Below are 144,179 nucleotides of genomic sequence, written 5' to 3'. Positions count from 1 at the left end.
GAGGGAGGTGGGAGGGGAGTGTAAGGGGAGAATGGAGAATGGAGGGCTGGTGTAAGACGAAACAGAGAAAAGGCGAAGAGGAGAGGAGTGTGGGGAGAAAAGAGAGGTCGGGGCAGAGGGGAGGTGGAATGGAAAGAAAGGAGAGAACAGAGAAGGGCCGAGTGTGGGAAGAAAAAGAGGAGGAGGAAAGGAAGTGTTAGACGAACAAACACAGTAAAATTGGACCATTCCATTCCACAGCAGGGGACGATACTTGACCTGGAATCTCATGGTAAAAGCAAATATTGCCGCTATTAGCTCGAAAATTTTGCAACAGTACCATAGATAGCCCTACTACTGTTTACTGTAACTGTCGGTAGGGAATGCTTCCAGTTCAAACCTTTATTCACCTCTTCCTCTTCCTCCTGGATGAAGGCCGTGCCTTGTCTCACCCCTTATCTAAGCTGTAGAATGGGGAAAAAAGATGGGTAGAGGCGAATGTAAGAGGGAAAAATGCCAGAGGGAGAAGGGAAAAGGTTTGTGAAGGGAGGGGAAGAGTGAGAGGAAAAGAATGGAGAGGAGAAGAAAGGGAGAAGGGAGTGAGAACAAAGAAGAGAGTAGGAACAAGACAGGGAGGAAAACTGTGAACAAAAAGAGTGGAGGAGGAAGAAAAAGATATGGGGTGAAACAAAAGAACGGGGGAGAAGGGGATGGGTGTGGGTAGAGCAAGACAGGCAGGGAGCGAAAAGTAAGTGGGAGTTTTAAAAAATTAGATGATGTGTGTGTGTGTGTGTGTGTGTGTGTGTGTGTGTGTGTGTGGATGTAGCAGGGACGGACTGAGAGGTGTGAAAAAAGGTAACAGCGGAGAAAAAGTATTGAGACAGGATTATGGTAATTTAGCTGAGCGGCGGCACTACTACACTGCCAATACGATGTGAGATATTCCCCCCCCCTCCAACACACATACTGTAGAGGCTGATATCACTTACAAAGGGCCGATTCTCGTTGGCTTTGATAAAAATTATTTCAATCGTCTGGTAATGGAAAATATGAAATATAAAGGTGCCATCCCTGTGGAAGAGGTGTGTTTTGGTTATAGTTCTTATTAAGTGTGGAAATTTTGTTCTGCTTGCGACAGTGTTGTGTTTTACCACTCCGTACTCATTTCACATACCTGTGTGAAAGGATACCGCTGTGTGAAAGGTTGGAGCTGTTGTATGTCTCAGTGTGTCATATATCCCATTCTCGTTGCTGCAGTGACGTGGCAGGTAGAATGAAATATTACTTCATGGCTGTGTTTAATACAAATCCTCAGCCGGTACAGGGTGAAGACGCTTGAAAAAGTATATGTACTTAAACGGTAACCTGACATATAAACAATAAATGATTGAAACAAATGCGCATCAATGCTGTAATGAGATTCCACTACATAATAGTATTGGCAATACAATAAAGAATTGGATCCTAGGAAGTCAAAGAGAAGATGTATGTGTTAAAGGGTAACTTAGATATATAACACTTCCTTCTCCCTTAAAAGTAAGGACACTTCTATAGCATCAACATGACACTATATATAAAGATACAAAAAAACACTTAACCTACATAATGGTATATGACCAAGCATCATTTTCATACGGTACTACTACTTTACAAGTCTAATCTCACAGGAGGTAATCCTCTAGTTGCCCTATCAGGAAGAACTCTGCGTGCAACAGGGCCTTGGGGTGAAAGCACTGAGGGTTGTACTAACTGTTCATCATTGCTGGAAGGAACTGACTCTTTTGTACTGTTATGATTTGCAGATGAATTTTGCTCTACTGATGAATTTTGTGTTTGATCAGTCCAAGATGGTTTCAATTGATCATTATGTCTCTTTGTTACACTACCATTGACGTTGACATCATATTGCATATTGCCCACTTGGCGTGTAATGGTTCCTGGTACCCACTTGTTCGGTGTAGTGTATCATCTAACCATTACTGGAGATGAAGGTTTGAATTCTCTAACTTTACCTTGATGTTGCAGTTGCTTCCAGCCTTTGTTTTGCTGTTCACTAAGGAAATTTGGTAACATCAAGTCTAATTTGGTTCTAATTCTCCTTCCCATCAACAGAAGAGATGGTGACATACCCGTTGTTGCATGCGAAGTAGTCCTGTAAGTTAATAGAAACTTGCTGATACTACAATGTACATTCGAATTGTTCGCATTTGTACACTTCATGTGCTGTTTGAATGTCTGTACAAATCGTTCAGCTTCCCCATTTGTGGCAGGATGGTATGGTGCTGACTGTATATGCCGAATACCATTGACTGTTGAAAAATCTTTGAATTCCTGGGAACAAAACTGTGGACCATTGTCTGATACAATGCGTTCTGGTAAACCATGTATTGCAAAGATTTGCATCAGTGCCCTAATTGTGCTAGTTGATGTAGTTGATTGCACTGGAATGATTTTGGGCCATTTACTATAAGCATCTACAACAATTAAGTATGAATATCCTAGAAAGGGATCTGCATAGTCAATGCGCATTCGTTGCCATGCACATCTAGGATATTCCCACGGATGAAAACTAGCTGGTTTGGGATCATTTTGATGGATAGCACATGATGGACACTGTTTGTTATACATCTCAATTTCACTATCCATTCCTGGCCACCACATGTAAGTTCTAGCTACCGATTTTGCTCTGACAATGCCTTGGTGGTCAGCATGCAATTCTGCAAGAACCTGTCCTCTAAGCTGTTTAGGAACAACTACTCTTGATCCATGCAATATGCATTCTTGTTCTACACTGAGTTCTGACCATACTGCCACATATGGTTTACATTCTTCACATGTCAGCAATGAATCTCTTCCAGTAACTAGACCGTGCAGTACCTTTGACAGTGTAGGATCTTGTTTTGTGTTTTGCGCTATGTGTTTAGCTGTGATGGGTAAGTTATAGCTATCTGTCAGCAGAATACTGACATCATGATCATCAGGCACTTTATCTACTGGTAAGCGAGATAATGTATCTGCGTTTCCCATTTTAGTTGTAGGTCTGTATTCCATAGCATCAACATGAAACTATATATAAAGATACAAAAAAACACTTAACCTACATAATAGTATATGACCAAGCATCATATATGCGACTAGTATGATAGCCCAGCGCTGCAGTCTTGCAGCCACTAAAGTTGGTAGACCCGCCTTTGAACCAACAATAGCTAACAATGGCTTGTGATCTGTGACTAATTTGAATTCATTTCTGCCATACAAGTATATGTGGAACTTTTTGACACCATATACAAGTGCATGACCTTCTTTCTCGATCTGCGAGTAATTTCTTACTGCCTTGTTAAGCAATCTTGATGCATAAGCAATTGGCTTTTCTGTACCATCTGGCATTTCATGAGCTAAAACTGCTCCTACTAATACGTGTGAGGCATCACAGATTAGTTTTACGGGCAAGTCCATTCTGAAATGTGTCAAGAAGTTTGGTGAAGTTATTTCTACTTTGATATTCTCAAAAGATTTTTGACAGTCTTCTGTCCAGTTCCATTCTACATCTTTGTTAAGCAGTTGATATAAGGGTTCTGCATTGGTAGCTAAATTCCTAATAAACCTTCCATAAAATGTTACAAGACCTAAAAATGATTGTAGTTCCTTTACATTTTCAGGCACTTTTGCTGACTGAACTGCTCTAACCTTGTCATTAGTTTTGTGAATGCCTTGTCCATTTATAATGAAACCCAAGTATTCAACAGATGCAACATGAAACTGGCATTTTTTCCTGTGAATTTTTTATGCCATTGTCTTGGATGTGTCTTAATACTGCTGTTAGTCTTGCCTGATGCTCTATTTCGTCCTTGCCTGCAATTAGTATGTCATCTATGAAAAAAATACACCAGGTAGTCCATTGAAGATTTTGTCCATGGTCTGTTGCCATATTGCAGGGCTACTGGCTACAACATACTGTATGGCAGTCTCTTAGGACGAAATAAACCTAAATGTGTGTTTATGGTGCAGTATTCCTGTGATTTGTCATCCATGACTAACTGCTGAAAAGCTTGTTTCATGTCAATCTTTGAAAAAACTTTGCACTTCCCTAGAGCTGAAAACATTGAGGGGTTAGGCAGAGGGTGCTGGGCTACCTGCAGTTGTGGATTTAATGTGACTTTGTAATCTCCACACAAGCAAACGCCACCGCCTTTTTTGGCTACTGGTACAAACGGTGTTCCCCAATCTGAGTATGTTACTCTTTCCCATCTTCCTTCTGACTCTAGTCTACTGATTTCCTGTTCTACTGATGCCTTCAAAGCATATGGGATAGCTCTGGGTGCACAAACCTTAGGTGTTGCATCTGCTTTAAGTGCTAATGATGCTTTGACATTTTTAACTGTACCATCTCCTTCGCTGAAAATTTCTTTGAACTGTAATAAGGTCTCATCCAAGAAAATTACTGATTTACGTTCAATCTTCAAAACATTCAAGATCTTTGTCCAGTTCAACTTAGTATGTTTTAGCCAATCTAAACCCATTAGTGTCTGACGACCTTTCAAAATGGTGACGGACAAATCTGCTGTTTGTTGATTATACTGAACATTTACTTTAGCTAAGCCTATTACTTGAATGCAACCTTGTCACAGGGTTCTATGGACATGCCAGGAATACTGCGTGCCACCTGTACTGACATTACTGATACATCTGGAGCTGTGTCTGTTATGAGTCCATATTATATTTACAAATTATAATAGATAGATAGATAAATAGACAGATAGACAGCTCTATGCGAGCCTGGGAATGGGAAATGATCTTGCAAGTTAAACTGAGGAAAAGCTGACGACAGATTAGGAAGTAGCAATGTCAGGAGATGATGCAGTTAGTTTGTCAGCGAAACAGCTGGAGAACAAAGCCTAGTGACATACACATATACTCACACAGGTTTCTGGAACTTTCCAACCACAGTGTAACACACGTGACACGACCCCTGTTTCACCAGAATTTAGGAAAGAGAGCTCAGAAGGAGAGAGGCCATAGAATCGGCAGGTAGTAGGGAGGAAGGCTTAGCAACTTGGAAGAGAGAGAGAGGGAGAGACAGGGAGGTAGCTAGCGGGGCTCTACTTATACTCACTCGTGTGTGAGAGACTTTGTTAATGTTTCCAAGACATATAAAAATAGTCCCATACTCTTCTTTACCTCTCCTGTCATTGCATGACAAAGGGGAACCAAGATTATCTACTTACAAACAACTCAAGTATAACAACCACTCGTCCACAAGTCTAATATATATAACTTCTCTACAGGTAACTACAAAGTCTGTTTATGTCATTTGGTAGCAGCGAAAAGAATGCACCTCGTCTTCGAATCAACAGTGAATTTCTACAAAAGCAGGCGACACTCTACAAGATTAACTTCAGTTCTACAGTGAATTCCTACAATATCCAGCCTACAATGCAAATAGTCTACAAGTCTACAAAACAACTCTATAATCTTCACGTAACTTCAAGCAGCAGCAAGAAGAATAAAAAACAAAGCAAGTAAAGAAAAGGAAATATTAAAGCAACAAGCTAACATATACCCCTACCACTCTCTTCCGCCTACCTCCATCGCTGACGCAGAGGTCAAGACACGCAGCAAAACACCAGAGCCACATTTATAACGCGACTTACTCACCTTTCTTCACCCAGCTTAAGCATCGCTACTCAGTATTCACCACAGCTACCAGTGTGGGAAGCCGACGTCACCATGTGCTGAGATGACATCACAACGCGAGTCTGCCACGCCAAGCAATGTGTGACTGACACCAGACACTTCTCACCCACTATTCATTACTCATTATTCACATAGCTCCTACTCATACTCATTTATTTCCACAGTATTGAGTTGGAAATTCGACGTTCTTTACTGAGGTTTGCCTGTGACAGCTGTTAACCACCACAAGCACCAGGCCATGGAATTTCCTGAGTAATATCGTCCATCAACACAGCACTAGAATTATCAAGAGATCTTCAATCAACCCTGCATTTTTCTTCCGAGATCGACTTTTGTATCGACACACCTCTACGATCTGTGTCAAGTGGGTAAAATTATACTTACTCATTTCTTCTCAGTGCTAAAATTAGATATATTCAACTTTTTTACTTATTTCCATATATACACTTATTCACTCACTATCTATCATTTATTTCAACTTATTTACTCATCTATTTTGTTAGGACATAAATAAACAAAAGGCGTATTTCATAACACCATATCTTAATGACAGGAATATTTTCGGCACCACCCACGTTAATACCAGATGACACACAATTAGCCACAACAACAGACTCACAATTAAGAGAGCACCATGGAGAAATGCGTGCGGTAGTAGATTACAGTAAACTAAATAATCACACAATCCCAGATCGATTTCCCATGCCATTGCTAAGCGACGTTCTACAGAATATTGGACCTGAGAATAACATATTCTCAACCATCGATCTCCTAAACGGCTATTATCAGATTCCGGTTTCGGAGGAGTCACGTAAATACACTGCCTTTTCAACAAACAGAGGCCATTATCAATATACAAGAATGCCAATGGGACTGAGGACAGCCCCAGGCACATTCCAGCGTCTTATGAATTACGTATTGTCCGGAATTTTAGGACAAGGAATATTTGTTTATCCTGACGATATTATAATCGCAACGAAGAATATTAAGGATCATCTCAGGAAATTAGACTTACTCTTACAAAAGCTTAGTGATGCTGGTTTAAACATTAAACTTTCCAAATGCAAATTTTGCTTCAAGGAAATAAATTTCTTAGGCCACAAATTAAGTTCTGATGGTATTCACACCACTGATGACAAAATACAGGCAGTGAGAGATTTTTCCTGAACCCACAACGGCTGATGAAGTTAGACAATTTTTAGGTCTGGCTGGGTACTATAGGTCATTCGTACCACAGTTCTCTCATATAGCCTTTCCTCTATTCCAACTGCTCAAAAAAGATGCTGTATTCCAATGGGAAGAAGAACAAAAAAAGGCATTTAACAATCTACAAATTAAACTAACAAATGCACCTTGTTTAGCATATCCAGATTACACAAAATCATTTCATATTTGTACAGACGCAGCAGTTAAAGGATTAGGGGCTGTACTGATGCAGGAAGATAAAAGAGGAAAAAATCAACCAATTGCATTTGCCAGCAGACAAACAAGAGGTGCAGAGAAAAATCATTGCACTACAGACTTAAGAGGCACTTGCAGTGGTTTTTGCATTACAAAAGTTTCGAGATTTGGTATATGGTTACGAAATCCACTTATTCACCGACCATAAACCACTGGTGGGTATGTTTAAAGAAAAACTCCTTTCTGGGAGGAGAGCAAGATGGAAATGTACAGTTGAAAACTACAATGTACAAATTCATTATATACAAGGTAAAATGAACATAGTAGCTGACGCATTATCTAGGAACCCGAACACAATTCAGGTCGCAGCGTTAGATCTCAAAGGAAATATCCCAAACCACGAGGATATCGCGAAGGCACAAAGACTTGACCCAATATGGTCTAAAGTTATATACAAGTTAGAAAGTGGAGATGACATACAATTACCCAAACTGCATGTCCCATTCGAACAATTCATAATGGTCAATAATACATTATACAAGATTAACTCTAAACAACCATAACGCCAAAGAAATACTAACCAGTTGGTAGTACCTAATGACATGATACCCCAAGTATTACGAACGATACACGATAGCCCACATGCAGGACATCCTGAAAAGGATAAGACATTCAACCAAGCCCAGCTGTTATATTACTGGGCTTCATTACGAAAAGATATAAACAATCATATAGACAGATGCGAATCATGTGCGAAACACAAAGGATACCCAATCACACCTGCACCGATGGGTAGTTACCCTGTACCACATCAACCATGGGACGTTGTCGCTGCTGATTTACTCAAGATGCCATTATCATACAATAATAACCTATACTTATTCGTAGCAACGGATCTTTTTTCCCGTTATGTCATTTTATCTCCAATTAAAGATAAGACAGCAGAGACAGTAGCAAAGACAATAACAGATAATGTAATATGTCGCTTTACTACCCCAAAGGTATTAATAAGTGATAATGGGGGAGAATTTAATTCTGAGATCTTACAAGAAATATGTAAACAATACAACATCAAAAAGGTTAATGTTTTAGCCTATCACCCAGCATCGAATGGGTAGGTAAAGAGAGAAAATAAAAAAGTATTAGATGTGCTACGACACATTCTCAATGAAAATTATGCAACCTGGGATGATTGGATTCCCAGAGTAGAAGCCTCAATTAATGGATCTATAAATAAATCCATAGGTGACACACCACATTTCATTATATATGGAACAGATAAAAACTACCATATGAGCTCCTAGAAGGTGACAGTATGCCCATATACAATTACGATGATTACTCTAAACTCCGTTTACGTGAATTCCAGGACATTCACAAAAGAGTCAAAAAACAATTAACGATGTCCAAGGAAGAAATGACGGAGGCATTTAACAAGAAGGCAAGAGATTCACCTATCAGCTTAGGAGACATTGTTTACGGTATCATTCATACGAGAGACAATAAATTATCCCCAAAATTTGAGGGCCCATAGAGTAATTAACATAAAAGCAAACAAAGTTTTAATTAAGTCACTGTCAAGTGGCGAAGAGAAACAAGTTCATATTGACCATTTAAAACGAGTTTCAAGGGAATTATCCAATAATTATTCAGCCTCGGATACAACCGAACAGGCGAACGTACCTCAAGAAACCAAGCAAGAAAACAACAATGATTACAAAAAGAAATTAAGGTCATATACCAAACAATAGAACATAGGTGCAACTGTTCCAATAAAATCTACAGTACATCATTTACGAGAATTAAATATCGATTTAAACTCCTTCTATAAATGAAATAACAATCAACTGTAACGCACATCATCACTATCATCGACCACAGCATGACCATATTAGGAAATTAATAGATTTTTTTTTTTTCGGTAGGTTACGATGAAGGACCTTATGCTATGGATTCTCCTCTACATAGCAAGAGGATATGCGCACTTAGACCCCCAACACATAGTACGACAAGGATGCCTCATAACTCCAACGGCCACGACTACAATCGTTAAGGACGTCATGAGTACTGAAATAAGTCTAGATTACTTGTATGAATTACCTACTTATCTAGACAGTATTGCGAAGCTGATGCGAACTCTGGACTTCATGATAGGAAATTATGTTTCACAAGCACATAACACAAAGGAAGTGAATGAAATGGTAAAGTTAGCGAAATGGAAACTAGAACAGGCAAAGTGAACTATGCTCATCATGATCCAAGATCTCCTATCTAATGTAACGGAGGTACTGAGCGACAGGAACAACATCACACGTACTCGCCAAAAGCGCGGTTTGTTCGACCTGGGTGGCGTAGTTCTTGGGAACATCTTTGGATTGGCTACAGAGGATGACCTTAAAGAAATAAACAACAAATTTAATAAGATAGCTCAGATACTAACATACCAAGATATATTCATCACAGGACAGAACTCAGCAATGAAGACAATTGTGAAAAATCTGAAAAAGGCAGAAAACATAGCTCTCGAGAGTGTAGATAAAATAAATGAAATGGAAGGAAACATTACACTTTTCCAACACTTCTCCATCATCACAGAACATATTGACACGATTCTACTACAATTAGAGAACATTAGAGATCGTTTCAGGGAACTTATGCAGGGAATTTCGAATGCTGGTGATGGCAAGATCACAACTGACTTACTCTCAGTTCATGAGCTACGTCAGATAATTAGTCAAGGCATACATAAACATAAATTGAAGCCGTTGTTCCGCAGTATGAAATTCATACAATATTATCCATATTTAGAAGCAACACTAACACCAACATCAGTAATAGTTCATGGACCATTCATAACTGAAGACCTGTTCACAATATACCAAATACATCCTTTCCCGTATAAAAATAACAACACTTTGGTCATCATCAACATCAACACAGACACCGAACTCATCATGGTCTCCAAGAGACGGAACACTGTCACTTTCGCAAGTGAATCAACGATTGAACGAAAGTGCCGCGCATCCTCACATGCTGTTCATCTTTGTCCTGTGTACATTTTCACGTTTCAGCCTACTGATACAGTCCCTTGTGAAATGGCTATCATCAGAAATGACAATATTCATCATCGTTGCAACTTCACTTTTGCTCCAGATAAACTTGCACACCATCAATGCATCGGACACTCACAGTTTTTTTATTTCACTCATAACACATCAGTTTACATAGTCTGTCCAGATATACCACCATCTCATACTTCAGCCTCAGGATTATACATAGCACCAGACTACTGTGCGGTATTTACACCAGCCATGTCTACTTTATCCACCATCAATCACTACGCCATTCTCAATCATACACACAAACATTTCCACCCACTGCCTGATATGGACTTAAACATGAGCACAAGTATTAAGTTGACTTCACCCAAGTTTGAAACTATGCAGCTGATCAATGAAACAATGAAGCCCTGGGAAGATTTGAGTTTGAGTATGTTCAACCCATATTATGTGTATAGCCCAGCACCTACTGTCTTTATAATCTTCTGCATTGTATTTGCAGTACTGCTGTTCGCAATGCACAGAATGCATGCAAGAATTGCTAATTTGGAGTCATTATTTAGTGGGTGGAGAGTTAACATCCAAGTTAACCCCCCTGAATGGAGTGTACATATTTTGTATATAGTATTAATTATATATATATATATATATATATATATATATATATATATATATATATACAAAGAATAATGACCCATGTATGGCATACCGGTACCATTATCTTTAAATGAAATATTAATAACTCTTACCATAATCTTAATTTTAAATATTTTTTTTTCTTGCATGTATGCATTTCACTACAATAACCCAAGTACATACTGTATTACAGTTAAATAGTTTACTTTTAATGCATTTATTCAAATATGTATACAACTTGTTTAAAATGTAATATTGCTGGATAATTACTATTTACTATGAATGTTACATATATACAATATTATAATCAATATTATGTACTAATAGATTAGCATATGTCAATGATAATTGCTGTCGGAGGACCTTCAGTGCGTGGGCCAAGCAATGTTATGAGTCCATATTATATTTACAAATTATAATAGATAGATAGATAAATAGACAGATAGACAGCTCTATGCGAGCCTGGGAATGGGAAATGATCTTGCAAGTTAAACTGAGGAAAAGCTGACGACAGATTAGGAAGTAGCAATGTCAGGAGATGATGCAGTTAGTTTGTCAGCGAAACAGCAGGAGAACAAAGCCTAGTGACATACACATATACTCACACACAGGTTTCTGGAACTTTCCAACCACAGTGTAACACACGTGACACGACCCCTGTTTCACCAGAATTTAGGAAAGAGAGCTCAGAAGGAGAGAGGCCATAGAATCGGCAGGTAGTAGGGAGGAAGGCTTAGCAACTTGGAAGAGAGAGAGAGAGCGAGACAGGGAGGTAGCTAGCGGGGCTCTACTTATACTCACTCGTGTGTGAGAGACTTTGTTAATGTTTCCAAGACAAATAAAAATAGTCCCATACTCTTCTTTACCTCTCCTGTCATTGCATGACAAAGGGGAACCAAGATTATCTACTTAGAAACAACTCAAGTATAACAACTGCTCGACCACAAGTCAAATATATATAACTTCTCTACAAGTAACTACAAAGTCTGTTTATGACATGTCAACCTGCATGACAACTGGCTTATCATTTATAATGACTGTTACCATCATTCTCTTTTCATTTCTGCTGAGAGAATTGATCTGGAAAGCAAATTCCTATTCATTCACATCTGACAATTGAGATTCATCTATGGCTGAGGCTGAATTAATGTGTTGTTCTGTTTTATGGAACCTACACATAGTCCTGAAATGACCTTTGCACCCACAACCGTTACACTGTTTGTCGGTGGCGGGACACTTTGTTCTGTCATTGGGATGATGACCTGCCCTACCACATATGTAACAGGTGCGAGATTTAGGTTGCTGTCCTTTCCCCTTATGCTGTGAAGGCTGCCTATCATGCACTTTATTAGACATAGATGTTGGCTGTTTAACCTCAGATTTCCTTTGTGTCTTTGTGTTGTTACCTGTTTGCCACTGTTTCTGCGGTTTCTTGGAGTTTGTTGATAATTTGTTAATGTGAGCCTGAGCACTGTTGTTTACCTTCCCCTCAATGACTTGAGTCTGGGTATTAGATGCTTCTAACACTCTAGCAATTTCTAGTACCTTGTCTAAAGTTAGTTTTGTTTTTTCCTGGAGCAACTTTTTCCTCAATTCATGTGAACTACATTTTGCTATGACCTGATCAATTATGACATCATCGGGATCAGCAAACTCACAAGAATCAGCTAGACACTTGAGTTTAGTCACAAATGCATCAATTTTCTCATTTGCTTCATTAACACACTGACTAAACAAGAAACGTTCATACCTAATGTTGGCTTTAGGTGTGAAATATTCGTTGAGGCAAGTTTTAAGGTCACCATAAGCCTCACCTGCTGGGGTCAAAATGGCAAAAATTTCCTGTACCTCCAATCCAGCAGTGTGCAACAACAATGCAGCCTTATGGTCTTCCTTAGTTACCATTGTAGCCCTGAGGTAAATTTCAAAGGAAGATAACCACTTCTTTCACCTCTGTGCCACTGAAGATGGATCCTCTTGTACCGAGAACGCCTTGCGAGCTGGAATATCCAGGACCATGATGATGGTGGGGTGGGTGACTGCTCCTTGGGGTAAGTCATCTGCCTGGGACGTTTCACCACTCGTCGCCAATCTGTTGTGTTTTACCACTCCGTACTCATTTCACATATCTGTGTGAAAGGATACCGCTGTGTGAAAGGTTGGAGCTGTTGTATAACTCAGTGTGTCATATATCCCATTCTCGTTGCCAATCTGTTGTGTTTTACCAATCCGTACTCATTTCACATACAGTACCTGTGTGAAAGGATACTGCTGTGTGAAAGGTTGGAGCTGTTGTATGACTCAGTGTGTCATATATCCCATTCTCGTTGCTGCAGTGTCGTGGCAGGTAGAATGAAATACTACTGCATGGCTGTGTATAATAAAATTCCTCAGCCGGTACAGGGTGAAGAATTCAAGATGCTTGGAAAAGTATATGTACTTAAACCTGACATATAAACAATAAATGACTGAAACAAATGCGCATCAATGCTGTAATGAGATTCCACTACATAATAGTATTGGTAATACAATAAAGAATTGGATCCTAGGAAGTCAAAGAGAATATGTATGTGTTAAAGGGTAACTTAGATAATTATATAACAATAAGGTTGTATGAAACTGTCCGAGGGAAACGTATACTGTAAATACTGTACCATGGCGCATTGCAGTCTCTCATTTTGGCCGATATGTGTTAACCCGTATTGACACGCTACTGACAAGCGGGCAGTGCAAGGTGGACGGAGAGTTGGTGAGAATGGGTGACTGAACTGAAAATGAACATGGTATGGGTATAGCTGGCCAACTCTCTATGGCGTTGTACTGTCGGACTAAAAAATTCGTCCAAACTCCCTTGAAACATTTTAGAGTGACAGTCATGTGAAGTTTACAACTAAACAGTATGAGATGAAAATTCTCTCTCTCTCTCTCTCTCTCTCTCTCTCTCTCTCTCTCTCTCTCTCTCTCTCTCTCTCTCTCTCTCTCTCTCTCTGACGTTCAAGTAGGAATGAGAAATATGAAAGCCAGTACAAAATACTGAGACAGGAATGTTGGCAAACTTTAGCAAGAGATGGTACTTTGCTTCTTATTCTTGGTTCCTTCAGACGATCTTATTCAGCTAACAAGAGATGTTTCAAAATGGACAGGTTAGAATATGCCTTCATTAACGCCTTCACTATGAAAGATGTTTTCTTGAGGGTGAAAAGAGGCATCTGAAGGTAATATGAATTAACTAAACGAAGACATGATATAACTAAATGAAGACACAACAGGCTTGGCTGGTGGGGGACTACATGGATCGGTAGGTTTGATACTCGTCTCCCGTTCGGCTGGCTCTTAACCTCTTGGCTACATATCGTGTTTCTACATTTCATTGTTGCTCCCCTTAGACCAGTGATTCTCGGACTATGAGTCGCGTCCCAGAGATGGGTCGCGAGAGGAATTTTTACGGATCGCAGGGACATGGAAGAGACCCAATGCTTTCACTGAATTTTATTTAGTTAACTGTAATTGTAATTATCCTTAGTACACTATTAGCATATTCATAATAACTGAGAGGCTATATACCGGTTACTTTCTGTGTGTGTGTGTGTGTGTGTGTGTGTGTGTGTGTGTGTGTGTGTGTGTGTGTGTGTGTGTGTGTGTGTGTGTGTTCATATTCCACTGTGTATGTTTGATTTCTTTTTTTACCCTCTGGGTTGCGAAGTCTTGAAATATTCCAAATAGGGTCACACACTAAAAAGTTTGAGAACTGCTGCCTTAGACGATAATGTTCACCTTAGGAAAACCCTCTCGTAATGTAGGGCTTAATGAAGTCTCTTCCTAATTCGTCAGGTTAAATTAGTCTCCCCGAAATTGGAAAAAGAAAAATAGTAGAGAACTCCTGAACAGATGCGCGACGATATGGGGCTCCGTTAAAATGAAGCAACATTTGGGGCTTCAGTAAAGCACCTTTTGAGTGGAAATCACCATTGGGCTAAACTGAAGCACCATATGAAGATTCATTAGAGTGAAGCTCATTGTATTTGAAATCCTTAGGGAATTTTGATTGACCGAGCCGTTCCTAGGGATGCTCCCGCATATAAAAGTCGTCTGTTGATAGCAAAAATACCTCCAAAATTTAACTATAAGAAAGCGATTGGGGATCCTTCTCAAGGATCGCCAATTTACATATATCTGGGGAGACCATAGTTGTTAAGGTCAAAAATTTAACCCAATCCATATTACACGCAGCTGAGGCTGCTATTCCCAAGACTTCTACAGTTCATGCGAAGCATAGAGCACATTGGTGGACGCCGGATTGCCGACAAGCATTAAGAAAACGCAATAGGTGATACAGGATTTTTGATAGCCAACAGAGAAAAATTTTATTGCATACAAACAGGCACGGGCTGAGGCAAGGAGAATAATAAGAAGGGCCAAACGTGACTCCTGGCGGTCCTTTGTGTCCACGGTGACTCGTACAACACCATTAAGTAAAGTCTGGTCCGCCATAAGAATATTAAATAATAAAGGCCCATACTTCCCAATTACCAGCCTGCAAGTAAATAATAACATCTACGACGAGCCTGTGGACGTTGCTAACATCCTTGCCAGGAGTTTTTCTCATGTAAGTAGCTCAGCCAATTATGATCCGCGTTTCCAACATCATAAACGCATGGCTGAGCTACAGATTATTGACTTTGCCACAGAAGACGTAGACTCCCCTTACAACAAAGAGTTTATGCTAGATGAACTGCTCCTTGCCCTTAAATCCTGTAAAGACACCAGCCCTGGACCAGACACAATCACGTACGGTATGATCCAGCATCTTAATCAGGCCAACTTGATTAAGATGTTAGCATTGTACAATGAGATTTGGGCGTCTCGAACGTTCTCAAACTCATGGCACTTTGCGCACGTCATACCGATACCCAAAGAGGCTGGTCGTCTTATGAATCCCACTTCATTTCGTCCTATTGTGTTGACTTCTTGCCTATGTAAGGTCATGGAACGTATGGTTAATAGTAGGCTTCTTTTTGTTTTAGAGTCGAAGAATTTGTTAAATGATCAACAATGTGGCTTCCGTAAATACAGAAGTTCACTAGATCATTTAATGAATTTGGAGCATTATATTGCAGAGGCATTTGCCAATAAAGAATTCATGATAGGGGTGTTCTTGGATATCCATAAAGCCTATGACATGACATGGCGACACGGTATACTAATGAAGCTCTATGCTTATGGGTTAAGAGGAAATTTGCCTATTTTTATTTCAAATTTCTTAAGGGACAGGACTTTCTCTGTCAAATTGCCCCGTTACGTAACATTGGATATATTTATCCAGGAAAACGGGGTGCCGCAGGGAAGTGTGCTTAGTCCTACTTTATTTAGTATTATGATCAATGATATTCTGTCATCAGCTCCCATCCCAAGGAATCTTAAATACTCGCTCTATGCTGATGATTGTGCAATATGGCACTACTCCCGTAATGCACATTTTCGGCTGGGCGGATTCAAGCAGCCCTTGACTCTGTCCACCAATGTGCCTTGCAGTGGGGATTAAGTTTTCCGTCCTTATGGTGCGCCGCTGTAGTTTTCACTAATCGTAACGTGCCTAATTCGTGCTTAACTTTGGATAATCAGGTGATACCTTTTCAAAATTCTGTAAAGTTTTTGGGAATACATTTTGATCCTTTGAACCTCAAAATTCATGTTAATACTTTGCTTGCTTGTTGTGATAAACCAGTAAATGTCCTCAAGTACCTAGCAGGTACTACATGGGGTGCCGACAGAAAATCTTTATTAATGGTGTATAAGTCCCTTATTCGATCGAAGCTAGACTATGGCGCACAGGTGTATGGCTCGGCATCCGATGCCATGCTGAAAGGATTGGATGTGTTGCAGAATAAATGTTTGCAAATGTGTCTTGGAGCTGTCCGGTGTACCCGTGTAGCTCGTATGGAAGTGGAGGCGAATGTGCCTCCCCTCCGTATTCGCCGTGACCACCTGGCCTTTTCGTACGGGTTACGAACATATAGAAAAAGTAATATCGGCAATGTGGCCTGTACCCCCCTGCGTCAATACCACCATCTCATCCGGGGGGTGCGTCAGCCACTTGCCGTTCGCCTCCACTTACTGACTCAGGAGCTTGGTGTGAACCCCAGTGACTGTGACAAGTTGGTGCTTAAAAATATAGCGCCTTGGGAGCCACCCGGATTTACTGTTGATGTTACATGGATCCCAGTACCAAAGGCCAAGGCGCCGGAGGCGGAGGTCCACCACTTGTTTCGTAACATCATCATTCGTCACCTGGGGTCCCACCACTTGTACACTGACGGCTCCAAGTCGAGTGAATGTGTGGGTGCAAGTGTGTGGTCGACTGACTGTGCACTTAGGTATCGGTTGCCGACTCATACATCTGTGTTTTTGCTATTGACAAAGCCATAGACTATGCTCTCAATTCTAGGCATGACTCATTTGTCATATTTTCAGATTCAAAATCAGCACTTCAGGCAATTGCATCTTGTACTACGGACTCTCACGAGATCCAGGGCCGCATCGTTAATAAGTTGCATTCATGCAACAAGACATTCACGCTGATCTGGGTGCCTGGTCATTGTCGTATCTACGGCAATGAGCAGGCTGACTTACTTGCAAAGTCGGCTGTAGAGCTCGGGGAGACTTGGGACGTTCCTCGTGATCTACGGTCGAGTCTCTCTCTCGGAAAGAAATCAATAAATCTTCTGTGGCAAGGTCAGTGGACCAGACTAAATATTCCAACTTGTAAGCCGCACCTGTACGACTGGGACACTGCCAACCGCCCCAGTTGCCTTGAAGAAAAAGTATTGGCACGGTTACGGCTCAGTGCCACCATTTTAACTCACATGAAACCATATATGTAAAGACGCTTCCCACCGCACTGCGACATCTGTAATGCGGTGTTATCTATCAGTCATATCATCCTGCGCTGTCGGCGATTTATTCGTGAACGTGCTTCACTTATAAATTACTGCGGCGCAGTAGACGTCCCCTTCACTCCACCATCCTGGGTGATGGGGACATTGTTATGACTGATAAATTGATGGCTTTCTTGAGAGAGACCAGACTGATCAGAGTGATGTGACTTTTTTACTGTTTGGTTATGGTTTTTATCAACGGTAAATATGTATATATTGTAATATTAATTAGGGTTGACAGTTGACATATTTGAAATAGTTCCTCCTCCCACTGATCTATTTCTAATATAGATGTCCCCTACATTAATCCAAGTTCCTCGCCTGACAGTCACAAGCTGATGAGTGCAAGTGTGCATGAAAGGAAGGTATTGGGCAATGGCAGTCGATGGTGGTCTGCTGGGCAAGGTTCTTCACTTTTTGTACAAATTATGTAAATACATTATACCATCTTGCTTAAGTTATTCTAGTTAGGGACGACAGCTGACGTACATGGAAATGTTCGTGACTCGTCTGGTTCCCTTTCATATAATGATGTCCCCTATATTAGGTTGTGCCTCGACTGACAGTCACCAGGTGATGAGTGCAGGTATGTAATGTGGAAAGGCATTGCATATCTTCAATCGATAGTGTTCTCTTGGTCGAGGCTTTTTTACTATTAGTGTAGGTCTAGTTATTTGTCTCTTAGGATTTAGTATAGGTTAGCGATTTGTCTGTTAGGTGGTTAGTTTTAGGATATTTAGATTAGGTATTTTTTATTATAAGTAATATAAGGTTAAAAATAAAAAAAATAAAAAAAATAATAAAAAAATAAAAAAAAATAATAAAATAAAAATTATTATATATATATATATATATATATATATATATATATATATATATATATGTACGTGTGCATGAAAGTGTGTATGTTCATATGCATGGATGTGTGTATGCATGTATGTATGTATATACATATGTTCGTATATATATGTATATATGTGTCAATGTATATACATATATATATTTTTGCCTTAATGACCAGGGGCTCCGGCCTCAATGGTCGATAGGCAAAAAAAAAAAAATAAAATAAAAATAAAAAATAAAACTGATATTGGAGCCATTGATTAAAGAGGTTCAGTGCTGAATTCGAGCTCTGCTGATTGCCACTACGTTTGGCGGAGGACTAACACAAACTGATGCCGTCCATGGACACTACTGTCTATGCCGTCCACAGACACTACTGTCTATTACCCCATCTGTTTTACCGTCTGTGTCTAACAGCTGTCAGTTTTACCTTCCATCTAACTTACACTTTACCACTGTTTGCCACCATATTCTTTTTCACCGCCTAAGCCATGTATCTCTTCTACTCTCCTACATTGCAGCACAGACTGCCACTACTGTCTTATGTTTCACCGTCTGTGCCTTGCATATGTCGTTCCCACCTGCTGTTACCTTGTCTACTTCTACTGTCCTCAGTTTCACTGTTTTTGTCTTGAATCTCTAGTATCTGTTCTGACCTCCCCCTAACCTCCCTGTGACTTTATTGGTGAAGTGGTGCTACATGTGTCATCATATATCAGATTCTCTTAAACTTTTTTACTCCATTCCCCGCTTGTAGGGATCTTAGCATCCTCGTGGGCCCCTTTCAGTTTTCTCTGAAGCCCCTTACAAATAATTCTGAAAAAAAAAAAAAAAAATGTTTTGGTGCTTTCCAATAATTGTTTTAATGCTTACAACTATCAATCAGAATGCATATTATGTTGCATAACAATGGGATGGATGACACCGTTTGCTTTCAGTCAGTTGACTGTTTCGAGGTTGAGTCACTGACAACGCAAATCTCATATCTGGGTCCAAATCCAACGTGTTTCGGCTTTTACTTTTCATATGTAGAAGGGTGGAGAAACCAGATTCACACAAATATGTTGTGGAAAACGGCAAGAGGACTCTAAGTGCGATTTCACAGACACACTCTGATTTGCTGCTTACACTAGCCTGCCATGGCCCCCCCCCTAAAATCCTGCCGTGGCCCCATTGGGGGCCATGGCTCCTAGTTTGAGAACCAGTGCCCTATGTAAAGTTGAAACTGCAAAAGTAATAGATCCTACTTCTGCAGATAATTAATTATTTCTGCTTGCATCAGAATGAACCAGGCTAATGAGAGTAATTCGAGCTTGTTTTACCTTGAAATTAATCAACACAGCACTCAAACCATTCATCAAACCGCACCCATTTCCACAGAGTTACTTTCATGGTCCCCTTCCATCCTCCCCTACAATTCCAGCTCATTTCGCCAATTTCTTTGTCCCCAATCCCCTTTTCTTCACTCCAACATGCCCTACCTTCAGTCATGAAGGTTATTGTTGAATAAACCTTCATTTCATTCAAACCAGTAATCCTACAGTACTCATGATCATTTGGTATACTTTCTTGCACCAGCCTCATCGACTATCAAAATTCCAACCAATCCTATCATTTCCCTTCCTTAGTACATCCATTTCTTTATCCCCCTTGTGATGGCTTCACAGTAAAACCAAAGCCCTGCGGTAGACGAACATCTTTGTTCTGCATTGTCTGTAATGGATAAACTCTTCAAACAATATCGGTTCTTATATCAATGGAGTCATTAACAGACCTGTATATTCATACGTAACAAACCGAGTTTTGTTCATTTCCCCAAGACGTTCAATGGATCTAAAATCTTCGAAGAATTTAGTTTGAACAATGTACAAGAAATGCGTGTCCTCTTGGAAAGTGATGTGTAGTTATATCCAGTAATGTTTGCCATACTATGTTCTTTCGATTTAGTAACGAGAAAAAGAAAGCATAGTATATATCACCAATTTGTGCCAGAATGCAATGAATTGGTAATGTTCATGTTTTTATAATTTATTTGCTTCAGAATACATCTGTCATTAGAGTTATTTGAACAATATCTAATATATTTTACTATTAGTGTTTATTCTGCTGTGTGTATCCTAAGAAAAGACTATTTTCCCAAACTCTGGTGTATACATGTAAGAAAACTTGAACCATCCGAGACACAGCGCACAAGATGAGACCTTCGTTATGCTTCACCTATTCTTCAAACGAATTTGGAAGTATTGATGTTTCTTAGACTGTACAGTCAAAGACAAAAGTCGTGTCGCGGTTTTGTCCAAAAATTAAGTGCAACACTTGAAACATTATGACAGCTCAAAAACAGTTTCATATTCGTGGTTGGCTAGCCTGACTTCCTTAAGCTTCATATCTGCAGCTGATGGTATGACTATATAAATGAGCCCAGGAAATTCCGAAGCCTTAACATCGGCTCGCGAGAATTACTAAGCTCGAATTTCGTGTGAGACGAAATGCTAACGGTTAGGCGATGGTCACCTGAGCATTTCATCTTACACCTTAACACAAAAGGTTAAGCAGACCTACTATATCTTGATATGGATGGGGAAAGCTACATGCACCAGCTATTAGGGAAATAAGAGGTGGCTTGATCCTTTATTTAAGGGAAGCGAATCCTGAACAGACAGCTTAAACATAATTTTAGTATAAGCATAACCATGGAAAGGTGTGTTAGGTGATTTCATGAGGAAGGCACAACGGAAAACTGTCATCGTTCAGGTCGTCCTTGTGTTGCCACACCACTGTAGGACCAGGACATAATCACAACAATGGAAGACGCATTTCCAAGCAATGCTTACGCCGTAAGAAACGAACTGCACCTAGAATGAAGCACATGAACAGTTGTGTGTAGACTTCGGTCATCTGGTTTATGTGTTCGAACTCGCCTGTGGGATTCATTTCGCCAGCCAAAAAAAAAAAAAAAAAAAAAAAAAAAAAAAAAAAAAGATTATCATAGCATAGTGACTGTTATCATGTGCTGAATACTGCAGTCAATTTTGCTTTACAACACTGTTAAATAATGTCAGTCCCAGGTCATAAGTATCAACTTGATTAGCCACTTTAGAGTTAAAAAAGACGGAGAACTGATTTCCGAACACTTGTTTAGCTAATTTAATTGTAACGTTAGGGACGTGATAATAATAAAAAAAAAAAAAAAAGGGAAATGTTTCACATATAATTAAACCTCACCTTTTTCTAACTGAGACTCAGCTGTCTGAGGCAACTGACAGCAAACCCTTTTCTGTATCCTCCTACTTTCTCTATACTCATTTCAAAGCCAAAGGTGGATGTTGCGTATATGTACGCAACGACCTATCTTGTTCTCGTGTTCCTGAACTCGATTCTTCTCAATTCTCTACACTCTGGCTTCGGCTTTCCTGTCATTCTCTGACTAAATATATCTGCGCTGTTTACTTATCTCGTAATTCTACTATCAAAAATTCTTTGACTATCTTACATCTACGACGGAACACATTCTATCCATTTCTCCTCTCTCTGAAATATCCGTTCTAGGAGATTTCAATGTTCACCACCACCTTTGGCTCTTCTATCCTGTCACTGATCCGCCTGATGAAGTAGCCTACAACTTTTCTATCCCTAATGACCTAGAGCTGCTTGTACAGCACTCTACCCGTATCTTTGACCGCCTTGCAGAGAGCTCCAACATACTTGACTTCTTCCTTACTACTAATCCTTCTGCTTACACTATTAATCTTTTCTTTCCGTTGGGCTCCTCTAATCACAACCTTATCACCTTAACCTGTCCTATCGCTCCGGTATGGCCTGTGGAACCTCCAAAGAAACGTCATCTGTGGCATTTTGGAGCTGCAGATTGGGAGGCCCTCAGGCAGTACTTCTTTGATTTTGCCTGCAATGATTATTACTTCCACGGCTGGGAACCATCTGAGTGTGCTTTGCACATTACAGAGGTTATTCTCTCGGGCAGGGAAGCATACATTCCCTTCTCATATCCTCTGACTTATACAAGAAAGCCATGGTTTAATCAAGCTTCATCTAATGCTGTCCGCAACAAGGAGCGGGCAGATAAAGGCACCGGAGCCAACCCACCATTGAATCACAATTTTTATACGTTTCTGCCCAGAATCGTGCTAAGTCTGTTCTTCACTCTGCTGAGAATAATTTCATCCATACTAAATGCTCTCAACTCTCCAACTCGAATTCTTCCCGCTCCTTCTGGCACCTTGCCAAAAACCTCTCTAACTTTACTTCATCATCCTTCCCTCCTCTTTTCTACTCTGATGGCTCTGTAGCTATTTCTTCTACTGATTAAGCAGATCTCTTCGCTCAGACTTTCTCCTCCAATTCCACCTTAGACCATTCCGGTGCTGTTCCTCCATTACTTCCCCCCCTCTGACTTACTCATGGCTGACTTTAAAATTTCTTCAAGTGATGTATTTTCTGCCATCACTGGCCTCAATACTAATAAGGCATATGGGCCTGATGGAGTCCCCCCTGTTGTTCTCAAGAACTGTGCTTCTGTGCTTACACCCTGCCTAGGCAAGCTCTTTCGCCTTTGTCTGTCAACTTGTACTTTTCCTTCTTGCTGGAAGTTTGCTCTCATTCAGCCAGTCCCAAAGAAGGGTGACCATTCCCAACCCTCTAACTATCGTCCAATTGCTTTAACATCCTATGTCTCAGAAGTTTTCGAGTCAATTCTTAATAGAAAAATTTTAAAGCATCTTTCCTGTCACAACCTTCTTTCTGATCGTCAGCATGGGTTCCATCAGGGATGCTCCAATGGCGATCTTCTCACCTACCTTTCAGACTCCTTGTCATCCTCCTTTCGGGACTTTGGCGAAAGCTTTGCCATTGCACTTGACGTCTCTATGGCTTTCAATCGAGTCTGGCATAAATCTTTAATTTCCAAACTGCCCTGTTACAGTTTCTATCCTTCTATCTGTGCCTTAATCTTTAGCTTCCTTTCTGGTCGTTCTGTAGCCTCTGTTGTAGACGGCCATCGTTCTACTCCTAGATCTATCAGCAGTGGTGTTCCTCAGGGCTCTGTCCTGTCACCAACTCTCTTCCTTTTATTCATCAATGACCTTCTAAGCTGTATATCTAACCCTATCCACTCTTATGCTGATGACTCCACCTTTCACCTTTCCATTCTGTTCCCACAACGTCCATCTCAAACAGTTACTTCAACAAACAAGGGATGTGGCTATGGCACACCTAATGTCTGACTTGGCTCGTATCTCTGACTGTGGTAAAAATAATCTGGTTGTTTTTAATGTATCAAAGACTCAGTTTTTACACCTATCAACCCGACAAAATCTTCCACAGGTATACCCACTAATGTTTAATAATAATCAGCTTAATCCTGCATCATCCTTGAAAGGGGTTTCATTTACTAGGGACTTTTCTTGGAAATATCATATTGGATCTCTTGTAAAATCTGCTTCCAAGAGATTAGATGTGCTAAGCCAACTCCGTTCCTTCTTTACCCCTGTACATAATTTGACTCTATAGGGGTTTTATCCGCCCCTGTGTGGAGTACAACTCTCATGTGTGGGGAGGCTCCCCATATACAGCTCTTCTCAATAGGGTGGAGTCAAAGGCTTTTCATCTCATTAACTCTCCTCTTACTGACTCCCTTCAACCTCTGTCTCTTCGTCGCACTGTTGCATCTTTATCTCTTTTTTATCGCTACTCCAATGGTCACTGCTCCTCTGAACTGTCTGCATGCATTCCTCCACCTCTACAACGGGTGCATAGCACCCATCTAGCAGCAAACTCTCATCCCTTTTCTGTCCAACTCTCTAATGCAAAAGCTAACCGTTACTCCTAGTCCTTCATTTATGCAACAGATCAACTCTGAAACTGCCTCCCTTTGTCTGTATTTCCTGCTTCCTATGATCTCCAGTCTTTCAAACATAGTGTGTCCAGGCATCTCGAAATGATCGGGTTTTGAAATTGGCTCTTTCTTGTATTTTGTGTTTCTCTTGGAAGGAACAACAATTGTGGGCTTGCGTCCTTTGGTTCCTGCTTCCTCGCATAAGAAAAAAAAAATCAGGACCTATCTACAGTCAGTGTATGGGGACAAAACAACCTTGACTCATTTAATGCTAGTAAAACTAAATGTACACAATTTACTAATAGACAGATATTGCCAGATTCTTACGTTACCCTCAGTGCTATTAATATTTCCTTCTCCAGAAGTATTGAAATTCTTGGTGTCTCACTTAACAATGCCCTCAGCTGGACCTCTCATGTTAGATCTCTTGTTAAAACGGCCTCAAAAAAATTTCAATTATTGTACTGAGTCCGTAACTTCTTCAATGATAAGCAGTCAGCTATAATTTATAAGAGTCATGTGCACTCTCAGCTTGAATATTGCCCACCCTTGTGGAATGGATGTGGAGAGGTTGCATTAAAATGACTTGACAAAATTCAGAACTAAGCTGTTAGAATTATTAACAACCCACCATTACAAATAAACTACCTCCCCTGCAAGTAAGAATGAATGTTGCCTCCCTAGCATTATTTTACAGATATTTTTATGGCAAATGCTCAGACGAAGTTGCGCCCATGGTGCCACCTCTCCATACCTTCCCTCGTGCTACACGGGCATCTGATAGCGCTCATGACCGGAATGTCACTCAGCCATATTGCAGAACTTCTGCCTATCAGAATTCTTTCATTCCCCGAACTGCATCTTTCTGGAACTCGCTTCCCCAGAGTTGTTTCCCTCCAAATTTCAACCCACAACTGTTCAAGTCTAACTGTTACAGATATTTTATGAACAGAGGACACCAGTAATCTGGTGTATGGATTATTTTTTTATTCGTTTGTTTTTCCTTTCTCCGTTCTGTTTTTTTAATATACTGCATATATATATATATATATATATATATATATATATATATATATATATATATATATATATATATATATATATATATTTTGCTTTGATCGGTGCAATCAGTGACATTTGCAGCAGCACGGTGCAATCAGTGACATTTGCAGCAGGGCTCAACAGCAGAGCTTGTTTTCCCCTGTCACATCATAATAGACCCATCCCCTTACCCGCACCTGACTTAATCAGCTGATGAGACAAATGCGGGAGAGTATCCCCTCAGGGCTGCCTCATCATTTATCCATTTAAATTTTCTCTCTGTTCATTTCTGTCATGCACAGCCACTCTTCCTTGCTCAACAGACATCCCTCTCGTATCCAACCCTCTCTTCACACTCTCCATCCATCCTATTCGCGGTCTTCCTCTCAGCCCTACACCCCTCACATCAGACCTAGTTGTCTTTTTCACCAAATACTCATTATCCATTCTCTCCACATGCCAAAACCATCGCAACACCCTCTGCTCAGCTCGATCAGCCATCTCCCGAACAACTCCAGTTCTCCTTTGCACTTCATCATTTCTCACTCGATCCATGTGCGTCACTCCACACATACTCCTCAAACACCTCATCTCCATTACATTTAAACGTGTCCTCTCTGCTACACCCAAATTCCATGTTTCAGCCCCATATAACGCAGTCGGTACCACAACACCCTCATACAGCCTTCTCTCTACATCCATTCTAAACGAACGGCATCTAAACACTTGTCATTCCTCCCAGCACCTTTCATACTTCATTCATTCTATACTTCACTTATGCATTTATTCTTCCATCCATAGCAACCTGTAACCCTAAATACTTAAAACACACTCCCTCCTCAACATTCAAAACTATATTCATCCTCCTACCATCTACCAACCTCATACACTTCGTCACTTTACTCTTATTCTCATTTAATTTCAATTTCCTCTTTTCACACACCCTTCCAAACTCCTCTGCCAACTGTCTCAATCTCTCCTCTGAATCAGCCACCAGTGCAGTATCATCTGCAAATAGCAGCTGCTTCACATTCCACACTGTACCATCAACATTCACAAGACTCAGACCTTCACCTAACACTCTTGCATTCACCTCCCTTACAACGCTGAGATGGTATGGTCAGATATATATATATATATATATATATATATATATATATATATATATATATATATATATATATATATATATATATATATATATATATATATATATATATATATATATATATATATATATATATATATATATATATATATATATATATATATCATTACCATCATCATCATCATCCAGACCTCCTTCCCATCCTAGGGCAAGGTGAGGAGTAGCAATGACCAGACAGCCCAAATTTGCCCACTTCAATGGACCACACTTCCATTCACTCAACATTCAAGCTCCCGGAATCCTGGCTGTATCTGATACGCCAAAAACATTCACCACGTTCTGTAGTTTAATACAAACGTATGCAACAGAGTCAGTCCAAACGCTGTCACGTTAAAAAGGGGTGCCAAATCCCTGATCATGCGCTTCTCCTCACAAAAATTCATCCATCCAGCTCGATCTCTTGCCAGCCCCTAGCCTCACCGACTTCCAAACCTCTCTTCCTCACATGCTCATGCACCATATCCCTCCACCTTCTTCTTGGCCTACCGTGCCTCCTCCCTCCTTCAGTTTCGCTCAAATATGCCTTTTTCACCACTCTATTGTTATCCATTCTCTCCACATGACCATATCATCTCAGTATACTCTCTTCGATTCTGGTGTCCACAGACTTCCTCACGCCACATCTCTCACGAATCACATTATTTCATATCCTATCCACTCTCTGTACCCCACAAACATTCCTCAGCAGATCCATATCCTCTGCTCTCTCTACTGACTTTTCATTTTCATGCCACACCATAGTCTCACATCCATATGTGAAAGTTGGCACTAACACTCCTTCATGTAAGCCTCGTGCAGCTGCAACACTCAAGCCTCTGTTTCTTATCAAAGCCTTCATTGCACCAGCTACTTTTCTTCCTTGTGTCACTCTAGTTTTCACATTTTTAGCACATTTTCCTCTCTTTTCTATCACTGTACCCAGGTATTTGAACTCTCACCAATTCCAGACTCTCTCCATTCACTGTAACATCGCACTGGGAGTCACGTTCTCTCTCAGTAACCATCACTTTACTCTTTTCTACATTTACTCTCAAGGCACGATGCTCACAGACATCAGCAAAATTCTGCACTTGTCTACCAAGTTCTTCTCCAGTATTTGCAAGTAGTACTGCATCATCAGCATACAACAAATTTGAGATATTCAGTCCATCACCATTCATTACTAACGCCATCCCCTTCTCCATTACTCGTGTTTTTGCTTCTCTCATCACTCCATCAATATATATATTGAACAACCATGGGGACATCACGCAACCTTGTCGCACGCCCACACCGATAGTGAACCATTCACTTGGGCGCTCATTAACTCTAACACATGCTTCATTACCATCATAAAATCTCTTGACGGCACGTAGCAGCTTACCATTTACACCGTACATGCGCAAAACCTTCCACAATCCCTCTCTGTGTTCTTTGTCGCATGCTTTTTCCAGATCCATGAATGCCATAAACACCTTACAGTTCTTCTCACAAGCCTTCTCCATTATCTGTCTCACTGCAAATATTTAATCCACACATCCTCTGCCACTCCTAAAGCCACCCCACTAGGACTTCTGATATCTCTCTTCCTTTGTAATAATTCTTCCTACCACACTCAATAAACCTGTGCCACGATAATTCTTGCATTCATTTCGCTCACTTTTTTGAACAGTGGTACAATCACAGCCTTTTTGCACTCAGCTGGCATATTTTCACTCATCCATGCCTTCTTACCTATCTCCAACAAGCACTTCATTTCATACCTCTCCACTACACATCTCTGCATACACCTCATCAACTCCAGCAGCTTTCCCATTTTTCAGCCGCTTCACAGCGCTCTTCATGTGTGCGAGTGTCACGTTTCATGGCACTGCATTCCTCCTCTGCATACCCTCAAAACCAATCATTTTTACAGTGGCTCTGCTCTCTCTATTCCTATTCATCAGGCTTTCACAAAATATTCTTTTCATATATATATATATATATATATATATATATATATATATATATATATATATATATATATATATATATATATATATATATATACACACACACACTTGTATCCTCACTCACACAGCTATCAAACGCTTCACATGCAAACTAGAGTCGATGATAGTATGTATTATACGACTAGACAATGATTCATGATAACATTCCAGTGCAATAGGGACTCATCTTAAAAACTGGTTGCACTCTTTCATGCATATGATCCTGGCAGACTCTGGCAGCAGTTCAAGACTGTCGACAGTTAGCGCAGTATAGAAAGTAGTTGTTATACTAAAAAAATAAATAAAGAAACCTTATGTCTTTGATATTACGTTTCAGCACATCCAGCTTTCATCACTGGTACATTTCCTTCTTCTACTGACACAGTTTGCAGCCAGTTTTGGCATTCTAAAGCCCATCACATATATTATCACCATTATCCTGCCTTTTTGCCACTAAGGTTCGGTTGAGGTATGAGACAGAAACAGGAAAAAACTCCAAGGCACTCAGAGAGCGCGTTCCTCCGACAATGTCATTGCCATTAAAAATGATCAGGATCAGGATCCGTGGAGATATGTGTAGAATACATAGGATCTAGATCCGCCCCAGAATTTTATCAGTTGTTACTTGACCCATGGCCCTTCTACAAAATTTGGTTGAAATTCATCGAGAACTTTTGAAGATATTGTGCGAGATACTCCTGGTTCGGATCCCCATCCACCTCAAAATTAAATCAGTTCTTTCTTGGCCTATGACCAACCCATCCACAAAATTCCATTGAAATTCATTGAGAAAATTTGGGGACAAAACGTGGAAAAACAAACTAACAGACAGACATAGGTGAATTACGAAAGAGAGAACTTTAAGCAGGGAGAAACGCGCTCACAGTATCCAGCTATTCAACACTTTCGCCATCCAGTGTTATTCTTAGTTATCTTACTTTTCCATTCTGTCCCCCTTCCAGTGACAGTGTTATTATCAAATACCCTGTTTTCCATTCTTTCCTGACCCTGTCCCAGTCGACGTATATCAATCTTGAACATTATCTCCATTCTTACTGTTCCAGTATTATTGTTGCTATATTTTTGTTCCTTCATTTTTAGTATTATTAATGAACATCCCATTTTCCATTCATTTCCGTTCCAATATTACACATGAATATCCTAGTCTCCATTCTTCTCTTTTCCAGTTTTATCTATGAACATGATTTTTACTTCTTTCTTATTGCAATTTTATTCATGGTCATTCTATTTGACATTCTTTCGTCTCAGTTAAACAATACTGTTATTTACCATCATATTTTCCACCCTCTCCACTTCCAATCCCGCAGTACAGTATTCTCGGTCATACAATTTCCATTCCTTTTTCTTCCACTCTCATAATTTCGTTCTTGTAATTTCTAATTTCATTCTTTCCTTTCCCAATTCTTCCATTTTCCGTGTAAGCTTCTTGGCACCAAGAGTCTTCATTTTCCACCTCTCCATCATTATCTTTTTACTCTACAAGCTTTACAGCCACTAAGACCTTCCTTTCGACATTTCCCTCTCTATTATCTCCAGTCCCTCGCATTTCCCTCATCACTTCATCATCATCCTCTCAGCTTCTGCCCCTTCTCCACTGTAAGTCTTTCCCCTCCTTTTTTCATTTCTTCATGTTTCACATCATAGACTGTTTCTGAGCCCATCAGCATTACTTACTTCTGCCATTGTCCTCTCATTGTTGCCAATCACCACAATTCTCACATCCCTTTATTGTGATTTCTTCACTTTCTCTTCCTTCATCATCACTCCTCCACATCCCTCCTCCCTGTATCTTCATCCCTCCACAACCCACCTACATCTATCGTCACACCTCCACATCCCTCCTTCCTTTATCGTCACACGTCACACCTCCATATTCCCCCTTCCTTTATGATCGCTCCTTCACATCACTCCAACTATATCGTCACCCTTCAACATCCCTCCTCCATTTACCGTCACCCCCTCCATTTCCACCCTTCCTCAACGACCACTTTCGCCAAACTCTCCCTCGATTTTTCCCTGCTCTTTCCTCTCATTTGCCAAAGCCAGGGATCGTTCAGTACTTTTCTCTTTAATTTTTCCCCTGGTTTTATCTCTGATCTTGGGGTGCCGTCAACACCATGCCCTTTATTGAACCACCTGCGCTAAACCCACGAATTAATTAAACATTTTTGGGGTGATTTAGTGGTTCAGTCTAATTTGTATAGCTTCCTCAACTTTCTGTTGTATTTTTGAGTACCTTCAAACTCTACGCTAGTTAAGCACCGTAAACAAAGATTTCTCTTGCCAATATGATAATGCTTTATTTAGCCATAAGCTAAACTAACCTAACCTCCCGTAATCACACCTCAGCTCACGCAGCTAAGCTAAGCCTGGCCAAGCCTAACCTATCTATCTATCTATTGCCAGACGCCTCAATCCCGTTTGGGGTGGCCACAAACAAATCGCCTCCACGTCGCCCTGTCCCCCGCCATTTCACTGCCCTGCTCCCAACTCACACACCCCTCTCTCATATACCTCTCCACCCAATCCCTCCATCTCATCCTCGGCCTCCCCCTCTCTCTCCCCCCCTCCACCTCACTCACGTACAATCTCTCCTCCAGTCTTTCACCCTCCATCCTCTCCACATGGCCAAACCACCTCAGTGTATTCCTCATAACGCTTCCTATCACATCCACATCAACACCACAACGCTCCTTTATATCCTCATTTGTCAGCCTATCTCTCCATGTGACTCCACAGGCTCCTCTTAAATAACTCATTTCCACTACTGTCACTCTTGACTTGTGTCCTTCCAACAATGTCCAAACTTCGCTTCCATATTGGTATCACAATACTGTCATGTAGTAACATTTTTCACTTCCATGCTCACTTCCCTGTTTCCTATCACTGCTTTCAAGGAACCAGCAACCTTTCTTCCCTGCTGTACCCTTTCAAGCACTTCACCCTCCAAACCTCCATCCTTACTCATCACACTACCCAAGTACTTAAACGTACTCACATTTTCCAATTCCTCACCATCCAACCTCGCTGTACATTCACTGACTTCACCTCTCTCAAAGACCATCACTTTACTCTTCCCATCATTCACCTTTGGATTCCGTTTCTTAAACACTTTTCCAAACTCATCCACCAAGCCTTGCAGCTCCCCTTCGTCTTCACTCAACAACACAGTATCATCTGCAAGCAACAGTACAGAGAGTTTCCAAACACTACCCTCTCTCACCAGGGCCACTCCAACATCCACTACCCTACCTTGTACCTCTTTTATTACCCCATCCATGTACAGATTGAACAGCCATGGAGACGTGACACATCCCTGTTTCAACCCAACCTTCAAAGAGAAAAATTCACTCAGTTCACCATCCACACGCACTGCAGCCTGAGCACCATCATACATACTCTTCACAGCATTCAACAACTTCCCATCTACTCCATATATTCTTAATACTTTCCACAATCCCCGTCTATCGATCCTGTCATATGCTTTCTTCAAATCCATGAAAGCCGCATACAACTTCTTTCCCTTCTCTAAAAACTTTTCCACTAAAGATCTAAGAACGAATATCTGATCTACACAACCTCTTCCCTTCCTAAAGCCTCCCTGTTCTTTTCCGACTAAATCCTTTGTTCTTTCTCTAACTCTGTCAATAAGTATCCTACCATACATTTTTCCTATTATACTAAGAAGACAAATTCCCCTATGATTACCACACACTTCTTTCTTTCCTTTTCCTTTGTACAAGGGAATAATTATACCTGACTTCCAATCCTCCGGGACTCTACCTTCCTCTCAGGCCAATCTGCACATCTTCCACATCCATTTTACTACTATCTCTCCCCCATGCTTCAGTACTTCACCACACACTTCATCAATTTCTGGGGCTTTCTCCAATTTAACTTTCTTCATTGCTTCGACAGTTTCTATCCTAATGATTTCTTCCTGTCTTCTCACCTCCCTTCTTCTCCCAGCCATTCCCCAGCCATTTATACTCGTGTTTCTTCCATCCTCTATGTTCAACAATTCCTTAAAGTGTTCTCTCCATCTGCTCACTTTTTCACCCTTCTCCACTAGTAATCTACAATTTTATCTTTCACTCCCCTGCTAACTTCATTTCCACCCTGTCTTACTCTCTTCACCTCTTTCCAGAACATTTTCTTACAGTCCCTCCACTTTACACTCAAGTTCCTTCCAAATTCCTCATCTGCTCTCTTCTTACTCTCTCTTACTAATCTTTTCACCTTCACCAAACGGATGGTGGTGTGTATCATCTTTCCTCCGTGCTTGGGGAGGATGCCTGTGTCTTGGGAGGGGCAACCCTCTCCTTTGTGAAGGAGGCAGGACTTCTTAAGGATATTTAGAATTTCTCCTTTTTTATTGTGTGGCTTATCCTCTGTTTTTTTTTTTTTTTTTCTTTTTACTTCTTTGCTATACGGCGGCATATGACCCTGGCAGTTGCGCCGCCATGATTATTAGAAAATAATAATAATAATAATAATAATCTTTTCACCTCTTTCTTTCTAGATATAACTCTCTCTTCCGCCTCTCAATTTCTTCCACGTCCCTATTTCTCATCCATTCATTGTATGCTTTCTTTTTTTGTGCCACAGCCTGTCTCACCTCTTCAGTCCACCATGCTGTTCCTTGCACCCCCCTCCGTCTTCTCTTCATCCCACACACCACATCACATGCTGCACACATTTCTTCTGTGAATATCCTGCACACACCTTCCACGTCCCCCATCTGCTCCAATTCATATTTACCCAATCGTTCCTTCTCTCTTATATTCTGCCTTTTTCTCATCCCCTTGTAACCTTTCCACTCTCCTTGCAAATACTCCTTCTTCCCGTCCTTCCCTTCTTTTATTTCTCCATTTTATTTGGATCTTTATTCTGGCCACCACCAAGCAGTGGTCAGAAAGTCCACTACCCCAGCTTCTATAAGCTCTTGTATCCATTACACATCTTCACACCCATTCATCCACACACACACATAATCAATCAATGCCTTCCTTTCATTCAGTTCACCACCCACCCTTCTCATCACTCGCCTTGTATACCTGTGGATCATACCTAACTTAATATAAGCTTTTCTAACTTAACCCATCCTAATCAAATTTAACTTAACCTAACTTAATTCATCCTAGTCTAGCATAACCAAGCCTGGCCTGGCCTAAAAACTCGTAAAACTTGAATTAAGCCTTCTTAATTATTCATTTTCAGAGAAAGTACAAGATTTTGATTATTCTATGGCTTGAGGTCATCCTTTTCGGCACAGACACAAATTATTCATTTCTAGGATACTAATCCTAATTCTTTCTTTACCCGTGATTTTGGCTTTTATTTTTTTTATTTTTTTATTTTTTTTAGTCAGCGTATCCAGAACTCTTGAAATGAACAAAATTGATTTCAACATCTTTTCTTCTACTTTCTTTTGACAGAAACTACTTCCTTTTATTATTTCAGCATTTGCTTTCATACTTATACAAAACGAAGAGGAGTAGGATCAAAACAAATGTAAGGAGAAGGATGAAAGAGGGAGGGGGAGAGGGAGGAAGAATAGGAGAAACGGGGAGGGATGACAAACAAGAAGATAAAAAAAAGTAGAAGCAAGATACAAATGAGAGGAAGAAGAAGAGCTAAAATAAGATGAAAAACAGGAGATAAAAGAAGAGGAAGAGATAAAGGTTGAAAAGATAAATGAAGAACAGGAAAGACTGAAGGACAGAGAAAGGAAAATGAAGAGAAGTAATAATACTTGATCGAGGTAGAGATTATAGGAAAAGAGTAAGAGGTGAAAAAGAGGGAGGAAAAGGAAGACTAAGAAGAGACAGAAGAAAAATAGGTGATGGAATGAAGAGAAAAGAGGATGAGTGGTAAAAGGCAGAAAGTAGTAAGTAAATGGTAGACAACTGAGAGAGAAAACAGCAAGAAAAAGAAAAGGGAAGAGAAGGAGAAACAGAATGAGAAAAGAGAAGAGGAAGAGGGTAACGAGGAAGGGAAGGAGGACAAGCCGCAGAGTGGAGGTTTGGGGGAGTTGAAGAACGGTAAGGATAAAGAGATTACGGAGAGCTGAAGAATGCTGATGGTGGTGATGATGATGATGATGAGGAGGAGGAAAAGGAGGAGGAGAAGGGAGAGGAGGAGGAGAAGGAGGAGAAAAAAAGGAGGGCAGTGAGCAACATAAAGTGGAACGAAGAGAGGAATAGAAGTAGAGAATTTACAGAAGAGGAGAAGAGGTGTAATATGAGGCATTGGTATGGAGGTTGATGAATCCAGGGAACTGATAGCAGTCTGAACAGTTTGGGTGAATGTGTTCGAAGGAGCATGTGGCAAGGGTTTGATGGCCTTGTTGAACTTGGTAGTATACGAATTGATTGTCTGGTAGGTAATGTAAAGTGCTGTTAAAAAGAAAATACCAGATGTTTAGAACTATGAGGGAGAGCTAGGACTTCGGGGGATTGAATGGTGGGTAAATAAGTGTGTGGCCCATTTCACAGGGCACACTGTAGGCAGTTCTCCATCTTTTGTGTTTCACTTTATTTTCTGGACCTTACCTCATCCCATCCTTAAGTGACGGATAATGGTCATAATGATGATGACAGTAATGATGATCATGATGATGATGATGATGATCAGGATGATGGTTTGAATAATGTGTGTAAGGGCTTAGGAAACTGAAGGAGCATTGAACTACTGAGTCTAATATCTGTCTGCATTCTGACAATCACTTTGTGAAGAAGTGAGAGGGAGAAGCTAGAAGAAAGAAAGACAGCACAGTGAAGCAATGGTGAGGAAGTGTAGTTATTATAAACACTCCACGACGGAAGGAGGAGGACCTGAGAGAGAGAGAGAGAGAGAGAGAGAGAGAGAGAGAGAGAGAGAGGAATGAAGTCATACGAAGGGTGGAGGAACATGAAGTGAAGCGATGCTGGAGTTGGCATTATGTGGAGCAATTCATGGGATTTCACAGTTCAGAAGTCGGAGTTACCATACTAGCGTTCTTCTGGTAACACCGCTTTCTCTCTTGTGCCTTCTTTCCTTTAATTCTCTTACTTCACTCTGCTGTCTATGCTGTTTCGTGACTCATCAGTGTTCTTTTTATTTCATCCAAGTGACTCTCTTTTCAATCGTTTCTTCATTTTTTCCTCTTTTACCTCTATGTGTAAACTTTCACTTCATTTTTTCTATTACAGAACTCATCCGTGATTCTTACCCTCTTCCTACCTCTTTTGACTTCTCTCCATTTCTTTGTCAGCGTTATTGTCATCTCCTTTTCGTTCTGTACTTCGACTTTAATCACATTCTTTGTCAGTACTCCTAATCTCTGCTCTCTTTTCACATACACCTGATCTCTTCTTTCCTTTCACTTCCAATATTCCTGGCTCTTCTCTTCCTAGTTTCCATCCTCTCTTCTCTCCATCCCATTTCAGGCTTTTGTTCTTTTGTACAGTATCTTTCCCTCATTTCACTTAATCCATCGTCTATGCTCCGATTCTCTCTCCTTGCCTCTCACTTTCCTTCTCTCCCTCCTGTCCTTTTCCCCCATTCTTATTGAACTTTCCTATTCTTTCCTCTTTATTCTCGGATTGCAGTTTATTATTCGTTTATATGGCAGGTCCTGTCTTCTCTTTCAGTGTTTCCTCGCTCTCCCTTTTCTCTTCTTCTCAGATTCACTGTCATTACCTCTTTTTTTCTCTTCCTCCACCTCATCTGACGTCTCCATACCAATTATTTTCTCTTCCCTTCTCTTGTTCTCTCTCTTCTTTTTTCAACCTTTTATATCATACTCTCTACTTCACCCAGTTAACTTTTTAAAAATAATTTCTATGCCAGTTTACTTTTTCTTCTCTCTTCCCCATCTTTTTAAACTTCCACTTCATTCGTTTTCTGCTGTCTTCTTTTACTTTAAATGCTCTCTCTCTCTCTCTCTCTCTCTCTCTCTCTCTCTCTCTCTCTCTCTCTCTCTCTCTCTCTCTCTCTCTCTCTCTCTCTCTCTCTCACACTCATCAGGTTTCCTGTTTTTCATTCCATCCCTCTTGCTCCCTTTACCCCACCCGTTGCTTCCTCAGTTCATCGTTTGCCTTCTCTCGAACTTCCACCTCCACTCCCTTCCCCCTCCTTTCAGTCCACCCTCGTCCTCTTACTCCCTCTCCCACCTTCTCTTCCTCTAATCTCCTTCCCCTCGCTTTTCATCCCCATCTTTCTGTTTTTACATCTTCTCCCGTCATTTCTCCCTCTTCCACCACCTCCACCTTTTGCCCTCTGTTCCTCCTCCTAGCTCTTCCTTCTCCTTTCACACAGTCTTCTTCCTCCTCCTCCTCCCCCTCCCCTTCTCGTCATGCGCCCTCTGCCTTGTTCCCACACTTCCCTGCTCCCCGATTGCCACCCGACATTACATCTTTACACCAGCTTCTAACGGAACACTTTAAGCAGCTATTAACTAAAGGACCTGTGTGTGTGTGTGTGTGTGTGTGTGTGTGTGTGTGTGTGTGGCCGAGGGTATGTCAATGTGAAGGGAGTGCAGGGAGTGGGCGAGAGGAAGGGTGAATGTAATCTTGGCTGTACTGTGTATAATTTACAAACAGGCTTATTTCAGCACAAGAGACAGTGGAGACAAATCTCCACTGTATACACTCGGCAACAGAACTTTTGCTACTAATGACGCTGCTGTACCTTCACACTTGGGCATGTTCATCAGTTTTCCTTCCAGACGCATCATATGAAAGAAGCTCATTTGTTGCAAAAGAAAATATACCACGCATCGCACAGCTTAGAAAAATTAGCCAATAGACGATAAAAAAAAAAAAATCACCACACACACACACACACACACACACACACACACACAACTGAGGTCCTGAGCTACAGACAACCTTGGACGTAACTAAAGAGATGATATGAACGATACCCACTTCCAGCAGCATTCCAGACATTAACTGGCGGAGGCGAAGGGGAAGAAAAGACAGGGAGGAGGGGGGGGGGAGAGAGAGACAATAGAAAGGAAGTGGAAGTGGGGGTTTTGAGAAACAAAGAAAGGGAGGGAGAATAAGGAGGAATGGGAAGTGAGAGAGAGGCAGATGTAATGTGGGAGAATGAGAAAGGAAGTTCGGGAGGGAGAGATGTAGTGTGTGGTGAAGGTGAAGAGAGAGAGAGAGAGAGAGAGAGAGAAAGGGTGGAGGCAGAGGCGGTACTGGGAAGAGGTTGTGATGGTGGAAGAAGGAAAGTACAAAGTACAAAAAGAACGCACACAGCAACAGACCTAATGGTCCTATCGAGGCTGCTTGCTACAGATAAGACTATCACTATGATACCTAATTCTACAAGGTAAATATAGTAAAGCAAGAAGGCTCTCCCACACCCACCAAACCCTCCAGTCGAAGCTGGCAGGAAAAAAGTGAGAAGGACCACCATGCAGCATGGAAAAGCTGACATGGAATTTTCATAAGAAAGACTGAAAAGTGGTAAACACTATTCTCTCCTACTGTATCTATAGACTACAAGTTTCAATAAGCTACAACTGTCCTAAATTACATAGTATTTCCCTACTATAGTTTCATCACGATCTGAAATAGAGAAAAACAGCTTACATTATTATTCAGTCATGAAGGCATTTAGCTGGGGATTTGAAGCGAGATACTTATCCATGCGATTTTTGAATATCACCATTGTACTGCAATCAACGACATCCCTGGGCAGTTTATTCCAAATGTTAACAACCCTGTTACGAAGACCTTTAGTCCCAGAAAATGGGGTGGGGATTACGGCTACATAAAGGAGGAAGGGAAAAGGCCCATAGTTTTGTATACAACAGGAGGAGGAATTACAGTAACAGAAGGTAATTAAGGAGTTGGTCCTTTGAGCCTGGGGGTATCTTTTGTATTATATTTTCACAATTTTCTGACTCTTTATGTAGCTTAGGATTGACCTGTCGAAGAGGAAGAGTAAAGATTGCCCTTATAGCCCTCTCTAGAAAGTGAAACCTCTTTCGAGATTAACAAAATCGTCTAATAAAAAAAAAAAAAGACTAAAACTTGCATAATCATTACTGAACTAGGGAGATTCATAGTCACAAACAAGGATGGATTATAGTTACACAGGGGAAGAGCTGAGATTGGGTTACGTAGAAGGTGGCTAGAATTACAGTGAGGAGGAAAAGAGTTAAGGCAGCCCTTAGTTACAAAGAAAGGGAGAAGAGTTACTGTTACCTAGAAATTCAAGGTTAATCTTTTCCTTACGATGACCTCTATCGTTTCTTTTTATCACTAGACGAGACTTATACAGCAAAGAAAGGTCTTCTTGTTATGAGTGGGTAATAGGAGGCTGTTTTTAGCCACTTTCAATTCAAGAGGTCTTTCCTCAGCTGAATATCGTCCTCTCGATGTGGGAAAATGAGATATTAAAGATGTCTTCAGCTGGAAGGGTTAAGACAACGCAATGCTACATAGGATGGAGGACTAGAATAACAGGATAGAAGGACAGGGTTCATCACTTTGACATCTTTTGTGTTCTATTCTTGCTATCACCACATGATTCACATTCTGCGTAGGGTAGACCTCTCTCACAAAGGTGTCAGCGGACCTCGTCTCCCCCCTGCTCCCGACACGCATAAAAAAATCTTCCTCTGTTGAATAAAATCATGTGCTGGTATCAAGAAAAAACTAAAGACGTCAACAATTCCCCTGGTTTAAGGAGGGCCTTGTTGTTCATTGTAATGATGTTCAGCAGAATGTAAGTGAGCGGATGTTTATTGCTTAGTCTTCACGGTTCAGATGCTGCGTGAATGCGCTGAACTGCTGCTGCTGACAGTCTCCTCTCACCAAATCAGCACACTCAGGAAAGGAAAGCTGAGAAAACTGTATTTGTGTATGTCTCCTTTACTCAGGTGACCGATTACTTACCAATGTTAATATTCTGGATACTGTAACTGCAACTGCTAACTTGTTTTGTCAAAAATCAAACTATCTGCATTGCTGAGACCTGGTTAAACTGTTTCGAAGTATCTAACTTATCTGAACTGAGCCTGTTATGGTAAAGCGCGGCAAAGATTCTGAGGTGGGGAAGAATGTTGGCAGTTGGGGTCGGGACACCGGCAGAGACGAGCAGATTTTTCGTCCTAAAAATAAAACTGTACTAACACATGAGACTGTGCTAATGAATGTGCTAAATTGTGCAGTAAGGGAAACAAATACTGTGTCTGTAGTTATGCACAAATTTTTTGTATATATTGGCGTGGTGATGGGAAGTAATTATAAGTGCTGAAATGAAACTTGAGTAACTTTGGTCCCTTGACTCAGGTAAGAAAACATATTGCTGAGTTGAAATCTGTGTCCAAGGTTTGCTTAAGAAGTAGAAGTGCTGTAAGATCCGGGATAATTTCTGAGTACAGGGAAGATAATTCCTTAACTCGGCATTATGTGATGGTGGTTGAGCAGGTCACTTGCCTCTTTGAATGAAATTAAGGAAGACAGACTCCTCTGAATGTAACACAGTCATAATAAGGAGTCTTTAAAATTGGTGTATATACGGGCCTACATCTCGCAAGAAAATGGTGGTAGCTGTGGTGTTGTGGTAGCAGTGATGATGATGGTGATGGTGGTAGCTGTGTTTATGATGATGGTGGTGATAACTGTGGTTTTGGTGGTGGTGGTAGATGTGATGGTGGTAGCTGTGGTGGTGGTGGTGGTGGTGGTGGTGGTAGTTGTGGTGGTGGTAGCTGTGGTGGTGGTGGTGGTAGTTGTACTGGTGGGGATGGTGGTAGTAGTGATGGTGGTGATGGTAGCTGCAGTGCTGGAACTGAGACGATTCGCTGAGAACCAATATATAGCTGATATTTGCTGTTTTTTTTTTTTTTTTTTTTTTTTTTTTGATACTGAACCTATTCTGATATTTACTGTCAATATCAGAGTATCAGATACAATATATCCATCCATCCATTCATCATCCAATCCTACATTTGCCCCATGAGGAGCGTAAGAGCCCGAGATTAGGCAAGTTGGTCCTGACATTTAAGAGAGGGACCAGCCACACTATCCCCTAAGTGGCTTTACTTGAGCAATAAATCCCAATCACCCCTTGGATACAAACCTACACAGTCTCAATCCGATTGGAGCGCGTTAAATACTGTAGCACCAGTCGAGCAGGGCAGTACTTCCAAGGTGGGTGGAAAGCTGATGACAAGGAAGAGCTGGGGCTCCCATTTCATCAGCCGTTGAGACTAGTTCCTAACCATCCCCCTTTACTGAACTTTTTAAGTGTTTCATGAACGCAGGGTAGACCAGCATGCTCTCCAACACAAGTTTCTCTGTCAACACCTAACTACATGAACATTACACACTATACTTCCTTTTCAAAGTTTTTAGCCTCGGAGTCCCCCGGGGGGGGACCATAAATGCCCCCACCATCCGTCCCTCTCCCAGTGACGACTCCGCAAGCTGTCTGCAACCAGTGTCTGACTCACTCCTTCTTCATTTCTGCAACATTCACGGCCTTTTCTCTGTAGAGCACCACCTCTCCTCCTCTAAACCTCACCTTCTTTTCTTACCTGAGACTCAGGTGTCTGAGGCAACTGATAGCAAACACTTTTGTATCCGCCTACTTTCTCTACACTAATTTCCAAGCCAAAGATGGCTGTTGTGTATATGTACGCAATGACAGTCCCTGAACTTGATTCTTCCAAGTTCTCTACTCTCTGGCTTCGGCTTTTCTGTCATTCTCTAACTAAATATATCTGCGCTGTTTACTTATCCCCTAATTCTACTGAGTATGAAAAATTCTTCGACTGTCTTATTTCTATGATGGAACACATCCTATCCACTTCTCCTCTCTCTGAAATATCCATTCTAAGAGATTTCAATGTTCACCACCACCTTTGGCTCTTGTCTCCTTTCACCGATCCACCTGGTGAACAAGCCTACATCTTTTCTATATTTAATGACCTACAGCAGCTTGTACAGCACCCTACCCGTATCCCTGACCGCCTTTGAGTGAGTTCCAACAAACTCGACCTCTTCCTTACAACTAATCCTTCTACTTACACTGGTAATCTTTCCTCTCCGTTGCGCTCCTCCTATCACAACTTTTTTACCTTAACCTGTCCTATCACTCCAGTACAACCCTCTAAAGAAACACCGGTTGTGGCACTTTGGGGCTGCTGAGTGGGAGACCCTCAGGCAGAATTTCTTTGATTATCCCTGGAATGATTATTGCTTCCATGGCCAGGAGCCATCTGAATGTGCCTCGTGCTGTACAGAGGAACTTCATTTCGAGCATGGAAGTATACATTCCGTTCTCATGTCCTCCAACTAATGCAAAAAAGCCTTGGTTTAGCTATGCTTGTTCTAATTCTGTCTCCAACAAGGAGAAGGCCTATAAAAGGTACTGGAACCAACCCACCCTTGAATCACATCCTTTTTATGTTTCTGTCCGGAATCGTGCCGAGTCTGTTCTTCACTTTTTCTAAAAACAATTTCATCCATACTAAATGCTCTCAACTCTCTAACTCGAATACATCCCATTCCTTCTGGTACCTTGCCAAAAACCTTTCTAACAACTTTACCTCATCATCCTTCCCTTTTTTTTTCTACTCTGATGGCTCTGTGGCTATTTTCTGTACTGATAAAGCAGATCTCTTCACTCAGATTTTCTCCTCCAATTCCACCTTAGACCATTCTATGCTGTTCCTCCATCACTTTCCCCCTCTGACTTCCTCATGGTCAAAATTATAATTTCTTCAGCTGGTGTATTTTCTGCCACCACTGGCCTGAATAGTAACAAGGCATATGGGCCTGATGGAGTCCCTCCTGTTGTACTCAGTAACTGCTTTTGTGCTTTACACTCTGCCTAGGTAAATTCTTTCGCCTTTGTCTATCAACTTACACCTTTCCTTCCTGCTGGTAGTTTGCCCTCATTCAGCCAGTCCCAAAGAAGGGTGACCATTCCCAACCCTCTAACTATCGCCCAATTATATAAACATCCTGTGTCTCAAAAGTTTATGAGTCTCTTCTTAACAAACAAAATTTCAAGCGTCTTTCCTATCACAACCTTCTTTCTGATCGTCAGTATGGGTTCCCTCAGGGACGCTTCACTGGCGATCTTCTCACCTACTTTTCAGACTCCTGGTCATCCTCCTTTCGGGAATTTGGCGAAAGCATTGCCATTGCATTTGACATCTCAAAGGCTTTTGATCGAGTCCGGCATAAATCTATAATTTCCAAACTGCCCTCTTACGGTTTCTATCCTTCTATCTGTGCCTTCATCTATTGCTTCCGTTTTGGTCGTTCTGTAGCTTCTGTTGTTGACGGCCACATTCTTTTCCTAGATCTATCAACAGTGATGTTCTTCAGGTCTCTGTCCTATCACCAACTCACTTCCTTTTATTCATCAACGACCTTCTAACCTATACATCTAACCCTATCCACTCGTACGCCGATGATTCCACTGTTCACCTTTCGATTCAGTTCCAGCAACGTCCATCTCAGCAGTTACTTCAACAAACAAGGGATGAGGCTATGGCACACCTAATGTCTGACTTGGCTTGTATCTCAGACTGAAATAAAAGTAATCTTGTTTTTAATGTATCAAAAACTCAGTTCTTACACCTATGAACCCGACAAAATCTTCCACAGGAGTACCCACTGTTTAATTTTATCCAGCTCAATCCTTAAATATACTTGGGGTTTCATTCTCTCGGGAATTGTTTTGAAAAGATCATATTACATTTCTTGAGAAATGTGCTTCCAAGAGATTGGGTGTACAAAGCCGACTCTGTACCTTCTTTACCCCTGTGCAGTTGTTGACTTTATACATGGATTTTACTCGCCCCTGTATAGAGTACAACTCTCATGTGTGGGGAGGCTCCCCACATACAGCTCTTCTCAATAGGGTGGAGTCAAAGGCTTTTTGTCTCATTAATTCTCCTGCTCTTATTGGCTCCCTTGAACCCCTGTCTCTTCGCTGCGCTATTGTATCCTTATCTCTTTTCTATCACTACTCTAATGGTCACTGCTCCTCTGAACTGTCTGCTTGCCTCCCTCCACCTTTACGACGGGCACGTAGCACCCGTCTAGCAACAAACTCTCGTCCCTTTTCTGTCCAACTCTCTAATGCAATACTTAATCGTTACTCCCAGTCCTTCATTTATGCAACAGGTCAACTCTGGAACTGTCTCCCTCTGTATTTCCTACAACCTATGATCTCCAGTCATTCAATCGCAGTGTGTCCAGGCATCTCGAAATGAACAGATCTTGAATTTGGCTCTCTTTTATATTTTTTTTTTTTCCTTTTTCTTGGAAGGAACGGTTTACGGGCATCTGGTCTTTGGTTTCTTCCTCCTTGCATTAAAAGAAAAATACTAAACCACCAGGCTCCATTATTTGATTATATGGTTGCCACCCAGCATAGTAAATGGTTTGCTAGTGTACAGGAAACCATTTGGCTTGTCACTCAGTGTACCGTCACCCACAGGCAGAAGGAAGAGGAAGGAATGAAGGAAAGAAAGACAAGAGGTAGTTTAAAGTCACCCATAGGCCAAAGGAAGACGAAAAAATGAAGAAACGAAAGACAGAAGAGGAAGGAAGGAAGAGAAGAAAAGGCAGACACCCAAAGCAGCACTACATCGAGTGACTGGATGGTGAGCGCCCCCACCTACCACAGATATCAGATATAGAAGGAAGAAAAATTAAAATGCCATTAGTGAAAGGTTTTGTTCATTGTATTACCTGATTCTGCATGAAACTGGCGTTAACTTCACACTGTCAGCTTAAAAAAGAAAAGTTACTGAAAACCAGTAAAGGCTCAGAATAGTAAGGGCGTCTTCTTTTTGTACCACAGATCACAGAGCAGATCACGATCTGGATCGGATCTGAATCCGGATTTTCCCCCTCCGATTCTTGGTAAAAAGAACAGCGCGGAACCATTTCAGATTAAAACAATGGCAGCGTATGAGGTCGGTCCAGATTGTAATGCATTCCCACAGCTCTGCATGGCCCTACTTGCCATAGATGATGATGACGAAGAGGAGGAGGAAGCAAACTGCGTGGCCAGTATTAATTTTGTGATCACACTGATGACAGATATGATTCGGTAACTAGTGCTTGTTTCCGTATAGCAGTATGGGTGTCCTCTAAGCGAAAAGGGACTGATTATCCTAAAGGTCATATTTATCTAAAAAAGGGATTTTTTTTGCCAGAACATGGAACAGGAATCAAATACTGTACTTCCAATACGTGTGCATAGTAGATGCTTAAGGCTTAGAATCATAATGGACCAGTGAAAAAAGCATACCACCTGTGACCATAATATACATCGCTGAGAACTAAAAGCACATTATATTTGATTTATGTTATTATATCTCAGAAATCTGGTGGTATGATTCGTGAACATTATCTGAGGCAGCCGTCTGCGGGTTGCAGATACAAAGGAACGATATTTTAAATTTTGTTGTTTCATGCAGTATGCAAAGCTGAGACACAGGTGTCACATTAAGTAATGGGCAGACTTCATATTCTTTTGATAATCTATAAGGACATTATAAGACCATCTTATTTTGCAGTATTATGTTTTTCCCTTACCGCTACCTCTTCATGGGATTGTATAAGTATTTTCTGATTGCATGTTCAACTTTCAGTGCTTTTTATTTCATTTAAAATTTATGATAAGCTTTTAAAAAGGCATTTTTGGTTTTAGACAGATGCTATCTTGTGGTGCATGAAGACAGACCAAAGCCAGCTTAGAATGCCATGTTTAATTGAATAACCTTCATCATTGCTTATTTATCCCATGGTGACTCCAATTTCCATAGCTTTATTTATTCAAAACTAGCCTAACCAAGCTTGGTTTATGCCAGCTTTACCAAACATTCCCAGCTTAACACGACTGACCCCCTATGTAACCGTATTATCCTTGTTTATTGATGGATCTTCATTATGCTTGAAACGGCTGCTTTCTGCACCTTTGCAAAGTCATTGCATCAGCTCTATAGTTGGAAAAATTTTTTTGAAGTGGTCATATGTCTACCTAAGGACTACTATTTTCTTAAACTTATTTTTTTCAGATCTCATGGGAAACACAACCCTTCATTTTCTCAGTTCTTAGATTCCATTGATGAATTGGAATTCTTCCAGCAACTTAGACTTTCAAGAGCTGCCTTTGACCATTTGTACAGCCTTCTCGAAGTCCATGAACAAGTAACAGCTGCCAGAAGTGGAAAAGAAAAAATACCGTTGTTAGAGCGGCTACATGTGACACTGTGGTACTTGGCAAATAAAACAACTTTCCGGGAAACATCTGTCCAGTTCAGACTTTCTATCAGTGTAACACATAAAAATTTTTATTTGACAGTAAGACAGATCCTTGACGTAACATACAAAATTATTACATGGCCAACTGATATAGAGGAAACCGCTAGGAACTTTCAACGTATTGCAGGTTTCCCAGGTGTCATTGGGGCCATAGATGCAACACATATCCAAATTTGCCCCCCAAGCACCCAACACAATGAATACCTTGACCGGACAATGAAACACCAGTGTCATTCTTGTTGCTGTGTGTGATACAAAGAAGAAATTTACCTACATATCTACTGGTTATGCAGGAAGTATTCATGACCAGAGATGCTTCTCACTCACAGCTTTAGGCCAGGCTGTATCCTCAGTTCCCAATGAATATTTTCCTAGGCCTGATATCTATATTGTGGGAGATTCTGCCTTCACATTGCAGTCTGGTTTAATGGTTCCTTTCAAGGATTTTGGCACCTTAACTAATGGCCAGTTGTTATACAACCATAAACTTTCTAAAACCCGATGCATTGTGGAAAATTCATTTGCATTCTTAAAAAATAGATTCAGGTGTTTGATGAAACTGGAAGTTGATCTGGTTAATGTCATGCCCATCATTGTGGCCTGCTGTACCTTGCACAACATAGCTTTGTCGCATCAGGACTATCTGCAAGAGTCACTTACCCATGAGAGTTTGGACAGTGGCAGCAGTAACTTTGCTGTGGCTGATGTGCCAATAAACCCAAATGCAGCTGCAAAGCGACTAGCCATTTGCAGTATGTTCTAAAAATGTGCCAAAGTTTGCTGAAACTGAGTGGTTAGTGTGGATAGGAAGATGAACCTGGGCATGTGTGACCTTCAACACTGTTTTATGGGTGAGATATCCAGGGAGTGACTGTATGTACTAGAAATGATAGTTGTTAGTATGTTGGATGTGTGAGTGTACTGTAACTGATTAAAAAATGAGAGAATGCAGATTAGAGTTTCATACTCAAAAATTCTGTGATATTAAGTGTCCTTGTTTAGATAAAAGGTGAAGGAATACAGTAAAATTTGTTAAGAGCCAATTTCTTTTATTACTCTCCAGACTGCATTATTACAACATTGTTTTCAAAGACTTGATCTTTCACATTTAGTACCTCTTTTACACAATTTGATGTTATAAATTTCAAATAAACACATCTACTTCTTTGAACCAGGACCTTTCCAAAATTAATCAATGGGGACAAACAAATCTGGTCTCATTTAATGCTCTGAAAACTAAATACATTAATTTCTCCAACATAAGGAATCCCTCAGACTCTCATAATTTTTAATGATGTCCAATATTCCTATATCCTTGGTATTTCCTTCCTCCATTCAATATTAAATATATATATATATATATATATATATATATATATATATATATATATATACACTATATTTGCAGTGGTTTCCTGTCACTCCATACATATTTACCACATAATCTACATATTAATACTGAGTCCATTGTAAATAAATAAATATATATATTTCATAAAATATACACCTTCCTGGTGAATATATATTAAAAACACACATATATATGTATGCCAGTAAATATCACATGTAACATTGCACAAATCTTTGGTAGTTAAATGAGAAATGACTAAATACATGTCCATGCTTAGTAGTGCTGACCTGAAAATGTTATACAAGAATACATATCAATCTATCTATAGCCCGATGCCCTAATCCCGCAAAGGGTGGCAGCAGGCATTATAACTCGCTTGAAAATTCATTCATTCATTCACCATTCATCATCCAATCCTACGTTGCCCCATGAGAAGCGAAGGAGCTTGTCACTCAGTCTGGTCACCCACAGGCAGAAGCAATACAACAAGGCTTGTTGAGAATAACATTATAACTCACTTGAAATTTCATTCATTCATTCATCAACAATCCTATGTTGCCCCATGAGGAGCGTAGGAGCCCGGGGCTAGGCAACTTGGTCCTGACATTTAAGATGAGAGTAACCTTCACTCATCCCTGAGTGACATTACCAGATGCTCTATAGACTATAGATGTATGGGTGTGAAGGGCGTATAACTCTGGAACTGAGACTATTATGGTTGTATATAATCAAACCAGTTCAAATTTGATACCAATGCTGAAGAATATTGGTATTACTATGAACAGTGAGGGAAAAAATGAAAATTGCTATAAAGTGCAAACACGTAATGTAATGACTTAAATTCAGTATAATACCTTCTTTTGTCCACTATCAAAAATGTTGACAGGGCTCATGGCATGATTTCCATGCAGTATCCCATGAATTTAATCAAAATATGGTGGTTTGGGTATATGGGCTGCCCCTGTCGTCCGCATGTTGTCTAAAAACTTCTTATACATGCGTAGAAGATTCTTCCATTTTGTGTTGCACTGCTGCCATGAAATGGTATTCTGAAACTAAATAAAATCAAATTACTATCACAAGGAATGTACTGTTGAAGTAACAGTGCCAACAAAATCTTTTATTTTTCATATGCAATAGATTTTATGGGGTTTTAAATAGTTAAAAATTTTTGAAAAAAAAAAAAAAAAAAAAAAAAAAAAAAAATATATATATATATATATATATATATATATATATATATATATATGGTATAGAGTTTCAGAGGCCCCCTCCTCCTTTCTTTTTTATCTGTTGTATTGGACCTCCAAGAGTCTGCTGGTAGGTAGCTATTATAATTTAACCTATGTGAGTTACCAAACAAACATAGCTAATTGAGGTGCAATACTTAAGAGAGCTACATTAAACATCTTCAGGATAATGAAAAATGGTTGGACACAATGGAAGACTGCGAGATTCACACATGGTTCCTTTCTCATTGCCATCCAAACTGGCTGCATTCCCCCCTCCCTGCCCCCTTGGACCATTGTCATCATCAACTAGACAAAAAGTAAAAAAAAAATTACCACACAAGTCATACAGTACCTTCCTACTGAGCTCATTGGCTATGAACTCCCAGATCTTTTTCTTTTTCGTAACTTTATCTTGAATCAGGCTGTAATTTTCTTTAATCAATATTAAAAAAGCATCAACAACCACAGGCTGCCACAACTTCTCACGGTCACTTCCTGTAGACAGCTGGCTCTCATCTGGTAAACTCTGGTAACCTATTTTATATAACAATTAGAGCAAAGGCATAAGTTACAGAAACATGTGAAGTTTATCGGGAAATGCAGTAGCTAAAGCAAAAGCAAGCAAGCTGTGGTGGGCAAAATGTTTCATACTGAATTACAATTTATCTCTTGCTTTCAACTTGCATGCCAAATAAAATTAACAGTTTCCCTCTAAGTGCCAAAAGTAGCAAGAAAATGTAGTGTAAATGATAGACAACAAAACCTATTTTATATAGCAATTAGAACCAAGGTATAAGTTACAGAAACATGTGAAGCTTATCAAGAAATGCAGTAGCTAAAGCAAAAGCAAGCAAGCAGTGGTGGGCAAAATGTTTCATGCTGCATTATTATTTATCTCTTGCTGGCAAAAGAAAAGAACAGTTACCCTCTAAGTGCCAAAAGTAGATAGAAAATGTTGTGTAAACGATAGACAACAAACTGTAAAAAAAAGCCAGAGGCATTATAAGATACAGTGGATGAAATATCCTATGTTTTTTCTATACACAACATACCTTCAACAATCTCTTCTGATGGGGCTGGTGCAGACTGCTCCTCTGGTGATGGTGGCTGAGATGGAGAGGGCAAGACATCCCTATGTACTTCCACAACAGGGTGAACCTCTTGGTGCACTATTGCATCGTGTGCATTGTCAAAAGTCTCTTCGCAATGTTCACAGGAGAACCTGATGGAGTGAAGACAGTGTTTCTATTGAAAAAGCACCAGTTAAATATTTTTGCATACCGTACCAGAAAATAAAGTCAGCAGCCCTGCTCACACTCCTTCAGTCTAGGTCACAGAAGCTGAATATTTACTACGTAAATACAGGTAATTACTGTTTATGAAGGAAAAACGTTAGTAAAAAGGGAGATCTATAATTTGTCAAAAGGAAACTTATTAGCTGATGAGTTATGCTGCATTTTCTTAAGCATGGGTGAAAGTGCAGGAGAGGTCCCATGCATAAAATGTACAGTTTATCCCTCTAGAAAATATACTGTTATTAGCCATGTGATACCTTAAAAAAATTGCATGAAGGACTGTTCTTTAAGATATCAACTTAACCACCAGTTTTACAAGCAAACCGTGGCAAGCAGCCACCTGTAATGTCAGACTTGGTCAATTTGGCTGCATAGTACGGTAAATTCATCACTAACCATTTGTCCCAACTAACCTAACCTAAGGTAATATGACATAGCCTTGCCTAACCAAACTGAATCCAACCAAAGCCAAGTTAATTAAATCTAACCAAAGTAACCAGAACGGTTTAGGGATGAGTTTCGGGTCCACTGCCCTCTGTAGGATGTCACTATCAATGTCAAGAAGCCTAACTTTGTATTATGGAGTAACACTATCTTTGCAGAATTTCGAAGCCATGCATGAATTATACAATTTATATGGTAAATATTTCCTTGACTGACGTTTCCTATTTGTTTTTTTTCTTCCATTTTATTTTTATTTTTTTTGTAAGTTCATTTGAGTGTTTTGAGGCCTCACTTGTTGTGCACATGAATAATAACCATATGACTATGACAATAATCGGATCACAAATATTATTAACACTGGAAAGGACTGGCCTAATCAAAGTGTTTAACTTAACCTAACCTCACCTAACTTAACTGTACCTATAATTTAACCTATCCTAACCTAACCCAACCCAGCCTAACCTAACCCATCATCCAGTTGGGAAGTTGGGAATCAAAATCAACATTTCAGTATGTTGAGCAAGATTCGGTAATTTTCATTTTGGCACAAGAAAAATCATACAGGCATATAATAATATTTTACAGCACAAATCCACTGGGTGTGGTAAGACTGCCCACTAAAGAAATGACAATAAAGGAAATAAATACCATTTTTAGTGGCGTTTAACTGATCCTGCCAACTTTCCATACATAAAAAATGAACTAACAGGGCAAGAAATTTAAGTGATACATATAAAACATCTATAGCAAAAGTACCCAAACATTTTGAATGAAATATTGAAGAGAACATTCCCTAACATACAACGAAAATTTGAGTACTACAACACTGCAATATATCACTGCTTATATTTACTAGTGCTGTCCTTCAGTTATAACTGATGTCCGTAGTTGTCTTTTTATTTGCAAGAACGGTAAAACTTCTGCAAACGTACTTCACATATTCATCAGCAATCCCACACGTGTTGCTCATGCTGCCTCACATTGTTTCTGGGTCTCTACAGTTTTATTCACACGTTACTACTCTAATCATGACATATTTGGATACTTGCCATATAAATCTGTCAGGAGACGCCATTATATAAATAATAGAAGGTCTTCGTTGCCTTAAAATCGAAGAGAATTCCTCGAGGAGCTAGGAGGGTGCAGAGCAGAACTGTTTACAACCTCACCGTGATCTTGGTCTGGAGACGGGTTCACAGCAGATCACGGATTCTGCTGAGTCATGGCCAATAGATCCTAGGATCAGGATTCAGTGGCTCAAATAGAACATCGTCTGGCTATTGATCTGTGGCGTGATCTGTGATCTGAAACGGATTCCCACAAAAAGAAGAGGTACTAAGTAGGTAAGTGGGAAAAGAGAGAGGGGAAAAAAAATGCTGAAAGAAGCGAGCCGAGAATGAAGTCTAATATGTACTTGTGGTAGGTAAGGGTGCAAGTTGTGAGATTTTATGTACGTAAATTGTGTTCAAACGCTGCCGACGAAAACATGAACTGCCAGCAACCATTAATTCTTACATTCTTAATTTAGTTATGACATTCACAGTTACTACTGTCACTGTAATCTAAATAAACAAGCAATTTTCTGTATATAATAACAATGAAGGCAGTATATGTTGGCAGTAAAAGGACGCAATTACGAGATGTGGGGGTGAATGACGTTCGGCAACTTCACTAAAGGTTAGTTTCTACAGCGAAACAGTCCTTTAGTTGATATATATAATGGTAAGTGTAGATCTTGCCAATGCTTCCTCAGTACTATCCTATACAATTTTGCAATTTGTTACTCGTGTGTGTGTGTGTGTGTGTGTGTAAGCAAATTATGCCCAGATTCTAATGAACAAAAGAGAGAATATTTAGCATGGCAGAAGACACTGCGACCACAAAGTGCAACTCACCTATACCAAAGAGCCTTCAGCCCTAAGCTTTTCAACGAAAATATGATATACTTTGCTGAAGAAAGCATTCCATTTGTAGCGTGTGTAGTGAGCCACTAGAGCACACTATACTACGTCTGTGGCCGGCATACACTGAGCTAAACTGTTCGTGCTTTAACCCGTCACGTCCCGAGCTATTTCGCACCTCTGACACCCCCCAATCCCGAGGTATTTTCGATTTTTTTTTTTTTTTTTTGGCTAAAACCTCCGCTTTTGTTGAGAAACATCGAAAATTCATAGAGAAATCGCTCACCTGAGGTTTAAAATACTCGATCCAGGTACCAGTACCTCCTTACCTAACTGGGTTTTCTAACAGGCTGGCACCAAAGAAAACGAGTTCTATGGGAGGGTAACTATTTCACACCACTCATAAACGGTATTTATTTATTTACTTGGTACGAATTTACATGTAGTACAAGAGTATATTGGTTTTCAAACAGTAATATAGGCATTATAAGCATTGTTTCACTCACTAACTCATCACCATACCTGACCTTCTTTTGCCACATTACCTGATCATTATTTCTGACTGTTTCTTCCTCTAATGCTATGTAAACTTTGTCCTCCACATTGTCATCGATTGGGGAATCACTCTGGCCCTGAATGTCTTTACTGGCCAGGTCACTGATAACAGGTGAATTGCCGAGACAATGGCATGAGGGGGGGGAGGGGGAAGGCTATGTGGTGTAAGGCATTGTCCCTGCTTGGCATCTTGAAGAGGAATAGAGGAAGGTGTCCCATGTATATGTACGAAAAATCACGTGCGAAAATTGAAAATTGTGCAAATTAGGGACCTTGCAATTGCACGACATACCAGTACATCGCTGGGACTGGCAAATGCAAAATGTTGCAACGCACCCATACTTCGACGGGACGGGGTGGGTTTCCCCTTAGTTCCCAGAGTTGCTGTGCGAGGGATTTTGCTAGAAGGGTGCGCAGCCCTCTGCCTGCTGGCTCATAGTCGCAAAGCTCATAGGTCCCTACCCAGAGTTTCCCATCTTTATTGAATTTTGAAAACACCCAGTTCCATCCCATATTGAGGACGCGGGGCACAAAGAGGTTAATTCATGCAAAGTGGTTTTCATTAAGATATAATGTACTGTAGGTGTTTATAGGTGTATTTTTATCACTATGCATTAAAAATAGGGTGGTGTTTTCTGGCATTGGCTAATGATTAAAATGTTACATACTTATCATTAGAAATGTTGTTTCATTTTATAGCTAATGGCCGGCCGGTCAAGATTTTACGTATGGTACTTCCAAGTGTTAATGCTATGTTCATTTTCTGGATAATGACCAGAAATTTACGTACGTTATGTGTCTCATATCATTAATTACCAGGATTTGGCTTAGCTTTTTGAAGGTACAAAGTTGTTTATTTTATTTGCCTAATGACTGCGTGCTGTGGACTTTTAGGGAAGCACAAAAGTTACGGTGTGTGCTTATGTTGTTTCTTACTAACTGCTAATGCCAATGACGTTACTTACTTTTAAGTTTTAAAGTGTCTTAATAACAGTTTAAAATATAACGGTAATAATACAGTCATGACTGTATAGCTTCTTAAAATAAAAACGCAAACATGAGAGCTAGTCGACTTGTGTAACTCTGATGTATTCTAATTTATAATTGTATATCTATCTATCTATCTATAGCCCGATGCCCTAATCCCGCAAAGGGTGGCCGCAGACAAAACGCCTCCAAGTCGCTCTGTCACCCACCATTTGCCTACCCTTCCCCCAGTTCACTCCTCCTTCCCTCATATACCTCCCAACTCCATCCCTCCACCTAATCCTCGGTCTACCTCTCCCTCTCCCTCCCTCCACCTCACCTACATACACCCTCTTAGTCTTCCATTCTCCATTCTCTCCATATGTCCAAATCACTTCAGTGTATTTCTCCTAATCTTCTCAATCACATCCACATCCACCCCACAACGTTCCTTCACTTCTTCATTCGTCAACCTCTCCCTCCATGTCACCCCACATGCTCCTCTCAAGTAACTCATTTCCACTGCTCTCACTCTTGACTTGTTCCCCTCTTGCAAGGTCCACGCCTCAGTTCCATACGTCAGAGTAGGGAACACAATACTATCATGCAGTGACTTCTTAACTTCCATACTCACCTCCCTATTTCTCATCACTGCTTTCAGTGAACCAACAACCTTCCTTCCCTGCTGTACCCTTTCACGCACTTCATCCCCCAAAGTTCCGTCCTTATTCGTCACACTACCCAAGTACTTGAATGCACTCACATTCTCTATATCGTCACCATACAACCTCACTATACATTCTGTGACTTTATTCCTCTCAAACACCATAACTTTACTCTTGTTTACATTAACTTTAAGATTCCTCTTCCTACACACTGTCCCAAATTCATTCACCAAACCTTTGCAACTCCCATTCATCTTCACTCAACATGACTGTATTATCCGCATACAGCAACACCGGAGTCTTCCTAATCTCACCCTCATGCATTATATAATTCTTTAAAGTACCAACATTTTTCGCGTTAGCTAAATAAAATTAGATTTGTAGGCATCAGCCAAATTTAGTAGTAAATTTCTTAAAGTCCAGGAAGTGAAATGATAATTAAGGTTTGCATATATGAAAATGGAAGTCGGAAGAGAATATAAGAGAGTATGGAACAGTGGGTGCAAGGGGATTGTATGGGTGAGGATGAAAGTAGGTATACAAGCTTGGGTGATTGTATGTGTGTATGTGCCGACAGAGGACCGAGTGGCAAGAGTGAAGGATGAGTTTTGGCTGAGAGTAGAAGCATGTATGGACAAATTTGAGAGGAGTGAGAGAGTGTTTTTGAATGGAGACATCAATGACAAAGTTGGGAATGTACGAGTGGATGGAGTGCTTGGTCAGTGAGGTGTGTCAGCTGAAGTAGATGGGAATGGTAGTGCTTTGGTGGATATCGGTGCTAGTGAGGGGTTGGCAATAGCCAACATCTTCTTCCGGCATACGATGATCTGCAGGTATACATGAAGAGTTATGAGGAGGATGGACGGTGACGTTGTTGAACGAATGACAATGATAGATTACGTGTGTGTGGATGAGCGAATGAGAAGACAAGTGTTGGATGTAAGAGTGTGGAGAGAGTGGGGGAATGGAATCTCGGACCATCATTTAGTGATGGCCAAAGTAAGGCTGCAAAGAAAATGGGTGAAGAGACGAAGGGGAAGACAGGAGGAAACAGACAGCTCCTGTGAAAAGAGTAGAGAAGTTGCAAGATAATGAGAAAATGGCAGAGTATAAGTGCATACAGGTACTGTACATCATACTTGTGGAAGAAGTATGCAAGATATTAACGGAAGAGATAGGCACAGTGTGTGAGGTGGTTTGTGGAGTGAGAAGGAGATGCAGGGGTGTGCAAGGGACAGCATGGTGGAATGATGAGGTGAAACGAGCTGTGGAACAAAAGAAGAAGGCATATAGTGACTGGCTAGCAAGTATAAGTAGGGGAGAAAATGAGAGACAGGAGAGAGAGGTACAATATATGAGAGCAGGAGATGGGAGGTCAAGAGATTGGTGAAGGAGAGTAAAAAGAAAGTGGATGAAGTGTTTGGGAAGAATCTGAGTGTGAAATGGAGAGAAAGTATGAAATTGTTTTGGAAGGAGATAAAGAATGTAAGACAGTGTGAAAGGTGAAATAGTAGGGGAGTGATAGATGGGAATAATAGATTGTTGGAGAAGAGAAAGAAAATCGGGAGATGGAACAAGCACTTTGAGGATTTCTTGAATGGAGAGAGTGAGAGCAGTGCGAGTATAAATGGTTGGGGAATGGCTGGGAGAAGAAGAGATGAGAAGAGGGAGGAAGAGATCAGTAAGGCAGAAGTAGCTAAAGCAATGAAGAAGATAAAGATGGGAAAGCCCCCAGGAATTGATGGAGTGTGTGGTGAAATGCTGAAGTATGAGGGTGAGAATTTTGTGGTGTGGATATGGACATTGTGTTGATTGGCTTGGGAAGAGGGAAGGGTTCCCGAGGACTGGAAATCAGGTATAATTGTTCCTTTATACAAAGGAAAAGGGGAGAGAGAAGTATGTGGTAACCACAGGAGTATTTGCCTTCTTAGTGTGACTGGAAAAATATATGGTAGAATACTCATTGATAGGGTTAGGCATATAATAGAGGAGCTAGTTGGAAAAGAACAAGGGGGATTAAGGAAGGGAAAAGTGTGTGTAGGTCAGATACTTATTCTAAGATGTTTAGTGGAGATGTATCTAGAAAAGGGAAAGAAAGTGTATGCCGCCTTCACGGACTTGGAGAAAGCATATGACAGAGTAAATAGACAAGCTATATGGAAGGTATTAGGATTATATGGAGTGGAGGGGAAATTGTCGAGTGCTGTGAAGAGTACGTACGAGGGAGCTAGGGCTATGGTGCGAGTGGATGGTGAGCTGAGTGAGTTCTTTTATCTTAATGTGGGTCTGAAACAGGGATGGGTGATGTCTCCATGGCTGTTTAACATATTTATGGATGAGGTTGTAAAGGAGGTTCAAGATACGGCAGTGGATGTGGGGGTGGCTCCAAAGAATGAGGGTGGGGTGTGGAAGATTCTGGTGTTCCTGTTTGCTGATGACACAGTATTGTTGAGTGAAGATGAGTGGGCGTTGCAACGTTTGGTGAATGAATTTGGGACAGTGTGTAAGAAGGGAAATCTGAATGTTAATGTAAACAAGAGTAAAATTATGGTGTTTGAGAGGAGTGAAGTCACAGAATGCACAGTGAGGTTGGATGGTGAGAATATGGAAAATGTTAGTACATTGAAGTACTTGGAAAATGTGATAAGGATGGAAGTTTTGGGGATGAAGTGCTTAAAACGGTACAGCAGGGAAGGAAGGTTGTTGGTTCACTGAAAGCGGTGATGAGAAATAGGGAGGTGAGTATGGAAAATGAGAAGTCGCTGCATGATAGTGTTATGATCCCTACCCTGATGTATGGAAGTGAGGAGTGGACCTCGCTAAAGGGGAACAAGTCAAGAGTGAGAGCAGTGGAAATGAGTTACCTGAGAGGAGCATGTGGAGTGACATGGATGGACAGGTTGACGAATGAAGTAGTGAAAGAACATTGTGGGGCGGATGTGGATGTGACTAAGAAAATTAGGAGACATACACTCAGGTGGTTTGGACATGTGGAGAGAATCGGGAATGAAAGACTAACTAAGAGGGTGCATGTAGGTGAAGTGGAGGGGGGGAGAGGGAAGGAGAGACCGAGGATGAGGTGGAGGGTTGGAGTTGACAGGTATATGAGGGAGGGGGAAGTGAACTGGGGGGAGGGGAGTCAATGGTGGGTGACAGAGGAACTTGGAGGCGTTTTGTCTGCTGCCATCCTTTGTGGGATTAGGGCGTCAGGCTATAGATATATACTAATAATATAGAGAGGGTAAAGGCAATTAAGGAGACATTATATGAACTGAGGTGCCTCTTTTGAAGAGAAGTAAAGGAACTGAAGATAGCATCACCTTCAAGTGGGTAAAGGTAATAAATTAAGAAACTTGAAGTAAATGACTGGCCTGGAAGGATGTAGACTAATCAAGGAAATGAATAGGAAAAACTTAAAGACGATAAAGCGGACTGAGGATACATAAAGGGAATTGAGATTCCTATTGGATGTGGGTAATTTAAAATGATCGGACACAGAGGAGATGAATAACTTGGGGGGAGGGGGAATATGGCTAAAGGGGTATATCTTAGAAATATCCACCAGTATAATGACATTTATTCTTGCTACATCCGGATAAATATATCGTAGGAATGACTCTTGTGAAGCTTGGACATTGTTGGAAGGACACAAGTCAAGAGTGAGAGCCGTGGAAATGAGTTATTTAAGAGGAGCCTGTGGAGTCACATGGAGAGACAGGCTGACGAATGAGGATATAAAGGAGCGTTGTGGTGTTGATGTGGATGTGATAGGAAGCGTTATGAGGAACACACTGAGGTGGTTTGGCCATGTGGAGAGGATGGAGGGTGAAAGACTGACGAAGAGAGTGTATGTGAGTGAGGTGGAGGGGGAAAGAGGGAGGGGGAGGCCGAGGATGAGATGGAGAGATGGGGTGGAGAGGTGTATGAGAGAGGGGGGTGTGAGTTGGGAGCAGGGGAGTGAAATGGCGGGGGACAGGGCGACTTGGAGGCGATTTGTTTGTGGCCACCCCAAACGGGATTGAGGCGTCTGGCAATAGATAGATAGATAGACTCTTGTGTTAAATGGTGAGATACACTTCGTTAACCCTTTTAGTATGGTGATGTCTATTATTTATTCTTCCTGCTTCAGGGTGATTTTATGCAATGTAGGGTCTCCTCTAACAGTGGCGGCATTAGGAAAGCACGATCTTGAAAGGGGAGATGAAGAAAAAGAAATGAGGAAAGTCTTTGGGTAGGCCAGAAAGTGATTTTTTTTTTTTTTTTTTGCATAAGAAAAATTATAGAGCCTGAACCCAAAAAACTGGAAAACAAAAAAATCCCAGGACAAACTGAACAAATGCCAAATCCGTAAGGTATTCATTACTACATGACTGACCACATTACGTTTAACCCCTAACCATTGGCTGATATGTTTAGCCATCACAATTGAGGGCACGGACCACCGCCGGCTGACGGGATATACCGCAAGCACCTTCCCGCCACCCTTTGAACTCATGGCCATTTTCTATGGCAACCATAGGGTAGGTAGGTACCTAAGGTACCCCAGTGATGCACGACTCAGTCTGTACACGGCACTGGTAGTGTAGAGTGATGTGTTGCTTGTCCTCCTCGTCTGATTCCGTCTCTCCATGCGCGGGGCTGATTGCATCATCGACCTCCCGAAAGTTCTGCCCTTACCACCGGGGAAAGGGCTCAGGGACTGAGTGTGTGTGTGGGAAATTGTAAATAGTAAACAGGTATGCACAAGTGTGTGTGTGTGTTTTTACATAAGTGAAATGTTAGATATTACAAGTTATATCTAGTAAGTGTTATGAAATAAGTGTTTTATAATAAATTCTACAAGTGCACTGCAATAAGTGTTACCGTTTATGGTTATTTGTGCAACAATGACTGGAAATATCTTGAGTAACCCTATCTAGTACAATGAAAGAAAACCAAAAGTGCATGGGAGAGAATGAAAATGACCTGGTTGGCTGTAACTAAATTTTTCCCCTTATTACTCAGAAAAAAATGTTGAATATGTAAGCATTAGCGTATTTGAGATGTGAAGTACAAAAAATGTAAGCTGTGTATACATTAGTAATATTTTCATGTTGTCCCTGATTAGCAACCTACAAATTAGTCACAGTTTCTGTACAAGTAATTACCTCATACTAAACCATACTGCGTGAAACAGCCAGAGCATTTACTTCACACAGTGCGATTACCCATAATCGTGATGTCAAATGTATAATATAAGTGCCGTAATAGAGGGAAATTATTATAATTGATGCAAGAATTGAGTACAGAAAATAAAGAACTATTCTTTTTCCATGCATCTACAGGGCATAGTTTTGCTATGAAATGGGCAGAAAACCCTATGGGAAGCCACATGGAAAGAGGGTGATGATTTATCCTTACGACGATGAATAAAGAAAGATGATTGGAATATTCCAAGAGGCCGGGCAATGTTACAACCACCACTCTGGTCAGTGCTGCCAACTCTAGCCAGCAAGTCCAAGGTCACTGGCAGTGGCGCGCGCTTGGATAAGCCCGCCAAAACACGGAAAACCAATAATTTTTAACTTATTCTTACTCATCGACGGGACCACCTGGAGACCTCGAGATGCTTTCATTTGAAAAAGGAGGAGTTGGTGAGTCTTATGTTCATTTTTTTCTGTAGTTATAATAGTTTGACAGATATTATGATTTGAGGTAAGGGTATCTTTCCAAAAATCTCGGAAATTTCCCGTAAGGAGTGGATGATGGAGGAAAACCCCCGGCGAATAAGGGTTAAGAGATTGATGGCAATATAGAAAGGGAAATACATTTAGGATGACATTTCCAGAGATGACCAGTTTCATACAGGAAGGACTGAGAGTATTAGTTAGTTTTTGTATTAGATAGAAAAGGAGCGACAGTGTGATGCCAGATGGGCAATGGGCTTAAGTAGTGGGAGGATATAAGCAGTATTCAGGAGACCAGTGACGAATGAAAGAGTGATAGTAGAAAGAAATGCTTGCAACACTATGGGGAAAAGAGAGCAGTTGAGGGGAGCCAGTAAGAGGAGAGATCTGTGGAAAAGTGGTTAGCTCCCTAGCACATAAGAGCAATAATCCACACGTGGGCGAGTATGGTCCCTGTGCAGGGTCAACAACTATGCAAAGATGAAGAAAATAAAAAGATAGTTTAGCAATTTCAGTATCTTAGATGAGAGTTTTGCAAGGGAAAATAATGTAGTTTTATCCAAGATATATCATGAAAGATACTATCCCACTGGTACGATGATGAACGACTGAGTTTTGTACTGCTGAACATTAAGAGATATTGCTGAGTAAGATTTTCACGGGCTGAAATAAGGAAGAATGAAGTTTTTGATGAGTCAAAAATAGAAGAAGTTTCTTTTAGCCCAAATAGAAGTATCAGTAAAGTGGTGTGATGAACGCTGTGAGAAGTAAAGTATGGAGTTAAAAGTGTATTAGTGGATACAGCTAGAAATGCAGCTCAGAAGATTGTTGGTGAATACAGATGGGAGCTGGTGAATGGGCAGACCATTGAGAAACATAGCTACTGAATGCTTTAGAAACACAATGGTAACTGTTTACAACATTAACTGTAGAGCAGCCAAAAACGAAGCAAGAGATGGGGACACAGATATGAAGAAAAACAGTAAGGGAGCTGTCTGAAAATCAAAGATATATATATATTTTTTTGGTTTAGACTATCAACAGCTATTGAGAAGTCATAAACAAAGGCAAAAATTTATCCAAAGTACTGAAAGGAGGATATCCAGGAATCTGAAAGGACTGTGAGAAGATAGGCATGGTAACATTGCAAACGTTGTCCATACTGATTGTTAGAAAGATAATAACAGGACTGGTCCCTCAGAAGCTTCCTATCGATGATAGAATAAAAGAGTAAAGAAAGGCAAGAGAACAAACCAAAACGGTAACTTTTAGTGGATAGGGAATGGCCCACATTCCCTTGGACAGGCTTAATGAAATTAAACTTCTATCTAGACGGGAAGGTTTAAGTTGATAAGACAAAAACGAAAGAGTTTATCAAGGAAAAGTGTCAAAACGGAACTACAGCTTTTGAAAGCAACAGGAAAAACCCCATCATGACTATTCCATTTTAATATTAAGGCCACAATGGGCGGATAGCACATCTGAAGAGATATCTATTACAGACATGAGCGAGTCAGAGCAAAGGAGAGATGGAGTAACAACACCATCATCACTGAAAGTAGCGCGAGAAACAAACGCCTGAGTGAAAAAAAAAAAAAACAGTTTTGACAAAGGAATAAACATACTAAGCTATCAGAGTTCAAAACAGAAAGGAGAGATGAAGCGGTAAAGTTACAAGTGTGGTTTTTAGCAAGATATGAGAAGTAGCAATAGGAGTTAGTTTGAGATTTTACTTGGATCGAATGAAATTTCTTTGGCAAGTGGAAAAAAAAAAGACTTAACATGAATCATGGTAGAATCATGCAAAGAGTATGATTCTGCTGCCAGTTAGTTTTGGTAGCTTTCTAATGCCAACTCTTTGTTGCGGGCGGCATTATTACAATCGTGATAAAACCAAAGTGCTCTTGTATTAATCAGAAGGTATGAATGAGGTATTCATGCTTTAATGCCCAAGAGAAAGGGCTCTTTAATGCTCACTTTCGAATGGTTGTCGATCATGAAAGCAAAGATCATTCCAAGATAAGTCGAAGAAGTACTGAGGGCCACACAATTAGCAGCACCATTGTGCCACAGACGCCGGTTCTTGAGAGGCTACATAGACTTTACTGGTGCGATTGCAGCACCATTGTGCCACAGATGCCGGTTCTCGAGAGGCTACACAGGCTTTACTGGTGCAATAGATTAGGCTACAGAAGTATGATTGTGATCAGAAAGGCTCAAAGGAGAAAAAAAAAATCTGACAAAGTGCAAGGATAGTTGTGAGAATGAAATCAAGTCAGTGGCGCAGCTTCGGGGGGGGGGGGGGGTTCGACATAACCTGTTCTTGATCATTTAGGAAGGTTAACATGTAGGCTTGTTCGCCAGGCAAGACAAAGGTTGTGTTGAATACTGGCATTGCCTTGAATGGAGATTTTGATAATGAAGGCATGGAAAGAATATGTTCAGATTGAATAGCCAGACAGTCAATGAATTTTGGAAAGTCAGTAAAGTTAAGGGACAACAAAAATCACACACTGGCAACAATTAGCTAAAGATAACAAGACACCCATACCTGGATCAGTTTGAATTCAGAAAATGTTTGGGAACACAAGAACAAGTGAGGTAGTTGCATACGTGCAGGCAACACCTACCTGTGGCTTCAAAATAAGTATGGAGAAAGCAACAGGATACGTAGAATGTTAGCCATCATGTGCCTCAGACAGCCGAGTCACTGTCACATACAGATGGTGTTGCTTTGAGGACAATGGGTGCTGTTCAGCAGATAGGAAGGTAGAGGAAAATGAGCGAAAATGACAAAAAATTATGAAAAGAGTGTCATACAGTAGGTCCGGGACATCCCATTTGATTGTCATCGGGAGAGAGAGAGAGAGAGACTGAAGGGGGGGGGGGCATTTATGGTTTCCCCCTGGGACTCTTAGACTGGGTATTTTGTCGTCATTCTTGGTAATTTTGTAATATATAGTATAATGAGTAATAGGCTTGCAGCCTATTGAATAGACTTGGATGAAAATGTTTTTGAAAGTATGCTGGACCACTTTGGATATACTGAAACAATGGAACAAAAAAAACAGCAAAAGGAAGTCAATAGGTCTTGTGAAACAGGAGCTCTATTTCTCCCAGTCACGAGTATCAGAGTTACTTGAAGAGTAACTTCCTGTTCAGCTGGTGATACAGCCTCCTCCCTCTTGACGAACAGATAAAAGGAAAGAAAATAGATTCAATATTAGATATAGAGTAGAATAGAAAGTTGGACAGAATGTTGGTGCGCAGGATAACAACTTGGACAGAAGGAAAGTGAAAAGGGATAGAAAGTCGGTGGCTGTGATAAAATGTGAGTGGAGGCGGAGGAATTTCAGTGGAGGTTTGTGCCGGGGGAGGAAGGGCGAAAGCGAGGAGAATGGGATGGGCAAGTGAAAGGGGACAGGGGGAAAAAAAATGAGATGGAAACAAGGGAGGTCGAGTGGAAGGGGAGCCCATGAGAGACTGGGGAGTGCGTGTGGCAGGGTGAGGGAGAGGGCGTGTGAGAGTGCGAGTTATGATTTCGGGTTTGATATATTGCTGCTTTTAACCCTCTCGTTGGCAGAGGTCATTCCTGAACTGCATAAAAATCGTAAGCGGGTGACACGCGTGAAATATGAATGTCGTTACCTCACTGATGTGATGAATGGAAATCGTATCTAACCATTTCGCTACCAGAGGTCTCTCCTAAGCTGTAGGGAAATTCTGGAGGTGGACGGAGTACTATGCCCATGTTGTGCACAGCCTCGGTGGGTGGTGTACTCATTTCGTGAAGTGTGGGGCTCTCGTCTGGAGTTCGTGGCCAAACCATGGTGGATAGTTTAAAGTAAGTGCATATTATCGCAACATGAGGGTTCAGCCGAAGACATTAACAGGGTCTGACACACACGGTGACATAGGCAATATCACACTTCCAATTTTATTTTTTCTTTTTTTAATACAAGGACGAAGGAGCCAAAGTCCAGGAGCCGACAAACCGTTCCTTCCAAGAAAAAACGAAAAAAAAAAAAATAGCCTACAAAAAAGAGCCAAATTCAGTCACCATTTGTACCTCGCAAGTATGGGAAGAGAAAATTCCGGTTATCACACTCCCTCCGAGGAGAAGATTGCACTCTGCAGTGGGACCCATATCGGCAGACACAGATATAGAAACAGATGGGGACAGGTAGCTTAAGTCGTCTGAACATGTAAAATACAAGGTGCGTAAGAGATAGGATAAGAGACGGAGAGTGTGTCGGAGTGAAAGAACGGGGACTTCTTTAATAAGAGCATTAAATTCTTCGTCATTTCACTTGCGATATAAACAATACGCGTCCATGAAGCTAGTAATAATTTAGAAACGAATATTTTCTTGCACAGTCATCCATTAGTCGAACTTCAAAAGGATTCGTTCGAACCCATCGAACTCCGTAGGCTTCCATGCCTGATATCTACTGCATATAAAAGTTTGATTCTGCAAAACATGTTATTTTGTGTGTAATATATTTTTACAGTAGTTTTCTTAAGTGCACACCATGCCTTAATTAACTAGCCAATTAAGACTACTGATTTCAGGTGCTTGAGTGCTCTCATGCTTCAACTAGCCAGAACCAAGTCCGACAAATGCACAAGTGAATCCTGTACATTATTCGTATAAATCATATACGTTACGAGTACTGCAGCTATATTCCATATGGATGTAATATGCATACACATACTTAATATACCAAGCACTTCCAGCTATATGGATATGGACCATCAAACACCGTGATATGATCGTAATAACGTGGTTTACTTGCCCATTAATTCCGCTAAAGCTGCGATGTAAACACAGACACTTCTGACACATCTACGACAACACGCCAGCCACTGAAACAGTTAACAGTGCTGGGATTTGTACAAAATGTGAGCATGCATGCATGTATATATGTATGTATGTATGTACGTAAGTCGTCACTACACTGTAGAGAAAGGTCTGCATAAACACTGTGAAGAGGTTGAATATTCAGAGTCAGGTATTGCCAGAGTAAAACATACACTTCATAATGCTGGGCTGACTGCCCCTTGTTTCTCACCCTTTCATTACGATAGGTATGGCCTATAAATATCGGTAGGGATGGCTGGAATGAAATACACAATTCGTCGTCATTGTAGGGAAGGCCAGAACGAAGAGCTTTAACTCTTTGATTAAGAAATGTCTTTCATAAGCTTCATTTAAGGTTGTCTTGTCGTAGCCGGAATAAACTTGTCATCATCGTAGTGAAAGAGTTAAGGGGAAGAGTGGAATGAATGAGAATGTGTCTTTATACATCCCTCTTTCCACAAACTTGGCGCAGTTCTTTTCGTCACTAACTACTCGTACATCAGTCGTTCTGTTTGTCTAACGTATAATGTATACTACTTAATACCTTTATACAATATAGACCGAGGAAGAAAGGAGGGAGAGGTAGGTTGGAGGCAGTAGAAGGGGAAAGGAAGATGAAGGCAGAGGGAAGGTGGAGGTAGAGCAGAGTGGAGGCGGAGGCAGAGGGAGGGTGAAAGCAGAGGGAAAGAGGGTGAAAGCTGAGAGAACGTGACGACAGAGGAAGGAGAAGGATGAAGGCAGAGGGAGGGAGGGAGGGTGGAGGCAGAGGCAGGGTGGAGGTACTGGCAGAGGGCTGGTGAATGCACAAGAAGTGTGAAGACGTAGGTAGGGAGGGAGTGAGGGTGGAGGTTGAGGCAAAGTGAATAAGGGGGAAATCAGAGGGAGAAGAAAGGAGACAGGAAGATGGGGATGAGGGAGGCAAAGAGGCGGACTGGTTGAGAAGGGATTGGCAGCTTGAATAAATTTTGATACTAAGGGAGTAGGAAACAAAGTTTAATAACACTGGACGTGGGAGCCATTCAGCCTCATATAGCGGCTGCCGGTTTGACTCCTGCCCGCTGGAGGGAAGGACAGCTCGATTGTTGTTGTTATGAGCTCTATTTAACACCTCACCCACAGGACCACAGATTAATGTTTTTTCTTGCCTCCTTAGAACATACTTTCGAACAAATGAGTTACTGACAGTCTTCTTTAACTTCTGTCTCTCGAGAGTCCTTCAGTTAGATGATGTAATTTACATATTATCTTCGCTACCTTCAAACGATTTTATTCGACATAGAAACTTTTTGAAAGAGGTTTGGATATAACTTACACTAAACCCTTCAGTGAAAGAGATCTTTACTAAATTTAATAAAATCGTTTGAATTAGCACAAATTAATTGCAACAAGAAATCACTCTATTGAATGAGTTAAAGCGGTAAAGTCGTCCGGTACCAGGAAGTTTATTATATAGACTATGTCCTACGAGTGAAGAGAAAATTTTGCTAAAATTTCATAATACGATTTCCTATGCGACAAATTTATGCATATTCCACTTTCATTCTTTTACGACTATTCCGCTTTCATCCTTTTACGACTATTCCACTTTCATCCTTTTACGACTATTCCACTTTCATCCTTTTATGAGAGCATCTTTCCTCGTAATTATTTCAGCTTACAAGCAGACGATTTTACTCAGCTGGGTGAAGCTTAGACACAAGAGAAGGTTTAATGCTGACATTATTTATCCACTCATGGTTCGGACTGCTCTAGTATTCTGTTTCAACTAATGACAGACGAATTTACCTGACAGTGAGTCATCCGATCCTGGAGTCTGTATTCTAGGTGGTAAAGAAGTCCTCGTAGCATCTCTTCCTTATCAGTGTATTAACCCACCCCGTCCCTGCTGATTTTCCACCACTGACCCCCCCCCCCCCAATCCAGACCAATTAAAAAAAAAAAAAAATTGGCTCAGACCTCCGCTTTTGGTGAGAAACATCGAAAATTCATAGAGAAATCGCTCAACTGAGGTGTAAAATACTGGATACAGGTTGCAGTACCCCTTACCTTACTGTGTTTTCTATCAGGCTGACTTCAAAGAAAACGAGTTCTGTGGGAGGGTAACTATTCCACACCACTCATAAACGGTATTTATTTATTTATTTGGTACGATTTTATATGTAGTACGAGAGTATATTGGTTTTTACACAGTAATATAGGCAGTATAAGCGTTGTTTCACTCACCAAACACATCAATATACCTGACCTTTTTTGGCGACATTACCTGATCATTATTTCTGACTGTTTCTTCCTCTAATGCTACGTAAACTTTGTCCTCCAAATTGTCATTGATTGAGGAATCACTCTGGCCCTGAATTTCGTATCGTGGCACGACATGTCTTTACTGGCCAGGTCACTGGTAACAGGTGAATTGCCGAGACAGTGGCGTGCCGGGGGGGGGAGTTCATGCGGGGTAAGGCATTGACCCTGCCTGGCATCTTGTAGAGGAAGGTGTCCCGTGTATACAGTATGTACCAAAAATCACGGGCAAAATTTGAAAATTGTGCAAATTAGGGACCTTGCAATTGCTGCGCGTTTATATACGTCAATGGGAGTCACAGTGACAAAACATGTGGATATATACCTGTATATACATCAGCGGGAGTCGGCGGTTTAAACTTATCCGTGTATTAAGTCTTAATTATTTTGAAAAATCTTATATCGTTTTAATATCTTCCGATGCGGATAAGTTATCATTAATATCATACATGAGGATTATGAAGTGTAATGTGCTGAGTAAATCGCTATAGATGAAAGGAAATCTCAATCTAGAGATGTTATGAAATCTCAAAGCATCCAGGAACACGGCCCTGAGTGTAAATATATTCCTGTGATTGTTTTTCAGACACGAATACCAGATGCTTGTTGGACACGTTGCCTCTTATTGGAAGGCCCGCCTGAATGCTGTGGAGTATACACCTTCGCGACCTTAACGTGTTTTAAATTACTGCTGCTTTAAGACAATATTATTATTTTTTTGTTAAATTTAAATAATTAGATACAGTCCTAAATAATCTTTTCACCACTGGGATACTTTTCTCAGTTGAATAAAATGCCTGGTAGGAACAAAGATATAATACACGAAGGAGCACTTAGACAGTGCAGTATCCGTGCCCACCAATTGGTCTATGGGAGGAACATTTTTTGGTTTTAGACTGTTACTTTGACCATTGGCAGAATGATCTAAAAATCAGATTACTTCATTCTTGCTTGACCATTAACTCTTCCACCATATTGGTCCAAGTCAGAACAACGTTGTTTTAACTGACCTTCCCCGTGACCTTGAACTTTTGACTAATTGTTCTCCAAATTGAATGCTTTTGTCCTGAACCTTTCAACAAACTTTGGTCATGCATAGAGTCTCTTTAAGCTGGCTTTGCCATGTGACCTTCACCTTTTACTTGTGGGTCTCAAAAACACCAGGTCATCACCTTCGTTCATGCTTAATGCTCTCCACCAGATAAAATTGCCCGAGAAGTAATAGATTTCTGGAGCACTACAGTACGGATCACCGGCAACCAACTGTATTAACACTCCAGGCCCTCAAACGATAATCTCAGCTGAAGAAAACCATATGATGTTAACATGTATAGAATACTAGAGTTTTCAGGACTAGGGAAGGATTAATGGTAGTAATAAAAACACTCACCTTCCTATTACTGCATCTCAGCTGAAGAAAATCGTCTGTCATTATCTGGTCTATGACAGAATTAATCGTTGTTTAGCTCCCATCTCTAATGAAAGCCACACGCAACCGGATAGCATGATACTTTCACTTGGTACATTTTTTTTTTGGTAAGACCTTTCTTTGCCTTCATTTAATAGCTTGTTTTGACGTACACACACACACACACACACACACACACACACACACACACACACACACAGATTTGGGCACTTTTGAACACTTCGGATTTCGATTCTGAATCCCTCCCACCCAATAAGTAGGGTTGATGAAGATGAAGATGATGATGATGGTAGTAGTGGTGGTGCTGGTGATAACACATATCTACACACAAGTATTATGGAATATTGAAGATATGTTGTGCGTGTTCACTGTGGTCAGAAGTCACCTCCACAATGTCCGAAGACGATTTTCAAGGGTATCACCATTGTGTGTGTGTGTGTGTGTGTGTGTGTGTGTGTGTGTGTGTTTAAGAATGTACAATTACCATTCATGTTGTAAGAGGAGGTGCCTGCCATTCACTCATTCGATAAAGTGCTTGCTATTCAGGTTATTACCCTGAGTGACAGTCCAAATGTTTTTCTGTAACCCAGGACACAATTTATTACGTTGCTTGGCAAGCATAAAACAAGTGACGCCAGGTAGTCTAGTGAGTAAAGCGCTCTAACCAGTAGGGGCCGGTAAGGGCTTTGCTGCTCACGTAATGCCACTCAGGGAAGAGTGAGGCGGATCACCCTTGCCTTACATGTCGGGACTGAGCAACTCATCCCCAGACTCCTACATTCCTGATGGGGCAAAGATGTGCTGTATGGTAGACAGAAAGGATACCTATCTTTCCACTCAAGCCCCGGAACTGAAGAGGAAGCAAAGCACGAATGAGTAGAATGTTGGAAGTTAACATATGATACACGCTGTCTATCTATCTACAGCCAGACGTTCTGATCCCGTAAGGGGTGGCCACAAACAAATTGCCTTCATCTCTCCCTCTACCCCGCCATTTCGATGCCTTCCCCACAACTTACAACCCCACTCTCATATATCTCTCCACTCCATCCCTCCATCTCATCATCGGTGTCCCCTCCCTCTCTCCCTGCATCCCACTCATATACATTCTCCTCGTTAGTCTCTCACTCTCCGTCCTCTCCACATGGACAAATGCAAGATGCAGTAATTATTGTTGACTGATATACAGTATATTAAGATCAACTCATTCAGGAATGGTGTGATGGTATATATTATCGAGAAGATTTATGACATATTGGTGTGTGGGTGTGCAGTACCCGTCTAACAACACACTTTCACCTCTCTTCAGTCTAGTTCGCCAAAACAGTAGTTAAATGGTACTCTTAAGCCTTTTAGGTGCAACTGGGCAACTCGTGAATTGCCTTCATCAGTCAGTATATCCCCTGCATACTGTATATGACTTGCAGGCTTTAAAATGCAATTGCCAAGGCATCTCCGAGTGAACGGATATTTGCTATGTTTTGCCCAGTTTTCCTGAAACAAAGACAGTTCTGTAGGCTTCAAACATTTTTCCCTTGTCTTTTTTTATGTAAAAAAAATAATAAAATCCCCACTTAGTTCCCTACCCCAGTGGAGGATCGATCTTGTGACCATTATAGTCAGCACTGACTTCCAGTGTACAACATCTTTTTCTGTTCCTGTATCCTATCCCCCCTAGTTCTAAGTAACATATATGTCGATCCAGCCATCAGGAGCGGAAGGGCTCTAGGCTAAACTAATCACTGGTGCATATGTAGGAAGTTAAAGTAACCTATCAATGGCTTTGACTTATAAACACACAGAGATAACCCACCCCAAACCCACATCAACAGAGTTATTCTCACCAGCCATGAGAATTAGAGCCTGGTACAGCAAATCACCCTGTATGTAGATGATATTTTTACTGTCCTGTACTGGTAATGACAGCACATAGGGCGAAACTGAGGGAGCGCATAAAAGCCAGGGATATTGCAGAGACCCATTAACCCTATTCGGTGCAACCCGTCTCATTTTTGATACACCCTAACTAATTTTTACCATTAAACTCTAGTTTGTAAGCAATGCATGGTCTTACGATTGTTTTCTTATTAAATCACTGGAAACACAACAAATGGGGATTCTGAGCGAAAGCACTGGGTTGAAACGAGCATTTTCTCTAAAAATTAACAATTTTCCCCCGTGGTGAGCGCTAAACAAAAAGAAAACGCTCGATGATGAGTGGAATATATGGGACCTTAGCCTACGCAAGGAGGCGGTGGCTCAATTGGTAGAGAGGTGGCCTGCAATCCTAACGGACCCAGGTTCAAATCCCCGCTGGGGCAGGGAACAGTTTAAGGATTTGAATGTCATTAAATCAGGCTTTACTGATCTACCAGAAGCCCTGCCGACATGTCGTAAAAATACCCCCGCTAATACCAATACACCAGTCCTGTATGAGACAGCCCTAGCATGTATTCAATATGGACGGTGGGTGTTAGCGCCGAAGTGGTAACATGTAGAGGCGTATGATATGTAGGAGGATTGCTGGGCCTTGATAGCAGGCTGTGAAGCCTATGCCCAGAGTTGGAAAAAAAAAAAAAAAAAAAAAAGGCCTAACGGGCATCAACACAGCTTCCAGACGTACGATACGTTTCCTATTTTCATTAAAACTACTTTATTTTCTATGTATTATTCATTGTTCATACTTTATGACTCCTCATACTTTGGTAAATGTTTTTTTTTTTCATGCTCTAATTTTATTATCTATGTATTTTTCATTGGTTTTTCTCTATGACTCCTCATACCCATGGAAATGGTTGTTCGTACACATACACACAGATAGACACATGTGCATTGTATTGTGCACACAGATACACACACGTGCATTGTAATGTGCACACACACACACACACACACACACACACACACGCACACGCACACAAACCTCGCGGCTCGTTAGTCGTTACAGTAGGCGTGCCGGACGGTTAGTCAGGCATTAATTAGGGGATGGGGTGAATGTGCTGATGGACGTAGTCATGACTTTTACTTTCGACTGTGTTGACGACCCAGACGAATATTACTTGGCAGAGGTAATTGGTGATGATGATGATGATGACCTTGCCTTGGATAGAGTAGCTGAGGGCGACAAAGATAAAGATCAGAATGATGACAATGAATGAAGAAGAATGAGTACCAGTGAGAAACAGAAAGCCACTGGTGAAAAATAGATTAATCATTTCTTTGGACCAATGCTTGAACAAACAAAATTATGACGAATTTGTCCTGCCACACGAGCTCAGGGAATATACCTGCATTTTAGAGAAACCCCAGAGAAAATCAGATATCGGCAAGTCAATAACATGGACCAATCATACAGAAGGTAGGCCTCTTGAGAAGGTATTGCCCAGTGAAGGATGTTTGTTAGGTGAGGCAAGGTCAGCTAATACAGAAATAATGGCATGAGAGTTGTTTATTACATCTAATATGATTGATGGTATTGTAACCCATACTAACAATAAGATTCAAGGCATAATTACCGAAATTTTTAATACTGACAGTGCTGAAATACCAACACACGCCAAGATGACTGATGCCGTAGAATTAAAAAGCTTTTTTGGCCTGCTCTATGCAAGAGGCTTGTTGGGACAAAGTAAATATCGCTATAAACGTCTCTTCATGGAAGGGTTTGGTCATCCAATATTAGGAGCCGTCATGTCTGTAAAACGATTTGGTTTCTTACATGCCAACATAACTTTTGACAACATTGATACCAGACACCAGAGATGGGTACACGATCGGTTTGCAGCAATTAAGGAGCTTTTTGATCAGTTCAATAATTGTTGTTGGTCAGTGTTAGAGCCAGGTGACTTCTTGACCATTGATGAAACGTTGTATGGGTGTAGAACACAAATAGGGTTCAGACAGTACAATAAGAACAAACCCGTATGCTACGGCCTCCTATATAAATCTATCAATGCTGTTAGATATCCATTTACCTTTAGGACAGCTGTATATTCAGGTAAACCTTCTGGAGAGCCAGGACCACACTACATACGCGGTACAGTTCCAACAGTGAAAGCTCTGGTAAATCAGTTACAAGCCTCAGTCGACTTTAGAGGTAGGATTATCAGTCTGGATAGATTGTACACCAGTATAGAGTTATTGGAGTGGCTTCAAACACAAGGTATCTCAGCCTTAGGTACTATAGATTCTACCAGGAAAGGCATACCACCAGAGATAAAGGCAGTCACATAAAGGGAAGATAGGTCATACCAAGTTTACTGGAAGAAACACGGGAAGGAACTGACACTGAACTCCTATGTAACACCCACCAAAAGCAAAGGTAAAAAAAATGTGTTACTTCTGAGCACAGCCTCCCCTATATTAGGCATTACCAAGGATGATGATTTGAAAAAACCAGCTATAATTAAATTGTATGATTCCATTAAAGGAGGCACTGACATTATGGATCAGAGAATAAGTTTTCATACAGTACACACTAAATCTAGAAGATGGACAGTGAATGCCCATGGATACATTCTCGACACTGCCAGAGTAATTTCACAGACAATTTATTCATTACATAATAATCAGGACCCAAGAAAAATTACTTCAATCTCCTATGGCTGGCAGTTAGTAAAGGCATTGCGTAATCCGCAAATTGAAAGAAGAAATGTTCAGGCCTGTGGTTTGACCAGGAATACAATAGTTAAGATGAATTTGATGCTCAGACAAGGAGATATAGAGGAGGCCGTCCCAAAAGTAACACATGAGAATAGGTCAGGGAAGCGGCGCAGATGTGATTCATGCCTGGAGTCTATTTATGGTCCAGGATACACTCAGAATCTCCCTAAAGCAAAATTGTCCACGAAACAATGTCAAGTATGTCACAAGTACACCTGTGATCAGCATTTAAATTATGTATGAAATGCTATGGTAACATGCCCAATTAGTGAAAGTCTTGTTTTGGATATTAAGAATGAATATGCACATCTGCGAATATGTATAGATTATGGCTGAGTTTACATTATTACGAATTATATTCTTAGGTTTAAAAATTTCCTTATATGACAGATGTAAATAGAGATACGGAAGGTGAGGATCTTGTAGCATAAGAATCCTCCAGCTTACTTATATAAGTTGTAAGTGTAGAGTAATAAGGATGTTTGAGTGTGTAGGATCAAATACCGCCAGACAATACTTAGACTAGGATCATAGGCATGGATAGCCCCGAGTTAACGGTTACTACTCTTACTTTCGGCCTGTGACGGGTTGTGGGTCACTGAGGGCCCTGTTAGTTAACTGGCACCCGTCGGGATCTTTTTAACGTACTAGGGTTCGATGCTGCAGGGGGTGGATCAGCTGAAATGAAGCATGGTCTCGCAGTAGAGAGAAAGAGCTGGGGCCTGATTGACTGCTGTCTCCCTTGAAAGTGCAAGGCAAGGCTCTGGACCTCACGCCTTATATCCACACTGTGTCTGTGCATTAACCAGGGAACAGCTTGTTCTCCGGTTAATAGAGATATAGGGTTTAATCAGGAAGCTACAGGCTGCTCTAAGCGATTTAGTAATCCAAGGACTGGCACGTTTCCCGGTTAATAGTCTACTCATAAGAATTTAATGGTGGCCTCGCATGTATGGAGCTTTGGCTGGCAGCTGCATTTCCTCGTGGTGACTACTATCAAAGGATCAAGGGATTATCTTCTGGAGAGACTGTCTGGCTGACCGAAAAAGGTCTCAGTGATAGGCTAGTGATTGACCAGTAGGAAATTACTAATAAACTGACATCAGAAGGACAGTCTACTTACTAATATGTAGGTATTTAGGGACTGACTGCCCCACTGAGTAACAATTTATATATTGATGATATTTTGGATATAACTATACTGTACATAACTGAATGTTTGTTATTTCATTGTTCTGAATACTCCTTGGGGCGTAGCACGAGCAGATAAAGCTACCGTGCCCTTTGAATAATTGGTTATAACTGAATATTTCTCTGTGCCCTTCAATTTTAATTTGCAGTACTCAAATTTAGAAATTCCTATATATTATATTTGTGACAGATTCAGTCATCTCAAGGACCCCCTTCAGATGTAAGTAAGGACTGAGAAGCAGGTAGACCTTTATTATACAACACAGGGGCGGGCAGAACAGGAGGTATGTAAGGCACAAGGCTGTTGATGTGGAATTTTAAAAATATTATGCCTTTTCAAGCATTTTCCTCCAGTACATCTACCGCCTCGTGTCTTATCTACCTCCTGTTCTCCCTGGCCCTTTCTTAGTCGCCATCCATTTGTATGATAAAGGTCTACCTGTTTCTCACTCCTTAATTACACGTGAAGTGGGGTCATGAGAAGATCGAGTCTGTTTGGTCTCACGAATAGATTATGTTTCACACCAACACAATCCTCACAAACCACCACAGACCTCACTCACCAGCACAATCCTCACACACCAACACAGTCTTCAAACACCACCACAATCCTCACACACAACACAGTCCTTACACACCAACACAATCGTCACACACCAGCATAGTCCTCACACACCAGCACAGTCGTCACACACCAACACAGTCCTCACACACCAACACGGTCCTCACACACCAACACAGTCCTCACACCAGCACAGTCCTCACACACCAACACAGTCCTCACACACCAACACAGTCCTCACACACCACACACGTGTATAATTAATTAATAAGGATAATCTTTTACTTCTGTCATTATTATATAGTGGTCATGACATTTGAAAAATTATAGTAACCACTTTCTAAAGAGAGGAGGTTTGGGAAAGTGGTTGGTGGGATGCATAGCGAGTTAGGTCCTCGTCCCGTATCCTGGTAACACACTTTTTTTGAGTGTGGCGGAAACTCGCTTAGCTAAGTATTATTTTCAATCATTAGAAAGAAATATATAGTAGTATCATCATCATTATTATGTACTTTCCGTTTATAGTCCACAGTAGGACTGGACTCTTTACTTAGGGAGGTTTTAGTCAGGAAGCCCTAACCCACGGCCCTGCACAGTTGTTGACTTTATACACGGGTTTTTCTCGCCTCTGTACAACTCTCATATGTTGGGGAGGCTCCCCACACACAGTTCCTCTCAACAGGGTGGAGTCGAAGGCTTTTCGTCTCATTAACTCTCCTCTTACTGGCTCCCTTCAACCTCTGTCTTCACTGCACTGTTGCATCATTGTCTCTTTTCTATCGCTACTTCAATGGTCACTGCTCCTCTGAACTGTCTGCTTGCATCCCTCCACCACCATGGCGGGCACGTAGCACCCGTCTAGCAACAAACTCATCCCTTTTCTGTCCAGCTCTCTAATGCAAGAGTTAACCGTTGCTCCAGTCATTCATGTATGCAACAGGTCAACTCTGGAATTGTCTTCATCTCTCTGTTTTTCTTACTGCCTACGGTCTCCAATCTTTCATATGCAGTGTGTCCAGGCACCTCGAAATGAATGGATCTTGAATTTGGCTCTGCTGTCTTGTTTTTTTCTTGGAGGGAGCAATTTGCAGGCCCCTGCCCTTTGGTTCCTTCTTTCTTGCATTAAAAAAAAATATTTGCATGTATAACCAATAATTATTTACATGCTTACATTATTAGATTTCCTTGACTAATACCTCTCTCTCCATCAACTAGTCTACCTAGTGGTGGAAAAAGTAAATCCACTGAAAGTGGGTTTAGAAGTTATTATGGTGAGGGAGAAAGGAAGAGTATTAGTGGTGGAGATTGAGTGAGAGAGATAGTGGTGAGAAAAAAGGGATGGTGGTGAGACAGGGAGTGTAGGGTAGAAGGGAATATAATGGTAAGTGTGAGGGTGATGGAGGGTGGGAAGGTGGTGGTGAGGGAGGAAGATGGGAGGTGGTGAGTTTGAGGGAGGAAGGGTGGTGATGATGATGAGGAAGATGTGTAAGCTATTAATTCCATGTTATGGTCGGTGTGTGTGTGTTTGTGTGTGTGACAACAGTAAACGGTTTATTGATACTGCAGCCCTCAGACGGAAAATATAGCCTACAGCTTTGATATATGGCAAACATGATAAGCATTGGTGAATGATAATAAATTTGGTCATTTGATATTTACATTAATTTTAAATTTGATAATAGTTAAACGCGTGTGTGTGTGTGTGTATGTGTGTGTCAGTGCGCCCGGGTGTGGTACAACATGTTTGGCGGCGCTTGCCTTGCAATGGCACCGTCGTGTCTGAATGCGTTCCTTTCACTTCGTCAAACCAATAACATTACTCAAGATTCTTTTCACGATACTAGGGTCGTAAGTGTGGGAAATCGCCAAGGGATGAATCGAATAGGGTTAACCCCTGGCCACCAGGGGCTCCCGGCCAACGCCCACTCCTACTTATTGGATATTTCCGAGATTTTGGGAAATATACCCTTACTTCGAACCCTAATATCTGCCAAACTAAAATAGCTAGATAATCAGATTAAAGCTCATAAGACTCAACAATTCTTCCTCTTTCCAAAGAAGGTATCCCGAGATCTCTAGGTGATCCCGTCGATGAGTAAGGATGAGTTGAAGATGAGTGCTTTTTCACGGTTTGGCGGGCGGCTCCAAGTGCTCGCCACCGGCCGTGGTCTTGGCCTTGGTGGCTAGCGTCGGCAGAACTGACTGATGTGGTGATTGTAACACTGCCCGTGCATCCTCGGATGGAATGCAGAAGATTCCACTTATTTTTATTGCCTCTTCTTACTCACCGCTGTAAGAATGAGTCATCATCCTGTCCATCTGGTTCACCCAAGGATTTACCGCCTGTTCCAACATGCCACTATGCCCCGTAGGTGTGTGGGAAAAGAAATATCTCTTCGTTATTTTGTACTCGCTTCTTCTGTAATCATATTTTCCCTTTACTAACACACTAAGAATTGCACTTTACATCTCGATTATGGGTAACTGCACTTTGACAAGTAAATGCTGTTGCTCTTTCATGCATTATCGTAGAGTATGAGGTAATTATTTGTACTGTAATTCAGACTGCTTTGTGCTAATCAGGGTTATAGTGAAAGTCATATGTTTTACACAACTAACATTATTTGTACTTCACGTCACAGAGACACTGATGCTTATATTTGGCACAATCCCCCCGAGTACTGAGTGAAATAATTTAGTTATAGCCAAGCAGGTAATTTTCTTTCTGGCCCGCTCACAAGTGGTTTTCTTTCAGGTAATAGGTAGGATACACTGATGCTCATATTCATCACAATTTTCCTGAGTATCGAGTGAATCCTCTTATAGGTATTTTTGTTTGTGGCCCACTCACAAGTGGTTTCCTTTCAGGTAACAGGTAGGCAAACACAAGGTATTTCCAATAGTTTTCTTACCAATATCCAATAAACAGTATCAATTTCTGTACTGCACTTGTAGAAATATTTATAAAACACTTATATCATAGCACTTACTATAAATCACTTATATGCATTTGTAGAACTTAATAAAAAAGATATATCATAGCACTTACTATAAATCACATATAATATCACACATTTCACTTATTTGTGAAAATACAGAAACTTGTGCATTGCTGTACACTATTTACACTTCCCCACACACCCTCTCAGTATTCACGCTTGGAATGATACTCTGAGAAACATTTAGGGCATAGGTGGACCTTGCATTCTGCACATTGGCATGAGGTCCCATTTCGTGCTGGGGGAAGGCGTTTGGTTGTACAACAGACGTGGCACCGCCTGTATGCCAAACGACCTGCTGTGGTTCTCCCGATCTCCACCAGCTTATGCTGCCAGAAATACTCAGCGCAGCTGAGCCTGTTTGCTGGAGCCACTGTCCCCCACCTAGCTGTCACCTGAGCAGTTTAATATTGCTCAAGGAGTTTGCATGCCAGCTCTCTCTCAATCTCTCGTTCAGAGAACGGTTTTCTGGCAAGCTCCTTGAACAGTATGAAACTGTTCTGGACAGTGATATCAAGAAGGTGTAAGAACGCCTTCTTGTACCACCTACAAGACTTAACCCGCGGCGTCCCGTCGACGTGAATTAACGTCCACACATTTTGTCACTGCCAATCCCGTTGACGTACATAAACGCGAATCAATTGCAAGGTCCCTAATTTGCACAATTTTCAATTTTGCAAGTGATTTTTGGCACGTATACACGGGACACTTATTCTACAAGATGCCAGGCGGGGACAATGCCTTACCCAGGATGGCCTCCTCCACCCCCCTGCATGCCCTTTTCTCAGCAATTCACCTGTTATCAGTGACCTGGCCAGTAAAGCCATGTCATGCCTCGGTTCGAAATTCAGGGCCAGAGTGATTCCCCAATCGATGACAATGTGGAGGACAAACATTAGAAGAAGAAACAGTCAGAAATGATGATCAGGTAATGTGGCAAAAAAAGCTCAGGTATGGTGATGAGTTAGTGAGTGAAACAATGGTTATAATGCCTATATTACCGTTTGAAAACCAATATACTCTCATACTACATATAAATTCATACCAAATAAATAAATAAATACCGTTTATGAGTGGTGTGGAATTCGCTACGTCTCTAAGCTTTACTTTCCATCCTTATAACCATCTGACTGCGTTGGCCCAGAGTCATAAGCAAAAGAATGAACCACCTCAGTTTTGGCATTCACTAGAACAGGTAATTTTTAAGAGGTTCAGGGGAAAGAATATAAATATTTAACTTTCTTTAATAACAAAAAGAAATTTACCCCATCTACCATACTTAAAGATGAGAATTATGAAAACCCAAAACCCACTTAATATACAAAAGCCATTAAAATATTAACCTAAAATATTACAATCATGGCTTTCACTTAAAGCTAAAGAGAAAAAAAAAATAAAGATAAAGAAATTGGAACTGCAGTATGAATTCTGGTTCACTATAATTCCGAGCTTATGAAATACAGTATAAAATAAAATTACCACCCACAGCCGACTAAAAGGAGACAAATGCTTAACAATTACAGTTACAATAATTGTCTCCAACCGTTATACATTACCAGTACAAGTTATCCACAGCAACACACTTCTCTTATATCTATCAAACCTCTACTGGTAGACAAAAGATTCCGAAACACCAGGCTGGAGATGGATTACACAGGTGGAGTGACCTAACCCCGGCAGTAGATCTGAGTTAACTCCATCAAAGACTTCCTAACAGAGGTTGGTACAACAACCTGATGAATTTCAGATCATGTATCTAGATGTTTCACTTCAGGAGGACGATACAGTCTCATCAATACCCCATCTTTATAATAAAAACCAGGTATTTTACAAGCCTCTCTGTTATCTGAAGCTAAATGTCTGCAAGAGGCCAAAGAGAAGTAATTTTCCTGGGCTGTGACCAGGTTTTCCCTGGAAATGAGTTTAGCATGTAGTTGCTCTGTAGTAGGTATAGGAGACTTAGGTGGGGAGGTAACAAGTTTCTGGGCTCTAGTGACCACACATGCTGGAAATAAATGTGGCCGAGAGATGTCCAGGTCAGCTGTAGGACTCTCTTCCATCGGTTTATCCACTACAGTTAAGTTAGGGACCATTAACATACCTGCCAAGTCATTACCCAGAATTAAATCCACCCCAGCAACTGGTAAGTCATTATGAGCAAGTCCTACCTTGACATTTCCCTTTACCAAATCACAGTCCAGGAAAACCTCAGCCAATATCACAGAAGGCCTACCACAGAAATCTTGCAAAAGCACCTTCTCCCCAGTGAAATTTTTCTCTACACCAGGGAGACTCCGAGAGCACAGGATAGTCTGAGCAGCTCCTGTGTCTCTAAGGATGGTTATGGGATGAGATTCGTAGTCTGACTGTAGGGCAATCATCCCTTTAGATATGAAGCCTTTAAAGGGGTCAACCTTGTCACAAGATGTGGCAAGGTTTGTCAAAGGGCTAGGATTTTGAACCGTGTTAGAAGTTACTCGAGATCTATTTTGAGATGTTTGTTGAATTAAGCTTTGTGTCGTGAGTTGGGACTTTTTGTGAGGAGGATCCCGCCGATTGTGAGGAGGAGAGGATGCTCTACAGTTGGGATGTGGGCATCTTTCTATGGTGTGATCTGTTTGTTTACAGTATCTACAGAAGAGCTTATCACTAGCCGTACCATCCAAGGTCCCAAAACTAACCCTAGAGGAGGATTTAACATGGGCAGGACTACTCCGCTTTCCAACTCGAGCCCCATGTGATCTGTGGATAACCGCATAACGGTCGGCTGACCGGGCTGCTTTACTCAAATCTTCCTCACCTTTATCATCCAAGTATTCCACAACAGTGAATGGCAATCTCCGTTTAAATTCCTCCATTATCATTAAATTACGAAGTTGCTCAAATGTTGAGACATTTGAGCTATTTATCCATTTATCAAAAAGTCTACTCTTCTCATCAGCAAATGGCGACCTTTGCCTGGATTGTTTACGAACTTGTATTAATTCATTTACCACTTTACTTTGTATACTGAGGCTTTTCTGGTATTCTAATTATGACTCTGTTCTCTTTTTAGGGAGTGGTGTACTGCTCACTATACGGTAGAATGACCTAAGATTGTATTCTATATTTAATTGCTTTTAATGTGATGAGTGTTTGCTTTGGTTATCTTCTTTCTTTGGCAAACTGGCTTAAAATGGCATTCCTGATCTTACTGGTTTGTTTTTTTCTTTTTTTTTTTTAATGCGAGGAAGAAGGAACCAAAGGCCATGGCCCGCTGTAACAGTTCCCTCCAAGAGAAAAACAAAATACAATAGAGAGCCAAATTCAAGATCCGATCATTTTGAGATGCCTTGACACACTGCGTTTGAAAGACTGGAGATCATAGGCAGCAGGAAATACAGATAGAGGGAGACAGTTCCAGAGCTGACCTGTTGCATAAATGAAAGACTGGGAGTAACGGTTAACTCTTGCATTAGAGAGTTGGACAGAAAAGGGATGAGAGTTTGCTGCCAGACGGGTGCTATGCGCCCGTCGTAGAGGTGGAGGAATGCAAGCAGACAGTTCATAGGAGCAGCGACCATTAAAGTAGCGATAGAAAAGAGATAAAGATGCAACAGTGCGGCGAAGAGACAGAGGTTGAAGGGAGTCAGTAAGAGGAGGAGAGTTAATGAGACGAAAAGCCTTTGACTCCACCCTATTGAGAAGAGCTGTATGTGGGGAGCCTCCCCACACATGAGAGTTGTACTCCACACAGGGGCGGATAAAACCTCTGTATAGAGTCAACAATTGTGCAGGGGTAAAGAAAGAGTGGAGTCGGCTTAGCACACCCAATCTCTTGGAAGCAGATTTTACAAGAGATGTAATATGATCTTTCCAAGATAAGTCCTGAGTAAATGAAACCCCAAGCATGTTCAAGGATGATGCAGGATTAAGCTGAATATTATTAAACATTAATGGGTATACCTGTGGAAGATTTTGTCAGGTTGATAGGTGTAAGAACTGAGTCTTAGATGCATTAAAGACAACCATATTATTTTTACCCCAGTCAGCAATACGAGCCAAGTCAGACATTAGGTGTGCCATAGCCTCATCCCTTGTTTGTTGAAGCAACTGTTGAGATGGGCATTGCGGGAACCGAATGGAAAGGTGAAGGGTGGAGTCATCAACGTATGAGTGGATAGGGTTAGATGTACAGCTTAGAAGATCATTGATGAATAAAAGGAAGAGAGTTGGTGATAGGACAGAGCCCTGAGGAACACCACTGTTGATAGATCTAGGAGAAGAACGATGGCCATCTACAACAGCGGCTATAGAACGACCAGAAAGGAAGCTAGCGATGAAGGCACAGATAGAAGGATAGAAACTGTAGGAGGGCAGTTTGGAAATTAAAGATTTATGCCAGACTCGATCGAAAGCCTTTGAGATGTCAAGTGCAATGGCAAAGCTTTCGCCAAAGTCCCGAAAGGAGGATGACCAGGAGTCTGAAAGGTAGGTGAGAAGATCGCCAGTGGAGCGTCCCTGACGGAACCCATACTGACGATCGGAAAGAAGGTTGTGATAGGAAAGATGCCTTAAAATTTTTCTATTAAGAATTGACTCGAAAACTTTTCAAATACAGGACGTTAAAGCAATTGGACGATAGTTGGAGGGTTGGGAGTGGTCACCCTTCTTTGGGACTGGCTGAATGAGAGCAAACTTCCAACAAGAAGGAAAGGTACAAGTTGACAGACAAAGGCGAAAGAGTTTGCCTAGGCAGGGTGTAAGCACAGAAGCACAGTTCTTGAGAACAACAGGAGGGACCCCATCAGGCCCATATGCCTTGTTAGTACTGAGGCCAGTGATGGCAGAAAATACATCAACTGAAGAAATTTTAATGTCAGCCATGAGGAAGTCAGAGGGGAGAAGTGATGGAGGAACAGCACCGGAATCGCCTAAGGTGGAATTGGAGGAGAAAGTCTGTGTGAAGAGATCTGCTTTATCAGTAGAAGAAATAGCTACAGAACCATCAGAGTAGAAAAGAGGAGGGAAGGATGATGAGGTTAAGTTGTTAGAAAGATTTTTGGCAAGGTGCCAGAAGGAGCGGGAAGAATTCGAGTTGGAGAGTTGAGAGCATTTAGTATGGATGAAATTATTTTTAGCAGAGTGAAGAACAGACTTAGCACGATTCCGGACAGAAACGTAGAGATGATGTGATTCAGAGGTGGGTTGGCTCCGGTACCTTTTGTAGGCCTTCTCCTTGTTGCGGACAGCATTAGAACAAGCGTGATTAAACCAAGGCTTTCTTGCGTTAGTCAAAGGATATGAGAAAGGAATATATGCTTCCATGCCCGAGAGAATAACCTCCGTAATGCGCAAGGCACACTCAGATGGCTCACGGCCATGGAAGCAATAATCATTCCAGGGAAAATCAAAGAAGTACTGCCTGAGGGCCTCCCAGTTTGCGGCTCCAAAATGCCACAGACGACGTTTCCTTGGAGGGTCCACAGGCCGTACCGGAGTGATAGGACAGGTTAAGGTAATAAGGTTGTGATCGGAGGAGCCCAACGGAGAGAAATGATTAACAGAATAAGCAGAAGGATTAGTCGTGAGGAAGAGGTCAAGTATGTTGGAGCTCTCTCCAAGGCAGTCAGGGATATGGGTAGGGTGCTGTACAAGCTGCTCTAGGTCATTAAGGATAGAAAAGATGTAGGCTTGTTCACCAGGTGGATCCGTGAAAGGAGAGGAGAGCCAAAGGTGGTGGTGAACATTGAAATCTCCAAGAATGGAGATTTCAGAGAAAGGAGAAATGGACAGAATGTGTTCCATCGTAGAAGTAAGATAGTCGAAGAATTTTTGATAGTCAGTAGAATTAGGGGATAAGTAAACAGCACAGATATATTTAGTCAGAGAATGACAGGAAAGCCGAAGCCAGAGTGTGGAGAATTCAGAAGAATCAAGTTCAGGAACACGAGAGCAAGATAAGTCGTTGCGTATGTATACACAACAGCCACCTTTGGCTTTGAAATGAGTATAGAGAAAGTAGGAGGATACAGAAAAGGGTTTGCTGTCGGTTGCCTCAGACAGCTGAGTCTCCATCAGAAAAAGAAGGTGAGGTTTAGAGGAGGAGAGGTGGTGCTCAACAGAGCGAAAGTTAGATGAAAGGCCGCGAATGTTGCAGAAATGAAGAAGAAGAGAGTCAGACAGTGGTTCCAGGCACCTCGAGTCGTCACCGGGAGAGGGGCAGATGGCGGGGGCATTTATGGTCCCCCCCCCTGGGGACTCCGAGGCTTGATTAATAGACGCCATTTTTGTTGATTTTTGAATAGGAAGTGTAGTGTGTACTGTGCATGTTGCTTGGTGAAGATAGTTAGAGAAATTTGTACTGGAGAGCATGCTGGCCTACTCTCTGTGTAACTGAGACACTGAAAAAGTTCAGCAAAGGGGGATGGTCAGGAACTAGTCCTGAGGGCTGATGAAACGGGAGCTCCAGCACTCCCTGTCATCAGCTTTCCATCCACCTCGGGAGTACTGCCCTGCTCGACTGGTGCTACAGTCTACTCCTCTGCTGGTTTTGCTACAGATAGTTGGTTATAGCTGTAGTAAACTGTGAATAGTATAGGAACACCAGGTTTAAAGAGTGCACAGGTGATCAGAATTCAAACTTCCCTCCTCCATTTGACTTATCCCATTTCTGTCGTGGCAAGACTTCATCTGTTTGGATTCTACTTGTGTAGGGGATTCATCCGGACCCAAATTATCCCGTACCCCTATACACTTATGAGACGAGGTGCAACACCGTGCTTTACTGTCTTCGTCTTAACTGTATTTCCGGCATCCTTTGGCAGTTAAAGGATTGAAGACCTCTATTTTACTGTCTACCTTTGCTATAAAACGCATTCTAGGAGACCAACAATCACCTAATTGAGGGATTGTTCTAGTGGTTGAATAGTGTTCAGAATTGGTAAAACAAAAGATTGGGGACTTTTGTTTTGCCCCCTCTGCCGTTAGTCTAAATTAATCTCACACTTTTGGATTCACCGACCGGATGTTTCCCTAGTGTCCTTCTCTGAACAAGATTTAATCACTGTTACCCATTCGGATTGCCATTTTATCTGGTCACTACTTAGAGAGTTATTGGGTGTAGTTTCTTGAGCAGCAGAATGGTAATCTCCTTTTAATATACACTACCTGTATGGTATAATCATGTCGGGACAATTTGATGTAAAAGACTTTTGTCAAGTGCCTTCACTTAATAAATTAAAAGATGCCACAATCCGAAAGGATGACTGGAGGTATATAGCGACACATTTTGATGTGGAAGTAGGTTCAAATATTACTAAGGAAGTGCTGAAGAATATAGTTCTAGAACATCTAGTCACACATCAACTTATAGAATCAGAGACTATTGAGATTTTGTCTCCTATGAGCTATGCTCCAGTAAGTAGAGAAGGGGAAGATCCACCTCCTCCCTTGGAAAAGTGGTCACCCGAAAAGTTAGCCTGGGAGAAAGAGAAATATAAAGAGAAACTTAAATTAGAACAAGAAAGGCTAAAGCAAGATGGTGAAAAATTCAGATTAGAACAAGAAAGGCTAAAACAAGAAGGGGATTCAGATTAGAACAAGAAAAGATTTGCTTAGAAAAAGAAAGGCTAGAACTGGAAAAGTATAAACTAGAGGTAGGAAGTAATCAAGCAGCAGAAGAAACCACTTTCCAACCACATAAACACATATCTCTCGTGCCTAACTTCAAAGAAGATAGTCCAGATGACTTTTTCCGGGAGTTTGAACGTACTGCTAAACACATGAAGTGGCCTGAAGGAGAATGGACTTGGCTTATAGGACCAAAGTTGACGGGTAAAGCGGGGTCAGTTTATGCTTCCTTGGAAAATGTGGAGGACTATGAATCTGTTAAGCAAACTATACTTGATGCTTATTCCATTACTGCAGAGAGCCATCGCAGGAATTTCAGGAATTACTTAAAACCTGTGCATAGTACCTATGTGGAATTTGCTGATAAGAAGTGAAGACTTTTTGATAAATGGATAAATAGCTCAAATGTCTCAACATTTCAGCAACTTCGTAATTTAATGATAATGGAGGAATTTAAACGGAGATTGCCATTCACTGTTGTGGAATACTTGGATGATAAAGGTGAGGAAGATTTGAGTAAAGCAGCCCGGTTAGCCGACCGTTATGCAGTTATCCACAGATCACATGGGGCTGGAGTTGGAAAGTGGAGTAGTCCTGCCCATGTTAAATCCTCCTCTAGGGTTAGTTTTGGGACCTTGGATGGTACGGCTAGTGATAAGCTCTTCTGTAGATACTGTAAACAAACAGATCACACCATAGAAAGATGCCCACATCCCAACTGTAGAGCATCCTCTCCTCCTCACAATCGGCGGGATCCTCCTCACAAAAAGTCCCAACTCACGACACAAAGCTTAATTCAACAAACATCTCAAAATAGATCTCGAGTAACTTCTAACACGGTTCAAAATCCTAGCCCTTTGACAAACCTTGCCACATCTTGTGACAAGGTTGACCCCTTTAAAGGCTTCATATCTAAAGGGATGATTGCCCTACAGTCAGACTGCGAATCTCATCCCATAACCATCCTTAGAGACACAGGAGCTGCTCAGACTATCCTGTGCTCTCGGAGTCTCCCTGGTGTAGAGAAAAATTTCACTGGGGAGAAGGTGCTTTTGCAAGATTTCTCTGGTAGGCCTTCTGCGATATTGGCTGAGGTTTTCCTGGACTGTGATTTGGTAAAGGGAAATATCAAGGTAGGACTTGCTCATAATGACTTACCAGTTGCTGGGGTGGATTTAATTCTGGGTAATGACTTGGCAGGTACGTTAGTGGTCCCTAACTTAACTGTAGTGGATAAACCGATGGAAGAGAGTCCTACAGCTGACCTAGACATCTCTCGGCCACATTTATTTCCAGCTTGTGTGGTCACTAGAGCCCAGAAACTTGTTACCTCCCAGCCTAAGTCTCCTATACCTACTACAGAGCAACTATATGCTAAACTCATTTCCAGGGAAAACCTGGTCACAGCCCAGGAAAATTACTTCTCTTTGGCCTCTTGCAGACATTTAGCTTCAGATAACAGAGAGGCTTGTAAAATACCTGGTTTTTATTATAAAGATGGGGTATTGATGAGACTGTATCGTCCTCCTGAATTGAAACATCTAGATACATGGTCTGAAATTCATCAGGTTGTTGTACCAACCTCTGTTAGGAAGTCTCTGATGGAGTTGGCCCATAATGGGTTGTCAGGCCACCTGGGAATCCTGAAAACTTACAAGAAACTCTTACAACACTACTACTGGCCGGGTATAAAACCAGATGTTAGGCAGTTTGTAAAATCATGCCGTACATGTCAGACAGTAGGAAAACCTAACCAGGACATATCTCCTGCACCCTTGAAACCAATACCAGTAGTGTCGGAACCTTTTGAAAAAATCATTATAGACTGTGTAGGTCCTTTGCCAAAAATAAAGAAAGGAAATGTGTATCTTCTGACAATAATGTGTGCAAATACTCGTTATCCTGAGGCCTACCCACTCAATAACATTAATGCCAAAAACATAGTGAAGTGTTTGTTGCATCTGTTTACCTCTGTAGGGATTCCCAGGGAAATGCAATGTGATCGTGGGACAAACTTCACTAGTGACTTATTCAGACAGGTCCTTAAAGAACTAGGTACAGATCAACAGTTGTCCTCGCCTTACCACCCAATGTCCCAGGGTTGCCTGGAACGCTTTCATCAAACATTCAAATCCATGTTGAAGAAATATTGTTTTGAGACCCAGACAGATTGGGATGAGAACATAGATATGCTGACTTTGCCATCCGGGAATCCCCTCAGGAATCTTTGGGTTACTCTCCTTTCGAGTTACTCTATGGTAGAGAAATCAGGGGCCCCTTGAAAGTTTTGAAAGATGAATGGTTTAAAGATAATCCACAAACCAAACTATCTGTCTCTCAGTACATAACCAATCTTAAAACCAAACTAGCTCAAGTTTGAAAGATAGCTAAACAAAACCCTCAAAAGGGTCAGTGTAAAATGAAAGCTAGATATGATAAGAAATCAAAGGATCGAACTTTTTCCCCGGGAGACAAAGTTCTTCTGTTTCTTCCAGTACCAGGTAACCCATTGAAAAGCAAATATTCTGGGTCTTACTTGATTTCTGAAAAACTGTCAGACCACAATTATGTGGTGTGTACCCCAGATCGACGTAAAGACACTAAGTTAGTTCACATAAACTTGCTTAAATCCTATGTTGAAAGGCCACTAGAGGAGGACGCGGCATGCTCTGTTTTAATTTGTAACAAGACTATGACAAAACCACTGGAACAGTCAGTTGTCACTTCAGACTCAACTACTCAAGAAAATCTATGTAATGTACCAGAGACTGAAGTCATTGATATTCTTTCTCCTAAGCTAAATCCTATAAACAGTCAAATATTAGGAGATATTGATAATAATCTTTCATACTTGCCTTCCCCTCAAAAGGATGATATAAAGTCTCTCTTGTTAGAATTTCCTGAAGTGACTTCCGATTTTCCAGGTTATTGTAACCTTCTACTTCATGACATAACTCTGATGCCTGAATGTGGTTCCCCAATTAGACAACCGGCTTACAGGATTAATCCCATCAAGTGTAACTCTATGAGGAAAGAGGTAGACTTTTTATTGAAGCATGACTTGGCGGAACCTAGTAATTCTTCTTGGGCTTCACCCTGTTTGTTAGTCCCTAAGCCTGATGGTAGTAGTAGATTTTGTACAGACTACCGGAAAGTTAACAAGGTGACTGTCCCAGATTCATACCCTCTCCCTTTAATTGATGATCTGATAGACGCAGTAGGTCAGTCTGAATATAGCACTACCATTGATGTACAGAAGGGATACTATCAGATTGGATTAACTGAGAGAGCCAAATCTATTTCTGTACTCATCACTCCTTTTGGTCTGTTTCAATATAAAGTTATGCCATTTGGTATGATTAATGCCCCTGCTACCTTCCAGAGAGCCATTAATTATACCATTCAAGATCTTGATGGTACTGCTTCCTACTTAGACGATCTTGTTGTAGTTTCAAACAGTTGGGAGGACCATATATCCAGACTTCGTGCCCTTCTGATGCGTTTGAGGGATGTGGGCTTCACCATCAACCTGCCCAAGTCTACTTTTGGAAGAGCAACGGTCATCTACCTGGGCCATGTGGTGGGATTAGGACAAGCTAAACCAAAGGATGCAAATGTAGAAACCATTCTCTCCTTCCCTACACCTACCAATAGGAAAGCACTCATGCGGTTTTTGGGCATGGCAGGGTTTTATAGAAGATTCTGCAGTAACTTTTCTCTCGTTGCAGCACCTCTTACCGATCTAACTAGCCCCAAAGTTCTTTTTGTCTGGACCCCTGCCTGTGATACTGCTTTCAATAAACTTAAAATGCTCCTCTCATCCGACCCAGTTCTTAGAACCCCCGATCACACTAAACCATTCTTTTTGCAAACTGATGCTAGTGATTCTGGAGTTGGAGCTGTTCTGCTCCAAAAGAGTTCTGAAAATCTATTTCTTCCAGTGTCCTACTTTTCATCAAAATTAAAGAAACACCAAAGAAAATATTCCATCATAGAGAAGGAAGCCCTGGCTTTAGTAATGGCATTAAAAAAGTATGAGTGCTACCTATATCAACATCCTTTTAAGATAACTGTTTACACTGATCACAACCCCCTCGTCTTCCTCCAGCATATGCGGAATAATAATCAACGCATCCTTAGGTGGGCCCTGCAAGTCCAGCAGTACAACCTGGAACTGTTGCACATCCGAGGAGTGGACAACACCATTGCAGATGCTCTCTCAAGAGATCCCTCATCATCCAGTCCTGTGTCATCCTTTGTAAGGGCTTCGGATGACTTGGATGGGGGGGTGTTACGGTCTGGCCTGGATGATTCGGGAATAGCTATTTCCTGAAACCCTGAGAATGACGCCGAAACTTTGAACCCCAGGAAGTGTATTTTCGTCCCTTTCTTCAGCATCTGCTGCCTCGAAGCTTCATTAATTATCAGCGCACAGAATATTGGCTGAGGCCTCGACTCCATGGAGACGAAATTTTTATGAATCCCGAGTCCGAGTTTACCTAGGCCAGGGGAGTTGACTCAGATCTACTGCCGGGGTTAGGTCACTCCACCTGTGTAATCCATCTCCAGCCTGGTGTTTCGGAATCTTTTGTCTATCAATAGAGGTTTGATAGATAAGAGAGAAGTGTGTTGCTGTGGATAACTTGTACTGGTAATGTATAACGGTTGGAGACAATTATTGTAACTGTAATTGTTAAGCATTTGTCTCCTTTTGGTCGGCTGTGGGTGGTAATTTTATTTTATACTGTATTTCATAAGCTCGGAATTATAGTGAACCAGAATTCATACTGCAGTTCCAATTTCTTTATCTTTATTTTTTTTTCCTCTTTAGCTTTAAGTGAAAGCCATGATTGTAATATTTTAGGTTAATATTTTAATGGTTTTTGTATATTAAGTGGGTTTTGGGTTTTCATAATTCTCATCTTTAAGTATGGTAGATGGCGTAAATTTCTTTTTGTTATTAAAGAAAGTTAAATATTTATATTCTTTCCCCTGAACCTCTTAAAAATTACCTGTTCTAGTGAACGCCAAAACTGAGGTGGTTCATTCTTTTGCTTATGACTCTGGGCCAACGCGGTCAGATGGTTATAAGGATGGAAAGTAAAGCTTAGAGGTACTCCTACCTGGATCGAGTATTTTAAACCTCAGGTGAGCGATTTCTCTATGAATTTTCGATGTTTCTCACCAAAAGTGGAGGTTTGAGCCAAAAAAAAATTTTTCCAAAAATGGTCGGGATTGGGGGAAGTCAGTGGTGGAAAAGTGGTCGGGATGTTGTGGGTCAAGTAAACAATCGACCTCACCAATTAGCACGTCCGATTTATCAACCAGCCGCATGTTGATATTGTAATTGTTGACTGCATCTGGCTTTATCACTGGTTCCCTGGTCCTATAGTCAATCTTTCCAGTTTCCTCCAACATACCCTTATGAACTGTAGACAACATGTTAACCCATCTCTTGTCATGCTAGAGAAGGGCTAACATGTTCCCACATCTCTTAGCCCGCCGCGTGCCAGTGTCATTTTAAAACGGTCTGACATAATTCCGCATCCAGTGCCAGTGCTGTTTTAAAATGGTTTGAAATAAAAAAATTCACTGTGACCGCATTTTTCAAGATTCACGGGTAAAATTTGGCAGGCACGTATGGTAACTGTTCCTCTACCATCCCCCAGGCTGTCAAGGCCATACACTCACTTGCTTCCCCTCCCATGCTCGCCCTGCCTCACTCTGCCTGTGTGCCTCACCCAGTGCTGTACTTAGTGAAGGCATTTTGTAAATATTTTCGTGTAAGTGTAAGTTGTAAATATTTTCTTGTAAGTTAAAGGACTATATAGTGAAGTCAAGTTGTAAATACCTTCTTGTAAGTGCCAGGACTGTACGTAATGAAGTCAGGTTGTACCAATCTTCAAGTAACTGTAAGATAATGCATTCACAGTGAGAAAGACACGCAAATTGTGATAGATGTTGAAGTAGAAAGTAATCAGAAAAGTGTACTGAACATCGCTATACCTTCCCAGCATAAATACCTGAGTATACCTTACATAGAAAACGGCTTTCTCTCACCTACATGGTGAGCATGAGAGCGGTTATACCTGCATACGAGTATGCAGGACTCATTAAAACCCATTTCCGAGCCTCGGTGAGCATTTTAATGGTGAAATTCGTTGTTTCCACATCAAAATCCATCATTTTAGCCCCATAAAAAAGTCGAAAAATGGCCGGCACAGGCAACCCATAGGGCTAAAAATATGTGACACGGGTCGAGTTAGTCAGAAGGGTTCCTTTCTCAGTATTTGCCGGAAATACTGGGAAATTCCTTCTGTTGGCCATAACAGTTCCACAGGACCCAGTACCATGGTCAAGGAAATATTTTGTTAATGCTGGGTCTGTGAAATAATTGTCGGTGTACAGGATCTGGTGCCTGTTGATATACCTTTCCATCAGAACTTCCACTACTGATGCAGAGAGCCAATGAGGATCATTGCTAGGTATATCAACATCTGTTGCCGAACAAACTATTACAACCAGCAATTATCCAGTTTTACAGTCACAGAGCACAAAGAATTTGAGGCCAAATCAGTGACACTTTGATAGCACATACTGAATAAATGCCAGCCTGCCCCTGAATAACACCAGCAACTCATCAATAACCACTTTCTGGAATAGACTCTGGAGAATGACTCCTTGAGCATGGTAAGGACTGGTCTTATTTTCCATAACCTGTCGTTCGGTCCAGGCCCGTAATTTCAGTTGAAGTGTAGGAACCTCAGGATGGCCAAGTACAGTTACCTCCACTTCTAACAAGTACAGTGGGTGGTGTGTTTGGTGAATGTGGCACCGCTGTGTTTGTTTACATAGTAGTAATAGTACGTGAATGAGCAAAAACGGCAGAGCTTTCCCTCCGCGACAGTATCTAGTACCCACAGAGACAATGTTCTGTCAAGTCATACAATGTCTGCAGATCCAAGTGTTTACCACATATGTATAGCGGAAGGTAGAGAGAAATATAAATATTAATGCCATTGGATCCCATTGTTTCTGACAGGAGATGATTGTGAGGCGAAGTGAAACAGAGGGGAAGGGGGACATATGATGTGGGCGCATGTATCGAAACTTTGTCGTGTTTCGTTTTGAAAGATGAAAGGTGTGATTATACAGATGTTCTGAGGTGATCTGTAACTCGGTATGCAAAAACGTGTATTGGATGAATGTAGGAGTCTAAATGTTCGTCACACACTGTGGTGAACAACTGTAGTCGAGCAAAAATGTTAGGTGTGACATCTGGTGTCTCTAAACGTGAGTCATCTGATTCTAGTGAGTGTGCGACTCAACTGCTGTAACATTTTTGTGGCTGAACGACGGTGGTCATAAATGATTTATGATTAAGCATGTGACACAACGGTCATACCATGTTGTGCATCATCTAGTCTGTTTTCTTGTGAGGGAGAACAATCATTATATTCTCAAACCCTGGGATAAGTAGATGTTCTGTTGCATAGGATTATAGCTACTTTGAGTGTTAGACAACTGTTAGCTTAGTGTGCGAAAATGTTGTGGAGTCATTATACTGATGGATCACACGGAGGTAATGAGATACTGTATTTACATAATGAATGCATATCTTGTATTATAACAACTGAAATAATATTGTTACGTGTGTCCAGTCCACATATGATGTCGCATTCTTCGTGGTGCTATTTCATTACTCTGGATAGTTGTGACACAACATCCACAAACACTGATCATCGAATATTATACTCTCTTTAAAACATTCATACATAAGTTTTCATACCAGTATTACACATTCAGGCCCTCTTTAGCTCCAGACGCATAACACTATTTAATCATGTGCCTACACTCACACACTGTTCATCCAAAGGGAGCAATACTTCCTTTACCATGCAGGTCTGTCAGTTGCCTGCCATTATAACACAAGGTTTTAGTATGTGGTCACGGCTACACAAAATATATCGGTGACGTGGTGCTGCTGGGAGAGTGTAAAATTACGTATAGTCTACGTGTGTTTGTGCTGGGAGTCTGGTTACTCACCGATTTATTCACATTCCTGCCAAGATAGCCGCCAAAGTTGCGTTTTTTGTGACTATATTGACTAACCTTTGAACACTCTTTCAACTCCCAGCAGTCTGAATGAGGTCCTGTTTTCAAGCAGTAGAAACATTTGGTAGTGCAGCGGACAATGTAATTTTATACATAAATAGTAAGGAGTGTTTAATGCACCGTGTCATCATACAGAATTATACAGCAGAACACAGCCAAGGATAAGATGGACCTACGGTAGGATAAAAGGTGAGTGCTGCTGGAGCGTTCAAGTAAACGTAAGCAACATTGGTGCACCAGCACTTGAATGGTAAAACCCAACCATTGCGCTTAGGAAAAATATCTCCGGGCTCTGAAGCTACCCCACGTCATCCAGTGGATTTACACAAAGTCACTGATAAGGCTGTGATCTCGTCGTACTGATGCGTTATGATAAGGAAGTCAGTATCAGGTCTTGTTACCCATTAAACAAGGAAGGGCTGCAATTTTGTGACAGGGAGACAGAGAGAGAGAGAGACAGACAGACAGACAGACTGGTATATTCATGGTGTCATTACAAGTTGCTACAATACAATATATTAATGGACCCAGGGAAGGATAGAGGGTCCTTGTCTCTGTAATAGTGAATACTGGCCCCATACTATCCTTACAATTTCAGTGACAGAAATGGACACATAGTATATGAATCGAAGGATATTGGGAAGCAGGACCTATAATATCACGAACTGTAATGTGTACCGGACACTTTGGTGGTTCTGATTGTAGATGGGAAGGGAAATGACATTAACCTCATGTTCAACAATAGATTTTAATATCTGTGATGCCGTGTCCGATGGTGCTGAACATCCCAAGGCAGTTGGAAATAGAACAGAATATTTGGTGCATAAGGAGGGACTTGAGGAGCGATTGGTCAGTGGGACTGAGTATTAATAGAGGAAGGTAGTGCTGCAGGAATAGAGAGGGTAGGTGGGCTTGACCACCCTGCTTGGTGACAAGGTGTGTATGGAAGTGGACTGTTGTGGGGTAGGAGCGAGTGAGGTGTGCTGGTGGGAGTGGGGTCATCACCAACTTATGTGATGTTTGATGTTGGTATGGAAATTATTGCTCCCTCTGGATGACCAGTGTGTGAGTGTAAACACACGATTAAATCGTATAATGCATCTGGAGAGAGAGAGAGAGAGAGAGAGAGAGAGAGAGAGAGAGAGAGAGGGTCTCTCTCTCTCTTTCATATAGCCTGTAAACAAGGAGGCTTGTTATGCTTACACTGTCACTGGTGGGTGATATGAGGCTACAGTCACTGGAGAAGGACACCCAAGGGACAAGGACCACCCTTTCCTTCCCTGAGTCTATTATGTGGTATTGCAGCAACTTGTAATGACAATGTATGCACCAGCCTGCCTGTCTGTCTGTGTGTTAGTCTCTCTCTCTCTGTCTCTCTCTCTTTCTCTGTCTCTGTCTCTCTCTCTCTATCTATCTACCTATCTCTATCTATCTATCTCACAAAATTGCGGCCCTTCCTCGTTTAATTGGTAACCACACCTGATACTGAATTCCCTATCATATCGCATCACTACGACGAGATCACAGCCTTATCAGTGACCTTGTGTAAATCTACTGGATGACGTGGGGTAGCTTCAGAACCCGGAGGTATTTTTCCTAGGTGCAGTGGTTGAGTTTTACCATTCACGTGCTGGTGCACCAATGTTGCTTACGTTTACTTGGACGCTCCAGCAGCACTCAACTTTTATCCTACCGTAGGTCCAGCTTATCCTTGGCTGTGTTCTGCTGTATAATTCTGTATGATGACACGGTGCATTAAGCACTCCTTACTATTTATGTATAAAATTACATTGTTCATTGCACTACTTAATGTTTCTACTGCTTGAAAACAGGACCTCATTCAGACTGCTGGGAGTTGAAAGAGTGTTCAGAGGTTAGTCAATATAGTCACAAAAACCGCGACTTTGGCGGCTATCTTGGCAGGAATGTGAATAAATCGGTGAAGTGTATTACCAGACTCCCAGCACAAAGAAACGTAGACTAAACGCAATTTTACACTCCCAGCAGCACCACGCCACCGATATATTTTGTGTAGCCATGGCCACATACTAAAACCTTGTGTTATAATGGCAGACAACAGACAGACATGCATAATGTTGCCCAGTGTTGCAGTTTGTTATATATCCATTTATCACAAACAAACGTTGCAGACGTCATTTACTGTGTTAACATGGATCTAGAATGGCCAGTTGCATTACTGGACCCCTGCACAAACAAGGCTATAGTACGCAATTTTCCTAGCAAAACCACACCAACGAAATGCCTCTGTAACAGTGAATACTGGCTCGATACTATTCATGCAATTTCATGACAGACAATGGACACACATGGTATATCAATCGTAGGACAATGGGAAGCAGGACCTAAAATATCATGACGTGTAATGCACCGGGCACTGTGGTGGTGGTGTTTATAGATGGGAAGCGAAACGTCGTTATGGTATAGTTCTTTAGAGCGATCATACGAGATTCATAATAAGTTCGATAACAGATTTTGATATTACAGATATCTGTGATGCCATGTCCCATGACGCTGAACACTGAAAACGATATTCCGAAGGCAGATAGAAATAGAATATTTGGTGGGTAAGGGGGGTATACTTGAGGAGAGGTTGGTCAGTGGGACTGAGTATTAGGAGAGGAGGAAAATGTTGCAGGAATAGAGAGGGTGGGAGGGATTGACCACCCTGCTTGGTGGCAAGGTGTGTGTGGATGTAGACAGTTGTGGAGTAGGAGCGAGTGAGGAGGTGGGCAGGCGGGAGTAGGGTCATCACGAACATTATGTGCTGTTTGATGTTGATATGGAAAATATTGCTTCCTTTGGATGAACAGTGTGTGAGTGTTGACACACGATTGGAGCTAAGAGGGCCTGAATGTGTAATACTTGCATGAAAACTTTGTGTATGAATGTTTTAAAGAGAATATAATAATCGATGATCAATGTTTGTGGATGGTGTGTCACAACTATTCAAACAAATAAAATGACACCTCGAAGAAAACGACATCATTTGTAGACTGAACATCCGTAACACCATTATTTCAGTTATTATAATACAAAGTATGCTTTCATTATGCAAATACAGTATCTAATTACCTCTGCGTGATCCATCAGTATGATGACTCCACATTTTCGCACAACAAGCCCACTGCTGTCCAACACTTAAAGTACCTATAATCCTATGAAAGAGGATATCTACTTATACCAGGGTTTGAGAATACAATGATTGTTTTTTCTCACAATAAAAAGGCTGGATGATACACAACATGGCATGACCGTTGCGTCACATGCTTAATCGTAAATCATTTATGGCCACCCTGGTTCAGGCACAAAAATGTTACAGCAGTTGAGTCGCAAACTCACTAGACTCAGGTGAACCACGTTTTGAGACACCAGGCACCACACCTGACATTTTTGCTCAACTACAGTTGTTCACCACATTGTATGACGAATATTAAGATTCCTGCATTCATCCAGTACACGTTATTGCATACGGAATTACAGATCACCTCAGAACATCTGTATAATCACACCCTTCATCGTTCAAAACGAAACACGACAAAGTTTCGATACATCCGCCCCCACCACCTGTCTCCCTTCCTCTCTGTTCCACCTCGCCTCACAGTCATCTTCTTTTCAGAGAAGCAATGGAAACCAATGGCATTGCTGTTTGTTTTTCTCTCTACCCTCCACTTTACATACGTGGTAAACACTTGGATTTGCAGACAGTGTATGACTTGATAGAACATTGTCTCTGTGGGTACCAAATACTGTAGCGGAGGGAATGCTCTGCCGTTTCTGACCATTCACTTGCTATTACTACGATGTAAACAAACACAGTGGTGCCACGTTTCACCAAACACACCACTCACTGTACTCGTTAGAAGTGGAGGTAACTATACCTATCACGGGCCATGTACAGTCACGCGTACTAATTTCTGCTCAGGGGTTACCCCTTCCTTCCGCCCTCTACCCTGGACAGAGGGAAGGGGGGAATCGCGAACAAGTCTACCCCGCCTTCTGCCCCCACCTCCCCCACCCTCCACCTCCAGCTGCCAGTTACTGATTAGACGCAAATTTTCTCATGTCCTGTAAACATGACTAAACTGTCGTCGCACACGCTTTCAACGGCCAAGATTTGGACTATATTTTTAGAATAAATTATTACCGTATTGAACTGCATTCTCAAATTGAAAATATTCACCATCATTGTAATCCAGTGTCGTCCGCTGCACAATTCTGGGTTCCAGTGCTTACCTTTTCACTTCCCCCAGCTCTCTCTGTCTCTGAATTTACTTTTCCCACTCACTCTTTCTTTATAAATTTATATAACTTTCTCTTTGCTTCGCTCCCCCTCTCCCCCTTCTCTCTCGTTCTTTGTCTTAAGTCTTCCCCGCCTCTCCCCCCTCCCCTCCCCCCACCTTAGGCCTGATCAGCAGTCAGTTATACCGTCACCGCTCCTTCGTATATCGTGTGCAGGCAACATTTATCACACACACTTAGGTCAGGTGTATGGAAAGCTAATTTTTTTTTTTATATATATAATTGTATTTCTCATTATGTGCCAAGTTCAAATAGAGAACACCAGACCAATATTCGTAATTTTTATTAGAGTGACCGTTCCACTTCACATAGCTGGGTAGCTGGGCTTATAAACTGCACACACACACACACACACACACACACACACACACACACACACACACACACACACACACACACACACCGCTCGCTGGTGCGGTGGTAACGTTCCCGCTTGCCAACTGGTGGACGGGAGTTCGCGCCTCGCTCAGGTTGCGAAAAGTTTCACTGACTAAGTGGGTGGTTACTGTCCCCCTTGAGCAAGGGGACGGGTGTGTGAGTGTGTGAAGGTCACAGCCTTGCCCTTAGATCGGACTATATGAGCTCTCAGCTCCCTTCCGGGAGGGTAAAATGCAGACGATCACGACCATCAAGTGATCCTGACCGACCCGGTGAATTACACACGACTTAAATTTTGCACTGAGCGTGGCGACTACAAATATAGTCATTCTAACAACTGGATCTGCTGGCTCCAAACCTTCCCTGTCCCAGTCAAACTCCTCATTCAATAACCGGTTATTGAATGAGGAGTTTGACTGGGACAGGGAAGGTTTGGAGCCAGCAGATCCAGTTGTTAGAATGACTATATCTGTAGTCGCCACGCTGTCAGTGCAAAATTTAAGTCGTGTGTGTGTGTGTGTGTGTGTGTGTGTGTGTGTGTGTGTGTGTGTGTGTGTGTGTGTGTGCAGTTTATAAGCCCAGCTACCCAGCTATGTGAAGTGGAACGGTCACTCTAATAAAAATTACGAATATTAGTCTGGTGTTCTCTATTTGAACTTGGCACATATGAGAAATACAATTATATATATAAAAAAAAAAATAGCTTTCCATACATCTGACCTAAGTGTGTGTGATAAAATTATGTTGCCTGCACACGATATACGAAGGTGCGGTGACGGTATAACTGACTGCTGATCAGGGCTGGGATGTTCAAAAGATCGTTGCGAGACGCCGCTATGATCATCGTAACGCGCTCATAGCGGTCATCTTTGATCGTGAGCTACGACAACCGCTAAGGTGTATCTTCTAACGCTCGCGGCAACGCTCGTAGCTCACGATGATCGGATCGTAAAATCCGTTCCGTTCCGTTCCTATCGTTCATAATGCAACCCAGGTAATAGTCGCTGAGCCAATCAGAAGAGAGATTTCATAAACCTTGAAAGATTGTGGGCCAATCAAAATGGAGTTTCTAAATGTTAAATACACTTATCCAAGCGCGCCATTACATCACTCAAACAACTACGATATTCATCCCAAGACATACAAGACATGACAAGTGACGAGTCCCCTACCAAACGAATTCGTCGAGCAAATTTAACACATGAGATGATGGCGTTAATACAGGGTTGGCTCGACAGACAGACAGTGCTGAAGAACAATCACATCACCTTGGGTATAACTATAGTGTGGGTGAAAGATCCACATCATATTAACAAAACGTAGTGATAGCTTTGAAAATATCGAGATCCAAACTGAGACCCTTTTACCTGAATAAACTATACAGTATATCATTGGCTTCAGACTGTATCATTACAACTCCCACAGTCTTAAACCATGTTTTAATGAACAGTGCATCGGTCTGCATTTTTACAGATGTTAGGGGGCACGATAGCTCAGTGGTAAAGCATCGAGCTCGTAATCGGGAGATTGCGAGTTCGAGCCTCGCCCGGGACTGCCGTGCCGGGAGTGGTAGGGCGCTCCTGTAACCTAGCGGGGCTGTATGATCCAAAACAGGGTCTAGCTCGGGGGAACGCCATTTCTCCATTTACAGATGTAAGCACTAGAAACGAAAAATTCCCCCTCTGCTTACCTCTTGGCATCTTAACTTCCTTAAGAGATTTTCTGTACAACACGTGTGCCACTCTTAATTATTCTGCTCACACGTCCCTGTGTTAAGCCTAATGTGTCTGCCAACACACTCTGAAATGAGTCACTTGCATAAAATCTGAATGTCATTAACACCTGCAAATGACATGGCACAGCGCAGGATCTTCTTGTCGCTGGTCCAACTAGTGGTTCAACTCTTGCACACCAGTGTAGGAGTTCTTGTCTGGGAAACCTATAATATCTCAACAAATATTCGTCACTGTAAGCAAATGGATCCATTATGTCTCTGTAGTTCCTCTCAAATCTCATCGCTCTTCGTAATGCCAGTTCTACCTGTAAAAGCACTTGTAATTCCATCTTCGTTCACAGAAAAGGGTAAATAAACAAAATTAGCATCACATGATTCGGTTTGTTTATTAGAGAAACATCCACTATGCGACACTACGATCAGCTTAAGGGTGCTTGTCAGAAATCGTAGCTCTACGAGCATATATGGAGGATGGAGGATCGTAAAATTTGTTTGAACATACACTTTAGCGGTTTACGAGTGCGCAATGATTCTCGTACCCGCTACGATGATCTTAGCGGCCGTTACGAGCTTTCGAACATTCCACCCCAGGCCTAAGGTGGGGGGAGGGGAGAGGGGAGAGGCGGGGAAGACTTAAGACAAAGAACGAGAGAGAAAGGGGAGAGGGGGAGAGAAGCAATGAGAAAGTTATATAAATTTAATAAGAAAGAGTGAGTGGGAAAAGTAAATTCAGAGGGAGAGAGAGAGAGAGAGAGAGAGAGAGAGAGAGAGAGACAGCTGGGGGAAGTGAAAAGGTAAGCACTGGAACCCAGAATTGTGCAGCAGACGACACTGGATTAAAATGATGGTGAATATTTTCAATTTGAGAATGCAGTTCAATACGGTAATAATTTATTCTAAAAATATAGTCCAAATCTTGGCCGTTGAAAGCGTGTGTGACGACAGTTTAGTCATGTTTACAGGACATGAGAAAATTTGTGTCTAATCAGTAACTGGCAGCTGGAGGTGGAGGGTGGGGGAGTTGGGGGCAGAAGGCGGGGTAGACTTGTTCGCGATTCCCCCCTTCCCTCTGTCCAGGGTAGAGGGGGGAAGGAAGGGGTAACCCCTGAGCAGAAATTAGTACGCGTGACTGTACTTGCCGAAGACAGGTGTGCCCATGGGTTCATCCACCGACCAATTGTCTTGGAGCACATGTTTTCTAACGTGTGCCATCAGCATGGTCAGGACGAGGCACACAAACATCTCCCCCCCCTGAACAGGTGTCCAGTCACGCATGTGCGTGCTCTCACTGGAAGCCATGTCCAGCCAACGCATGCACATGGCCTGGTGGAAATTTATTTCATCCACCAGGTACTGCATAATTGCAGTCATGAAAATAGCTTTGAAAAGACTGCTAATAGTCCAGGGCTTGGGGGGAAGCTCATCGTCCTGCACACCTGCACCCTCCTCATCAAATGCTGGCACAGACGGCTCAAAGCCGGCACCATCCTCACATACAAATGTGTTGACTCTACACACACAGGGTAGAAGTGTCCGTCTGGCAGTTGCAGTTCGTTTTTTTCATCAGTTGTGCATGCCCACGTGCACGGCCATGAGCAGGGGATGGTGGGGAAGGAAAGGGAGAGGTGTGAGAGGTGAGGGAGTAAGCGGATGATGACTCGCCTGATGCAGAACTTTCTTTGGGAGACGCTCAACGCTGCGTATCACCACGTGAGGCCCTTGCTGGAAATATCACTCCCGAAGGGCCTGGTTGTGGAGATTCTGCCCTTGAGGTGGTAGGCTGACGTGTGGGGAAGAGCTGGAGGATGATACATCAGCAAGCAGGCAGCAAGAGTGTGGGGAAAACAGCTCTGCGGCATTTATTTTGCAGATGACCGCCAGGTCAGTGGCCACTTTCCCAGTGTCCTCGGTCATCTATCGCCTCCTCATCACCGAAATTGTCGCTCTCGTAGGCTTTCCCTTCCTCCTGGAGAAGTTGGAGAGCCCACTCTGGGTGAGTAGGGGTTGGAAGGCGAGAGAGCTCGCTCTCCACATGGTAGCTCTTCCTCTCCTCCAAGGGTGTACTCTCGCTGAGTGTACAAGAGGATACAGTGTCATCAAGGGCACGTCCAATGGCACTATCACTTAGCCCTTTCCCTGGCACTGAGGGCTGAACTTTCATGGGGGCAACGAGGCTATCGGCCCTTCACATGGTGGGAGGGAATTGGACGATGATGATGAAAATGACATGGTTCCTAACACTACCACTGCCAAGTACAGAGTGAACCGCGCAACTGCGGGGTACCTTGGAGTCCTACCTACCTGGTAGGTCCTACCTATCCACTCAAAGGTGGCAGGAAGGTGAGTGCAGTATATCCAGTCAACCAGTGGCGCTCTGCGCCCTGAATCCTGATGTCCATACACGTCAGCCGGTGGTTAGGGGTTAATGACATCAAGTACGCTGACAGTGGGAGAAACTACAAGTTTTTTTCTGGGTAACTGTAGCTGCAGAAACCTGCAGCCATGTACAAAAGTTCGTATATTATTCTACTATGTCTTTTCTATACTTTGGTCCTGTTTGTATGGTAACTTTTTATTTCTAACACATCACATCAAAGAGAATCATCTGTGGTCAGAGAACATGCCATGCCTCTTTCAAATTAGCAACACTAGCGAGCAGAGGAAAATGAGAAGCAAAAGTAAAACATTATGCGAGTTTTGGTCACCGACTGCACTGTGGTGAGTGACGCAAATGTTGGGAGGGGGACTTGAAGTTAACACAGAGGAACACCGGACAAGAGGTGATTTCACTGGTTAGAGAGAAGGAAGAAGTTTTGTCGTACATTTTGTAATATTGTTGTTCATGCAGTTCACTGCGAGAGGTAGGTATCAGTTAATATAATATAGACAGTGCATCGTCTCCATCATCATTATCAGTCATTAATGAGATGCCGTAGTATGTTTCAGTTTGAGGGTGTGTGCCGCCTTCTGTTGATGATGCACTGATGGTTGTGGACAAACAAACTGTCTACTCTGTACTATCTGTATGTCACACACACACACACACACACACACACACACACACACACACACACACACACACACACACACACACACACACACACACACACACACACACACACACACACACACGCATTCGTACTGTAAGAAACTAATTGTGTTGTTATCTGAGGGACGTTTGTTAGATGAACTTCATATGAAAGATCCTAGACTAGACATTGTATCAGCGGTGTCCTTGAGATGTCAGTTTGGGAGGCAGGAAGTGAGTGTACACGTGATATAGTCGTACATTGCTGTGATTACTGTACATTGCTACGAATCATTCCTTTTCACTACTTCACGCCTACCTCTGAGTGTTTCCATGCACTCATGTCTTGCTTCCCTGACTCTATTTGTTATGCACCCTTCAAACAACTTCAGCTCGAAGACGTCAAGTTATGTTTTAGTTTGTTATAAACTTTTTTATTTAGCTTAGACTTTCCGAACTAGCATTCTACTTTCCGAACTAGCATTCTGGGGAAGCTAGTAAGGTACAAGTCAAAAGCGTGGGAGAAAAAAAAAAATGGCGGGGTAAGCAAGGAGTGGGTGGGATGGTTTAAGATGGTGATGTATATTAAGGCAGGACGGGGCGACTACACTCCGTAAAGATGGACTTTTACAAAATAATATGTCATAGAAGTTTGATGGGGCGAGGGATAGAAAATGGGTGAGCTCGGTTGATAGAAGTGGAACTGGAATGGTGGTAGTGCTTAGACAGGCTGGGGTAATGCCTCGCAACAGTAACAATAACAACAACTGCGCTAAGTATAGAGTCATTTAACCACCGGGTATCCAACGACGCACGTGAAAAATACATGGTATTGAAGAGTTTAGACTTAAGCCAATCAAAATGACCTTATAACCTTGTGAGCAGCACAATTAAAGGGCAGTATTCGAAGTGGCAATAAGGTTTCGTACCATTCTTTTTGTGACTTACTGTGAATATTAACTTCCGGTCATGTTTGTATGCTGTTTATTTATTTATTTTTTTCACTGCCAACAGAATTTGTTTCAATAACGTGCAAGAGGGTGTTAAGGAGTAACAAACATAATACATCTTGAAGGAAGAGCTATCATAAAAGCTTCTAAGCCAACGTAATTAGGGCCCAGAGCCGGACGATTATACCTATAATTGAAAAGTGAACTAGCCTCTCAAAATCTGATGGTCATTTATCAAACGCATGTGATTATTAACTATAATCAGCCTGCATCCCACACTACAATCACTAACGATACAGGAAGGCCAAACACGTTCCGCTTTCGTCACGTGCTTTAGTAATTATCATAAAAAATTGGGAACCTGCATTCCGCTCTGTGCTTTAAGGCTTAAGTACTGTATACAGGTGGTATTCCCAGATTCTCATGAGATTTTTAGGCTTTCTAGCACGTCGTCCTTAACGATTTATAGTACTTCGGTATATGACATGTTAATATTCTGTCATTTATGCAACCAGAAGTCCTGATGGTACATCTATAGGCCTGCATCTCACCGTCCTAAATGTGTCTCAAAAATAATAGAGCACAAGAGAATAGTGAGGTATAATACTCAAAATAAATTGTCATAAATGAGGTGGTAGAAGGCCTCCTGACCTCGTGAGAATACAAGGCCGAGTCTTACTCATGTCGGCTTAGGAGGCTTTGTAGCACCTCGTCCACAGCGATGAAATATGGATATTACGCTTTAACATTCTTTACCGCGTTATTAGTATTTTCCAATACTGTTGTACTTTGCGTAACTTAAGGAGCATATAAACGCACCATATGCAGAAATACACTGCTAAAGAAGTACCTTACACAGGTAGTCTGCTGAACCAAAGATTAAATAAGTCATAGAGTCCAAGGTTAGCCTCTTCAGCTTTGGAGATTCATTTACTGTACACTTCCTCCTAAACCAGCTTCTTTTTTTTTTTTTTTTCTGCATACTGCATATTAATATTCATGTTTATGTTCATTATGATAACGGTGCCAATAGGAAAAAAAAAAGGATACAACATACAGGAGATTATAGTGAAATATATCAAATAAAGTGCAGGGGAAGAGCTGAAAGAAACCCTTCTAAGGGCAGGAGAATATAGTCCTAACATTTGCTGGTGTGTGTCGGCGGGCTGGAAGGTGCCGGTGATATGAATATGCAAATTGTCTTTACGCCCCACCACCAGGAACTACACTAACAAAAACACGTTAACTCAACCCCACCAACAATGGGTGGCTGCAGGCTTTCTTATCCCCATGAATTACAAGTGTTATTATTACGCCAGAATATACGCTGGAAGCTCGTACATTCTGGGGTATTCTTTTTTTTTTTTAGCCTGTACTTAGTGTGCACTGTCTTATTATGATAGTAATATCCAGGGTTGCATAATCTCTGGATTAATATAAACATTAAAACCCGAACGAAGGTCAGAAACAGTGTTCATACAGGATCGTGGCCATTTCATTGTCTCCACAGCAGATAGGTAACGTCAGGAATAATTATGTTTTGTCGTAGAATCTTTACTATAGTTTGGCAGCAAAGTGTTTGGTACTACATGAGTTAAAAGTAAAAATAAGCGTTCTTAAAAGAAAATTTACAAGAAGTTTTATTAATACGAGTCTGTGGCTGAGAAGGACTTATCGGGATGAGGTGGGCTGATAAAGTCTGAACTCTGGCAATAATCCTCGTCCTCGTCATTGTAACTGTTTCTAAGAATCCTCTGTTAATGCTGGTTGAGTTACAAAGGGAAAGGGTGATGTGTAAATACAAAAACAAATAAGAAGCCCACATACTGGATGTGGAACAAGTTTTCAGCTCTAACCATGTATAAAATGGTAGCAATAATACACAGAAAAAAGGCTTCCTTGGGGTAGTATATTCATCTATTATCTGATGCAGAATCATGTGAGGAGTGGCCTCAACATAAAACATTTATGCGTTAATGCCCCTACTGAGTGACGACCCCTCTTCCCAAGATGCAACCCCTTTCCCTTTGATATATATACAAGCGCATAGTGGCCCTATGGAACCGCTAAGCTTTTGCCCCCGAGATCATGTACTGGCACCGATCTTGACATGAACCTGCACTGACATACTGTTCATGTCCATTAGAAATCTCAGCTTATTCCACTCAGTGATGTGACCTGTAAAGGATACCCAATGTCTGGTGAAAAATCGGGCATAAAAGTGTGTGTGGCTCGCGGGCAACTGGTCACACGCACTTATAATTTACACCATCATTATCAGCTCATCGCTCCGTGTAGTTTGATGTATGGTAAGTCGAATTCAGAGGGGCTAAATGTGGACAGACACTCATTCAGACAACGCTTATTCCCACGTTATTATTGATCTTGCATTCCTATTCCCCAGTATTCTTGTGGATGGTATATGAGACTTTCTGACGATTTGGTGTTGATTGCAGAGAATGAAAGGGAGGCGGAGGAAAGGTTTAGGAAGTGGAGAGATGGTATGGGGCAAAAGGGTTTAAGGGTAATTGCAGATAAAACAAAAGTGATATCTAGGGTTGGTGGCGGTACTGTCAAAGACGAGGGAGAGTGGCCATGTGCAGTTTGCCACAGGGGCGTGGGAAGTAATTCCATCTTGTGCGGTGTGTGTGATAAATGGGTGCATAAGAGATGTAGTGGTATCAGAGGTAGACTGCTAGATAATGCTGATTTTATGTGTACGGCGTGCCGGGGTGAGCAGGTGGAGATTGTCAGACGTGAAAGGATTGAACTTGCTGGTGAATCTCTTGAGTGTGTGGAAGAGTTTTGTTATTTGGGAGACATGTTGTGTGCTGGAGGTGGGGCTGGAGCTAGCTCTGTGGCTAGGGTGAGAAGTGGTTGGAAGAAGTTCAGGGAGCTCTTGCCTCTCCTGACATTGAGAGGGCTCTCCCTATGTGCTAAGGGGACTTTGTATGCAGCATGTGTTAGGAGTGTAATGCTGTATGGCAGTGAGACCTGGGCAGTGAAGGAGGAAGATATTCGCCGGCTCAGACGTACAGAAATAACAATGATTAGGTGGATGTGCAGTGCGTCCCTGCGTCCAAGGCCTGGAGGGGCTGGGTTTACAATGGAAGAGTTGAGAGGTAGGATGGGACTGGAGTGTATTGGTGTTGTGATGAGGAGAGGTAGATTGAGGTGGTTTGGACATGTGGAGAGGATGGGGGATGATAATTGGGTGAGGAAGGTGAGAAGTGTTAATATTGGGGGTGGGATTATGAGGGGTAGACCGAGAAAGACATGGGACGAGGTCATTAAGTGTGACCTTAAGGTTAAGGGACTGAACAGGGAGGCCACAATGGATCGTGCAGCGTGGAGAGCCGCCATTAGGTGACCAAGACCGACACATGCAAGCATGTTGGAGCCTTTAAAAACGAAAACGAAAACGAAACGAAAACATATTGCATAAGTACCATGTAAAATCTACCTAACTGTTCTTTTGCTTGTTATCTGTGTCCTAACATTGACGTATGGTGCATTAATAGTGCATAAGAGCATGCTGAGACCCCAGGGGTATAAACCCTTCGTGGGCAAATGAGGTCCCTGCGGACCCCAGCATGTTTTTAAAATGTTGCCATTAAGCCATTTTTTACTTTCACAGCCTGGCCTCTCATGACTTTTATTGTAGATGGTTATTTTATATCCTCATGAAATTTGAGCAAAAAATCTCGCATGATTAAGGAGTGACATTGCAATAAATGTCAGTGGGGTCCGCCAGGACCCCACCTGGCTTTTCATGTGACTAAATTTTTTATATATTTTTTCAGATATTGCAGATTATAAATATTAGGACAATGTTACTAAAAGGTTACTAAAAGGGGTGAAAAGTTTTTATGTAAATAGTAGAGCGTGTGTAAGAGTGGGAAATGCTGTAAGTGATTGGTTTCCCGTGAGAGTGGGGCTGCGACAGGGATGTGTGATGTCGCCATGGTTGTTTAATATTTACATGGATGGTGTTGTAAGGGAGGTGAATGCAAGAGTTTTTGGTGGAGGTCTGAGTCTGGTGAATGTTGATGGTGGAGAGTGGAATCTGAAGCAGCTGCTGTTTGCAGATGATACTGCACTGGTGACTGATTCAGAGGAGAGATTGAGACAGTTGGTAGTCGGGTTTGGAAGGGTGTGTGAAAGGAGGAAATTGAAAGTAAATGAGAATAAGAGTAAAGTGATGAAGTGTACGAGGTTGATAGATGGTAGGGGGATGAATATAGTTTTGAATGGTGAGTTGCTTGAGGAGGTAGATTGTTTTAAATATCTAGGGTCACATGTTGCTGTGGATGGAAGAATAGATGCAGAAGTGAAGTTTAGAATAAATGAAGTAGGAAAGGTGCTGGGAGGAATGAAAAAAGTGTTTAAATGTTGTTCGCTTAGAATGGATGTAAAAAGAAGGCTGTATGAGGGTGTTGTGGTACCGACTGCGTTATATGGGGCTGAAACATGGAATATGGGTGTAGCAGAGAGGAAAAGTTTGAATGTAATGGAGATGAGGTGTCTGAGGAGTATGTGTGGAGTGACGCGTATGGATCGGGTGCGAAATGATGAAGTGCGAAGGAGAACTGGAGTTGTTCGGGAGATGGCTGGTAGAGTTGAGCAGAGGGTGTTGCGATGGTTTGGGCATATGGAGAGAATGGATAAAGAGCGATTGGTGAAAAAGATAACTAGATCTGATGTGAGAGGTGTAAGGCTGAGAGGAAGACCACGAATAGGATGGATGGACAGTGTGAAGAGAGCGTTGGATGCGAGAGGGATGTCTGTTGAGCAAGGAAGAGTGGGTGTGTGTGACAGAAATAAATGGAGAGAAATTGTGAATGAATAAGTGATGACGCAGCCCTGAGGGGATATTCTCCCGCATTTTGGTCTGATCAGCTAGGCAGGTCAGGTGAGGGTAAGGGGATGGGTCTGTTATGATGTGGCAGGGGTAAACTAGTTCTGCTGTCGGGCCCTGCTGCGGATGTCACTGATTGCATTGCGCAGTTGACCCTTGTGTGGTGTGGTGCGGTGAGGATCTGTCCGTTCTCCCCTTTGGGGCTAAGATGGGAATGAATGTGTTTGAATGGATGAGTAAATGGGGAGTGTGTCGTCCTGTCTCGGCTACCTCCCTTTTCTTGGGGGAAGCAGCCTAGGTATATAGATAGATAGATAGGAGAATGTCAGTACCAGTAGCAATGTTTTATGCCACAATGGCAGTGGCAGGTGACAAGAAGAAGAAAATTATTCAGATGGTGCTTCATCAGTATCCGACGCTGATGGTTATGAAGTGCTTGAACGATTGGACAGTGAAATTAGTGTGAGTAGTACCAAGTCTCCTGTGTGTGCTGATGATAATTCTGAAAATGCATGTGGTGGTAGTAATATAGAAGATGCTCATCAAGAGGATAAACAAGAAATAGCTGTACCAAATTTGAACATTATGGGGATAGTTTTATTTTATGATCATGCTCATTTGCGTTACACATGAACTTGTTATTATTTTGAGAACCTGGTCCATGAATACTGACAATCAGACATTCAAATAAGTGCAGAATCAATACTTCCACACTCAGACTTTAATAAAATTGATAAAATGAAAAAAAAATGTTAAAATAATAATAATAATAATAATAATAATAAAAAAAAAGGGACACTTGGTGGGTTGGTTCCATGTGCAGTGTCCTGGGCATCATATGTACAAAGTTTAGTAGATATAACTTTATGAATATGGCAGAAATACACCATTAAGGTTTGGGGTCCGCCGGGACCCCATCGGCCTTCCGTGAAACTTGGTAACCCCTTGCCCAGTAAGGGTTAAACGAGAAAGAAATAGGTGTTGTTGAGCCTCTTTAACTCACAAGAATACGAGTCTTGCTGTCAATGTATGGGAGTTATCGAAGGTGAATGTAAATGATCATTAACTACTTCAGGTAGAGGACATCTTAGTTTCACACACACACACACACACACACACACACACACACACACTATTAAAAAAAGGAAAGCACGTTAACTAGCCATTACTATATCAAGTCATAATTGTGTTAGCAGTTCTCACACGAGAGAGAGAGAGAGAGAGAGAGAGAGAGAGAGAGAGAGAGAGAGAGAGAGAGAGAGAGAGAGAGAATTGGCTCTTTCCCATGTTTGCCGGAAGACTGAGGGATGTGAAAGTCAACGTGTTGCACTGACTATGTTTATGTGCGTCAGAAACGTTCACGACACCGTTCGTGCTGGCGGTGCCAACATATGCAAGCCTGTGGAAGGGCATACTAATGGTATTTGTGGCATTCTGCTGGATCAGCCGACTTCGCAGCCACACATCAGACCCTACAGACATGATACCTCAGTTTGGGGGAGGCGGTGGCTGAATCGGTAGAGAGGCTGCCTGCCGTCCTGATGGACCCAGGATCGAATCCCGGCTGGGGCAGGGAACAGTTTATGGATTTGAATTTCATAGAAGCAGACTTTCCTGATCTACCAGATGACCCGCCAACATGTCATAAAAGTACCCCCGCTAATACCAATACACCAGTCCTGCATGAGACAGCCCTAGCATGTATTCAATATGGACGGTGGGTGTTAGCGCCGAAGTGGTGACATGTGGAGGTGTAGGAGGACTACTGGGCCTTGGGATAGGCTACTGCCCCCGAGATATAGGCCATGAAGCCTTTGCCCAGAGTCGGACACATAAAAAAAAAAAAAAAAAAACTGGTCATATTTGCATGTATAGCTTTGTACACAAGGAAAAAACCTATTGATTTTCAAGGTTCTGTGTTCTTTCCTTCCTCCCCCCCTCCCTCACACACACAAAGTGCACCGCAGCTTGTGAAGGTTTTATCTTTCTAACCGGGCAATCTTTAGTTCCCTAGAGTAATTACAGGTTCTAGGGTATTCCCTTTCCTCTACTCCCGATGCATATAATGTGATTATCAGGGGCGTACCAAGAGATTTGGGGGCCCGGGGGGCTAGATTCTTTGCGGGGCCCCCTCCAACATCTAGTGAAGTTTGATGAAAGAGATTTGCAATGAACAAACATGCTCCACCGCTTAGTTGATAAAAAAGGCTAATATCTAATATCTCAGCCGGGGTTGTCGGGATGATAAATATTTATATTATTATATATGAATAAAAAAGCTTTTATTTTTTTATCTTTTTTTGGGTCCCCCTCAATTGGGGGCCCGGGGGGCGATTTCAAACAGCCCCCCTCGCCCCCCTCCCCCTCAGGTACGCCACTGGTGGTTATCATACCCTTTGTCTCAGCGGCCAACCCACGTGTGGCTGTATTACTTCGTTCAGACAATACGTCTGTGGCAAACGTCAAAAGTCGTTGTTTTCATGACCCTAGGTCCAACTATCTTCTCTGCATCCGCTCCTCCAGTGAATTGCAGTTTGTGAATGCCATATTTCAATATGCAGGCTACTACGTGTTACGTAACCCTAGATGCAAAATGTAAATTTATGGCAAAAGCGTAACCAAAAAAGTATGTCTTAAAACCAGTGCATCGGAAAAGAAAACAGCCGGAACTCCTCTCTCCTTAACAACACTCCACTGTCCTGAACTGGTATCTAGAAGTTGCATACTTCAGAACTTTTACGTCTGAAAACTCTCTCTCCACCACATCCCCTATCCCTACCTCCTTACATGTCACAGTTTGTAAATGCCGTGTACCTGTAGCCAAATCACCTTCTGTTGTGCAGTTTCACATGCACAATAGGCTTAAGGTAAAGATAGAGCCTGTGGACTATGATCCCTTACCATCCCTCCCCCCTTCCCGCATGATATACATCTTTATCGTATAGAAGTTTGTCGTAAAATCATATCAGGGGAACATTTCACGAAAAGTGTGTCGGGAAAGAAAAAGTAAATATAAGTCAGCCCTACTGTGCCAACGGCCCACTCTTCCCGGGCTAGTATATCAGTTCTACACATTAAAGCTCGTGAGTGTGAATAATCTCACCCGTCTACTCTTCTCTCCTTTCCCTGTGCTTCATACACCGTGTGTACAGCGTCTCCGTAACTGGGCCGCTTCTGCTTCTACTATTTTTTGCACATAAAATTGGCAATGCCATATAAATTATCAAGCTTCTGGGTATCCTATATATCACACCCGATACATACAGACACATCACCGTCTGTGGACACTGTATCTTAGTAACTTGGCTGCCTTTGGACATGCAACTTTGCACACTCTGCAGGGTTAAGGTGATGGAAAACTCACGATTTGCAAAGATCCAGCCCTCCTCACCCCCTGCATATCTCTAGCGATAAAACAGCAAGACAAATACACAAGGGTCTTATGAATTACAGTTTGTGTGTGTGTGTGTGTGTGTGTGTGTGTGTGTGTGTGTGTGTGTGTGTGTGTGTGTGTGTGTGTGTGTGTGTGTGTGTGTGTGTGTGTTTGTGTGTGGTGTGCTTAGACCTTTCCCCACTCTTTTCTCCAATTATGCCAAAAAAGCCTGACAAGTTTTCCAAGCCAATTAAACGTCGTCACCAACTTTTCATGTGCTATTGGCAGGACTATCAGCGAAAAGCTTAAAACTACCACAGCTTGAAAATTATACCCACATACCGAAGTTGCATTTATTGTGAAGGCACATGAGCTTCGAATGGATTCAGAATCTCCATACCTGAAAAGGAGTCCAAGTCCGGTTGAAGCTCTTCAGTCTTTATAGCCAATGCAACTTCAATGTGAGGGTGGCTGAAGAGCCCAGCTTGGGCCAGAACTGTTCTAATTTCACAATGACGCATGATCATGATATGCGCATGTATAATTTAGATCACTCAGTTCACTGCAATGTGAAATCATCACCTATAACTCATTTAATATCCATTAAACTCTTCAACTCCACGACGCTGATTACTAGTATATTCTTACATCTTCCAGATAATTTTATTCACCTTCGGGGAGCACACTCCTTCTGACGAGGAAAGTGAGTGCTACATCCGACCCCTGCAGTTTGAGGAAACTTTTCTAATAAGAAAAGAATCGTCCCGACATAGCTTTATTGAAATATAAACAACGTCCTCGAGCTGAAAGACCTTGCGTGTGTGTGGCCTCGTTTCGTGTAAATATGTAGCACATATTAATTTAGTTTTTTTACTACTTGATATGCTACTTAGTTTAAGTGATGAAGGTGGCAATGAAGGCTACATCTGATCCCTCCGGCTTGAGAAGTTTCACCAAAACTTGAAAAAATCGTTTTGATATTGCAAGAATATAATTTCTAGCTCTATGTCTGTTCTGTGCAAATTTATGGCGAATCTTAACCTGCCAATCTCGATGCAGTTTCACGGCCACCCATGTGAGGAGGTACGTCTACTCTAAAAATTTGGTTTTCTTTAAGTATTCAGACCCTTTCGGACAAAATGATCGGAACTCTGCGTCTTTATTCCTCCACCCTTCACGGAGCTTGAATATGCTTTTCTCTTGCCTTTCGTATCTCTTCTGTCTTCTTATCTCTTTATTATTGTTTTACTTTTGTTCTTTCGTTTCCTTAGTTTCTGTGTAATTTTATGTCTTTTTTCTTTGCCATTTTATCTATCTATCTTATATATATATATATATATATATATATATATATATATATATATATATATATATATATATATATATATATTTTGGCCTAAAAATTTTGAGGTTCATAATGAAGATCCCATTGAATAAATGATCGGAACTCTGATTTTTTTTCTTTTATACATACAGATTGATTGATGTAGTATTTTCTAATATGGTTATTCTTGTGTCTTTTAATTTGATGTATGTCGTTCTTTTTTTGGTCTATTTTCCTTTTCTATTTTGTGTTTCGCCTTTCGTCCCTCTTTTGTCTCTTCTTATTTTCATTTTTCTATCTTTGTTTTCTACTCTAAAGAAAGTGGGTGCTGTTAAGTATTGTTTTCACATTTGATAAGTGGTCTGAACACCGCATATGTATTTCTTATTCCATCAGAAAGATTATTATCGTGTTCGTCTCACCTTTCGCTCTCTTTTGTTTTTGCGCCTCCGCTCGGGGGTATATTTTTGGTCCGGTTGGGTTCTCTCTCTCTCTCTCTCTCTCTCTCTCTCTGGAAAAACAAGGAATTACAGCATATTTAGAAAAAATATTTAGGACGATCAGAGAAATAATTTCTTAAATTCTGGTCGCAAAAGGTAATAGATCATAGAACAAGGGCAAGGTCGGCTCAAAGAGTTTTGATCCGATTTAAACCAAGCTTGGTGAGATGACTGAGGATTAGGAAAGGAAAAATTGAAATACTGAGAGTAATCGGTCAAATGTAAAGGTTATACGTCAGAGTCAGGTGTTGTGCTGTTTAACTCAGATTCGACTTGAACCACACTTAGAGCATGGGTTTAAAAACAAACAAGGATGATGTAGTGTTGTTTAGAGAACACTAGACCAAAAGCTAAGGGTCATTGGGAAAAGTCAGCTTAAGCAAGTTTTCATTAAGACCAGATAATTTTAGTGGATGACGTGAGGGTCATGCAAGAATGAAAAAATCAAGTTTGAAAACAATCGGCCAAGGGTCAATGTCAGTATGGCGGAATCAAAGATTCGGTCTTATACAAATATATAAAGTGCGGATTTTGCGCTAAGTGAGCTCGCTTCCATTTCGTTTTGTGTGTTTTTCTATTCTCTAAGTGTAGGCAAAGTTATCAGTCTTCATTTGCTAATTAATCGAATCCGCATTTTAAATTCTCGCGTTTTCAGATAAACAGGTTTCTCTGAACATCAGCGCCTGTCTTTTGTATTGGTCTTTTTTTGGATTTCCTTAATATAACTTGTATTTTCCTCGCCCTCGGTCTCTGCTGTCGTTTTCTATTTGTCCTTTTCTATAAGTCTTTTTCGTTTTTTTTTTTTTTATTGCTCCGTAAGCAACGTTGGGTCTGGTTAGTACTTGGATGGGTGACCGCATGGGAACACCAGATGCTGTTGGCATCCCTACGTCAAGTGGGGTTGGTGGAGGATTAGTGCCCCTCCCTGTAAAACAATTAACTCTAAGCCCTTGGCCACCCCATTTGGGATACATGGCGTCTGGCAATGGATGGATGGATGGAAGAAGCAAGCTGTGCAAGAGGGACACATTATTTTTTATGTCATTCTCTGGGAGAACTTCAAACCACGCACCCACACCCTACATTCCTAAGGGCCGTACTAAAAGAAATCAAGAGTTCAGGCGGTCGATCGGCGACGTTCAGTCATCAGAAGTTCCTGAACATCAGCCATCTTTAATATACTATAGCAGTAGGCGTGTGTCTGTGTGTGTGTGTGTGTATTTTGGGCAGCTGAAACTACTCATTCAAATTGCACCATAATTGGCACAAAAATCGCAAAAAATTCGTTGATGTGAAAAAACTTGGTCCCATCACGATTGAAAAACATTTATTCTATTTAATGAGCGATCACATTTTGACCAAAAAAAGCTGGTCCCGAAGCTCGGAAAAGGATCTCTGTAGAATTTTTTGCCCAGATGTAGGACTAAAATAAGCTGGGTTCCATTACCGAAGCCACAAAAAACAATCAGTTGGTTAGCTGCAAAGAATCCAAGTGACAACGTTACAGTAGAACAGCACATAAACGCGAGACCCCCTGCAGGAGCAAGTGCGAGGGGCCCGAAGGGCCCACGAGCACTTGTCCTTACTATAAAATATCTGGATCGTCAGCCTTGATTAAATCAAATTCAGGCGTTTGAATGCTGCGTCATTCACTAGATTGGGGGAGAATGCGCTGCTTGAGTGCTAACAGTACGTGAATTTTTAATTTATCCTCTGTTTAATAAACCAGACACAACGCCAGCCTGTTCTAAGCTGTCATTTTTTCTTAGGATATATGTGTATATGCGCTAGAACTGGTTAAAATACACGGTAAAAAGGGATGCATTTAGGAGTAATTTTCTATGTTTTGCATGGCCTAAGGTTGAATTATGATTTAGCCTCTTTATGCCATTATTTGGGTGAAATAAATGTTGAAGATATCTATTTTTCAATTAATACAATTAAACTGAATATATTACTGCATACTTCATAGACTTCCAAGGTATGTTTCCTGCCTGCCCACCAATCACAAGCTATTCAGCATATATCCTGATTATGTGCACCTACTGTATATTAATGTTTTTTTTTTTTTCTTCTTTTATGTGACCGACTCTGGGCATAGGCTTCACAGCCTGATTTCAAGGCCCAGTAGTCCTCCTACGTACCGCACACCTCTACATGTCACCACTTCGGCGCTAACACCCATCGTCCATACTGAATACATGCTAGGGCTGTCTCATACAGGACTGATGTATTGGTATTAGCAGGGGTATTTTTACGACATGTCGGCGGGTCTTCTGGTAGATCAGTAAAGTCTGATTTAATGAAATTCAAATCCTTAAACTGTTCCCTGCCTCAGCGGGATTTGAACCCGGGTCCGTCAGGACTGCAGGCCAACTGTCTACTGATTGAGCCACAGCCTCCCCAGTGCATCCTATGTTTCTAAATTTATATTGCAAGATACGGGTAATATTGAATTATTTTGAGCATGGTGACTGTTTTGCTTCTTTACAAAGCTGGTTGAATGGTGACAATTATTGCTACACCAACACATGAGGAATACAGTAACACTCCATTATTTCAGCAGTTCCTTTCCACACCTATGATCGAGCCATGACCAGAAGACCATGTTGGAAAATGTAGGACATCAGATATTTCTACTATCACAGTTGTTTATTCAGATTCTTTTTATCTGGATGTTGATTTCTTTCCCAAAACTATTGCCATCTTTCCAGTCACAATTATTACAAGTAAATTTCTAGTAATTATTCTCCTCTGGTATTCATATTCTTGATTTCTACCTTTCCTTTGATCTTACTTCTTACGTCACTTTTATTTCTTTTTCTGTCCCAGTCTGCTGGATAAGTTTTACCTTATTACTTTTAAATCACTCCACGTCTACAGTGCTTTCATCCAACTTCAGTGTTATACATTTTCAAACTGCTTACTGTTCGGTTTTCCTAGTTTCCTCTAAACCTGTTCAGATGCTTGATGTTGGTCTCTTCATTTAACATTGATCTCATCGTTTCCTATTTTTCACGGTTACTTCTTAGTTACTCCTTTCATGCTTTTGTATAACCCTCCCACCCAAACCAATATTCCCTGACTTTCCTACCCATCTACACCTCCGTTAAATTAACTGTCATTTCCATCTAATTAACTATTTTTGTTATTATATATGCATGGTTTCCTGTACACCAGGAAACCATTTACTGAGCTGGGTGGTAATCTTGGAACTTTGTGGCCACCATTTATATATATATATATAACTCATTAGTCTTGTAATATTTAAGTCTTGAGTTTTGGTTAAAGTTATTTTGGTAATCGAAGAGCAGGAGGAGTTAAAGATGAATACAGGGAGTTGATCTTGATTTATTATCTTCAGAGAAAGTTTAAGTTGAGCAGTGTATGTATTACAAGGAACTTAATATACTAAGTCTTGTTGGACCCCTCTTCTTATTTAATCTCTCCACTACCTGCCGGTTCTATGGCCAGCCTCTTTCTGAGCTCTGATTGCTACATTCTCGTTTAGCAGGGATCGTGTCACTTGTGCTATACTGTTGTTGAAATGTTCTAGAAGCCTGTGTGTGTGTACGTGTGTGTATGGTCACGAGGCACTGTTTGTGGGCTATTGTGCTGGTGAGAGACATTCTGGAGAGATGCTAACGTCACTTTCTTTGGCCCCTAGTTTTGACATTGACCTAACCTCTAGAGTATATTATGTGTGTTGTTGGTTATTAAGTAATAAGATATTTTACAGTCCTGACATCGCTCGGTCATGCCAACTGGCGGTCCTCCGACAGCAATCATCATTGACATAAGCTAATCTATTAATACATAACACTAATTAAAATACTGTATAGACATAATATTCATGATAATATTGTACAAATCCAGTAATATTACGTTTTAAACAAGTTGTATACATAATTGAAGAAATGCAATATGGTTTTATTGGTTATTGTATGACATTTTGTAAGATGTGTATATATAACAGTAAAATGCATATATGCAAAAAAAAAAAAAAATAGTGCGAAGTTAAGATTATGGTAAGAGCTATTAATATTTCATATAAAGATAAAGATACTGGTATACTTCTATATCATGTGTCATTCTTTCTTTCTCTCTCTCTCTCTTTTATAAAAATTAATACTATATACAAAATATGTACACTTCATTCAGGGGGGTTAACTTGGATGTTAACTCTCCCTCCACTAAATACTGACTCCAAATTTGCAATTCTTGCATGCATTCTGTGCATTGCGAACAGCAGTACTGCAAATACAATGCAGAAGATTATAAAGACAGTAGGTGCTGGGCTATACACATAATATGGGTTGAACATACTCAAACTCAAATCTTCCCAGGGCTTCATTGTTTCATTGATCAGTTGCATAGTTTCAAACTTAGGTGAAGTCAACTTAATACTTGTGCTCATGTTTAAGTCCATATCAGGCAGTGGGTGGAAATGTTTGTGTGTATGATTGAGGATGGCGTAGTGACTGATGGTGGATAAAGTAGACATGGATGGTGTAAATACCGCACAATAGTCTGGTGCTATGTATATCCTGAGGCTGAAGTATGAGATGGTGGTATATCTGGACAGACCATGTAAACTGATGTGTTATGAGTGAAATAAAAAAACTGTGAGTGTCCGATGCGTTGATGGTGTACAGTGAGCGCCAATAGTCATGTCGTGAAATTTGGCGAAAACATAAGCCTTCGAGCTAAACGTCTGGTATATTCCGCCGTCTGGTAGGGCTTTCGTAATGTTTCACGAGTTACATTTAATTTTCGGACAAAACCGGGACACGACTATTGGCGCTCACTGTACAAGCTTATCTGGAGCAAAAATGAAGTTGCAATGATTATGAATATTGTGATTTCTTATGATAGCCATTTCACAAGGGACTGTATCAGTAGGCTGAAACGTGAAAATGTACTCAGGACAAAGATGAACAGCATGTAAGGATGTGCGCCACTTTCATTCAATCGTTGATTTACCTGCGAAAGTGACAGTGTTCCGTCTCTTGGAGACCATGATGATTTCAGTGTCTGTGTAGATGTTGATGATGACCAAAGTGTTATTATTCTTAGAAGGGAAGGGGTGTATTTCGTATACTGTGAACAGGTCGTCAGTTATGAATGGTACATGACCTACTACTGATGTTGGTGTTAGTGTTGCTTCTAAATATGGATAATATTGCATGAATTCCCTACTTCGGAACAAAGGCTTCAATTTATGTTTATGTATGCCTTGACTAATTATCTGACGTAGCTCATGAACTGAAAGTAAGTCAATTGTGATCTTGCCATCACCGGCATTCGAAATTCCTTGCATAAGTGCCCTGTAACGAACTCTAGTGTTGTCTAATTGGAGTAGAATTGTGTCAATGTGTTCCGTGATGATGGAGAAGTGTTGGAAAAGTGTTATGTATCCTTCTATGTCATTTATTTTATCTACACTTTCGAAAGCTATGTTTTCCGCCTTTTTCAGATTTTTCACGACTGTCTTCATTGCCGAGTTATGTCCTGCGATGAATTTATCTTGGTACGTTAGCACCTGAGCTATTTTATCAAATTTGTTGTTTATTTCTTGAAAGTCTTCCTCTGTAGCCAATCCAAAGATGTTCCCAAGAACTGCACCACCCAGGTCGAACAAACCGCGCTTATGGCGAGTACGTGTAATGTTGTTCGTGGCACTCAATACCTCCTTTCCATGAGAGGGGAGATCTTGGATCATGATAAGCATAGTTGAATTCGCCTGTTCTATCTTCCATTTCGCTAACTTCACTATTTCATCCACTTCCTGCGTATGCCTGTGAAACATAGCCTCCTATCATGAAGTCCAGGGTCCTCATTGGTCTGGCGATGTTCTCTTTATAAGGTAATTCGTATAAGTAATCCAAACTGATTTCAGTACTTATGACATCTTTTACGATTGATGTCGTGGCCGTTGGAGCTATGAGGCATCCTTGCCGTACTATGTGTTGGAGGCCTGAGTGAGCATGTCCTCTTGCTATGTAGGGGAGAATCCATAACATAAGTCCCTTCATCGTTACCTACCGAATTTTTTTTTTTTAAATTTTCTAATATGGTCATGCTGTGGTCGATGATAGTGATGATGTGTGTTATGGTTGACTAATGTAGAACAATATCTTGCTTGTTATTTAATTTATAGAAGGAGTTTAAATCGATATTTAAATCATGTAAATGATGTACTGTAGATTTTTTTTGGAATAATTGCACCTATGTGTGATTATTTGGTATATGACCTTAATTTATTTTTGTAATTTTTGTTGTTTTCTTGATTGGTTTCATGAGTTATGTTCGGTGGTATCCGAAGCTGTATAATTATTGGATAGTTCCCTTGAAACTCGTTTTAAATGGTCAGTATGAACTTGTTTCTCTTCGCCACTTGACAGTGACCTAATTAAAAATTTGTTTGCTTTTATGTTAATTACTCTGTATGGGCCCTCAAATTTCGAGGATAATTTATTGTCTCTCGTATGAATGATACCATAGACAATGTCTCCTAAACTGATAGGTGAGTCTCTCGCCTTTTTATTAAATGCCTCCGTCATTTCTTCCTTGGATATCGTTAATTGTTTTTTGACTCTTTTGTGTATGTCCTGGAATTCACGTAAACGGAGTTTAGAGTAATCATCGTAGTTGCATGTCGACCGACTGTCACCTTCTAGGAGCTCATATGGTAGTTTTTTATCTGTCCCATATATAATGAATTGTGGTGCGTAACCTAAGGATTTATTTATAGATCCATTAACTGAGGCTTCTACTCTGGGAATCCAATCATCCCAGCTTGCATAATTTTTTTGAAAATGTGTCGTAGCACATCTAGTACTTTTTTGCTTGTCTCTCTACTAACCCATTAGATGCTGGGTGATAGGCTAAAAAGTTAACCTTTTTGATATTGTACAGTAGTTTAAATATTATTTCTTATTAGATATCAGAATTAAATTCTCCTCCATTATCACTTACTAGTACCTTTGGGGTAGTAAAGTGACATATCACATTATCTATTATTGCCTTTGCTACTGTCTCTGTTGTTTTATCTTTAATTAGGGCCAAAATTGCATAACGGAAAAAATGATCCATTGCTACGAATGGGTACTGGTTATTATTGTATGATAATGGCATCTTGAGTAAATCAACCGCGACAACGTCCCATGGTTGATGTGGTACAGGGTAATTACCCATCGGTGCAGGTGAATTTGGGTATCCTTTGTGTTTTGCAAATGATTCGCATCTGTCTATATGATTGTTTATATCTTTTCGTAATGATGGCCAGTAATATAACAACTGGGCTTGTTTGAATGTCCTATCCTTTCCAGGATGTCCTGCATGTGAGTTATCGTGTATCGTTCGTAATACTTGAGGTATCATGACATTAGGTACTACCAATTGGTTATTTCTTCGGCATTATGGTTGTTTTGGGTTGAACTTGTATAATGCCTTATTGATTATTGTGAATTGTTCTAGTGGTACATGTTGTTTGGGTAATTGGATGTCATCTCCATTTTCTAACTTGTATATAACTTTAGATCATGTTGGATCAAGTCTTTGTGCTTTTGCGATTTCATTGTGGTTTGGGATGTCTCCTTTGAGATCTAATGCCGCGACCTGAATTATTTTCGAGTTCCTAGATAATGCGTCGGCTACCAGATTCATTTTGCCTTGTATAAAATGAATATGTACATCGTAGTTTTCGACTGTACATTTCCATCTTGCTCTCCTCCCAGAGAGGAGTTTTTCTTTAAACATACCCACTAGCGGTTTATGGTCGGTGAATAAGTGTATTTCGTAACCATATACCAAATCTTGAAACTTTTGTAATGCATAAAACACTGCAAGTGCCTTTAAATCTGTAGTTCAATAATTTTTCTTTGCACCTTTTATTTGTGTGCTGGCAAATGCAATTGGTTGATTCTCTCCTCTTTTATCCTCTTGCATCAGTACAGCCCCTAATCTTTAACTGATGGATCTGTACAGATAATAAATGGTTTTGTGAAATCCGCATAAGCCAAACATGGTCCATTTGTTAGTTTAATTCTTAATTTGTTAAATGCTTGTTTTTGTTCTTCTTCCCATCGGAATATAGCATCTTTTTTGAGTAGTTGGAATAGAGGAAAGGCTATTTGAGAGAACTGGTGTACGAATGACCTATAGTACCCAGCTAGACCTAAAAATTGTCTAACTTCGTCATTCGTAGTTGGTTCAGGAAAGTCTTTCAGTGCCTGTATTTTGTCATCAGTGGAGTGAATACCATTAGCACTTAGTTTGTGGCCTAACAATTTTATTTCCTTAAAGCAAAATTTACATTTAGAAAGCCTAATTTTTAAACCAGCATCACCAAGCTTTTGTAAAAGTAGGTCTAATTTCTGGAGATATCCTGTGATATCTTTCGTTGCGATGATAATATCGTCAAGATAAACAAATACTCCTTATCCTAAAATTCCGGACAAGACGTAATTAATTAAGACGCTGGAATGTGTCCTGTGATATCTTTCGTTTCGATGATAATATCGTCAAGATAAACAAATACTCCTTGTCCTAAAATTCCGGACAAGACGTAATTAATTAAGATGCTGGAATGTGCCCGGAGCAGTCCTCAGTCCCATGGGCATCCTTCTATACTAATAATGTCCTCTATTTGTGGAAAAGGCAGTGTATTTACGTGACTCCTGATCTACAAGAATTTGATAATAACCACTTAGCAAATCGATCGTGGAAAATACATTATTTTCTGGTCCAATATTCTGTAGGATGTCGCTTAGCTATGGCATGGAAAATCGGTCTGGGATTGTGTGATTGTTTAGTTTACGGTAATCTATTACTGCACGCATCTCTATTTCGTTTGGACACGAAGAATAATGGGGCATTCCACGGGGAGACTGAAGGCTCAATAATTCCAAGTTTTAACATTTCTTCGACATACTGATTTACGAGTGTAAGCTGAGATTGTGGGATTCGGTAGGCCGGTGCGAAAATTGGTGGTGTATCTGGGTGCACATTAATCTTGTGATTAATCAGGTTAGTACACCCTAATTGTTCTCCGGGTAATGCTACGGTGTCCCTGTGTTTTTCCAACAGGGTTAACAAATCATTTTCTTCATCAAATTCACCTGAGTGAATTAAATTCTCTTTTATGCTTTCTCTGTCCGTAGATTTTATCTCACTTGTGACTCCAGCTAAAACTATTTCCATTACAGGGGCGGGACATTTTTCAGTATTAACTATACAAGTCCCCTTTTTCAACTGTACTTCCCCAATAATGTGATTAATTAGAAATATCTGAGTTTGCCCTTCGTCGTTCATCTGATAATGCGTTTTCTACTGACAGTCCTTTTCATTCATTCATTCATTGCCAGACGCCATGTATCCCACACGGGGTGGCCAAGGGCTTAGAGTTCATTGTTTTACAGGGAGGGGCACTAATCCTCCACCAACCCCACTTGACACGTAGGGATGCCAACAGCATCTGGTGTTCCCAGGCGGTCACCCATCCAAGTTCTAACCAGACCCAACAGTCCTTTTACTTTACATAATTCTTCTAACTTGCTCTTTATAGGAACTTTCGTATAGAAGTTAGGTGGTATAACTAAATCATTGGTGAGATGGGCGGGAGAAACTGAAAAATCAGTACCGTTACCTGGGTTTCTAGTCCCAGAGGCTGGGGGGGGGGGAGTGGATCTATACACTCATCTGTTTGTGTATGTTTGTTTAAGCTTTTAATATTACCAATTCATTTTGGTTCTGTTTTACTAATCAGTGAGGACTCTGATGGTATTTCCTCTATGAATTCATTATCAAAGTCTATTCCATTCATTTGTGGGAGTAAAGTTATTTTCTCTGTTCTCATGCATCTTAACCCCAGTAACATATGAGCTTTAATTGCTAAGTTTTCAACTATATAAAAAAAATGCAGAGATTTGTCTTGTAGTCACAGTGAAATTGATGTTTAACCGTATCATACCTTTTACTGTGATTTATTTGCCATCAACTGTATATAAGTCTAAATCAGATTCTTCCAGAAAAGTTACTTTCTTCTTAATTCTAAAAATTCTGTTTATTTCTTCTTGTGTTATTAAGTTCACTGGAGAGCCTGTGTCTAAAAATAAGGAAACGTTTTGATCCTCACATACAGCTGGTATCAAGATACACTCATTTCCCAACATGCCTCCTATGTGAATTTTAGACTTGCTTTTCGTTACGTTTGTTCGTTTTTTGTCGTGACTTGGTCTTCCCCCGATCTGAAAATAGACATTAATTTTTCTACTGTTTTGCAGTTACTGGTCCAATGCCCTTGGCACCGATGATGCATACAGTAGGGACCAAATCCTTGTGTCTTTTGTCTATCCTCTTTTGTTTTGATAAAGCAGTCATTCTTTGTGTGTCCTGGTTTTGCACAATATTGACATAGAATGGACCTATCTCCCGGCTGTGATCTACGAGATGGCATCCCATATTTAGTGGTGTCTGTGGTGCGAGATCTGCTTGGAATGCGCAAAAACTTACAAAATTGCCTGTAGCCTGGCGTTTGTGATCGTAGCCTTGACGCGTTTGGTTGTTTGCTCTGCCTGCTTTCGGGCCACGATCGATTTTGTTCTCTGCTTGGGGTAGTTGTAGCTGTTTTCACAGCTGATACTGTCTCAGGCACTCTCATTCTACTAGAATGTGATTGTGTTTCGATCACCTCTGCTTTGCTACACTGCATCTCTACCTCGTTCATTAAGTCTAGTAAGCACATACCTGGGGTGTATGCTATCGTCTTGGCGATTTTGAGGGTCCTATCAGGTAATTTACATGGCAGCTACATAACCAATGATGTCCACGACGAGGTCTAGGGACATCTTTCCATCTCCTGTTATCCAGTTTGAGATTTCTAAGGTAGCTAATAATGTTCTTTTGATCATGGAGACATCGGCAGTTATTTCACTGAGCACATGATTTGTAGTGTGCTCCCTTACAAGATCTACAATCTTATGTAATTCTGGGATTATACCTGGCAAAAAGTTCATACCTCCATAAAATTTCTTCAGAAATTCAGTTTTAAATTCATCATATGTCTTAGCTCTGAGAAGCTTGTCTGACCTAAACAAGTTTCCTGCCAGACATCTTTTCTGATTTATCCAAGAGGAAAAAATAGCAATTTTCTCATGTTCATCTGTTATGTGCCTTTTTACGAAGATCTGTTCACATTGATTAACCGGTGAAATGACATCAATAAGGTCTTTTTCTGGGCCAGAGAATTTCGGGGCAGTTTTATCTTCATGGTAGATGTATCAGGGGGAGGCGGTGGCTCAATCGGTAGAGAGGTGGCCTGCAGTCCTACAGGACCCAGGTTCAAATCCCAGCTGGGGCAGGGAACAGTTTAAGGATTTGAATGTCACGAAATCAGACTTAACTTATCTGCCAGAAGACTCGCTGACATGTCGTAAAAATACCCCTGCTAATACCAATACACCCGTCTTGTATGAGACAGCCCTAGCATGTATTCAATATGGACGGTGGGTGTTAGAGCCGAATTGGTGACATGTAGAGAGGAGTATGGTATGTAGGAGGACTACTGGGCCTTGATAGCAGGCTGTAAAGCCTAAGCCCAGAGTCGAACACATAAAAAAAAAAAAAAAAAACGGGGATATTTGATCCATGGTATTCAACTTCACTGGTTGCTCTGTTAATTTAACTTGGACTTGTTTATCGTTGTGTGAGGGAATAGTGGAATAGGTGTTCCCTAAACGATGAACACTGTTAAGTATATTTTCATAGGTATGCAAGTCAGAGACAAAGTTTTCACTCACTACATCAGAGGGGGTTTGCCAATCATCATCATCATTATCATGTAGAATCGAGGTATTAGTTTCTTTATCATTAGTTTGTGGTGAATTTTGTAGGGTGGGTGTGTTGCCCTGGTGCTTTCCTAATTGTGTATCCGCAGTGGGCACTAACTGTGTATCATCTGGTACTAACACGGGAGGAGGTGAAAATATTCCTGTCATATCACTCCGCTAAAAAGAATTCATGTTGCTAAGGTATGGTGTTATGAAATATGTCTTTTGTTTATGTCCTAACTAAATAGATGAGTAAAGGAGTTGTAATGATAGATAAATAGTGAGTGTATAAGTGTATATATAAAATTTAAAGCACTGAGAAGAAATGAGTAAGTATAATCACACCCACTTGATACAGATGGTTACTCGGAGAGGCGAGTCGAAAACAGCTGTCAATCTCGGAAGATAAATGCAGAGGTGAATGAAGATCTCCTCTCGATAACTCTAGGGCTGTGTTGATGGACGATATTACTCAGGAAATTCTATGGCTTGATGAATGTAGTGGTTAACAGCTGTACTCACAGGCGAACCTCACCATAGAACGTTGAATTCCCACTCAATACTGTGAAAGTAAATGAGTATGAATAGGAGCTATGTGAATAATGAGTAACGAGTAGTGAGTGAAAAGTGCCTGGTGTCAGTCACACGTTGATTGGCGTGGCGTCGTCTCAGCAAACACGCATGGTGATGGCGTCTCAGCAGATACACATGATGACGTCGGCTTCCCACACTAGTAGCTGTGGTGGGTAACTGAGTAGCAATGAGTAACCTGAGTGAGGAAAGGTGAGTGAGATACATTACAAATGTGGCTCTGGTGTTTTGCCACGTCGCCTTGACCTGCATCAGCAGTGGAGGTAGTGGGGCGGTAGGAGAGAGCGGAGTGGTTCTAGTGCTTGTTGCTTTGTTCTTGGTTTTCGTTTACTTGTTTTGTTTTGTATTCTTCTTCCTGCTGCTTGAAGTTGCATGAAGAAGTTTACAGAGTTGTCTTGTAGACTTGGTATTTGTAGTTAATCGTAGAGCTTGTTGATCCTCACTCATAACTCGTCGTTGCTACTGTATGCTCATGGACTCGTAGGCTCATAGACTCGTAGGCTCGTAGACTCATAGACTCATAAACTCGTAGACTCGTTCTTCGCTTGTGGTTACCTGATCATACAATTGTAGTAATGTAGAATCAGATGTAGAACTGGAGCTGATTTTGGTTACAGTTTCGCCTGCTTTTGTAGAAATGATGGTTTGTAGGCGTAGAGTCGATCGTTACTGCCACCATTTATTGTTGGAACTTCGTAGCCACCATTTATATACAAATATCTCTTTAGTCTTGTAATAATTAAGTCTTGAGTTTTGGTTAAAGTTATTTTGGTTATCGAAGAGCAGGAGGAGTTAAAGATGAATACAGGGAGTTGATCTTGATTTATTATCTTCAGAGAAAGTCTAAGTTGAGCAGCGTATGTATTACAAGGGACTTATTATACTAACTTAGTCTAGTTGGACCCCTCTTCTTATTTGATCTCTCCACTACCTGCCGGTTCTATGGCCAGCCTCTTTCTGAGCTCTGATTGCTAATTCTCATTTAGCAGGGGTCGGGTCACATGTGCTATACTGTTGTTGAAATGTTCTAAAAGCCTGTGTGTGTGTGTGTATGTGTGTGTCTGGTCACTAGGCGCTGTTTATGGGCTATTGTGCTGGTGGGAGACATTCTGGAGAGGTGCTAACGTCACTTCCTTTGGCCCCTAGGTTTGACATTGACCAAACCTGTAGACTATATTATGTATGTTACTGGTTATTATGTATTAAGATATTTTACAGTCCTGACAGTAACCATATAACCAAATTATGGGACCTAGTGGTTTAATGGGTAATTAAGGGGGTCCAATTGGATTGAACCTGTGCAGGTTTATATACAAGGAAAGGTTGGAGTTTATTGCTCACGTAATTCCACTCAAGGATGAGTGAGGCTGGTTACTCTCATCTTAAATACAAGGACCAACTTGCTTAACCTCGGACTCCTACGCTCCTCTTGGGGCAACACAGGATTAGATGATGATAATATATGCACGGTACAAGCCACTTTCTTAGACCTGCAGGTGTTCACAGGTAGGAAAAACTCTTGGAATAGAAAGATGACTCAGGAACCTTATATTTTTCATTTTTTAAAATCTCGCGAAATAATTTCCATTGTTTACTAAAAAAAAAAAAAAAATGTACAACAGCCAACACACTTAAGTTTAAATTTGAGTGCATGATTGCAAGAAGTAATTATTTTAGCTGGCATCCTAACCAATCAATTTTCTCTTACCTATGGTTACTATACCCAAATTTATCTTACTTAAATAAACTTCTTAATTTATTTTGGTGCAAAAACGAACTAAATACTCAAAAAACCTTAAGTGATTGCATTTATTTGATGTTACTAATGGAAGTTGATGTACTCTATTTTTTTTTTTTTTTTTTTTTTTACCATTACTGAAACTTGACAGTATCAAGGAACACTATAAAGCTGAAAAATACAAGCCTAAGCACTGACCTAACATCCGTAATTTTTGTTTGTAATTTAATATTGTATAATGTATACTCATATTATCTTCAGAGAAAGAGATTTGCAGATAGAAACAGGGGATATAACTTTGAAAGAGGTAGCAAAATCTATAAAGGAGTTAAAGAATTTTAAGGCCCCAGGAGAGGATGGAATATTCCCTGAAATGCTTAAGGTGGAAAATGACGAGTTGAATGCTCTTTTGAAACTTTTTAATGTGGCTTGGGATAATGGTGGAATTCCAGAAGAGTGGAAAAATGGAGTGATTATAAAAATACCAAAAAAGGGAGATTTAAGTGTGTGTGGCAATTGGAGGGGGATACCTTTGACACCTGTAGTTGCAAAAGTCTTTTCCAAAATCTTGTTGTACAGAATAGAGCCAGTAATTGATAAAATTTTAAGAGAAGAACAAGCGGGATTTAGAAAGGGTCGAGGTTGTAATGATCAGATTTTTATTGTAAGGCATCTAATGCAACAAGTTAATGAGATGAAAATGCCACTTAGTATGTGTTTTGTAGATTTTGAAAAGGCGTTTGATAGTGTTTCACGTGGAGCTATGTTGAAAATTATGAAATTCTATGGTATACCAGAAAAGTTTGTAAATATTAGAAGCCTGCATGAAGATACTTTTTGTAAGGTAATGGTGGGTAGTTCTTTGAGTGATCCATTTCAAGTTAGGTCAGGAGTGATTCAAGGAGTTCTTTCGCCATTGTTGTTTGTTTTGGTTATGGATTATGTTATGAAAAAGGTTGTAAGGAGAACAGGTGCAGGAATTAACTGGAAAGAAAATAAGAAGCTGATGGATTTGGACTATGCTGATGATATTGTACTGATTTGTGGAAGTATTTATGATATGCAAAGGGTGCTTGATTGTCTGGTGGAGGAAGGAGAAAAAGTGGGATTGGTAATAAATTGTGGAAAGACTGAAATTATTAATATGATCGTGGAGAACCAAATTGATTGTGTAATTGGGAATAATGTGGTGAAGAATGTAGAAAACTTTAAATATCTGGGAACGATTGTATCATCTAATGGATCATTAAACAATGAAATTGAGGAGAGGATTAGACAGGCTTGGCGAGCTGTTGGAATGTTGAAATCTATTTGGAATAATAATATGCTTTCGGTACATACTAAAGTGAAAATTTACAAGTCCATGGTTAGACCAATTTTAATTTATGGGCATGAGTCATGGTACAGTACAATTGCAACAGATCAGAAAGTATTAGGATTTGAGAATAAAATACTGAGAAGGATTCTTGGGGTAAAGTGGCAAGACAGAGTTACAAATGCAAGAGTAAGGGATATTACGAGAGTGGAACCAGTTAATGAATATGTGAGACTGTCTCGTTGGAAGTGGCTGGGGCACATATACAGAAAAGAAGGTAGTTTAATACAGGATGTGCCAGAGTGGACTGCTAGAGGAAGAAGAGGTAGAGGTAGGCCGAGGGAAACCTGGTTGAGGACAATGAAAAAGGAAGCAGGAGAGGAGTGTTGGTGGGACCTGAAGGAGATGGCAAGAGACAAATATTGGTGGAGAGAGTTCATCGAGGCCCTATGCATCCCGTGGGGTGTCACAGGAAATGATTGATTGATACTCATATTATACGTTATATGCTTATATTGCCTCAAAGATGGGGGAAAAGTAGTCATGTGCCCAACAAAGTACTCTGGCTTATTATGATTGCAACCACTGCTGCATGAATCAGCTATACATTTAAACTGCCAGTGATCTACATCTAAAAGCATCCTATAAAAGGGGTAATTACTTTATGCCACTGTTTCTCAATCTTTTTTACTTCATTCCCCACTTGTGAAGATCTTAACATTCTCGTGGCCCCCCTTAAGTTTTCTCTCAAGCCCCTCGCAAATAATGATGGTAAAAACTGTTCTGGTGCTCGGCATTCATTTTAAGGCTTACAGCTATCAGTCAGAATGCATATTTTGTTACATATCGATGTAACAAGGCTGTTTGCTTTCGGTCAGTCGACTGATTCGAGCCCAGCAAACACACAACGCATGTACAGTCGAGGAACAAAGAAGCTGGACACAATTGTCGGCCTCTGGCAACAACACCTATAGTAAACACGTAGGCGGTAGTGGAAATGCATGAATGGAGGGGTAACGTTTGTATCATAATGTGTGACTGGTCGGCGCATCGCCGCCTGTCATCGCCAAGTAGTCCAATATAGGAGAGGGTTTTGAGTATGAATACGTTATGTGGTAGATATAATAGATATTCACCCTGTGCCATAGGACATATGATATCTTAATTATTGTACACAATGGGCAGTTGATTACCCGTATTAATTAATGTCACTCACACATAGAGCACTGTGCAGCTAAAAGTATTTGTGGAGTCAAGAGCATCTGTCTTGAGTGTAGTTTCAAATCGAGACCAAAACCTCAGATCTTTGGGTAAATCATAATTATCATCAAGTGAAGCACATAATTTTTTAGCGTGTTCGTTTGAATGTTTTATTAACGAATATGTCATTGAAATACGACGTTGGTGCTGATAATCTGTATGACTTTGTTACGTTCTGAGTCAGTAACAACGTTCCTCCCATGAACATGGACAGAGCTTCATTGAGCACCATCCCTCACCGTGCTGGGAGTGGGAGGAACCGTGTACACACGTATTACTTATTAGTTTCTTCATTCATTTACTATAGAAAAAAAATACTATGCAATTGCTAAACAAATGTTTGCTCCATCCATGATAACAAGAGACTGCTCCCTGATCAGACAGATATCTCTGATACTCAAAATATTCCTCTTGGGTTAGTGTTTCTGAACTGGTGGTCCCTGGTGACTTTTTGGGTGATCCACAGGATGTTCAAAATATTTGGTATTAAACTGGAGATTGGTGCATATATTTTTATATTTATTGAAAATGCAGTACGAAAAATTTTATCAAAATAAATAATTGGCCATTCATTTTATTGTATTATTCCTATTTAACTAAAAAGACAAACAAGAAGCCTTGGACAAGGACTGACCAAGCGATGACGATCCAGGACCGGACAAAGGACTTGGTAATGGCAACATAAAATGTGAGAGGAGCGAATGATGAGGTGAAAGAGAGAGAGATTGTCCAGGTGCTTGAGGGTGCGCAAGTGGATGTATGTGGAATAACTGAAACAAAATGGAGAGGAGAAAGTGTGAGAGAATGGGAGTATGGATGGGGTATTATGTGCAGGCGTAGGAGAGAATGAGAGAGCAAGGAAGGAGTACCGGTATGTGTACTTGTGAGTAAAAGATGGAAGAAGAGCATAAGACAGTATGGATCACTAGGGTCAAGGATTGTGTGGGTAAGGTTGAAAGTTGGAATACAAATGTGGGCGATTGTGTGTGTGTATGCACCAACGCAAGATCGTGCTAGCAGAGTGAGAGAAGAGTTCTTGACAAATGTGGAAGTGTGCATTGAAAAGTTTGGAAGGAATGAGAGAGTGTTTTTCATCGGTGATATGAATGGTAAAGTAGGGAATGTGAAGGTGGATGGAATACTTGGTGAGTGGGGTGTGCCTGCTGAGACAGATGAGAATGGCAGTGCGTTAGTGGACATTTGTGCTGGGAGGGGGTAGGTGATAGCCAATTCCCTCTTCAGGCATAAAATGATCCACAGGTATGCATGGCGAATGATGAGAAGGGTGGGTGGTGAACTGAATGAAAGGAAGGCAATGATTGATTATGTGTGTGTGGATGAAAGGATGCAAAGATTTGTAATGGATGCAAGAGCTTATAGAGGTTGGGGGAGTGGACATTCTGACCAGTACTTGGTGGTGGCCAGAATTAGGATCCAAGTAAGATGGAGAAATAGAAGAAGGAAAAGGCGAGAGGAAGGAGTAGTTGCAAGGAGAGTGGAAAGGTTACAAGAGGATGAGAAAAAGGCAGAGTGTAAGAAAGAAGTGGAGGAACGATTGGGCAAATATGAATTGGAGCAAATGGGGGACGTGGAAGGTGTGTGCAGGATATTTACAGAAGAAATATGTGCAGCATGTGATGTGGTGTGTGGGAGGAAGAGAAGATGGAGGGGGGTGCAAGGAACAGCGTGGTGGACTGAAGAGGTGAGACAGGCTGTGGCACAAAAGAAGAAAGCATACAATGAATGGATGAGAAATAGGGGCATTGAAGAAGATGAGAGGCGGAAGAGAGAGTTATATGTAGAAAGTAAGAGAGAGGTGAAAAGATTAGTAAGAGAGAGTAAGAAAAGGTTGGTGAGGAATTTGGAAGGAATTTGAGTGTAAAGTGGAGGGACTGTAAGAAAATGTTCTGGAAAGAGGTGAAGAGAGTAAGACAGGGTGGAAGTGAGGTTAGGAGGGAGTGAAAGATAAAAATGGTAGATTACTAGTGAAGAAGGGAGAAAAAGTGAGCAGATGGAGAGAACACTTTAAGGAATTGCTGAACATAGAGGATGGAAGTAATGCGAGTATAAGTGGCTGGGGAATGGTTGAGAGAAGGAGGGAGGTGAGAAGACAGGAAGAAATCAGTAGGATAGAAGTTGTGGAAGGAATGAAGAAAGTTAAAATGGTGAAAGCCTCAGGAACTGATGGAGTGTGTGGTGAAATGCTGAAGCATTGGGGAGATTGTAGTAGAATGGATGTGGAAGATGTGTAGATTGGTCTGGGAGGAAGGAAGAGCCCCTTAGGATTGGAAGTCAGGTATAATTATTCCCTTGTACAAAGGAAAAGGGGAAAAAGAAGTTTTTGGTAATCATAGGGGCATTTGTCTTCTTAGTATAATAGGAAAAGTGTATGGTAGGATATTTATTGACAGAGTTAGAGACAAAACAGAGGAATTAGTTGGAGAAGAACAGGGAGGCTTTAGGAAGGGAAGAGGTTATGTAGATCAGATATTCATTCTTAGATCTTTAGTGGAAAAGTTTCTAGAGAAGGGAAAGAAGTTTTATGCGGCTTTCATGGATTTGGAGAAAGCATATGACAGGGTGGATAGACAAGGATTGTGGAAAGTGTTAAGAATATATGGAGTAGATGGGAAGTTGTTGAATGCTGTGAAGAGTATGTATGATGGTGCTAAGGCTGCAGTGCGTGTGGATGGTTAACTAAGTGAATTTTTCTCTTTGAAGGTTGGGTTAGAAACAGGGATGTGTCATGTCTCTATGGTTGTTCAATCTGTACATGGATGGGGTAATAAAAGAGGTACAAGGTAGCGAAGTGGATGCTGGAGTGGCCCTGGTGAGAGAGGATAGTGTTTGGAAACTCCCTGTACTGTTGTTTGCAGATGATACTGTGTTTTTGAGTGAAGACGAAGGGGAGCTGCAAGGCTTGGTGGCTGAGTTTGTGAGAGCGTGTAAGAAACGGAATCTAAAGGTGAATGTAGGGAAGAGTAAATTGATGGTCTTTGAGAGAGGTGAAGTCAGTGAATGTACAGCGAGGTTGGATGGTGAGGAATTGGAAAATGTGAGTACGTTTAAGTACTTGGGTAGTGTGATGAGTAAGGATGGAGGTTTGGAGGGTGAAGTGCTTGAAAGGGTACAGCGGGGAAGAAAGGTTGCTGGTTCTTTGAATGCAGTGATAAGAAAAATGGAAGTGAGCATGGAAGTGAAAAAGTTACTACATGACAGTATTGTGAAACCAACTCTGACCTATGGAAGTGAAGCTTGGACGTTATTGGAAGCACACAAGTCAAGAGTGAGAGCAGTGGAAATAAGTTATTTAAGAGGAGCCTGTGGAGTCACATGGAAAGACAGGCTGACGAATGAGGATATAAAGGAGCGTTGTGGTGTGGATGTGGATGTGATAGGAAGCGTTAAGAGGAACACACTGAGGTGGTTTGGCCATGTGGAGAGGATGGAGGGTGAAAGACTGACGAAGAGAGTGTATGTGGGTGAGGTGGAGGGGGTAAGAGGGAAGGGGAGGCCGAGGATGAGATGAAGGGATGGGGTGGAGAGGTATATGAGAGAGGGGGGGGGGTGAGTTGGGAGCAGGGCAGTGAAATGGCGGGGGACGGGGTGATGTGGAGGCGTTTTGTTTGTGGCCACCCCAAACGGGATTGAGGCGTCTGGCAATAGATAGATAGTTAGATTCCTATTTAGGAAATATTGTTCAAACAAAAATGTTTGTTGTCTATGTTATATTTATCATTACTCAAAAATGAAATGGTCCACGATATTATTTTTAATTGGGTTGATGGTCCATGGCCTGAAACGAGTTGAGAACCACTGTCTTAGGTGATGTCCGTCACACGTTTTCCCTCTTGAGTTGAGTTGGTGAGTTGGCAGGGTGAAGTATAGTCTTTTCAACGGGACTTCCGTCTCGATTGTTTCGCCCTACAACCTCTCCACCGAACTAGCCTCACACGAGCATCCCCTCCAAGCTAGCCTTACACGAGCACTTTCCTCTCTCATCCACTTCCCTCGCCTAGACCAAAATTTCACATTACCAACATGTCAAGATGATTCCGAAAATCCAGTTCAGTCACAGAATTTGCACGTTAAGTAATGATCTGTTATCCCACAATTTAAATCAAGGAAATTCTAATGATCTCTTTTTTGGGGCGAGTTCATTTTCAAGTTAGTGCAAATGTCCACATTCATAGGTTACAGGTTATCAGGTGATATCAGTTATACACACTATAATAAATCATTCAGAAGATCTGATGAATATGTTAGCGTTTTATACTACCTAACGCTACACGATTCAAGCTCATTTACTGGGGATCCTTGCATATTTTTTGTTAACTCTTTCACTGCGAGCTTTCTTCCTGTGATGTGCCTGGTGTTAGCGCAGATTACTAAAGTCACGTGCAGTAAAGCCCTAAGCACTAAATGAAAGGTGACGTAAGCTTGAGTGTTTCTGAAATTACAATAATTTCATTTAGCACTCACAATGTCTTTCCAAAGAAAAAAGTAAATTTGTGATACACTAAGCTGAATAAATGCGCCAAACACGGATTACAGTATATTCTTTTCCAACATAGGCGATTTCACTCGTCTACATACAAAAACCTTTACATTCTAAACATCTGCTCCATAATGTATTTTTAAGTACATAATTGAAATATCAAATAGTTTAATAAACTACATTGCTTAACGTTAGACGATTTTGCCGAAACCTTGTAACAATCCGCCTTCAATAAGGACTATCCAAAGAATAAAGGTAATAAGGATAAGGTTTCCAACAGACGAGTACTTTCAATGATACAGTAATGTGCTACAATATTAAACATGGCATATTATTGAGGAATGGCTTTTCTTTTTCTTCAATCCTTTATTAATAGCAAAGTGCTCGAAACATTAATGTCGTTTAATGTTGTGAAAAACATAATCTTAGAAACCTAGGTATCGTTTGACCTTCACCTGGTGGTATGCCGACATTCGTTCCACGCACCTCGGTGGCATCAGCTGTTAAAATGAACTCGACTAAGATTGCTCAACGCGGACACATTGTGGGTATGATAGACTCTGGCCTGACACCTTCAGAAAAGTCATGGGATCTAGGGATATCTCGCACAACAGGGTATAAGTAGTAAAGAAGTTGGGATAAGGAAGAAAGTCTTGATGATCAACAAAAGTCAGGACACCCCAAGACTCGACACCAGCTGAAAATGAAGCTGTACGTGAAGCAGCAGCAGCATATCACTTCACAAATGCTGTCGCCATCAGGGAACGCTGAGATTTGACATAACTTCAAGGACAGTGAAGATAAGGCTACATGAATCTGGTATACACCATCGGACGACCACTATCAAAGAAAAGCTCATTAAGAGACACAGGGAACACCGAGTTGCTTTGCCTAACGGTATGCTGACGAGAGATAGAATTTCTGGGAGCATGTCATTTGGATTGATGAAAAGTCCTTCTGTTCAACATCACATGGGAAACGTCATTGTCTGCACATACATAATGAAAGGTAACTCTGTATGACTAAGATATCTATTGCAGAGACTACAAACTGTTAATATGGTTTGTCATTCATTTATTCCTTTGTCTTCATCTTCAAGAACATTATTCAATAATGTTCTTGTAGATGAAAACACTGAATAAAGTCTGATCAGTGTCTGTGGTTATCAAAGATATTATTTTGCTCTGTAAAACACACACACACACACACACACACACACACACACACACACACACACACACACACACACACACACACTGCGCTTATCTTTCCATCCGTGCTCCAACCTTTCTCTGTATCTCTTAACTACAGAACAAGTGAATGTTATAACATTCAATGTTCAATGAATGTAAAAAAAAAAAAGTGTCTCTCCTACTGACTGTCCATTCGAATATTACTCTTCATCTCTTATATATCACTGATGTATACAGAATAGCCCATTAACATAAAAATCATGAACCAGGTAAGCCAGCACTAACTTCTACGAGGCGGCCTGGAGCGATCTTTTCACTGCCAACTTATGGGGCTGGATCTATTTGCTCGGGGTAGGTGAGGTGGTTGACATCAGGGGTCGTTTAATGGCAGACAAATACACAGAAGTACTTGAAGGATTAGTGCTCCCTTCGATGCAGACCTACGCTCTACACTACCTGGAGAAGATCATCTTTATACAGGACAACTGTCCCATATACATGGCTAGGAACGTCAGATGATGGTTTCAAGATCATAGGAAAGTGGAAGTCCTCGACTGACGAAGCAAAGCATTCGATCTCAGCCCAACTGAAATCATATGGGCAAATATTCATAATGTGTGGGAGCCAGCATAGGAACGAAGATCACGTGAACTAGTGCTACACTCCCATAGTGACTGAGAAGTCCTGAGGAGAAGCCTGAATTGGTGTTCAAGTGCGTGGCTTCTGTTCCCAAATGGCAGCGGGGTGTAACTGAGAAGGGCGGAGGCCGGACTGGCCACCGAGTACAGGAAGGAAATGTGAGCTTTAGAGCATGGCAAAATTTGCATGCATGTTTGAGTATTTGTATGAGTTTGATTAGTTATGACTGAAATTAAAGTAACCATGTTATGCTAATTTTAACTGGAACCTTTTTGTCACATTCGGAACAGCACATGGGTTAATAGTAATCACCTACATCCTTCACAACTCTTTCAGCGTTCAATTCTTTATTTCCGCACCTCTTTCTAGAATAATTTCATATTTTCAGAGTAGTTCTCATTCATTTTCCTTCATAGATCATCATTTGCCCCCCTTTTCCTCTTCACTAGTCTCTTTATGTGCTTCTTGCTCTCAATATATTCAGTTATTTCAGTTGAAACCGTGTCCTGTAACTACTCTAGCCACTTCTTCCTCTTTTCCTCCACTGCTCTCGTAACCTGTTCATCCCACCATAATAACAATAATAATATGATTATTATTATTAAGACGTGACAAGACAGTATAAACACTGAATGTACTCATTACCAGTTGTATTTTTGATAAATTTCTGTAAAATAAAAATTTAATGTAGAAAGAACTGTCTTTGCTTATTCCTTTTCACAGATACACAAATATATGTACTGGTTTGGTAAATTTTATAAAGGTTGCTGCATGGTTACCTAAAGTTGGGGCAATATTACCTGAAAATTGCAAAAAACGTTATTCTGCAACGTTGTGACAACTTTAAGAAAACCATACAAGATTACGTTGTCTCAACGTAGTGCCATAACGTTGTGGGAACATAAACACAACGTTGTGGTAACGTTGCTGTGACGTAATATTGTTTGTTGGGTAAATACTGCTAGAATTTTTAATTACCGTTTTTTTTTTTTTCCGGGCAATGGAAAGTGCTCACATGTTTTTTTTTCTTTCATAATAATAATACGTACATATTTTTCTCATTTAAAGTGAGCCCTGTGCCAAATAATGAGATCAGAAAATATTTTGTGATGTTCCAATTTTTTAAAATGGATTTATGGCCATCACCCACAATGAGGGGCATTAGGCCAAAAAGACAAAATCAAGACAAAAAGGCCCGCACATTGCACAATACGGCTGGTCTAGGGGCCAATCGTGGAGGCAGCATAAAATAAGAAGCTCGAAGATCACCCAGACGCACCTCCTTCCCCCTGACAATTCAGGCTAGGTGGTCTAGGGTTGCCATATCTGAACAGTCAAAATACTGGACTCCTCCGCTGAAAGCCATGCTCCCCTCCCCCAACACAAACTTTGGGCTTTTGGCATTATGAAACCCTTACACACACACACACACATACATATAACTGTCCACACCAAACTACATGCACAGTACACACTACACTTCCTTTCCAAAATTAAAAGTAAAAAGCGGCACTAGAAAAATAGGCTTCGGAGTCCCCAGGGGGAGGGACCGCAAATTCCCCCACCATCAGCCTCTCTCCCGGTGATGACTCAGAGAGATGCCTGGAACCACTGTCTGACTCACTTATTCATTTCTGCAACATTCGCGACCTTTCCTCTAACTTTCTCTCAACACCACTTCTCCTCCACTAAACCTCACCTTCTCTTCTTGGCAGAGACTCAGCTGTCTGAGGCAACTGACAGCAAGCCCTTTTCTGTTTCCTCCTACTTCCTCTATACTCATTTCAAAGCAAAAGGTGGATGTTGTGTATTCGTATGCAACGATTTATCTTGCTTTCGTGTTCCTGAACTTGATTCTTCTCAATTCTCTACTCTTTGGCTTCGGCTTTCTTGTCATTCCCTGACTAACTATATCTGCGGTTTTTACTTATCTCCTAATTCTACTGACTATCAAAAATTCTTCGACTATCTTCTACAATGGAACACATTCTATCCATTTCTCCTTTCTCTGAAATCTCCATTTTAGGAGATTTCAATGTTCACCACCACTTGTGGCTCTCCTCTCCTTTCACTGATCCACCTGATGAACAAACCTACATCTTTTCTATCCTTAATGACCTAGGGCAGCTTGTACAGCACCCTACCCGTATCCCTGGCCACCTTGGAGAGAGCTCCAGCATTCTTGACCTCTTCCTTACAAATAATCCTTTTGCTTACACTGTTAATCTTTCCTCTCCATTGGACTCCTCTGATCACAACCTCATTACCTTAACCTGTCCTATCGCTCAGTACTGCCTGTGGACCCTCCAAAGAAACGTCGTCTGTGGCACTTTCGAGCTGCAGATTGGGAGGCCATCAGACCGTACTTCTTTGATTTTCCATGGAATGCTTTTTGCTTCCATGGGCCGGAGCCATCTGAATGTGCCTTGTGCATTACGGAGGTTATTCTCTCGGGCATGGAAGCATACATTCCTTTCTCATATGCTTTGACTGATGCAAGAAAGCCTTGGTTTAATCACACTTGTTCTAATGTTAGGACTTCATATTATAATTACAAATCATAATAGATAAATTTAATAAATAGATAGATAGTGAGACAGGTTGGCAGCGAATGTATACGAACCTCGTCTACGAATCAACAGTGAATTCCTAATATCAAGATTGAAAACAAAAAAATACCTCTCACAACCAACAACTCACAACCAGCTCCTGACAGTATTCTATCCAACCAGCCCCCTCCGTCTCCCCGATCAGCATGCCGATGTAGAGGTAAAGAGGTCACAGGACGCCTTGCCAGTAGTTTAACAAAATACTGATACAAACAATCTTGCAATTTCTAAGACGAACCAACGAACTACAGCCATCTACAATCAACTACAAGTAACAACTCTACAAGTCGTCTGTATAATCTTCTACACGCTCCTACAAGTAGTAGCAGTCTTCACCCTACAACGAGTAAATCACAAGAAAAAAGGACCGAGAATACGTCAAGAAAGAAAAAACAAAAGAAACAAACGGAAGAGTGAGATACGACTCACAACTCACAACCACCAGACCTCACCCTCCTTTCTCTCCTACCGTCCCCCAACCTCCACCGCTGACGCAGGAGTGAAGAGGTCAAGACGACGAAGCAAATACCAAGTCCATATACACAACTCATCTTACTCACTCATCTTCACTCAAGTTACTCATCGCTACTCATTTACTCACCACAGCTACCAGTGTGGGAAGTCGACGTCACCATACGTGTGCTGAAACGACGCCAAGCCGTGTGTCTGACACCCCACAACACGTCAATCAACCCGTGAAGAACAACGCTATCACCACGTGCAACACCACTCACACCATTCCCACCACGGTAAAAAATTTGAGTTACATAGTTACTTCATTCATACGATACACAGTGATAGACAACACATTTTGCACAAACATATAAAACCTGCTGTATAGTTACAACTTAAATTCATATACCTACTTCAGTTATCTTCATAATTCAATCATTAAATACTTGCACCAACAATAAATATTCTACACTGTATATATTCATTCATTTATTATAGCATTTATTTACTACCAACGAGTGTTACCATTTATACCTACATAAAATACGTGTTGCATACATACAGCTATACATTATTACATCTACAAAGTGATAAAGAAAATATACCATCACAGTTACTCAGTGAGCGATTAAAAAAACTGTATTAAAGATTAATTAAAGCTACCTAGTGGAAACAGACAAATTAAGTTACAAGGAAGACCAGAAAAAAAAAAAAATGGCCAACACAAATGACGTTAGCAAGAATGAACATCTTCAACACAATCGTGAAGACAAAGATTTCCACACAGTGCTGACACATATATTGCCCACGATAGGAACAAGTGAACAACAAGTCAGTGTATAGAGTTAATACTGTATATAGTGTATATATATTATTTATATAAAATAACAAAATAAGGGGCTATATAATATCATTTTCAGTAATATCTGTGCAATATAAACAAAACCTTAAAAAAGGGTCCCAAGGGATTTAACCAGCAATTATGCAACCATGAGCAACACCGAAAAAACGTAGACAAACGAAGAAAAACAAACTATAGAAAATCAGTACATACAAAAAAAAAAAAAAATGAAAGAAAGAAAAAGAAATAGAGTAAGATCACATAACAAACAAATGAAAATAAGCGTGTTACTACAAATGCCAAAATACCACATAAACTACAAACAAAAAAGCAAATTGTTGTCTCCACAAGCAAGTGGCATGGCACATCATATCATCGACCGCAGCATGACCGGATTCAATGTCAGGACTGCAATTATTACAATTATGTAACTACAAACGATATGTAACAATTATGTAACGACAAACGATTGCGTTATGTTACACTTGCTACAATTATGTAACTACAAACAATATGTACCAATTATGTAACAGTTGCATTAACAAGATGTAACTTTTATGTAACTTTAACTACAATTATGTAACTACAAACGATATGTAACAATTATGCAACGACAAACGATTGCATTGTTACACTTGCTACAATTATGTAACTACAAACAATATGTAACAGTTATGTAACAGTTGCATTAACAAGATGTAACTTTTATGTAACTTTAACTACAATTATGTAACTACAAACAATATGTAACAATTATGTAACAGTTGCATTAACAAGATGTAACTTTTATGTAACTTTGCAATTATGTAACTACAAACAAAATGTAACAATTATGTACCAGTTGCATTAACAAGATGTAACTTTTATGTAACTTTAACTACAATTATGTAAGTACAAACAATATGTAACAATTATGTAACAGTTGCATTAACAAGATGTAACTTTTATGTAACTTTAACTGCAATTATAAGGCCAACACAATTATGTAACAGTTGCATCAACAAAATGTAACTACAATTATAAGGCCAACACAATTATGCATTACCACAATATTATGTAACAGTTCATAAAATGTTACAATTATGTATTACTACAATGTTACTACAATGTAACAATTACAATATAATTATGTAACAATTCACAATGTTACAATTATGTATTACCACAATGTTACTACAATATTATAAGTCATACAATTATACCACAATTCTGTATTACCAGAATCATCTTACAAGTTAGGTGAAATATTAGACATTACTAAAGGGATAACTCAATATGTAATGTATAACCTAGCAGTATTACCATTGCACAATTATATGCGTATGTCTGTTATACATACACATCTTACAAAATGTCATACAACAACCATTGCATTTATTCAAATATGTATACAACTTGTTTAAAATGTAATATTACTAGATCATTGCAATTTACTATGAATATTATATGTATACAATATTATAATCAATATTATGTACTAATAGATTAGCATATGTCAATGATGATTGCTGTCGGAGGACCTCCAGCGGCGTGGCCGAGCATATGTTAGGACTCCATATTATAATTACAAATCATAATAGATAAATAGATAGATAGAGAGACAGATAGAAGCAGGAAGTCAGATGATGAGAAGGTATTGTGTCTGCGAGAATCGAGCAATGCTAAACATGTTTACACACTCTTAACTCAAGGAATGCTTTATAGGCACACAACAGCGCCTCGTGACCATACACACACATACACACATACTCACACACAGGTTCCTAGAACTTTCCAACCACAGTGTAACACATGTGACACGACCCCTGCTACACCAGAATTTAGGAAGCAGAGCTCAGAAGGAGAAAGGCCATAGAACAGGCAGGTAGTAGGGAGAACGAGCTTAGCAACATGGGAGAGAGAGAGAGAGAGAGAGAGAGAGAGAGAGAGAGAGAGAGAGAGAGAGGAGATAGCTCGCGGGACTCTACTTAACTTCACTCGTGTGTGAGAGACTTTGTTAATATTTCCAAGACAAATAAAAATAGTCCCATACTATTCTTTACCTCTCCTGTCATTGCATGACAAAAGGGAACCAAGATTATCTACGTACAAACTACTCACGTATAACACCCGCTCGTCCACAAGTCTAATATATATATATATAACTAATCTACAAAACTCCACTACAAGTTGCTACAAAGTTATTATGATTTTTAATTATAATATGGAGTCCTAACACTAATGCTGTCCGCAACAAGGAGAGAGCTTATAAAAGGTACGAAAGCCAGCCCACCCCTGAATCACATCTTGTTTATGTTTCTGCCCGGATTCGTGCTAAGTCTGTTCTTTGCACTACTAAAAATAATTTCATCCATACTAAGTGCTTTCAACTCTCCAACTCGAATTCTTCCTGCTTCTTCTGGCATCTTGCCAAAAACCTTTCTAACAACTTTACCTCATCATCCTTCCCTCCTTTTTTCTATTCTGATAGGTCTGTAGCTATTTCTTCTACTGATAAAGCAGATATTTTCACTCAGACTTTCTCATCCAATTCCACCTTCCACCCTCAGACTTCCTCATGGCTGACATTAAAACTTCTTCAACTGATGTATTTTCTGCCATCACTGGCCTCAATACTAACAAGGCATATGGGCCTGATGGAGTCCCTCCTGTTGTCCTCAAGAACTGTGCTTCAGTGCTTACACCCTGCCTAGGTAAACTCTTTCGTCTTTGTCTGTCAACTTGTACCTTTCCTTCTTGCTGGAAGTCTGCTCTCAATCAGCCAGTCCCAAAGAAGGGTGACAGTTCCCAACCCTCTAACTATCGTCTAATTGCTTTAACATCCTGTATTTCAAAAGTTTTCGAGTCAATTCTAAATAGAAACATTTTAAAGCATCTTTCCTATCACAACCTTCTTTCTGATCGTCAGTATGGGTTCCATCAGGGATGCTCCACTGGCAATTTTCTCACCTACCTTTCAGACTCCTGGTCATCATCTTTTCGGGGCTTTGTCGAAAGCTTTGCCATTGCACTTGACATCTCAAAGACTTTCGATCAAGTCTGGCATA

This window comes from Coenobita brevimanus, chromosome 29 (genome assembly GCF_032717465.1).
Source record: "Coenobita brevimanus isolate Jiangsu-jjx chromosome 29, ASM3271746v2, whole genome shotgun sequence".
Taxonomy (NCBI): Eukaryota; Metazoa; Arthropoda; class Malacostraca; order Decapoda; family Coenobitidae; genus Coenobita; species Coenobita brevimanus.
This window is presented reverse-complemented; position numbering follows the sequence as displayed.